Source organism: Coloeus monedula (assembly GCF_965178545.1).
Source record: "Coloeus monedula genome assembly, chromosome: 10".
Taxonomy (NCBI): Eukaryota; Metazoa; Chordata; class Aves; order Passeriformes; family Corvidae; genus Coloeus; species Coloeus monedula.
In genome coordinates this window covers 14,247,841-14,361,107 of record NC_138790.1, presented here as the reverse complement: position 1 = coordinate 14,361,107, position 113,267 = coordinate 14,247,841, and the positions used below count along the sequence as shown (strand labels likewise).

General features: G+C 45.2%; 5 protein-coding genes and 1 long non-coding RNA gene across 8 annotated transcripts; 4 read left to right on the top strand and 2 right to left on the bottom strand.

Moving 5' to 3' along the window:
* Window positions 1-9,969: 9,969 nt before the first annotated feature.
* LOC309576613 (IgGFc-binding protein-like) lies at window positions 9,970-17,351 on the top strand (the record flags this gene model as incomplete). The annotated part of the gene is made up of 13 exons (XM_082288022.1): window positions 9,970-9,994; window positions 10,063-10,304; window positions 10,400-10,683; window positions 10,794-11,071; window positions 11,366-11,964; window positions 12,314-12,878; window positions 13,030-13,229; window positions 13,331-13,711; window positions 14,071-14,357; window positions 14,758-15,029; window positions 15,574-15,723; window positions 16,318-16,577; window positions 17,343-17,351. The coding sequence occupies 13 exons, from the start codon at window positions 9,970-9,972 to the stop codon at window positions 17,349-17,351; spliced, it is 3,552 nt and encodes a 1,183-aa protein (XP_082144148.1).
* Window positions 17,352-17,580: 229 nt separating this feature from the next.
* On the bottom strand, window positions 17,581-42,542 carry LOC309576882. Its single transcript, XR_014226719.1, has 3 exons — window positions 42,445-42,542; window positions 40,286-40,365; window positions 17,581-18,824 (listed from the first exon to the last, which is right to left on the bottom strand). It is a non-coding gene; the product is annotated as an uncharacterized lncRNA (long non-coding RNA).
* Window positions 42,543-42,648: 106 nt separating this feature from the next.
* Window positions 42,649-44,617, top strand: LOC309576794 (phospholipase A and acyltransferase 1-like). The gene is made up of 4 exons (XM_082288337.1): window positions 42,649-42,804; window positions 43,264-43,472; window positions 43,671-43,933; window positions 44,322-44,617. Exons 2-4 carry the CDS (start codon window positions 43,355-43,357, stop codon window positions 44,451-44,453), a joined length of 513 nt encoding a protein of 170 aa, XP_082144463.1. The 5' UTR covers window positions 42,649-42,804; window positions 43,264-43,354; the 3' UTR covers window positions 44,454-44,617.
* Window positions 44,618-46,809: 2,192 nt separating this feature from the next.
* LOC309576493 (phospholipase A and acyltransferase 1-like) lies at window positions 46,810-48,832 on the top strand. 3 transcript variants are annotated; one of them, XM_082287842.1, is made up of 5 exons: window positions 46,810-47,016; window positions 47,476-47,688; window positions 47,887-48,004; window positions 48,101-48,155; window positions 48,543-48,832. In XM_082287842.1, the coding sequence occupies exons 2-5, from the start codon at window positions 47,571-47,573 to the stop codon at window positions 48,666-48,668; spliced, it is 417 nt and encodes a 138-aa protein (XP_082143968.1). In that variant the 5' UTR covers window positions 46,810-47,016; window positions 47,476-47,570; the 3' UTR covers window positions 48,669-48,832. The 3 variants fall into 3 exon arrangements, with proteins under 3 accessions (XP_082143968.1, XP_082143967.1, XP_082143966.1); XM_082287840.1 differs by having other exon boundaries at window positions 46,821-47,016; window positions 47,887-48,155; XM_082287841.1 differs by having other exon boundaries at window positions 46,820-47,688; window positions 47,887-48,155.
* Window positions 48,833-51,121: 2,289 nt separating this feature from the next.
* Window positions 51,122-53,036, top strand: LOC309576571 (phospholipase A and acyltransferase 1-like). Its single transcript, XM_082287969.1, has 4 exons — window positions 51,122-51,225; window positions 51,685-51,893; window positions 52,092-52,360; window positions 52,743-53,036. Exons 2-4 carry the CDS (start codon window positions 51,776-51,778, stop codon window positions 52,836-52,838), a joined length of 483 nt encoding a protein of 160 aa, XP_082144095.1. The 5' UTR covers window positions 51,122-51,225; window positions 51,685-51,775; the 3' UTR covers window positions 52,839-53,036.
* Window positions 53,037-72,158: 19,122 nt separating this feature from the next.
* Window positions 72,159-110,470, bottom strand: ATP13A4 (ATPase 13A4; the record flags this gene model as incomplete). The annotated part of the gene is made up of 30 exons (XM_082287726.1): window positions 72,159-72,380; window positions 72,875-72,955; window positions 75,017-75,105; window positions 76,050-76,258; window positions 76,698-76,872; window positions 78,130-78,202; window positions 78,908-79,004; window positions 79,806-79,915; window positions 80,503-80,545; window positions 81,295-81,374; window positions 82,015-82,137; window positions 83,164-83,327; window positions 84,161-84,285; window positions 85,859-85,970; window positions 86,565-86,718; window positions 87,384-87,470; window positions 88,069-88,219; window positions 88,951-89,012; window positions 89,328-89,516; window positions 92,500-92,657; window positions 93,092-93,262; window positions 94,429-94,560; window positions 95,190-95,262; window positions 95,675-95,809; window positions 96,616-96,685; window positions 97,537-97,617; window positions 97,709-97,779; window positions 99,984-100,118; window positions 102,581-102,754; window positions 110,408-110,470. 30 exons carry the CDS (start codon window positions 110,468-110,470, stop codon window positions 72,159-72,161), a joined length of 3,609 nt encoding a protein of 1,202 aa, XP_082143852.1.
* Window positions 110,471-113,267: the final 2,797 nt, after the last annotated feature.

The following is a 113,267-nucleotide window of genomic DNA, read 5'->3' as shown; positions in this document are numbered from 1 at the left end:
CGAGGACCTGCCATGCAGGGGAGAATGTAATGCACAGCTGGATGACCTGTCTATCTCTCAGGAAGAGGAATGGGTCTGTGTCTCTGTTACGAGATACTGGCTTTTCCAGAAGCCAGAGATGAGGGTCCTCCAAATCTGCAGAGTCATGTGAAGACTGTGGCAATGCTTTGGGGGTGTTGCCATTGCCCAGTCCAAGGCCTACAGCTGCCATGGCCCTGAGAGCACATTCATAGAGGCATTTGGGTCTGGGGAGGGTTGTGAAGGAGCTGTGCTTGCTCCCCCCTCCTTTAGCCTGCCTGAAACTGCAGCTGCGGTGCTCCCAGAATGGTGCTTGGGTTGTCCCTGGCTGCTTTGGGTAGCTCTGGTGCATCTGTGACAGTGTGGCTCGTGCTTTGTTTCAGAGGGCTACTACATCTTCCTGCAAGGGACTGCTGATGCTCTCCCCGGCTTTGTGGCTCACCTAGTCAGTCCGGCATGTAGCTGGGAAGGAACACTCTGCTTCCGCTTCTGGTACCACATGTACGGAACTGCTGAAACAATGGCCCTGCGGGTGTATGTGCAGAAGGGTGATGAGCTAGTGCTCGTCTGGCAAGAAGTTGGGAACCATGGAGACAGGTGGCACTTGGGACAGGTCACGGTGCAGACCACAGGAAACATGCAGGTAAGGCCACAGGCTCTCACTGCCACCTCAGAGGAACCATGCTTTCTAATGGCTCTTCACACATGCAGCAGGAGCTAATGCTGGGAACCATTCCTTCCCTCAGATTTTGCTGGAGGGAGAATGGGGTGAAGATGAGCGGAGCAACGTAGCATTGGATGATCTCTCCGTTGAAAAGGGATCCTGTGCAGGTACAAGGCTTGGCTTGGGGAAGGGCAGCTTGAGACATGTCACCGACTGAGGTGGCAGGCTGTGCTAGAGGCAGGAGCACAGCTTGTTTCTGGGCACAGAGGCAGACTGTGCCCGAGTCAGCTTTCCTCTGGGCAGCTGGAACTATGGCAATGCCTGCAGTCACTGTTTTAGTTCATGTGTTACAAGGCCCACAGGCAAGACATTGGCCACAGGTACTGAAGTGCCTTACCTGCTATTGTCACTCAGCTAAGCTGGTGGCAGAGCCCTTGAGTGGGACGGCTCTGCCTGAGATGGCACTCTTCAATCCCTGTCCTGGGCATGCCTGGGCATGATGTTGGGTACTTCAGAAGGGTGAGGGAATCAGCTGCCTGCAACAAAACTCCCCTGTTGGTGCACATCTCCTCTAACTCTCTCTTGTGCTAGGTCCGCCAACACCAACACCCACGAGGCCTGTGCCAGGCACCACAACACAGCCTGTACTCACCACCTCACCAACCAGACCCACTCCCACATCAGGTACTGCCACCTCCCATCCCCATCAGATTCTGCTTGTTGAAACTTCTCATTTTGCTTCCTCCAGTGCCCACTATTCAGGATGGAGTGTCTGTACTGAAGGGGGGTGTGTCTCCTCCTATATCCCAGCTCTGCTGGTGGTAGCATTTTTGCAGAGGCATAACAGTGCCATCTCTGCCCTGTGTCTCTTAGGTCAGCGTGTTGGGTTTTTCAGGAAGGGTGGGCTAGCTGCTTGCAACAAAGGCCCATGTTGACACATTCCTCTATCTCTCCATAGGTCCACTTCCTACAACACCCTCTACCCCACTTCCTAACATTACAACACAGACAACACCAAGACCACCACCAACAACACCTGGGATGACCTCAGGTACTGCTATTATTGGTAGAGTTCTGAGTCCTCTTCAAAACCCATACTGGGTATATGGTGCATTTGCATTTAAGGGCTGTTATTTGATTGATTTCAGTCTCCCTCGATATTAAGACACACATAGAATCCTCTTCCCTTTCTAAGGGTTTGTGCGGCACAGCTGTGCTTCTAGCATGAAGGTGTTTGAGTAGCTTTGAACTGTATGTCTGTTAAAATTAATACTATGATGATACAGATCTATAATAACTCTGCTTGTCCATAAAGCCAATAGACCACTCATGAACCAGATGCTCTTTGAGCAAAGTGAGCTGGGGAGAAGAGGCAGCAGGAGGTGCTAAACTGAAAGTTTCCTCTGGTCTTTCCACTGTCAGGCACCTGTGTGGTGGAAGGAGATCCTCACTACCACACGTTCGACAAGCAGTTACACCATTTCATGGGCACCTGCACCTACACCCTCTCCAAGCTGTGCGAGAGCAACAGCTCCCTGCCCTCCTTCAACGTGGAAGCGGCCAATGAGCACAGGGGAGGCAACACCCGCGTGTCCTATGTCCGATACGTGGACGTTGATGTGGCTGACCAGCGGATAAGGCTGGGGCAGGGTGGAGTGGTGACGGTAAGCTTGAGGGGGAGACACTGTGGGACTGTGCAAGAGGAGAGAACGGTGCCAAATGGGCTGCTCCAATCCTGTCTCAATTCTTGTTCTTCCAGGTCAATGGAGTGGTAGAGATCCTGCCTTGTAGCCCATCCGCGGGCGTGCAGGTCTTGTCCAGCGGGTTCTACACCATGGTCATGACAGACTTTGGCTTGAGAGTCAAGTTTGATGGGAAGCATCGGGTGGAGGTGACACTTCCGAGCACCTTTGGGCAGAAGGTTTGTGGCATGTGTGGGAACTACAACGGGCTGGCAGCAGATGACTTCCAGAACCCAGAAGGGGCAATGGAGCCAGACTCCACCAGCCTGGGCAACAGCTGGGAGGTGTCCAACAACAGCAGGTGGGTATGGCCCCCAGCAGCGCTGGGGACACACTGGGCAAGGGAAGGAGGAGGAGGCACCAGAAGAAGTCCACAAATGACTCAGGGCCCTTCTGCCTGTCTTTCCACAGCTGCTCAGCCGGACCTCTGCCCACTCCAGCCTGCAATGAGACCGACAAGCAACTCATCGGCAGCAGCCAATTCTGTGGGCTCCTCACTGACACCAGTGGCCCGTTTCAGGTGTGCCACGCTGTGCTGAACCCCAGCAACTACTTTGACACATGCTTCTATGACCTGTGTGAGCTGGGGCTGGACCGTGAGGCCCTGTGCAAGAGCTTGCAGTCCTATGCAGATGCCTGCCAGTCACTCGGTGTCCAGATACCTGTGTGGAGGAACGCAACCTTCTGCCGTAAGTCCAGACATGGTACCACGGATCAGTACACTCAGGAAAACACAGGACAGGATTGGAAGAGTGAGCTGGGGAATAAGATCTATTCTCCCTATAGGCTGTAGGGATTCACAGGTAGTTATCAGTATTAGAGGCACCATTTTCTGTTTCATTTTGATCGGGTAGGACTGACAACACAAGTGGAGCCAAAGGGATCATAGAGAAAATAGAGAGAGGTACTTTCTCAAAGGGGAATATTCAGCAGAAAGCAGTATTCTGTTCTCCAAGTAATTGCCTGGTCTTCTGTCTCGGCAGCGATCACTTGTCCGGCCAACAGTCACTACGAGCCCTGTGCTGCAGCCTGCCCTGCCACCTGTGTGGACCCAACGGCTCCTGTTACCTGCAGCCTGCCGTGCGTGGAGGGCTGTGTGTGTGACAGTGGGTACCTGCTCTACAATGACCGCTGTGTGCCCAGCCAGCAGTGTGGGTGCTGGCACAATGGGCAGCACTACCCCGTGGGCTCTGAGTTCTGGACGGACGACACCTGCTCCTCCAAGTGCACGTGTCCTGCACGGGGAAGCAAAGTCCAGTGCTTCAATGCCTCCTGCCCTGAGGGCCTGTACTGTGGGGTGCAGAACGGGAAACCTGTGTGCCTCGAACACTCCTACGGCATCTGCCACGTCCACGGAGACCCCCACTACAAAACCTTTGACAAGGTGACGCACAACTTCATGGGCAACTGCACCTACACGCTGGCCAAAGTGTGCTCCAACATCACCTCCCTGCCCTACTTCAACGTGGAGGCCAAGAACGAGCACCGTGGCAACACCCGAGTGTCCTACGTGCGTGAAGTGGTGGTTGAGGTGTACAGACAGCGCATTGTCATCCTCAAGCAGCAGAAGAGCCACGTGCTGGTAGGCAGTGGGGCTGGCATGAGCATGATGTGGCTACAAGGCAGGGCTGGCTTCTCTTGGCGGGGCCTGGCACGTACCAGGTGGGAGTGGGCTCCCCTGAAGGCACTGGGTCGCTTTGTTTTCCCCTTCAGGAGAGGCTGGGGGAGGAAGAGGCAAATGGGAATCATGGGCCATGTTGAGCAGAGTGCAGAACACAGCACACAGCTCTGCGAGTCCCAGGGGTGTGGGGGTGTGAGGACATCCCAGGCAGCTGTTTGCCGTGCCGGGGCCGGCAGCTGCTTTCCCTGGGCAGGAGCAGCCAGGAAGGCCGGGGACAGGCTCGGGGCCCACTGGGGTGTGTGTCCCGTAGGTGAACGACGTGCGCCAGACGTTGCCGGTGAGTGCAGCGGGAGGGGCCATCACGGTGAGCAAGAGTGGTCGCTACATTGTCCTGGAGACAGACTTCAACCTCAGAGTGTCCTACGACACTGACCACTCGGTAGAGCTGAAGGTGCCCACCACCTACTTCAACCTGACCTGTGGCATGTGTGGGAACTTCAACAACCGCAGAGACGACGAATACATGATGCCCAACGGGCAGCAAGCCGCAGACTCCAATGCGCTGGGGGAGAGCTGGCAGGTCCCAGACAGTGACCCCTCCTGCGGTGTCCCCGTCCCCTCCCCACCCTGCAGTGCAGAAGAGGAGAAGCTCTACAGGTCCGACCGGTTCTGTGGCATACTGACAACCAGGCCTAGCTCTTTTGAGACTTGCCACGGTGTGATCAACCCCCAGGACTACTTTGACACCTGCTTGTATGACCTGTGTGCCCTGAATGGTGGCCAGGAGTTCCTGTGTGCTGCTCTGGAGGCCTATGCTGACGCGTGCCAGGCAGCTGGTGTGACTTTGCTTCCCTGGAGGAATGCTACCTTCTGCCGTGAGTACCTGCTTTGCCATTGCCAAAAGGGAAATGGGCCACACCCTGTGCTCTGAACATCTGGCCAAAGCGAGTCTTTGGTCTTCCCCTTCCCACAAGGCTGTCCGTGGTTGAAGCCTTGCTGGTCCTAATTTTCCCCTTCCCATTGCAGCCCTTCAGTGTCCCCCCAACAGCTACTATGACCCCTGCATGACCGGCTGTCCTGCCACCTGTGCTGACCGACAAGCCCCACAGAACTGCTCCAAGCCTTGTGTGGAGGGCTGTGCGTGTAGCTCTGGTTTCCTCCTGAGTGGAGACACCTGTGTGCCCGAGGCCAACTGTGGCTGCCTCTTTGAGGGCAACTACTACACTGTGAGTGAAAACCCTGCCCTGGTTTGCACCCCTGCCAGAGCACTCCCCTGCCTGTACCTTCCTGCCTCATATGCTGAGGTTTGGTGTTTCCCCGCCTGCAGGAAGGCGAATACTCAGTGAATGAGAACTGCACTCGCCGGTGCCGGTGTGAAGCCAAAGGCCAGATGGTTTGCTCTGCCTTGTCCTGTGGCGAGGATGAGGTCTGCAAGATCCAGGATGGCCAGAGGGGCTGTTACCCAGCCAGCACTGCCCTCTGCCACATCTACGGTGACCCACATTACAGCACCTTTGATGGGAAGCTCCACCACTTCCAGGGCTCCTGCAACTACACGGTGGTGACGGGCTGTGACAACTCCTCCATCGGGTTCAGTGTCACCACCCGCAACAAACATCGCGGCAGCCAGAGCTGGACAGCTCTGAACTCTGTGGCACTGTCCCTCGAAGGCCTCCACATTGCACTGCGCGAGCACAAGGCCGTCTACGTAAGCCCTTCATTTCTACATCTGGAAACACCAGATGCCCTGGACACCCTTAAATCCCCCTCTGTCCCCAGGGAGAGCTTGCTATTCCCTGAGCCTGCTGCATGACCATAGAAGAGCATGGCAGGGCTCTGAGAGGGGCAGATATGGCTGCTCGTTCAGACACAGATTCTTGGTTACTTTCTTGAGCTTCTGGTGTCCCATCTGTACAGTTGCTGCTGCCCTCATAGGCCTGGGCAGGGTTTCTCATGCCAGCAGTGCTTCTGGCTCACTGGCACTGGCACTACCCCAGTGAGGAACCATGACCTCTCAGCAGAGGGCACCTCTTTATGCTTCTGTCTCCCTCTGTCCCCCTTCTCCAGATCAACGGTGCTCCGGTCTCCCTGCCTGCTTCTCCTGTTCCCGGTGTGACCATTTCCCTGAGCAGCTCCTACGTACGGGTTTCTACCAAGCTGGGCCTGCAGCTGCAGTTCAATGGGGACCATGAGCTCCTAGTGAAGGTGTCTGAGAAGTACAAGGGCAAACTCTGTGGGCTGTGTGGGACATACACTGGGAGCCAGCAGGACGACTTCATGCGACCCGATGGGGTGGTTGTGCCTGACTTCAATGACTTTGGAGCCAGCTGGATGGTGCCGGATGAGGAGTGGCTGTGAGTCCTTGTTCCACCATGCAGATGAAGGGAGTGTGGGAGAGGGGAGCTATGAAGGGCATCAAGACGCGGAGGGTTGGTGATGGCAAGCATGGGGCAAGGGAGAAGAGGCAGGTTCCTGACCCCAGGGAGAGTGGGCCAAGCCTGGGCAGGATGCTTTTCCTAAGCTGCTTGGATCACAACTGCCTCAGTCACTTGTTTCTGTCCACATGAAACCAGGGATGGCAGTGGTACCTGTGGGCCTTGTGTTCCGCCCTTCCAAGTGACAGCTATGGGTACCTGTCTTAGTGAGGGAGCTGGACTGCAGAAGCTGAGGTTTTGGCTGGGGAGAAGGTCAGGAAATGCAGTGGCTGCTGTCAACAGGCTGCAGGGAACTCAGGGCCGTCTGTCTGCTTTGTAGGTGCGACCCATCCATCAGTCCACCTGCATCCTGCTCCCCTGATGAAGAGGAGGCAGCTAACAAGCAGTGTTCAATCCTCACACACCTCGGTGGCCCGTTCCAGCCTTGCCATGCAGTTCTGTCACCCAAGACATACTTTGAGAGCTGTGTCTATGACCAGTGTGCCACGGGTGGCAGCACAGAGCAGCTCTGCAATGACCTGGGGGCCTATGCTGCAGCCTGTGCTGAGGCAGGCATTGCTCTGGGAGACTGGAGTGCTGGCACTGTTTGTGGTAAGTCTTCTGTCAACCTCCTTTGATTTCCTTGAATCTCAGAGTCAAGGAATGGGGCAGTTCTGGTGCAGGCTTCCCCACGTATCACTAACCACTTTGCTGGGCTAGCCCGTGTGTAAAGAGACTCTTCCGGACAGGTGGAATCCCTGTCCTGCGCTTCCTTTGCAATGGTGTGGGGGTGTTTGGGAAGCGTGCAACATCCCCATTTGGGAATAAATCCCCCTTATTAATCATACCTTATCCACTTCTCTTTCACTCTGTTTCGTCCACCAGCTCCTACAACCTCACCCCCCTTGCCAGGCACTACAACGCGGCCTCCACATACAACAACATCACAGTCACCTGGGACAAGCACAGGTACTGTTGTCTCCCATCCGTGTTTCTTAGTGGCTGTGCTAAGCACTTCCCCTTGGCTGGCCACCCTTGCCTGTCCACGGGCATGCCACGGATGTACATGGATGTACCTGAGCCCTGCTGGACACCAGGAAAAGGTGGCCGCACCCTCACTCTACAATTTCTGCTTTCCTTTCTGCACCATGTTCAGCTCCACCAACTGACTGCAATTTTGCCTGCACATTTGACAAGGACCTCTGTGGGTGGGTCCAGGCAGATTCCAGCAGCATTGACTGGATAAGGAACAAAGGCCCAACGCCCACGCCAAATACCGGCCCCTCGTCTGACCACACAACAGGAGGTAGGAACAGCAATCAGGACACTGGCAGAGGGGTGTCCCAGGGAAGATGGCAACAAAATTCTACAAGCGAACACAGGCCACATCTTTCCTGGCCTTCCTCCAGAGCAGCTCACCCAGTGTTGCCAAGGGCCAGAGGCTCCCTTTGGGAGGATTTCCGGCCCTGGCAATCAGGCCGTGCTACCCGCAGAGCAGGCGAGGACCTGCCATGCAGGGGAGAATGTAATGTACAGCTGGATGACCTGTCTATCTCTCAGGAAGAGGAATGGGTCTGTGTCTCTGTTACGAGATACTGGCTTTTCCAGAAGCCAGAGATGAGGGTCCTCCAAATCTGCAGAGTCATGTGAAGACTGTGGCAATGCTTTGGGGGTGTTGCCATTGCCCAGTCCAAGGCCTACAGCTGCCATGGCCCTGAGAGCACATTCATAGAGGCATTTGGGTCTGGGGAGGGTTGTGAAGGAGCTGTGCTTGCTCCCCCCTCCTTTAGCCTGCCTGAAACTGCAGCTGCGGTGCTCCCAGAATGGTGCTTGGGTTGTCCCTGGCTGCTTTGGGTAGCTCTGGTGCATCTGTGACAGTGTGGCTCGTGCTTTGTTTCAGAGGGCTACTACATCTTCCTGCAAGGGACTGCTGATGCTCTCCCCGGCTTTGTGGCTCACCTAGTCAGTCCGGCATGTAGCTGGGAAGGAACACTCTGCTTCCGCTTCTGGTACCACATGTACGGAACTGCTGAAACAATGGCCCTGCGGGTGTATGTGCAGAAGGGTGATGAGCTAGTGCTCGTCTGGCAAGAAGTTGGGAACCATGGAGACAGGTGGCACTTGGGACAGGTCACGGTGCAGACCACAGGAAACATGCAGGTAAGGCCACAGGCTCTCACTGCCACCTCAGAGGAACCATGCTTTCTAATGGCTCTTCACACATGCAGCAGGAGCTAATGCTGGGAACCATTCCTTCCCTCAGATTTTGCTGGAGGGAGAATGGGGTGAAGATGAGCGGAGCAACGTAGCATTGGATGATCTCTCCGTTGAAAAGGGATCCTGTGCAGGTACAAGGCTTGGCTTGGGGAAGGGCAGCTTGAGACATGTCACCGACTGAGGTGGCAGGCTGTGCTAGAGGCAGGAGCACAGCTTGTTTCTGGGCACAGAGGCAGACTGTGCCCGAGTCAGCTTTCCTCTGGGCAGCTGGAACTATGGCAATGCCTGCAGTCACTGTTTTAGTTCATGTGTTACAAGGCCCACAGGCAAGACATTGGCCACAGGTACTGAAGTGCCTTACCTGCTATTGTCACTCAGCTAAGCTGGTGGCAGAGCCCTTGAGTGGGACGGCTCTGCCTGAGATGGCACTCTTCAATCCCTGTCCTGGGCATGTCTGGGCATGATGTTGGGTACTTCAGAAGGGTGAGGGAATCAGCTGCCTGCAACAAAACTCCCCTGTTGGTGCACATCTCCTCTAACTCTCTCTTGTGCTAGGTCCGCCAACACCAACACCCACGAGGCCTGTGCCAGGCACCACAACACAGCCTGTACTCACCACCTCACCAACCAGACCCACTCCCACATCAGGTACTGCCACCTCCCATCCCCATCAGATTCTGCTTGTTGAAACTTCTCATTTTGCTTCCTCCAGTGCCCACTATTCAGGATGGAGTGTCTGTACTGAAGGGGGGTGTGTCTCCTCCTATATCCCAGCTCTGCTGGTGGTAGCATTTTTGCAGAGGCATAACAGTGCCATCTCTGCCCTGTGTCTCTTAGGTCAGCGTGTTGGGTTTTTCAGGAAGGGTGGGCTAGCTGCTTGCAACAAAGGCCCATGTTGACACATTCCTCTATCTCTCCATAGGTCCACTTCCTACAACACCCTCTACCCCACTTCCTAACATTACAACACAGACAACACCAAGACCACCACCAACAACACCTGGGATGACCTCAGGTACTGCTATTATTGGTAGAGTTCTGAGTCCTCTTCAAAACCCATACTGGGTATATGGTGCATTTGCATTTAAGGGCTGTTATTTGATTGATTTCAGTCTCCCTCGATATTAAGACACACATAGAATCCTCTTCCCTTTCTAAGGGTTTGTGCGGCACAGCTGTGCTTCTAGCATGAAGGTGTTTGAGTAGCTTTGAACTGTATGTCTGTTAAAATTAATACTATGATGATACAGATCTATAATAACTCTGCTTGTCCATAAAGCCAATAGACCACTCATGAACCAGATGCTCTTTGAGCAAAGTGAGCTGGGGAGAAGAGGCAGCAGGAGGTGCTAAACTGAAAGTTTCCTCTGGTCTTTCCACTGTCAGGCACCTGTGTGGTGGAAGGAGATCCTCACTACCACACGTTCGACAAGCAGTTACACCATTTCATGGGCACCTGCACCTACACCCTCTCCAAGCTGTGCGAGAGCAACAGCTCCCTGCCCTCCTTCAACGTGGAAGCGGCCAATGAGCACAGGGGAGGCAACACCCGCGTGTCCTATGTCCGATACGTGGACGTTGATGTGGCTGACCAGCGGATAAGGCTGGGGCAGGGTGGAGTGGTGACGGTAAGCTTGAGGGGGAGACACTGTGGGACTGTGCAAGAGGAGAGAACGGTGCCAAATGGGCTGCTCCAATCCTGTCTCAATTCTTGTTCTTCCAGGTCAATGGAGTGGTAGAGATCCTGCCTTGTAGCCCATCCGCGGGCGTGCAGGTCTTGTCCAGCGGGTTCTACACCATGGTCATGACAGACTTTGGCTTGAGAGTCAAGTTTGATGGGAAGCATCGGGTGGAGGTGACACTTCCGAGCACCTTTGGGCAGAAGGTTTGTGGCATGTGTGGGAACTACAACGGGCTGGCAGCAGATGACTTCCAGAACCCAGAAGGGGCAATGGAGCCAGACTCCACCAGCCTGGGCAACAGCTGGGAGGTGTCCAACAACAGCAGGTGGGTATGGCCCCCAGCAGCGCTGGGGACACACTGGGCAAGGGAAGGAGGAGGAGGCACCAGAAGAAGTCCACAAATGACTCAGGGCCCTTCTGCCTGTCTTTCCACAGCTGCTCAGCCGGACCTCTGCCCACTCCAGCCTGCAATGAGACCGACAAGCAACTCATCGGCAGCAGCCAATTCTGTGGGCTCCTCACTGACACCAGTGGCCCGTTTCAGGTGTGCCACGCTGTGCTGAACCCCAGCAACTACTTTGACACATGCTTCTATGACCTGTGTGAGCTGGGGCTGGACCGTGAGGCCCTGTGCAAGAGCTTGCAGTCCTATGCAGATGCCTGCCAGTCACTCGGTGTCCAGATACCTGTGTGGAGGAACGCAACCTTCTGCCGTAAGTCCAGACATGGTACCACGGATCAGTACACTCAGGAAAACACAGGACAGGATTGGAAGAGTGAGCTGGGGAATAAGATCTATTCTCCCTATAGGCTGTAGGGATTCACAGGTAGTTATCAGTATTAGAGGCACCATTTTCTGTTTCATTTTGATCGGGTAGGACTGACAACACAAGTGGAGCCAAAGGGATCATAGAGAAAATAGAGAGAGGTACTTTCTCAAAGGGGAATATTCAGCAGAAAGCAGTATTCTGTTCTCCAAGTAATTGCCTGGTCTTCTGTCTCGGCAGCGATCACTTGTCCGGCCAACAGTCACTACGAGCCCTGTGCTGCAGCCTGCCCTGCCACCTGTGTGGACCCAACGGCTCCTGTTACCTGCAGCCTGCCGTGCGTGGAGGGCTGTGTGTGTGACAGTGGGTACCTGCTCTACAATGACCGCTGTGTGCCCAGCCAGCAGTGTGGGTGCTGGCACAATGGGCAGCACTACCCCGTGGGCTCTGAGTTCTGGACGGACGACACCTGCTCCTCCAAGTGCACGTGTCCTGCACGGGGAAGCAAAGTCCAGTGCTTCAATGCCTCCTGCCCTGAGGGCCTGTACTGTGGGGTGCAGAACGGGAAACCTGTGTGCCTCGAACACTCCTACGGCATCTGCCACGTCCACGGAGACCCCCACTACAAAACCTTTGACAAGGTGACGCACAACTTCATGGGCAACTGCACCTACACGCTGGCCAAAGTGTGCTCCAACATCACCTCCCTGCCCTACTTCAACGTGGAGGCCAAGAACGAGCACCGTGGCAACACCCGAGTGTCCTACGTGCGTGAAGTGGTGGTTGAGGTGTACAGACAGCGCATTGTCATCCTCAAGCAGCAGAAGAGCCACGTGCTGGTAGGCAGTGGGGCTGGCATGAGCATGATGTGGCTACAAGGCAGGGCTGGCTTCTCTTGGCGGGGCCTGGCACGTACCAGGTGGGAGTGGGCTCCCCTGAAGGCACTGGGTCGCTTTGTTTTCCCCTTCAGGAGAGGCTGGGGGAGGAAGAGGCAAATGGGAATCATGGGCCATGTTGAGCAGAGTGCAGAACACAGCACACAGCTCTGCGAGTCCCAGGGGTGTGGGGGTGTGAGGACATCCCAGGCAGCTGTTTGCCGTGCCGGGGCCGGCAGCTGCTTTCCCTGGGCAGGAGCAGCCAGGAAGGCCGGGGACAGGCTCGGGGCCCACTGGGGTGTGTGTCCCGTAGGTGAACGACGTGCGCCAGACGTTGCCGGTGAGTGCAGCGGGAGGGGCCATCACGGTGAGCAAGAGTGGTCGCTACATTGTCCTGGAGACAGACTTCAACCTCAGAGTGTCCTACGACACTGACCACTCGGTAGAGCTGAAGGTGCCCACCACCTACTTCAACCTGACCTGTGGCATGTGTGGGAACTTCAACAACCGCAGAGACGACGAATACATGATGCCCAACGGGCAGCAAGCCGCAGACTCCAATGCGCTGGGGGAGAGCTGGCAGGTCCCAGACAGTGACCCCTCCTGCGGTGTCCCCGTCCCCTCCCCACCCTGCAGTGCAGAAGAGGAGAAGCTCTACAGGTCCGACCGGTTCTGTGGCATACTGACAACCAGGCCTAGCTCTTTTGAGACTTGCCACGGTGTGATCAACCCCCAGGACTACTTTGACACCTGCTTGTATGACCTGTGTGCCCTGAATGGTGGCCAGGAGTTCCTGTGTGCTGCTCTGGAGGCCTATGCTGACGCGTGCCAGGCAGCTGGTGTGACTTTGCTTCCCTGGAGGAATGCTACCTTCTGCCGTGAGTACCTGCTTTGCCATTGCCAAAAGGGAAATGGGCCACACCCTGTGCTCTGAACATCTGGCCAAAGCGAGTCTTTGGTCTTCCCCTTCCCACAAGGCTGTCCGTGGTTGAAGCCTTGCTGGTCCTAATTTTCCCCTTCCCATTGCAGCCCTTCAGTGTCCCCCCAACAGCTACTATGACCCCTGCATGACCGGCTGTCCTGCCACCTGTGCTGACCGACAAGCCCCACAGAACTGCTCCAAGCCTTGTGTGGAGGGCTGTGCGTGTAGCTCTGGTTTCCTCCTGAGTGGAGACACCTGTGTGCCCGAGGCCAACTGTGGCTGCCTCTTTGAGGGCAACTACTACACTGTGAGTGAAAACCCTGCCCTGGTTTGCACCCCTGCCAGAGCACTCCCCTGCCTGTACCTTCCTGCCTCATATGCTGAGGTTTGGTGTTTCCCCGCCTGCAGGAAGGCGAATACTCAGTGAATGAGAACTGCACTCGCCGGTGCCGGTGTGAAGCCAAAGGCCAGATGGTTTGCTCTGCCTTGTCCTGTGGCGAGGATGAGGTCTGCAAGATCCAGGATGGCCAGAGGGGCTGTTACCCAGCCAGCACTGCCCTCTGCCACATCTACGGTGACCCACATTACAGCACCTTTGATGGGAAGCTCCACCACTTCCAGGGCTCCTGCAACTACACGGTGGTGACGGGCTGTGACAACTCCTCCATCGGGTTCAGTGTCACCACCCGCAACAAACATCGCGGCAGCCAGAGCTGGACAGCTCTGAACTCTGTGGCACTGTCCCTCGAAGGCCTCCACATTGCACTGCGCGAGCACAAGGCCGTCTACGTAAGCCCTTCATTTCTACATCTGGAAACACCAGATGCCCTGGACACCCTTAAATCCCCCTCTGTCCCCAGGGAGAGCTTGCTATTCCCTGAGCCTGCTGCATGACCATAGAAGAGCATGGCAGGGCTCTGAGAGGGGCAGATATGGCTGCTCGTTCAGACACAGATTCTTGGTTACTTTCTTGAGCTTCTGGTGTCCCATCTGTACAGTTGCTGCTGCCCTCATAGGCCTGGGCAGGGTTTCTCATGCCAGCAGTGCTTCTGGCTCACTGGCACTGGCACTACCCCAGTGAGGAACCATGACCTCTCAGCAGAGGGCACCTCTTTATGCTTCTGTCTCCCTCTGTCCCCCTTCTCCAGATCAACGGTGCTCCGGTCTCCCTGCCTGCTTCTCCTGTTCCCGGTGTGACCATTTCCCTGAGCAGCTCCTACGTACGGGTTTCTACCAAGCTGGGCCTGCAGCTGCAGTTCAATGGGGACCATGAGCTCCTAGTGAAGGTGTCTGAGAAGTACAAGGGCAAACTCTGTGGGCTGTGTGGGACATACACTGGGAGCCAGCAGGACGACTTCATGCGACCCGATGGGGTGGTTGTGCCTGACTTCAATGACTTTGGAGCCAGCTGGATGGTGCCGGATGAGGAGTGGCTGTGAGTCCTTGTTCCACCATGCAGATGAAGGGAGTGTGGGAGAGGGGAGCTATGAAGGGCATCAAGACGCGGAGGGTTGGTGATGGCAAGCATGGGGCAAGGGAGAAGAGGCAGGTTCCTGACCCCAGGGAGAGTGGGCCAAGCCTGGGCAGGATGCTTTTCCTAAGCTGCTTGGATCACAACTGCCTCAGTCACTTGTTTCTGTCCACATGAAACCAGGGATGGCAGTGGTACCTGTGGGCCTTGTGTTCCGCCCTTCCAAGTGACAGCTATGGGTACCTGTCTTAGTGAGGGAGCTGGACTGCAGAAGCTGAGGTTTTGGCTGGGGAGAAGGTCAGGAAATGCAGTGGCTGCTGTCAACAGGCTGCAGGGAACTCAGGGCCGTCTGTCTGCTTTGTAGGTGCGACCCATCCATCAGTCCACCTGCATCCTGCTCCCCTGATGAAGAGGAGGCAGCTAACAAGCAGTGTTCAATCCTCACACACCTCGGTGGCCCGTTCCAGCCTTGCCATGCAGTTCTGTCACCCAAGACATACTTTGAGAGCTGTGTCTATGACCAGTGTGCCACGGGTGGCAGCACAGAGCAGCTCTGCAATGACCTGGGGGCCTATGCTGCAGCCTGTGCTGAGGCAGGCATTGCTCTGGGAGACTGGAGTGCTGGCACTGTTTGTGGTAAGTCTTCTGTCAACCTCCTTTGATTTCCTTGAATCTCAGAGTCAAGGAATGGGGCAGTTCTGGTGCAGGCTTCCCCACGTATCACTAACCACTTTGCTGGGCTAGCCCATGTGTAAAGAGACTCTTCCGGACAGGTGGAATCCCTGTCCTGCGCTTCCTTTGCAATGGTGTGGGGGTGTTTGGGAAGCGTGCAACATCCCCATTTGGGAATAAATCCCCCTTATTAATCATACCTTATCCACTTCTCTTTCACTCTGTTTCGTCCACCAGCTCCTACAACCTCACCCCCCTTGCCAGGCACTACAACGCGGCCTCCACATACAACAACATCACAGTCACCTGGGACAAGCACAGGTACTGTTGTCTCCCATCCGTGTTTCTTAGTGGCTGTGCTAAGCACTTCCCCTTGGCTGGCCACCCTTGCCTGTCCACGGGCATGCCACGGATGTACATGGATGTACCTGAGCCCTGCTGGACACCAGGAAAAGGTGGCCGCACCCTCACTCTACAATTTCTGCTTTCCTTTCTGCACCATGTTCAGCTCCACCAACTGACTGCAATTTTGCCTGCACATTTGACAAGGACCTCTGTGGGTGGGTCCAGGCAGATTCCAGCAGCATTGACTGGATAAGGAACAAAGGCCCAACGCCCACGCCAAATACCGGCCCCTCGTCTGACCACACAACAGGAGGTAGGAACAGCAATCAGGACACTGGCAGAGGGGTGTCCCAGGGAAGATGGCAACAAAATTCTACAAGCGAACACAGGCCACATCTTTCCTGGCCTTCCTCCAGAGCAGCTCACCCAGTGTTGCCAAGGGCCAGAGGCTCCCTTTGGGAGGATTTCCGGCCCTGGCAATCAGGCCGTGCTACCCGCAGAGCAGGCGAGGACCTGCCATGCAGGGGAGAATGTAATGCACAGCTGGATGACCTGTCTATCTCTCAGGAAGAGGAATGGGTCTGTGTCTCTGTTACGAGATACTGGCTTTTCCAGAAGCCAGAGATGAGGGTCCTCCAAATCTGCAGAGTCATGTGAAGACTGTGGCAATGCTTTGGGGGTGTTGCCATTGCCCAGTCCAAGGCCTACAGCTGCCATGGCCCTGAGAGCACATTCATAGAGGCATTTGGGTCTGGGGAGGGTTGTGAAGGAGCTGTGCTTGCTCCCCCCTCCTTTAGCCTGCCTGAAACTGCAGCTGCGGTGCTCCCAGAATGGTGCTTGGGTTGTCCCTGGCTGCTTTGGGTAGCTCTGGTGCATCTGTGACAGTGTGGCTCGTGCTTTGTTTCAGAGGGCTACTACATCTTCCTGCAAGGGACTGCTGATGCTCTCCCCGGCTTTGTGGCTCACCTAGTCAGTCCGGCATGTAGCTGGGAAGGAACACTCTGCTTCCGCTTCTGGTACCACATGTACGGAACTGCTGAAACAATGGCCCTGCGGGTGTATGTGCAGAAGGGTGATGAGCTAGTGCTCGTCTGGCAAGAAGTTGGGAACCATGGAGACAGGTGGCACTTGGGACAGGTCACGGTGCAGACCACAGGAAACATGCAGGTAAGGCCACAGGCTCTCACTGCCACCTCAGAGGAACCATGCTTTCTAATGGCTCTTCACACATGCAGCAGGAGCTAATGCTGGGAACCATTCCTTCCCTCAGATTTTGCTGGAGGGAGAATGGGGTGAAGATGAGCGGAGCAACGTAGCATTGGATGATCTCTCCGTTGAAAAGGGATCCTGTGCAGGTACAAGGCTTGGCTTGGGGAAGGGCAGCTTGAGACATGTCACCGACTGAGGTGGCAGGCTGTGCTAGAGGCAGGAGCACAGCTTGTTTCTGGGCACAGAGGCAGACTGTGCCCGAGTCAGCTTTCCTCTGGGCAGCTGGAACTATGGCAATGCCTGCAGTCACTGTTTTAGTTCATGTGTTACAAGGCCCACAGGCAAGACATTGGCCACAGGTACTGAAGTGCCTTACCTGCTATTGTCACCCAGCTAAGCTGGTGGCAGAGCCCTTGAGTGGGACGGCTCTGCCTGAGATGGCACTCTTCAATCCCTGTCCTGGGCATGTCTGGGCATGATGTTGGGTACTTCAGAAGGGTGAGGGAATCAGCTGCCTGCAACAAAACTCCCCTGTTGGTGCACATCTCCTCTAACTCTCTCTTGTGCTAGGTCCGCCAACACCAACACCCACGAGGCCTGTGCCAGGCACCACAACACAGCCTGTACTCACCACCTCACCAACCAGACCCACTCCCACATCAGGTACCATTGTTCCCCATCTCTCTTATTGCCTTTTGGAACTTCCCTGTCTTCTGAATACAGGTCCCATAGCCAAGTGACATAGTTTTTATACTGGAGGGTCAGAGCTTTTGCTTGCTTATCACACTTTTGGAACATCTCTTCTGGGAGTTTTTCTGACTTCTAGCTATATACGTCTTCCAATGGGTCTCTTCTGCCACAGTGCTGTTTTTTTAAGAGTAGACCAGACATACGATAGTTATCTCACATATTCTTTATTGCCATGTCCTTATATATTTAAATTATTCTTTTGTGTGGCAAATTTTCACCTGTTATACAGATGTTATCGTCTATATATTTTAAAATTTAATTTAATTTCCAATTTTTTTTTTATTTGGGATATAATCCAATTATATTTTCCTGGGAAAGACTAGTTTATTATCTAGGATATGTACTAAACTGTCAGTTTAGGTAAGTTTTAATAGCTGGCTTACTCCAGTTTTAATCACTGATGTCTATATGTATCTGCTTAAGTACAAGAGAGTGCTGGCTCACCTACTCAGTTTAGACTTCTTCTGCTTTTCTTGGTAATTTTTAAGTATGTCTTTCTTTGTAAGGAGTTAAGGTTGACATGTAGATACATCCCTAAATGTAACTATATCTTAACATGGCATTGAAAAGCAAAGATGTAAGGACCTCTTTTCCTTATTTTTTGTTGATGTTAGTAAATACCATGAGGAACTTTCAGGCTCAACGCTGCTAAGAGGTGATGGGAAGTTTTTTCCTTCAAAATTGGAAGTTTTTATCAGCATTCAAAATATTACCCAGGTCTCACATGTAAATGCATACACAGTGTACCTCCATTTGTACATATTATCACTGGCTATTTACTATTTTTTTAAAGTGTGTAAAGAATATCTTGTGAATGCAATACTCAGTTTAAGTCCCATAAGTGATGTGAGTACTGAAACCCAGACAGTTGATAGTGCAGCAGTCTATTCTGGCTGACCAGCCCTCTAAAGTTTTTGAATAAATTCTTCCTATTTAGTCAGAAATAGCCTTTCTGATCTGGACACTAAAAACTCACTGCTTCAATTTGTATAATGATGTCTTAATAATGCCTTTTACCCAAATTTCCTCATCAACCTCTAGCACAGATTTCTGATACACAAGATTCTTTGTGGGTCCAAAGATAGAAGGCTGGGTTGGCCTTTGGAGGGCTATTGACTGATGTCATCACTATTACATCTGAGCAACAAATACAAAGTAAAACAAGCAAACTGGGAATCAAGCAGCTGCAAGAGGTGAAGACTCAGAGGGACTTTCCCTTTCTTCACAGGTCGTGCTTCCTGCAGCGCCTCTGGGGATCCACATTATAACACTTTTGACCACAAAGTCCATAACTTCATGGGAAATTGCACTTATACCCTCTCCAAAGTATGCACTGTCTCTGAGAGTCTTCCATACTTTGATGTGTCCACAACAAATGAGCACAGAGGAGCCAACACTAAAGTCTCTTACGTGAAGTCAGTGCATGTGGAAGTCTATGACAATCAGATTTCTCTTCTGAAAAACAAGAAAGTGAATGTAAGAAAATACCTATATAATTTTTACTGACATGCAGATAATTAAACATTACCTCTGTAGAGTTTATAACAAAACTTTGTCTTTTTATTAACAGTATCTACCTCTTTTAATGAGATCTCCAACAAATTTGCTCAGATATTCTCTAATGAATTCCAGTTTCCTTATGCACAAGATCCTATCTTTCAGTAATCTGTACTAGCTGCTGGAAGTTGTAGGAGTCCCAGCAACCATACACTAACTTTTACAACTTGCTGTACAGGTGAATGGTCGCAGAATGAACTTGCCTGTATTTATGGAAAAGAAGATCAGTATTCAAAGCAGTGGTGGATATGTTCTACTGGAAACTGACTTTGGGCTGTGGGTGAGATATGATGGAAATCATTATGCAGAAGTCTCTGTGCCCTCTAATTACAGTGGTCTGCTCTGTGGCCTCTGTGGTAAGTGGTGCTGGTGATTACCTAAACTTTTTTTCTTAGCATGTAGAAATTACAAGAGTAGTTTGTCTTGTGAGTTTCTGATTATTCTTTGGTTTGGATCATCTGAAGCTTCCTAGTTCAATTACCCCTCCATGGGTTTTTCACACTTTCAAAGCAGGAAATCTCCCTAGGAATATAATTGTGCAAATAGCACTGTTTAATTTTTAGTCTAGCATTCTACATGTAGGATGCCAGAAAATGAGTAGGGTTTCTTTTAGATAAGTTTTTTTCTTGGATGCCATGTAATCTAGTTGCATAGGAACTTACAGCCTTCCTGCTTCGAGTGCCTGAGAGCAGCTCTTGTCAGTCATCAGAACACAATTCTGCTCTTACTTTGCCCAGTACAGACTGATGTTACATATATATTCTCCCCATCTCATTTTAATTTATTTTACAGCCAGAAACCTAGGTTTTTTCTACAGGTCTGAACTTCATGTGTCCCGTAAATCTCTTTTTACCCTCACAGGTAATTATAATGGTGATCCAAATGATGACAATATAAAGCCCAATGGTGACATTGCAAGTGGTTCCACTGATCTTGGAGAAAGCTGGCTTGTGCCTGAGAATAACACCATGTATGTATAATAATTTATTCACATGGCATTTGCTGAGCAAACTCTTAAAATCAAATGTTCTTCTACTCACTGGCTTTTTCATCCAGTACCATTCTACATCTTCCAGCTGCCCATTAGAAGTAGGGAGCTGCACTTTTACATAAACCAGAGAATGATATGAGGGCTTGTGTCCTTTAAGTCTCATTTTCCAAAGCAGGAACTGTCTGTTGAGTGTGAGGGGGGATGGTACATCAGTCCAGTTCCCTAATTGGAAACCATAACTGTTTGGATCCCATAGCTCTTTTTTTTTCAGCTAAGAATAAGCCTTTGAATCACCCAGAAGGGAACAAAAAAGGAGTCCATTCAGTGAGAGGGATGACATCAGCTTTACAAAGAAGCTGGATAAAGTCTTGTGACTGAAATAAAATGCACTCTTTTGTGCAGGGTTGACATATATTAATTTTCCACTGAAAATCTGATAGTAAGAGTTGTGAAACACGTTTGATTTGCTTGCTTTCCCTAGATGCTCCAGTGGTGGGACAGAAGAGCAATGTGATCCTGTGTTGGAGAGTGAAGCGGAGAAAAACACAGCATGTGGCATGATCACAGACCCAACAGGTAGTACATTAGTAGATCTCTGTGAGCCATGTGATGGAGCATGGTCTAGCTTGTTTTGTCCCTTCTGTATAGTCTCTTTTTCTGAGCTCATATTGGAAGCATATAAAACCTCCAGTGTGAATGGCCAACGTAAAACCCATAGATGCCTGGTCAGGATATGTCATCTGTTCAGACAGTGCCAATGTGTCCATGAATTTTATCTGAGAACATGTGCAGGGAACCATAGTTGGTCTTTGTGTTATAGTGACTCTCATTCTGCTTGCTAAAAGAAATAGTTCAGAGGGCATTGTCAGTGTGTGTATTATAGACAGTTTATCTGAAATTCTGTATATGTTCCCTATAGTTGTAGAATTAGTGATTTGCCTAGGCAGCAAAGCTTGATTTATTTAAGCTATGTTGTATCAATCATGCAAAAAGAAGAAAACCTGATCCAGAGAGCCCATTCTCATATTGTGCATCTTGTATCCATTTCAAATACTGGATTAACTTATTTAACACAGCCTGGAACACTCACAATGTGTTTGCTATGAAAGAAAATACATGGTGGTCACAGTCTTAACATTGCAGTGGGTTTTTTCTATCCTTCTATATATCTTTCTTGTTTTACACAGGAATCTTCAAGGACTGTCACACCAAGGTGCCTCCACAGAATTTCTTTGAAAACTGTGTTTATGACGTATGTTTCACTGGGGGACAGGCAACATCCTTATGCTATGGACTGCAGGCCTATGCTGAGTCGTGTGTCAATGCTGGGATATGTATAGAGTGGAGGAATGCTACTCTTTGCCGTAAGTGTTGTGATAGAAATATCTATTCTGAATTTTAACTTCATTGTTCTCTACCTTTTCCATGCATGTTATTTCATTTTACATAATGTTCTGAGTATAGTTTGTCTTTTATAATGTCTTGAGCCTGCTTCAGATTCAGAACTATTCCAAGATTTGTATAAACCACTAATTTTTGAGAACATTAGGATACATGCAGATTAAATCCTTGAAGTTCTATAATGTTTATAATGTGCTATTAGTTTCTTGGAAAAGTCTGATTACATTCAACTGTGTCTTACGTGAGCTTCTGCATTGGAGAAATAAGTCCCTTTGCTTCAGTGAAAATCTACCATCCTCAAAGTAAGTGGAGCTGGTAGTCCTCCATAAAACATGCTTTTGGTTAAAAAAAAAAAAGAGACCTTGAAAAGCAGCTGTTTCTAGGAAGTGCTCTATTTCTCTCTAAAGCAAAGAAATTGAGTATTATCTCTCAATTAATTCTCTTCAGAATGACCTTATGGCAAATTTAATATAATGAAATATTTCTTAGAATAAAGCTTTCCAGGGGTTCTGCTGGTGCTGATTTTAAGCAACACTGGACACCTTCCTGCTTGCCAGACATACAATCATAGGATCGTAGAATGGTTTGGGTTGGAAGGGACCTTAAATATCATCTAGTTCCAGTCCCCCTGCCATGGGCATAGACACATTCCATTAAAACATTAAAACTTGCTCAAAGTCCCATCCAACCTGGTCTTGAATAATTCCAGGAATGGGGCATCCACAACATCTCTGGGCAGCATCTTCCAAAGGACATTTAAGTCCACAAACTACACACCTGGAGAGAAAAAAAAGAAGTCCTCTAAAGGTCAATCATACTTAAATAAACCACAATTGTTTTCTACGCTTTTTTTGTCTTATACTAATTTTTATTTTACCAGTTACCACTGGACTACCTTCTGCAGCTCTTCACCTTTTTTCTTTTTCTTTTCTTTCTTTTTTTTTTTTTTTTTTTTTATATGATCAACAATTAGCTCTGCATTTAAACTAAACCATTAAAAAATGGACAGGTTCTAGGAGCTGGTCAGTTTGGAAAAAGAATCACTGTGATAAAGCACCCAGTAAGTCAGCTCTGAAAGGACAGAGCACAGAGAATTCATATATAAAAAGAAGACAGAGGAAGAAATAAGCTTCTAACCCTCCAAATTAGATTAAAGCTGTGGACATCCAGACTCCATAGTCTGAGGCCATAGGCCAGGACCTAAATATCTATGGCTTGCTTTTAGTAATAGAGAAAACTCAGTAACATTAGAAAGATTGACTCTCGAGTGCTCTTTTCATCAGTGATTCAAATAAAAACTCAATTAAGATCCTGACCGAGGGATGGAAGTCTGGATAGATGACTGGAGATGTTGGCTGTAATTGTCACACAGGACTAAGAGACCCTGTTGTAGGGACAGAAATAAATGAGAGTCATATGTAGTGATTTATAAGCAAATCCAGCCAAACCCATGTTTTCCTGTGTTTTTTTAGATGACAGAAATGGACAAATACTTCGGGATTTCTGTAAAATGTAATGTTATCCCTGGGGACCATGTTTTGAGTGATAGAAGCCCAATTCTACCATAAGCTGAGGGGTGTGAAAGTATATTGTTCTCAAGGAGACTCAGTGAAAGACAGAGTGTGATTTTTAGTTCTATTTTGGAATACATGGCAGGTGTTCAAATAGTAACTACAGTAATGGGGACATACCAGCTGGTATGGCAAAAGATTCTTCTATTCCCTTAACTGGGTCACTTTACACCTTTAAATCAGCAGAAAAAAGTTTGCTGAACCAAGCACAATTAGTCATGTGTGATCACATCAGACCTACCCTGCAACATTTGACTTGTGAGGGGAAGCACAAGGGGTGCCCACATGTCTTGCCCACCTCTATCAGAAGCCATCCATCTCCCTCAGCAAGAAATTTCTTTGTACTCCGCACTCTCCTGTCAGACTTTCTAACAGCCATTTTGTATATTTTCAAGAGAAAACAGTGAAAAAACCAGGAAAACTTTTATTAGGATTGCCCTTTTGAGTGATCTTATTTTTTCTCTTCATTTAGCAATGTCCTGTCCTGGAGGCAGCATCTACAAGAGCTGTGGTACTAGGTGTCCCTCTACCTGTTTGAACATCTCAGCAACTGATTCCTGCAGTTCTTTGCCAGTGGAAGGTTGCTTCTGTAAGGAAGGCTACGTTTTGAGTGGAGACAAATGTGTGCCAGAAAGCAACTGTGGTTGTATTGATGAAAAAAACCAGTATCACCAGGCAAGTCACCTCAGACATTTAAAGAAAAAAAAGGAAAAAACCAAAACCAGGGGATCTCATTCGTTATCACAGTGAGGGAAAAAAACAAGTTAATAACACGACACAATTCATATTTACACCATTAATAATTTCAAAATAGACTTACTTTGTCAGTTTTCTTGATCCATGACCTGTGTGGCTGCAATTGCCCAAATGACTATATATCTTGCGCATTCAAACAGTAGTAATTTGATTTTCCCTTATGGTTTTACCTTCCTATTTATCTTATAATATATGCTGCTACACTCTATTTTTCCACATAGCTGAATGAAAGCTGGTTCACCCGTTATCCCTGCACTGAGCGCTGCACATGCAAGGCAAACAACACCATTGAGTGCAAATCCTGGGAGTGTGGAGTCCAAGAGGAGTGCAGTATTCAGGATGGTGTGCTGGGCTGTCATTCCAATGGTAAGTCCTGCCTGAAAATCACCCCAATGTCAATAATTAGACCCTCTTCTTCTAGCTTTATTATAAATATCTTTTCATATGTGATAGTAAAGAAGTCTCAACTGACTGCTGCCAGTGCTGAGATGAAAATGCATGATGTTCTGTCTTGCAAGCACAGATGCCTCCTGTTGTAGTGAATATCAGCAAAAACTGATGCTGCCCAAAAGTCTGCAAGGCTGCTTGGATTCTATTTGTCCTGATAATGAAAATTCAAGTCCCACATCACAAGTGCTGCAAGCTTTAAATTTGTTTGCATTTCTGTGAGAATTGTATTTCTGTGGGCCTGCGTAATGATAAGTGCATTATGTATTGATGTATATATATGTAATTTTATTTACTTTTATATTTACATCTATATTTATACAGTTAATAATGTATTTTTATATAGATAAGTAGAAAAACTCTGTATTACTCTCAACTATACTATAAATCATAGCTTCAACAGCATATAGAAATGGTTGCTGCCAAATTGTCATTCTGTATATAATTTGCAAATTAATTTTAGGAGATGCTTTCTGGAAACTTCGTATTTCCAAATAAATGTTATTGGCATGAAGGTGAGATGCCTCTGTGAAAGTTTGCCCACATAATAATGATCAGGATGAGGCTGCTACACTAATGCAAATTGCTTTGGTCAGCTGAGTCCATGGTGAAATCCAGTACAAAATTCTTAATTAGTTTTTTTCACCTTCAGGTCAAGCCACATGTCAAGTGGTAGGAGATCCCCACTATTTCACTTTTGATGGAATGAAGTACACTTTCGTGGGAACCTGCACCTACACTTTGGTTGAGGTTGTCAACACTGCCACCAATGTCATTCCTATAACCATACTTGGCAAGAATGAAGACAGAGGACTAAGAGGGGCCACATACCTGAAAGAAGTCTACATAGATGTGCATGGTGTACGAATCACCCTTCAGAAAAACAAAGGAATACTGGTAGGTGGTGGTGCTCTTTATCCTGGCAAGAAGTATCTTAAAATTCGCTCACTTAGAGTAGCTGTAGGAAAAAGGATCTTCACATTTCCTAAAGAATATGTATACATATGCTTAATACTTGTGGGCACCTCCATTAAATGGATGTCATGAGGAAATATAATTTCTCACTAGTTCCCAAGGCTTCTGGTTTGGGCTTACTGTTTTATTGTCCATATCTTGGAGATTAAGCCCAGGGCCTCCATACTGGGGAATTGTTCCCTGAATTAAATTATGGGACTCCCTACTTCAACGGCTTTTATCAACCCAGTCACCTATAGTGAGCAAGGCATAATGCTTCAGTCTAAAATAACATGGGGAGCCATGGCAATACTGGAGGCAGGTAATCTACCCCATGGGTGAGAAAGACCTTGCTCACTACCAGGGATCTTTCTAGCTCCCTGTTAAAAGCAGAGGATATGAATCCTGCCCAGCCCTCCTCAGATAAAAGGCTGATTCCTGCCACCCATAGCTGGAATATGCAATGGTGGAAATGTAAACAGCTAAAATTGTCACAGAGAAATCTTCAGCACTGCTAGGAATATAGATTGTGAGCTTTCATGGAAGGATGTCCATACTGACAAATGACACATCTCTCCAGCTGGACAATGAGAGAGTCTACACTCCAGTGCACAACCGACTGCAAGGGGTATCCATTGGAAATGTTGGCAGATTTATAGTAGTGGAAACTGACTTTGGTGTGATAGTGAAATATGACGGCAATCACCATCTGGAGATCACCCTCCCACGCTCTTATTTCTCACAGGTAAGATTTAGTATACAAATATCTGGAGTTGTTTCAAAAGCGCTGCTTTGTGCATTTACTTCTAGTTCCTTTTATTCCTGTGTTTTGCTATTGCATCTTTTGCTGTATTGTAACACATAATTGTTTTCCTTTCTATTTTTTTTCTCTTTACAACAATTTTTTTGTGTTCCAAGGGGAAAGTTAAAGAAAATTACCTGTCATGGGGAATACTTCTAACTTAGAGAAATAGCAGCTTGAAGCCTTAGGGAATCACAGATTTACTGCAAATTCTGTTTTGTTTCTCCATGGGTGCAGTCAGAATGTCTGAAATGTCTGGTACGGGACTGGTTATTGTTGGTGATTTGGTCACATTATTTCATAGGCAACGAATAAGAAGTTATTGGGGAAGTTGATGCAAAGAGGTCATGCTTAAAATACGGCTCTTTTCCATCTGCAGGTGCATGGCATGTGTGGCAATTTCAATGGTAATCGTGAAGATGATCTGTCCTTGACCAATGGTACAGTTGTCACTGCCCCACAGTTTGGAAATAGCTGGGAAGTGGAGAAAGACAGTGATAAGGGGTAAATGTTAAACAATTTTTATACCTCCCATCTTACTTCAGGAAACAGTGAATTGTTTTAAATTGTTTTGACTGTTTGCTACTTCGTAACCTATAACCAATGTACATGAGACCTTTTTCTTCTTGAATTTGAAGCTATTCCCCACAGGAAAACACTGCACAGGCCAGAGGGAAACCACAGCTGTTCTATGGACCTACGTACACACTTGGGGAATGAGTCTTTGGGGCAGTCCAGTGTGGACTCCGTTTATTTTACACTGGTAACACCCAGAGCAGGATGATGGTTCTGGGGAATGGTGAGGGCCAGCTGCTCCCTGGCAGACAGGGAGCCGTATGTGACAACATGGCTGAGAAAACAGTGGCCTCACCAGCGCAGGTCCATCCCACCCTACCTGAGCGAGGCAAGCAGGGAAGCCCCATGGATGGAAGCCAAGGTCAGCCAGGCTCAGTCAAGTTCACCACAGAAATTTGCTGTGATGAGACAGATCCAAGGTCAAGCTGTGAAGTCAATCCTCTAATCAGGTTCAATTTCAATGAGAGTAACAAGTGTCAGACACAGTGTGGTGGTTGTCAAGCAAGTCTACTTCTACCGAGTCTTTCATTCATTGACAGAAGGAAGTCATAGTCTCCAGTCTTTTCTACTTTTCAGTGGAAACAAACTTTTCAATTTCAGTCTGCCTTATAGTAGCCTGTGTCCATTGCTTTCTTGCAGTTGTTTGCCAGACTTAAGAGAAGATGATAATCCTCCTTGCACTGCTGAGAATAAACAAGTCATTGAAGGACAGTGCAACGTTCTAAAATCAGACAAATTCAAAGTATGCCATAGTCTAGTCAACCCTGACGATTTCATAGAGATCTGCATCTATGATATGTGCCAGTATGATGGTATGAAGTCTGCTCTCTGTGACATAGTTCAAGTCTATGTTGACACCTGCAAGAATCATGGAATCACCATTAAATGGAGAAATAGCACATTCTGTCGTAAGTACACAAGCAAGTGAAAAAACTGAAACCTGAATGAATGATAGCAGGAGAAACTTAGCAGAATTAGGTGAAAAAGTTATGTAAAAGAAAATTAAATCCAAATTCTCACAAAATGCAATTCTACTATCATGATTCCATTGCTGCACTGAACTGTGTTCAGGTTCAGATAAACCCAGAGATAACCCAGAACTAGACAAGTTGTGGATATGAACTTGAAGTGAGAATGGTATTAGTAGCCAAATGAGATATTGTACTGAGCCTAAAATGAAGAAATAGTATAACCAGAAGACTAAAAGAAAGAAGGATACTGTGTTAGGGGACTGGGCTCAATGCTACTCACTGTGATTTGAACGAAAACTGTCAATTTGCCCAGTTGTTTATTACAGACTCTGTTCTCAGATTAATTTCCAGGGTGTGTGCCTCACACCACCTGTTCAACAAAGCTACAAACAAATTATGTAAAAATTAGTACAGCTCATGTAGTGGGGTTTTATCTGTGGCAGTTTTTTTACAATTTAGTATTATATTGTGGGATTATCACATAATGTTGTGGAGGACAAAATAGTTAACTGGTTAAAAACCAAGTCAGATCAATGTTTAATAGATCTGGAATACCTAGTTTCCTCCTTGCCATGAGTGAAGGAAAATACTGGACTAACAAACCTTTCATCATGTTACACTGTTTCTTGAACTGTCCATTATGCATGTCTAGTCACTGGCAGAAATAGGGTTTAGAGCTAGATGAACCTGCAGTCTGACAATGCATATCTGCTGCTCTTGCACATCTGTAGTTAAGCTAAATTTGCACCTGATTTGCATCAATGGAGAGTTGAATATTTTAAGGAATTTGCCTTTCAGGGTGTCATTTCTAGCAGTGCCCAAAGAGGCATTTGCGGCTGAACTGGAATACTGAATCTGGATAATCTTGTGCCAGGTGGTTCAGTCATACCTGTAATAAAACTGAATAAGCAGTTCCAAAGAGCATTCTTTGGTTTGTTTTTTGTTGTTTTTTTTTTTTTTTAAATAAAAACCAGCTGATGATCAAAATCAGCTATCAAAAGGCAGTTCTGTACTACCATTTCATAGGCCAAAGTGTAGCTTTCAGTGTTTGCAGGGCACTTTTAAAAGTATTTAATAACGCCGGCTCTGTTCTTCCATGCAGCATTGCCCTGCCCATCCCACAGCCACTACAAAGACTGTGTCTCTCCCTGCCCATCAACATGCAGTGACATTTTTGCCTCTTCCCTTTGTGAGAAGACAGAAGAGTGCACAGAGGGCTGTGAATGTGATGATAATTATGTGCTCAGTAATGGCAACTGTGTGCCTCTCAGCAGTTGTGGCTGCAGGGATGATGACAACAACTACTACAGCGTAAGTAGTTTGTGGAGCAAATCTCTGACTTCAAAACCTGTAGAAAATTGGTTTCCTGTCCATCTTAATATGAAAGAGAGAGAGAGATCAAAGACTTCAGGGTCTGCCTCCTAAACACTTTACATCTGATTAGTGAAAGCTGCAGGCTTGGGTATTTGGAGATATAGAAGCTCGCACCTGAGGCCAAAACTGAGGCCTATTTGAAACCAGTCAATTGATCAGTTATTCAGGCAGTCTGTCCTAGTCCGGTTTTGTGTTCAAATTCTCATGTTGAGGACAGTAAGATAAATGGACTGAGATCCCCTCTCCCAGGCTCTTGGCAAAACTACACTTAATCAAGCAGTTGTGGAATTGCCAACTGGACAAGGTTGCGCCTAGCTATTGTCCACACCCTTGGCTATTGAACTTCCATTGCACTGCAAAGCTGAGCACCTTGATAACGTATTATTAACACAACTTGTGTCCAGGCTGGGGAGACATGGATAACTCCACACTGCACCAAAAGATGCCAGTGCCAGAAGAATGGTGTCATCAGCTGTAAGAGCTATAGCTGTGATTCTAGAGAAACCTGCGTGATCAAAGATGGAAAACACAAGTGCAATCCAACAGGTATGTGCAAGCTGGTCTTCACATGGGGTTCACTTGAGGGCTTCAGAAGGAGGAGGATGTGGGTGGCCATTCTTTCTTTCATGGCTATTCCACTCTTTCATGGGGAAAGAAGGCAACTCTGACTGTGTTGTTGACAACATGTTCCTGAATACAAAAAGGCCTCAGTTCTCATAACAGAAGGTTCCTATTCCATACAGAGAATTTGTAGAGGGAAATGGATACCTGGATATAATTTACTTATATCTAGAAACTTGACAGTTCATTCTGACTAGTTTGAATAAATTTTTTTTAAAAAATTCACACTGCGTCTACTGAACCCAAAGCTCAGTTTGGGAATCCTATCACAATTACCCTGTTTTTTTCCATTTCATATTGATTTGAAAACAGAAAAAAAAAAAAAAAAAACCAAACCAAAAACCAATAAGCAAAACCAGGACAGAGCAGATCTGGACAGATAGGTCATAGGTCAGTCAGAGGACTTTGGTGCTTTTCATTCAACATTTGTGTTGGCTAGGCAAAGTTAATCTCATATTCTCTAGGGAGGCTGGGTTGATTAGGAGAGAGCTTGTTGCATAGCGTCCCTACACTTCAGTTTTGAAGAATAGCATGGCATCAGTCCTACTGTATTGAGGATCAACACATAAGCATAAGGCAAATCCAGTGTTCCCCTGCTACATTTTGGCAATATATCCTAGAAGAGGTGCCCCAGCAATTTTAAGGATAGCCTTGCTATGCCTTGCTCCTGGCATAAACGTTTACTCTGTGTTCAGTGATTAAGGAGAATACAGAGATGATAGTCACTGTATCTGATTGTTAGGTCTGGTAAACCCAATGATCAGTTTAGTAACCTCACCAGAAATCAATGACAGCAAAATTAAACATTGCTTTTCAAATTTGTAACAACACATGGCAGAGGTTATGAAAACAACATCTCTCGTGAGGCCACTTCAAGCTGTGCTTGTGGCAGTTACTCCTCTGCAGAGGGCCAATGTGCACAACTTAGTCTCAATAAATTCTATAAACCCTAATGTTCTGCTTCAGCTCAGCTGGCTCATAGTGGTTCTCAGCAGAGGAATGAGTTTCTCTGCCCACCTCTCCATCTGAGTGTCCATTCACTAGAGTGAAGCCTGAGCACCCATCTTTACTTTCAGACCTGCATGCTAGCAGCAACCATTTTTATCTAACATTTTAAACCAATCCATACATGGGGTCTGGCACATGCATATTTAGACTGGAGAGTAATGAAGCTCTTCCCTTTCAGGTTTTGGGAGATGCCAGGTCATGGGCGACCCACACTACGTCACCTTCGACGGGCTGGTGCACCACTTTCAAGGGAAATACACGTATATTCTGGCTCAGACCATCCCTGACTTACCTGACACTCTGACACAGTTCAGCATTGAAGGCATGAACTATCCTTTACGTGGAAGTCGACACATTACTTACCTGAAAGAGATGCTCATCAATGTTTACAACCACACAGTGCGATTCAGACAGAACAAGCAGGTTCTGGTAAGCCTCTCCCTGACTGCAGAGCACAAAAAAAAGGCCCTCCCTTAGAGTAAAACACCTTTGAGTAATGGACTTCTTTTTTGAAGAATTAGAGTATTACAGAGAACTGTATTATTACATCAGTGCTATGAGGCAACTGCAAATGAGATTTTCAGTTGTGTGGAGTCTTTTTTTCTCCATAGCTATGAAAGATACAATTCTACTTCAAACAAATAAATTAATAAATATATTTTTATCAATGAAACCCCAAATATCCCAAGGCTTACAATAAAGCCACACAAATTTTTATCAGTGGTAAGGAAAGGTTTGGTTTATGATAGGATAATTTAATTTTCTTTCTCCTTATTGGAGTGTAAAAGTATATATAGCTGCTATATTACATTTTTAGCTCAATACTAGAAATTTCTTAGGATGATATGAAGTACTGTGTTCAGATCACTTTCCACAATACATGATTTTGTTAACTTAAAAAATAAATGCTGTTAAATTATCTGATATATTTATCATAAAACCAGAGAAGTATTCAATTGTAGCATTGACCTGTACTGAAACCAGATTTTAATTTGGCCTATATATATTGAACTTTAATTTTTTCTTTCCTTGTTAGTTGGATGGTGTGAGGGTGAGGCCCCCTGTTCGGCCCCATGAAGGTATTCGTATATATCAGAGGACAACAAGAATTTACCTGGAGACAGATTTTGGCTTATACCTGAGCTTTGATGGCAATCAAAATGCAGGTAAGTGATACTAAAAGACTGTGCAGAAATATTTATGCACTGACCCCAAAAATGTTCGCATTCCAGAGGAGGTTTAAACCCATGGCGAAACTTGAAATCTTCACCCTTTCAGCTTATGGTCCTATGGGATATGAAATACCAGAAAACAATAAAAAGTGTTTCTCATGAACCAGAAAAAGCCATAAAACTGGCATTTCTCCCTCTGGATCCCACTGAACTTAGGAGAAATGAGATGTAGAGTCAGACTGTCATATATTTTTTTCATGTTAAGTAAGGTCTGAGTGATAAAAACAAAAGTGAATCACTTTAAATTGCTAATTGGGATGATGCGGTGAAGTCTTAACCCAGTCACAAGAGTCATAGGACTGAGATCCTGAAGCTATACACTGTGAGTATATAATTTTGCACGCTTCCTCTCAAGCCTACTCCAGATAATCCCATTTTTTAGTGTTTGTCAGGACTTTTACAAGGCATATACACAAGTCACTCTATGTAAGCTGGACACACGTTACCTCCTCTGTTCAAAGCAGAGTTAGTCCTGATTTACAACTATAGCTATATAGCTATAGTATTTCTGAGTGTATGGTGAAAGTGCCAGGCTATTTATTTACATGGCCATCATTCCAAACCCTGAAATTCCAACTGCAGAAAGCAAATGTCCGTCTATAGAAATTCTGTTTCTCAATGATCAAGTGGATTGTAAGTGAAGGGCAAAAAGTGGGTGATGCATTCAGTTTGTTGCAAAGCAGTAAGCAGCGTGCACTAAAAGCACCCAGGTGGTGATGTCATGTTATATAAAAACTTGCAAGAAATTGCTTTTTATCATGATTCATGTTGGAGAGCACAGAAACTGTGAATACATGTATGAACAGCTATGTTCAGGTCTGTGCTCATATGCTACATCTTAAGCCCATGTAACATTACCAGCTTCAATCTGAATCATGACATGTGGCACTTGGCATTGATTTCCACCTCTTCCATACACTCGGTGACAAAAATTTCTGTGTAACAGCTTTTTTGCCTTCTGACTTTCCCTAGACATAAAGCTGGCTACCACCTACAGAAGCAGAGTGGAAGGCTTGTGTGGAGACTTTGATGGGAGACACAGAAATGACTTCACAAATCCAGATGGTGTTTGGGTGAGGAATGTGAATGTATTTGGTGAAAGCTGGAAAGTTCCTCTGAAAAGAAGCTCTCGTCTCAGGTACTTGATTTGCTATTTAATATCCACAGCAAGCACTGCCACTAGAAGTGAGTGAATTAAGCCATGGTTAACCTCTAGGAATAACTACACTGTCCTTTTTCTGTCTCATCTTTCTTCTTCCCTTTTTTTTTGTGTAGTGACTTTTCCTGTTCATCACTAAGGTGAACCATCAGTGCCCTTCTATCTGGCCAAAAGAGGCCTGAACTGTCAGTGCATCAGTCCAGTTCAGTTTCCCTCTTTGGAGTCACAGCCATTACAACTGTTAGAGCACAGGGATGAATAACATTTTTGGCAAGCTCGTGGTTCCTTGCAAAGATAAATACATGTTGTGCTGAATGGGTCTGAGTGAGTGCAAATCCTGATTCAATGTTAGTCTTTCCTCTGGAATATGAAGGTAGCTTTGAAATCCATCAACATAAATTCACAGTTCCTTCCAGAAAAGGTTCTTGAAGAGTCTGGTTTTCTTGCTTTCATAGCTATCTATTTTTTTTCTACCAGTACACAAAAAGTAAGGACATTCTTTTGATGGTACATGAGCATGATATTTGGGGTCAGGAACATTCTGTGCTAATTACACAACTTCGAAAAAGGCTTTCCTTTCCTTTCCTTTCCTTTCCTTTCCTTTCCTTTCCTTTCCTTTCCTTTCCTTTCCTTTCCTTTCCTTTCCTTTCCTTTCCTTTCCTTTCCTTCCCTTCCCTTTTCCCTTTTCCCTTTTCCCTTTTCCCTTTTCCCTTTTCCCTTTTCCCTTTTCCCTTTTCCCTTTTCCCTTTTCCCTTTTCCCTTTTCCCTTTTCCCTTTTCCCTTTTCCCTTTTCCCTTCTCCCTTCTCCCTTTTCCCTTTTCCCTTCTCCCTTCTCCCTTCTCCCTTCTCCCTTCTCCCTTCTCCCTTCTCCCTTCTCCCTTCTCCCTTCTCCCTTTCCTTTCCTTCCTGTTGCTTTGAAAGCCCTTTGGAAATTGCTTAGCCACTAACACATTGCTTTTTCAGAAAGTAAATGGAACTATATTAGCAGTCAGGATATATTTTGGCTGCAAAATTTGCCTGCCAGAATAGCAGAAAACAGTATATGGGGCAGTGTTGAGCATAAAGGGGATATGGAGGCTGGCCCGTAGGAGAATTCTGGCATTGCAGGCATGCAGCCAGTTGTTCAGTGAAAGTGAACATATGTCCAAGAAACAGGGCTTTATTCCAGCTGCACCCTTCTGACTAACATTCAAATTTTGTTGAATAGATTGGATGGAGGAGGCAATGGATGAAACATGTATCACGCAGAATTTCCAACGAGATAACTACAGATATCCCATTTACTTTAAATATCCATGAATCTCTGAGATGGTAGGAAGTGTTCCAGTACATCTTTGATTTGCTATATCTCCTTCCTACTCAGGAGAAAACGTGAAAGAGAAATAAGCTTACAGTTACACAAGGCAGAAGTATTCTTGCAGTGTTACTCAGAGAGTAGTACCATGAATGCTAGATGTACACAGAACACTGATGATTTCATAATGACTTCATTTACAGACGAGATATCAACTCAGAAAATGAATCTGAGGAGGAACCAGATCCAGGGCTTTTCCAAGGCTGCAATGAAAATCAGCTGGAGCAGCAAAACACAACTTCAAGATGTCGAATCCTGACTGACTTAAACGGCCCTTTTGCCAAATGTCATTCTGCAGTCCAACCAGATTTCTATTTCACGTAAGTGTCTACTGCAGACAGTTGTTCTCTCCATTTGCAAAATCATTTTGGCAAATAGTTTCTGACAAGAACTATCTTCAGTCATCTGCAGTCTCCAGGGTATTAACAGGAGCTGAGGATAGTAAGTGTCTTTGTAGAACTGGACCAAGTGCTTCCACTATCTATATATTTACATACCCTTATTTATTTTAAAATAGTTGTGATTCTCTTTCTTTCCTCTATTGAGAGTTTCCCTTCTCTGTTATCTCTACAAAGCAGCTTTCCTCTTTTCCTACACAGATAAAGCAGCAGTGTTAGGCATTATCCCTGTAGCCTGGAATTTCCAATGTGCTTACAGTTCTCATCCACATTCAGTGAGAATTTAGCACCTGGGTCTATTGGGTAGCAGTTCTAGCTTCATCAAACCTGTGTCATGCCATAGCCAAAGGCTGAAGCTGTCAGTGACACTTTTTGAATTTTTCATGGAGAAGTACAAAAAACAGATTAGTTAAGAGCAACTAACCTGGTATCTTCAAGAAAGTTCCCTCTGCTGTGTTTCAAGGTTGCTCTGCCTCCTACATATACAATTCCTACATACCTAATTCTGAGCTGTATTTGTCCCCATATTCATCACTCATCATTCATCCATCATCAGACACAAATTTGCCAAGTAGCTGCCAGTTTTCTTTAGGTATGTAGTTGTGCCTAATGTTTTAAGACAGATAATGCCCACCCCAAAGTCCCTCTTATCTGTGAGAAGAATGTTACAGTATCTCAAGCCAGATAAAGTGGACCAGTGGCTTCAATATATATATAATATACTAGTAGGACAGTCTGTTCTACCTGCTTGGTGGTGCCCTGATTTTTCTGAGATGCTGCATATTTGCAGATTCCATTCATCATGGCTCTCAATGCCTCTGAAAATCAGGCCGTGAATATTCAAATGATGAGCAAAACTGAGAAGGTAGCACTGGCAAACAAACACTGGATAAAATAGAATTCAGTGTCAACATTCAAGGCACATGGACATGGGAGGTTATCCATGTATTGAAAGTAGTGTGTAGCTCAGCTGTAAGACTTAGCAGCACTAAAAAGTGCTCTATAAGCAAGAAGTAGCCCAAAACAAAATCAGAGAGCAAAGAAGAACTTACTGTCTTAAGTCAGGTAACTGTTTATTGCTTGGTCCAAGGGAGGCTTAGATTGCATATGAGGAAAATTTTCAATTTAGGCCATGGTCTAGTGGTGGACCTGGCAGTGTTAGGTTAAAGGTTGGGCTCAATGATCTTAGAGGCCTTTTACAGCTTTAATGATGCTATGACTCTATATGGACACCTCACATAACAGCAGCAGCTGCACAACAAATGACCTGATCTTCCCAATCATGTGCTTGGGGTGTCTTTTAATCCTGTTTCCTGTCAGCCAGATACTGGAAAACAAAACTAACTCAGAGTGAGGCAGAAAAGCAAATGAAAACAACCACTAACAAATGTGCTGGGAATTACTGTTTTCTCATGTTGCACATAGGAGCTGCCTGTTCGATATGTGTGTGGAAGGAGATGAGGTTGCTACCTTGTGTCGCAGTCTGGAGGAATATGTGCTGGCTTGTCAGCAGCAAGGAGTCAGCATGGACGGCTGGAGGCAACAGACAGACTGTGGTAAGCACAGGAAACAGAAAGCAGGGATTCTACCTACAGGACTCTTAAAATCTGAAGTTTAAATCTTTTCCTATATCACATCTTCTCAGGAAGTAAAAACATGTTGATTCACACTTCACTCACTCTTCACCGTTAAGAACGTTTGCTTTGCTGGCCTCTCTTCTGTGTCCTATGCTGACCTTTGCATTTAAACCTTACCTTAGAAAGATACTTAGGAAATCAGAGCTGTCAGCTCCCATCAGAAGTTTCATGAGTGAAAGGTGTCCCCATTCCCAATAGGACAAAAAGTTTAAATTTTGGAGACCATCACAAGCTACAAATCAGAAGGCAAAACATTTCATTTCAAACTCTCTTTAAATATACAAAACATACTAATTATCTTTTTTGCCTGTGAAATTTCAAGATTAAAAAAAAGATTCAACTGAAAACTCAAAACTTTTCAGACTAAAAAATTATGAAATAAAACTTACAATCATTTCAAACATATTTATGCTCTTTTTTTTTTTTTTTAATTTTGGAGATTAATCAAACCATACTTTCCCTGCGTCTGCTATGGTTAGATGACTTTGTGTTTCTGGTGAAACACAGAAAACATTTCCCAAAGTTGTGGAACAGCTCTGGCACTTGAAGGGATGGCAGCCCTGAATGTGTGAGAAGTTGTTTTGAGATCAGTGTACATCAGGAATGAGAGCACAGTATACAAACAGCTTTGATGATGCATTTCCTGACTTTGGAGTGCTTCACTTACAGTTCAGTACTTTTACAGATGTATGCACATCTGTGAGTGTGTGTGTGTTCATCATATTGCCTCCTACAAAATGGATCAGAAAGGCAATTCTGTAACTCACTAATACACTGCATCCTGGTATAACTGGACTCCTTATTTTTACAGGTATATCATGTCCTGCCAACAGCAAGTACAGCTCATGCATGTCTGCATGCCCAGCATCCTGCAACGACCTGACCAGCCCCTCTGAGTGTGAATCACCCTGTGTTGAAGGCTGTGAATGCCTCCCTGGTTATGTTCTTAGTGGCTTTGACTGTGTGCCTTACAAAGAGTGTGGCTGCACATACCTTAACAAATACTATGAGGTACAGTCTCTCTGTGGGTCAGACAGCTCCCACAGCACTATTTTCTCCCATTAGTTATTTTGACCATCTCCTCATAATTCTCAGCATGTAATTTTGCATTAGAAACATTAGAAACAAAGAGCAATTGTTTGATAAAATTCTGGTTTCTGGAGAAAGGCAAGAGAGGTCAAGATCTCTTGGTCTCCCTCTGAAACTCTGCCTGCCAATCTAAGGCAAACACTTGGAGAAAGTATGTGATAAACTCATGTTAGTTCTTGACCTTTATTACACTCACAGGCTCTAAAGTTTACAACACACCAGTTACAGCAAAATTCCGTGCATCACTGTGGCCCTGCTCCTCTCAGTGAAGAGTGGTATAGGCAGGGTTGAGAGTCTGTAGAGTTGGGTAGGACATGAAGAAAGCCCTGAGCAAAGCTGGATTCTGAGGAGAACCCTCCACTGTCACTGCAGGATACAACATCTTCATTATTTCATTAGATTTCTGGTTTACCACTAGAGATTTGGTACAAAAAAAGGCCTAAGCCAGTACAGATTTACCATTGATAGGTGGCACTTTTAAGAAAAATGGCAGCTAGCATTTCCATATTGCCTTGGAGGTATGATGTGATTCATCTGCCACTCATCTTCAGCAACAGTTGACCATTTTTGGTTGCATATGTACCCTGCCTGGGGCTAGGATCTCATACCCCAAACTCTTCTTTTGCTTTCTTTCTTGGGCTATCCTCAAGTTTCAAAGAGCTGCATTAGTAAGCTGCTTTCTTTCTTTTTTTTTTCACAAACCACTTAATGAAAAACCAACCTGCTCTATTGTCATTCATCAGGAAAGTATTGGAAAGAGTACAGTGAGGGCCCCAGTGCTACATTCATGATTTTTCTGGCTGATTTTATTTGATGTTTTTTAACATCTAACTCCTGTTCTTCCAGATTGGAGAAATATTCACCACTGATGACTGTTCTCAGAAATGCCAGTGCACAGAAAGCTCCACTGTTTTCTGCTCTGACGAAGTGTGTGGGTCTGGTGAAATCTGTGGCATTTCAAACTACAGTCGTGGATGCTACAGGAGTGAGTCAACCACTGTCACATTGTCTTTGATGCAATAAAGTCTTGACCTACTTTAAAGGACATCACTGGATTAGGGATAGTTACAAGAGAGAGTGTACAGAAGAAAACCATGCAAGGGATCTTGCTCCGATGTTTCACTGGAGAAAGAGTGTTTCTTTCCCTTATCCATGTTGTCAGATACAAGTAATATGCTAAAATACAGGGGATGTGCAGCATTAGGAGTCAGTGTAATCTAAACAAGAACAGTTCTCTTCAGGGTTGGATTATCTGAGAGTCAAGTGTTTCTCCTTTTTTCCCAGGTGGCCCATGTATGCCAAATCCTTGTAAGAATGATGGCATTTGCTCTGAAACTACCAACAGCACCTCCCTCCACTTCTGTGAATGTTCTGAACTCTACACCGGACCAAACTGCGAGGCTGAAAAAATAGGTAATAAAACTATTTTGTATTTCCCTGTCTGGGTTACACCCACCACTTTCAAAAATGGGTGTAATTATGGAGAAGACTGAGCTTGCTCTTCATTTTCATGATATAAGTTAGTACCCCAGTGGGTGAGAGCCTGTGGTCATCCAAGCAGAAAGGAGGGCCAGAAGCCCAGTGGAGAGATACCAGAAAACAGGACAGCAGGGCTTGGTACAGCACACAGGACCTGGATCTGACATCACTCCAGAAAGCCACAGAGAACACAGTATAAACCAAACAGACAGGCAAGAGTGGAGAAAAACCACTTTCCTTCACAGCATGGTTAGCTTTCAGTGACAGGGCTCTTGTTTGTTCTTCAGCTGAAGACCCTGACACAGAGGATTCAGACTACACAATTGCCATCGTCATCGGAGCTGTGGCAGGTGTAGCTGTTATTGTCATTCTCATCTCCTCTACAGTGTACCTTTTCAGGTAAGGCTTTTCCCAGCTTTCTTACATCCAGCAAAGTAAAGACACCTCTTTTAGCACCTGTGAACCTCAAAACTCCCATCAGTTACATACTTGCAAGAGCAGAAAGGAGCCACAGCATTCCGTATCTCTTCTGAGGAATGTGAGGGTAAACTTACCTTTTTTTGGTTTTTTGTCAGGAATGAACATATGTCATTTCTTATACACAGGGCATATGCATCACTTATCATAAAACTCTAGCTTCTCCAAAACCCAGTTCCATTCATGCTCACAGCATTGTTTGATCTCTCACTATAAATAAGACTAGAAATATAAATAGGTTGCTGTTCTTTTTTTTTTTTTTCCATTGTACAGAAGGAAGAGAAAGGCAGATACAGTTACAGTAACAAGGGATTCTTCTTTGAACGAATGGCCCACGGAAAAATTGGATGCCAGAGTATGTGAGCAAGATTATGGCTGCATTGTGAACAGTGCATTTGATCAAAATGAATCCCCAAATACATACCTATAGTTAACAATATTATTCCTATTCATTTATCATACTTTTTAGTCTTGTATTTTAATTATTTCTAATACTTTGAGAAGAAATCATAATAAATTTATCATTGCGTTTGTTGAAAACCTTTGAAATTGTTCATTTAAAATATCTCCCAGATCTCACATTGTAGGCCCAAATTGTTCTAACTGACAGAAGAGGCTCTGTCAGTTGTCTTCAAAGGCTGTTTGAGAAACACAAAGTCCAGACAGTCCTTGATGGCACAAGTGTGCTGCACAACATCACATACACAACTCTGAGAGATGTACAAACCATAGACTGATGTGGTTAGAATTCAAACTGAAAGAGAGTAGGTTTAGGTTAGATATCAGAAAGTAGGTTTAGGTTAGATTTTAGAAAGAAATTCCTTACTGTGAGGGCAGTGAGGTACTTTAATGGGTTGTCCAGAGAAGTTGTGGATACCCTGTCCCTGGAAGTGTTCAGGGCCAGGTTGGATGGAGCTTTGAGCAATCTGGTCTAATGAAAGGTGTCCCTGCCCATGGCAGGGGGTTGGAACTGGGTGACCTTTAGGTCCCTTCCAACCCAAACCATTCCAAGATTCTATGAACTAATTATAGCATCCCAGGCAGGTCTTCATGAGATCTTACCCAGATCCTTCCATGGGGAGGGGATTAGTTGACTGACATGGACACAGTTCTTTACTCCTTTTCTGGCAAGGCATGTCCAACTGGGGAGAGAAAGAAACAAGACACTGAGCTCAACCGAGGACAGCTGTAATGAAAAGGATAACCCCCATTATGCCCTTAGAGTGGAGGGAACAAGAAGTAGGCTTGTCATCAGTCCCCAGCCTGTGGGGGCTAAGCAAGAACATAACTTAACAAAAACTTTCTGAAGAATAAGATCCTGTCATAAACTCTCCTTGGAGTCTTCGCAAACTCAGAAGCTGCCACAGTGATGAATGTGAGAGGAGCTCTGCATCAACTCAGCCTCAAACCATACTAAGGAGTCCTCTACATCAGGAGACTAAAGGTGTTTGCAGCAATGCCTAGTAACATGCTGTGTGTGAGACCCACCCCATGACAGACCACTCACAAAGCTCAGGAACTGAAGCATTGCCTGAGCCTTGTCCAAGCCCAGAATGGATTACCAGGGCTATGAGTGAAGCTTTGAGACATAAAGCACCATGAAAAATTTTTCTGGTGCTTTTCCAGTTCATTGCAGGTTACTTTCTGATTGTTGAGGAAGATGTATAGTACAAGTATCTCAGTGTGCAACTGCAGTGTGAGATGCAGATTGACCTCTGGGTGGCAAAGCCTGACTGAACTGGTGTCTTTACATAACAAAGGGCATGGGGACCTGTGACACAGCCACATGAACAGACACTCAGAGACACAGCAGGAGCTGAGGACCCCAGACTGTGAGGGTATAAAATCCACAGGGTTTCTTTTGTTTTGGGTCCCTCCGGGTAGGCACCCAGCTCAAGCTATTGTTTTGTTGTTGCACCATGATTAATTTATTTTAAGGATCCAGATGTTTAGACTGTGCTATGGGAAACCTGGGGCTGAGTAGGTTAAGAAGACTTTGTGTGATTGTGTGAGTGTGAGGTGTACAGGGGGGCACCTCAGGGGGGCTCTAATGGGGCCTCAAGCGGAGCAAGTGTGACTGCCAGAGTGGGTCCTGGATGGTTGGACAGGAGGGTTTCCTTAAGAGGGCTTGCTGTTGTTTCTACTGTAATGCTGGTTATTATTTACTTACCCTTTCTCCTTTCCTTTGTATCCATAAACTCATGTTAGCCAGAGAAGTATTTGCAGTCTCCACTGTGAGTTAGGTTATTCTGGTCCATTCAAGAACACACCAGCTGTCCCTACACACAGGCCACAGCTATTTTGGAAAGGGTATGAACAAAAAGGGCCTTTCAACCTCATTACACAATGAAAATGAATCAGCGAGAGAGACCTACTCGTCCACAAATGAACTGTCAACTTTATGCTGGAATTTCACTGTGTTTATAATACCATCTTTGCTGCCTGTTCAGTGGCAGTTCCTATTGCACTCTTGTGCCTGCTACAGCATGATTCAGTGACTGCCGAGCAGTGCTGATCACACTCACCTCCCTTTGCACTCGGTGGGAGCACAGGCCAGTCCCTGCCCTGCAAGATCCCAGCTCACGCTCCCCCAAGAAACAGGACCCTGCTGCACCCAGGTGAAGCAGATTTCTGGGTTTCCATGTATATGCTTTTTTTTTTTTTTCCCCAATACTACAAGAATTGCCTTGGTGATTCAATTTCCAGTGCAAAGCTTTGCAAGTAGTTCAGACTTAAAGAAGGGGATGATACAGAAAGCAGAACTGCCATTCAATGCTCCACTGACTTAACAATTTCATGTCACTGGAAGACAGAAAGATGATAAATCTTCCACTGCTCTCACCTTTTAAATCAACCAGCTTGCTCACCTGACTTTTGAAATGTAAGGCTTTAAATACACTGCTTAGTGCAACTCCCCCAGAGGACAGTTTTGTTGTTAGTTTTATCACACTCTCCAGCACCAGTCAAGGAAATGGCTATATGGGCTCAGCTGTCCTCATCTCTTGGACCAGGACCCTTGCGGGGCAGAATCATGATATTTCTCTGATGTCCTGAAGGAAATGGCTAGGCCACGTCATAAAAACATATCCTAGAAATCTCTTCACCCTAAAATTATTTCACTCAGAGCTCCAGCTCCTTTGTTTTTCATCACAGTGAAGAAGTAGAACGGCAGAACCTCATTTTTCTCTCGAAAGGTTTCCTGGTGAGGCATGCTCACTCACCGCTCGGTCGAGCAGGACAGGAGTCCCTCCGGACCTGGAGGGGCTCGAGGAGCCGCAGCAGAGTCTCCGGGAAAGTGGCAGTACTCCGTCTTCCTCGGGGACAGGATCGGATTTCTCACTAAAGGAGTGGTTTTGGAAACAATCTCGGGAGGACAGCCTCCGCATGGGAGGGGAGGTGGGAGGGAAAAGGCGGGGGACGGTGGCACGGAATGGGATGGAAGAGATGCGGACGGATCGGGACAGCGCTCGGTCAGCGTCGCCAGTGAGCCCGGCAGAATCCGCGCAAGCGCCATCTTCTTGTTATTTATAGCGGGAGCAGCGGGCCGGGAGCGGCCACACAACAGCGGGACAGGCGCTGGGGTGAGCGGAGCTCGGGGGATGCGAGCGGCGTTTGCCAGCGGGATGCGGCCCCCTCCAGGCTGCCGGCGGCGGGCGCGGCTCTGCCGAGCGGCCGGAGGCGCCCCAGAGCCGCGGCACGGGCTCGGCACCGCGGGCACCCCCGGGCAGCCGCGTCCCGGCAGCGGAGCGGGCCGGGCCCCGGCAGCAGCGGAGCCCCGATCGGAGCGCGGCCGGGAGGGGAGCGCGGGCGCCGTGGGCGGGCGGGGGCAGCCGGGGACGGCGGCAGCAGCTGGACGCGCAGCCGGCCCGGCCTCGGCCTTGGGCGGATGCGCTGGGTGGGAGCGGGGCCGTCCCGTCGCCTGCCCTGCGCCGGCAGCGGCAGCGGCCCCGAGGCGGGGCCGGCCGAGCGGGGCCGCCGCTCCGGCAGCCGCCGCCCTCGGGGCCCGGCACTGACACGCTCCGTGCCCGCGGTCCCGGCAGGTGCCTGTGCACAGCCCACGCCTCTGCCCTGCTCTGCCCTGCGCTGAGCCAGCCCAGCTACAGGTGCGTGTCCTGACTGCACGCTCCTGAGATGGCACGTGGCAATCGCAACCCCAAGCCTGGGGACCTGATCGAGATCGACCGGACAGTTTACCAGCACTGGGCCCTCTACATGGGGGATGGATATGTCATCAACGTGACACCTGTAGGTAAGGCTGGTTCAGCCTGGCAGGGTGCACAGTAGATGTTGGGATGTCCCAGGAGCCCTGTCTCCTTCCATGTGCTGCTCCATCTGGACCCTGTGTGTGTAGATGATCTTTCCACTGGCCATCGGAAACCCGTCTGAGATCCTGGAGGGGCCAGAGGGGATGTGCCTACCTGCCTTATCTCTTCCCTGCCTTCCCCAGATGAAGGAGCCCCATCCCTGTCTGTCAGCACCATTTCAATACTCACCAAAAAGGCCAAGGTGAAGAAGCAGCTCCTGAAGGAGGTGGTGGGAGATGATAAATGGCGTGTCAACAACAAGTATGGCCTCATTCCTCTCCCAGTGGAGGAGATCATCCGGCGTGCTGAGGAGTGGATTGACAGGGAGGTGAAATATGATTTGCTTGGCAGAAACTGTGAGCACTTTGTGACAAAGCTCCGCTATGGAACGGGATTCTCTGACCAGGTGAGTGACACGGGGTGAGCCCCTGGGTGCCTCCCAGAGCACCTCCTGGCTGCTTGCTGTGAGCCGCGGGACTGGGACACAGCCTGCAGCCGGCATGGGGAGAGCCAAGTCCCAGGCGTGGGCTCCAAAGCAGCGCTGCCTCTGGCCTCCCCAGAGCCCCTGGACCTGGAGGGTCACTGTGCTCTGTCTGCACCCTGACAGTGCCCTTGACTGAATGCCACCTCCTAGGGGTAAAAACCTGGCTGTTACGCCTTCTGCTTATGGGGCACATGTCTCTGACTGATTTATTTACCCTGACTATCCCTGCCTTTTCTATATTATCATGCTGGGGGAGTAAATATAAGTGCTTATCATGTTTCCAGCCTGTGTTTTACTTTTCCTTTTCTAGGTCATAAAAGCAGTTACATTTATTCGTGCTATAGCAACAGCAACAGGAGAGTTCCTTCTTCTTGGTCTTGCCACCGTTCTTGTGAAGGGCTTCTCTCACAACACATCCAGGAGAGAGAGAAAGTACTACTGATGGGCTGTCAGGAAGAGCTCAGAGCAAGGCAGGGGGAGCCCCTGGCCACAGCAACCACTGGTCAGCTTTTGATACACCTGCCACCAAGGCTCACTAGCAGCTGTGCCACCCTTGCTGTAAACATTAAATAAGCCTTAATAAAATGTCAGATATCCAAACTTGAATTGCCCCCAAATCCTTTTTTATCTGAGTAGAGATTTGTGTGCTCTACTTGGAGGAGCAGCCTTGTTTTTCCCTGCTATCCCATTAAGAAGTAAGAAGTCAAGATTGTCACCATTCAAGGTGACTCCCAGCAGCACTAACCTGGTTGTTACATCTGCTTTTATTTCATTGCCTGTGATGATTTTTGTGGTAGTCTGGGGGCGCTTGCACTGGTGCAGGCTTTTCATCCATTTTTATTGGTTGCTTCCTATAGGCTTTTTCTGTGTATCCATGATTTTAACCTTAACTTTCTGAACAAGTAAAATAAAACTACTGCTGGGGGTTTCCAGCTGAGGCTCTGTGTAGGTGGGAAAGCCCTGGCTGCAATGTCTGCGAAGAGCAGGCAGGGCACGTGCAGTGTCTTGGAGCCTGTGCCTGTGGTGCCTAAATGAAGAAGCTCCCCGGAGGCTGGCAGGTCAGAGGGAAGGGCAGGTCTTGTAAGCTGTATCCTTCAGAGTTTTATAGGAGTGCTCTGATTTCGGCATGATGATGTTTTGCTTGGTTTTTCCCTGCCTACAAAGTGCCTCCCAATGTACTGAGCCACGCCATGCCCTTGTCACAAAGCTGGTGTGTGGATTGTCTTGGAAGAAAACTGTTTAGGGGAAGTTTGTTTCATTGTCCTTTGCCTGGAGTATCTGCCTTTAGAGCTTGGAACCAGATTACCTGCATCCCACATGTGAGACACAGAATCCTGTGTTGCTTTTGTTACAGGCAACTGCCTGGACTGCAGGGAGAGGTGAGAGCAGAACAGCTGTCTGGCAGAGGCTGGCTGGTTTTGTCTGCTCTGTACAGGTTGTCCAGGTTTAACCCCAGCCAGCAACAAAGCACCAGGCAGCCTCTTGCTCACTCACTCCCTTGCCAGCCCCATCAGGGAGGCAATCGGAGGAGCAGAAGTGAAAAACCTGTGGCTTGAGAAAAAGTTGTTTTAGTAGGTAAGCCAAGAGCTGTGCATGCAAGCAAAGCAAACAAGGAATTAATTCATTGCTTTTTTCAAAGTCAGGTTTACAATATTTGAAATATCCAAGCCAAGACTTCTGTTGTTTTTCTACTCCCTTTTTTATTACATCTAAATAAAGTTCTTATCTTTAATGCAGGAAAACATATCATAGTCAAACTGAAACTGAAACTCCTTTTTGGATTCCTGGAAATGGATTTGAAGCTTATTTCACAGCTAAGCTAAGGATGTGGTTATACAACAACCTGTAGGCTTCAGCTTTTCTCTACTCACTGCATTCTGTCTGCAGCCCCTGATAAGGGAGCACTGTGTGAGGGCAATGTATGGACCTCTCACATCTCTAATTAGCCCTGTAAGGGAAGAATACTGGAATTAATTCATCTGGGGAATTGTCTTGTTGTTCATGAAAGCTGTAACATTTCAAACATTTCACTACATGTGGCAGTTTGCAATTGTACCGTGGTTCTCTTTGCAGTCAGGGGGACGTTGGCTCATTATGGGCTGCCTTTCCACCGAGCCTGGTGGGTGCAGTGACAGGATTTGGTGGAACACTGCCTGAAGCATGAGGTGAGAGTGTGAGGAGGAGCAGCAGAATCCATCACTTGCTGTATTCACGACTTCTGAGCCTTTCTAGGAGATGTTGGCAAGGCCCAAGACCTGCTCAAATTGCCATGGAGTAGAGTCAAGGCTGTCCTTTTCTCAAAAGCCGAGAGAACACTCGTTGCCTGTGCTCTGGGGCACAGCCAGCATGGGCGCAGCCTGTCCCTAAATGGAAGGGCTTTTCTAGTGGTTTCAGCCATCTGAATCTGGTGCATATCAGAGGATGAAAACTTGGGCTGAAGCCCCAGCATCGTGCAGCCCCGAGCCTGGCTGCAGACTCTCACCTCACCTTCTTTACTGTGTTTGCAGGTGGGTTAACATAAATTTAATCTATGCTTTTTGCTGCAGAGATTTTGCATTTACACGAGGCCATTTGGGATCCCTCTGCAGCATCCTCTGCCATTTATGGCACCGACTCTTTGAGTGGTCCTCAAGGCATTCTTTAATCATGATCCAGACGTGGTTGTTCTTCAAGATAAAGTGCTGCAGAGTGATAGGGTGTAGGGTCACGGCTGTTGTCCATCACTTGAACAAGAGGACCACTCGGGGGAGGGTCTCCCCACAACGAGACGGTGGGCGGACATCGTCAGGTACAAGATAAGATTTTCCACTCAACAGATGGTTTTGGCAACAACCTCGTGAGTGGAGCTTTCGTTGCATCTGGTGAGAGGGTGGAGCCGGACGGCCTGGCTCCGGGGCGGCGCCGGCAGTGAGCCCGGCAGGATGCACGCAGTCGCCACTGCGAAGGACTTTATAACGGGAGTAGCGGGCCGGGAGAGGCCACACAACAGCGGGACAGGCGCTGGGGTGAGCGGAGCTCGGGGGATGCGAGCGGCGTTTGCCAGCGGGATGCGGCCCCCTCCAGGCTGCCGGCGGCGGGCGCGGCTCTGCCGAGCGGCCGGAGGCGCCCCAGAGCCGCGGCACGGGCTCGGCACCGCGGGCACCCCCGGGCAGCCGCGTCCCGGCAGCGGAGCGGGCCGGGCCCCGGCAGCAGCGGAGCCCCGATCGGAGCGCGGCCGGGAGGGGAGCGCGGGCGCCGTGGGCGGGCGGGGGCAGCCGGGGACGGCGGCAGCAGCTGGACGCGCAGCCGGCCCGGCCTCGGCCTTGGGCGGATGCGCTGGGTGGGAGCGGGGCCGTCCCGTCGCCTGCCCTGCGCCGGCAGCGGCAGCGGCCCCGAGGCGGGGCCGGCCGAGCGGGGCCGCCGCTCCGGCAGCCGCCGCCCTCGGGGCCCGGCACTGACACGCTCCGTGCCCGCGGTCCCGGCAGGTGCCTGTGCACAGCCCACGCCTCTGCCCTGCTCTGCCCTGCGCTGAGCCAGCCCAGCTACAGGTGCGTGTCCTGACTGACTGCACGCTCCTGAGATGGCACGTGGCAATCGCAACCCCAAGCCTGGGGACCTGATCGAGATCGACCGGACAGTTTACCAGCACTGGGCCCTCTACATGGGGGATGGATATGTCATCAACGTGACACCTGTAGGTAAGGCTGGTTCAGCCTGGCAGGGTGCACAGTAGATGTTGGGATGTCCCAGGAGCCCTGTCTCCTTCCATATGCTGCTCCGTGTGGACCCTGTGTGTGTAGATGATCTTTCCACTGGCCATCGGAAACCCGTCTGAGATCCTGGAGAGGCCAGAGGGGATGTGCCTACCTGCCTTATCTCTTCCCTGCCTTCCCCAGATGAAGGAGCCCCATCCCTGTTTGTCAGCACCACATCAGTATTCACCAGAAAGGCCAAGGTGAAGAAGCAGCTCCTGAAGGAGGTGGTGGGAGATGATGAATGGCGTGTCAACAACAAGTATGACCGCTCCCGCACTCCTCTCCCAGTGGAGGAGATCATCCGGCGTGCTGAGCGCTGGATTGATGCGGAGGTGACATATGATTTGCTTGGCAGAAACTGTGAGCACTTTGTGACAGAGCTCCGCTATGGAGAGGGAGTCTCTCACCAGGTGAGTGACACGGGGTGAGCCCCTGGGTGCCTCCCAGAGCACCTCCTGGCTGCTTGCTGTGAGCCGCGGGACTGGGACACAGCCTGCAGCCGGCATGGGGAGAGCCAAGTCCCAGGCGTGGGCTCCAAAGCAGCGCTGCCTCTGGCCTCCCCAGAGCCCCTGGACCTGGAGGGTCACTGTGCTCTGTCTGCACCCTGACAGTGCCCTTGACTGAATGCCACCTCCTAGGGGTAAAAACCTGGCTGTTACGCCTTCTGCTTATGGGGCACATGTCTCTGACTGATTTATTTACCCTGACTATCCCTGCCTTTTCTATATTATCATGCTGGGGGAGTAAATATAAGTGCTTATCATGTTTCCAGCCTGTGTTTTACTTTTATTTTATAGGTCAGAAAAGCAGTTATTGGTACTACAGCAGCAGCAGTAGGAGGTATCCTTCTTGCTGGTCTTGCCACCGTTTTTGTGAAGGGCTTGTCTGACAACACATCCAGGAGAGAGAGAAAGTACGAGTGATGGGCTGTCAGGAAGAGCTCAGAGCAAGGCAGGGGGAGCCCCTGGCCACAGCAACCACTGGTCAGCTTTTGATACACCTGCCACCAAGGCTCACTAGCAGCTGTGCCACCCTTGCTGTAAACATTAAATAAGCCTTAATAAAATGTCAGATATCCAAACTTGAATTGCCCCCAAATCCTTTTTTATCTGAGTAGAGATTTGTGTGCTCTACTTGGAGGAGCAGCCTTGTTTTTCCCTGCTATCCCATTAAGAAGTAAGAAGTCAAGATTGTCACCATTCAAGGTGACTCCCAGCAGCACTAACCTGGTTGTTACATCTGCTTTTATTTCATTGCCTGTGATGATTTTTGTGGTAGTCTGGGGGCGCTTGCACTGGTGCAGGCTTTTCATCCATTTTTATTGGTTGCTTCCTATAGGCTTTTTCTGTGTATCCATGATTTTAACCTTAACTTTCTGAACAAGTAAAATAAAACTACTGCTGGGGGTTTCCAGCTGAGGCTCTGTGTAGGTGGGAAAGCCCTGGCTGCAATGTCTGCGAAGAGCAGGCAGGGCACGTGCAGTGTCTTGGAGCCTGTGCCTGTGGTGCCTAAATGAAGAAGCTCCCCGGAGGCTGGCAGGTCAGAGGGAAGGGCAGGTCTTGTAAGCTGTATCCTTCAGAGTTTTATAGGAGTGCTCTGATTTCGGCATGATGATGTTTTGCTTGGTTTTTCCCTGCCTACAAAGTGCCTCCCAATGTACTGAGCCACGCCATGCCCTTGTCACAAAGCTGGTGTGTGGATTGTCTTGGAAGAAAACTGTTTAGGGGAAGTTTGTTTCATTGTCCTTTGCCTGGAGTATCTGCCTTTAGAGCTTGGAACCAGATTACCTGCATCCCACATGTGAGACACGGAATCCTGTGTTGCTTTTGTTACAGGCAACTGCCTGGACTGCAGGGAGAGGTGAGAGCAGAACAGCTGTCTGGCAGAGGCTGGCTGGTTTTGTCTGCTCTGTACAGGTTGTCCAGGTTTAACCCCAGCCAGCAACAAAGCACCAGGCAGCCTCTTGCTCACTCACTCCCTTGCCAGCCCCATCAGGGAGGCAATCGGAGGAGCAGAAGTGAAAAACCTGTGGCTTGAGAAAAAGTTGTTTTAGTAGGTAAGCCAAGAGCTGTGCATGCAAGCAAAGCAAACAAGGAATTAATTCATTGCTTTTTCAAAGTCAGGTTTACAATATTTGAAATATCCAAGCCAAGACTTTCTGTTGTTTTTCTACTCCCTTTTTTATTACATCTAAATAAAGTTCTTATCTTTAATGCAGGAAAACATATCATAGTCAAACTGAAACTGAAACTCCTTTTTGGATTCCTGGAAATGGATTTGAAGCTTATTTCACAGCTAAGCTGTGGTTATACAACAACCTGTAGGCTTCAGCTTTTCTCTACTCACTGCATTCTGTCTGCAGCCCCTGATAAGGGAGCACTGTGTGAGGGCAATGTATGGACCTCTCACATCTCTAATTAGCCCTGTAAGGGAAGAATACTGGAATTAATTCATCTGGGGAATTGTCTTGTTGTTCATGAAAGCTGTAACATTTCAAACATTTCACTACATGTGGCAGTTTGCAATTGTACCGTGGTTCTCTTTGCAGTCAGGGGGACGTTGGCTCATTATGGGCTGCCTTTCCACCGAGCCTGGTGGGTGCAGTGACAGGATTTGGTGGAACACTGCCTGAAGCATGAGGTGAGAGTGTGAGGAGGAGCAGCAGAATCCATCACTTGCTGTATTCACGACTTCTGAGCCTTTCTAGGAGATGTTGGCAAGGCCCAAGACCTGCTCAAATTGCCATGGAGTAGAGTCAAGGCTGTCCTTTTCTCAAAAGCCGAGAGAACACTCGTTGCCTGTGCTCTGGGGCACAGCCAGCATGGGCGCAGCCTGTCCCTAAATGGAAGGGCTTTTCTAGTGGTTTCAGCCATCTGAATCTGGTGCACATCAGAGGATGAAAACTTGGGCTGAAGCCCCAGCATCGTGCAGCCCCGAGCCTGGCTGCAGACTCTCACCTCACCTTCTTTACTGTGTTTGCAGGTGGGTTAACATAAATTTAATCTATGCTTTTTGCTGCAGAGATTTTGCATTTACACGAGGCCATTTGGGATCCCTCTGCAGCATCCTCTGCCATTTATGGCACCGACTCTTTGAGTGGTCCTCAAGGCATTCTTTAATCATGATCCAGACGTGGTTGTTCTTCAAGATAAAGTGCTGCGGAGTGATAGGGTGTAGGGTCAGGGCTGTTGTCCATCACTTGAACAAGAGGACCACTCGGGGGAGGGTCTCCCCACAACGAGACGGTGGGCGGACATCGTCAGGTACAAGATAAGATTTTCCACTCAACAGATGGTTTTGGCAACAACCTCGTGAGTGGAGCTTTCGTTGCATCTGGTGAGAGGGTGGAGCCGGACGGCCTGGCTCCGGGGCGGCGCCGGCAGTGAGCCCGGCAGGATGCACGCAGTCGCCACTGCGAAGGACTTTATAACGGGAGTAGCGGGCCGGGAGAGGCCACACAACAGCGGGACAGGCGCTGGGGTGAGCGGAGCTCGGGGGATGCGAGCGGCGTTTGCCAGCGGGATGCGGCCCCCTCCAGGCTGCCGGCGGCGGGCGCGGCTCTGCCGAGCGGCCGGAGGCGCCCCAGAGCCGCGGCACGGGCTCGGCACCGCGGGCACCCCCGGGCAGCCGCGTCCCGGCAGCGGAGCGGGCCGGGCCCCGGCAGCAGCGGAGCCCCGATCGGAGCGCGGCCGGGAGGGGAGCGCGGGCGCCGTGGGCGGGCGGGGGCAGCCGGGGACGGCGGCAGCAGCTGGACGCGCAGCCGGCCCGGCCTCGGCCTTGGGCGGATGCGCTGGGTGGGAGCGGGGCCGTCCCGTCGCCTGCCCTGCGCCGGCAGCGGCAGCGGCCCCGAGGCGGGGCCGGCCGAGCGGGGCCGCCGCTCCGGCAGCCGCCGCCCTCGGGGCCCGGCACTGACACGCTCCGTGCCCGCGGTCCCGGCAGGTGCCTGTGCACAGCCCACGCCTCTGCCCTGCTCTGCCCTGCGCTGAGCCAGCCCAGCTACAGGTGCGTGTCCTGACTGCACGCTCCTGAGATGGCACGTGGCAATCGCAACCCCAAGCCTGGGGACCTGATCGAGATCGACCGGAAACTTTTCCAGCACTGGGCCCTCTACGTGGGGGATGGATTTGTCATCAACGTGACATCTGTAGGTAAGGCTGATTCAGCCTGGCAGGGTGCACAGTAGATGTTGGGATGTCCCAGGAGCCCTGTCTTCTTCCATGTGCTGCTCCGTGTGGACCCTGTGTGTGTAGATGATCTTTCCACTAGCAGTCGGAAACCCGTCTGAGATCCTGGAGGGGCCAGAGGGGATGTGCCTACCTGCCTTATCTCTTCCCTGCCTTCCCCAGATGAAGGAGCCCAAGCCCTGTCTGGCAGCACCATTTCCATACTCACCAAAAAGGCCAAGGTGAAGAAGCAGCTCCTGAAGGAGGTGGTGGGAGATGATGAATGGCGTGTCAACAACAAGTATGACCGCTCCCGCACTCCTCTCCCAGTGGAGGAGATCATCCGGCGTGCTGAGCGCTGGATTGATGCGGAGGTGAAATATGATTTGCTTGGCAGCAACTGTGAGCACTTTGTGACAAAGCTCCGCTATGGAGAGGGAGTCTCTCACCAGGTGAGTGACACGGGGTGAGCCCCTGGGTGCCTCCCAGAGCACCTCCTGGCTGCTTGCTGTGAGCCGCGGGACTGGGACACAGCCTGCAGCCGGCATGGGGAGAGCCAAGTCCCAGGCGTGGGCTCCAAAGCAGCGCTGCCTCTGGCCTCCCCAGAGCCCCTGGACCTGGAGGGTCACTGTGCTCTGTCTGCACCCTGACAGTGCCCTTGACTGAATGCCACCTCCTAGGGGTAAAAACCTGGCTGTTACGCCTTCTGCTTATGGGGCACATGTCTCTGACTGATTTATTTACCCTGACTATCCCTGCTTTTTCTATATTATCATGCTGGGGGAGTAAATATAAGTGCTTATCATGTTTCCAGCCTGTGTTTTCCTTTTCTAGGTCATAAAAGCAGCTGAAGCTATTGGTAAGGCAGCAGTAACAGTAGGAGGTATCCTTGCTGTTCTTGGCATCGCTGTTGTACAAAGGCTTGTCTGACAACACATCCAGGAGAGAGAGAAAGTACGAGTGATGGGCTGTCAGGAATAGCTCAGAGCAAGGCAGGGGGAGCCCCTGGCCACAGCAACCACTGGTCAGCTTTTGATACACCTGCCACCAAGGCTCACTAGCAGCTGTGCCACCCTTGCTGTAAACATTAAATAAGCCTTAATAAAATGTCAGATATCCAAACTTGAATTGCCCCCAAATCCTTTTTTATCTGAGTAGAGATTTGTGTGCTCTACTTGGAGGAGCAGCCTTGTTTTTCCCTGCTATCCCATTAAGAAGTAAGAAGTCAAGATTGTCACCATTCAAGGTGACTCCCAGCAGCACTAACCTGGTTGTTACATCTGCTTTTATTTCATTGCCTGTGATGATTTTTGTGGTAGTCTGGGGGCGCTTGCACTGGTGCAGGCTTTTCATCCATTTTTATTGGTTGCTTCCTATAGGCTTTTTCTGTGTATCCATGATTTTAACCTTAACTTTCTGAACAAGTAAAATAAAACTACTGCTGGGGGTTTCCAGCTGAGGCTCTGTGTAGGTGGGAAAGCCCTGGCTGCAATGTCTGCGAAGAGCAGGCAGGGCACGTGCAGTGTCTTGGAGCCTGTGCCTGTGGTGCCTAAATGAAGAAGCTCCCCGGAGGCTGGCAGGTCAGAGGGAAGGGCAGGTCTTGTAAGCTGTATCCTTCAGAGTTTTATAGGAGTGCTCTGATTTCGGCATGATGATGTTTTGCTTGGTTTTTCCCTGCCTACAAAGTGCCTCCCAATGTACTGAGCCACGCCATGCCCTTGTCACAAAGCTGGTGTGTGGAATGACTTGGAAGAAAACTGTTTAGGGGAAGTTTGTTTCATTGTCCTTTGCCTGGAGTATCTGCCTTTAGAGCTTGGAACCAGATTACCTGCATCCCACATGTGAGACACGGAATCCTGTGTTGCTTTTGTTACAGGCAACTGCCTGGACTGCAGGGAGAGGTGAGAGCAGAACAGCTGTCTGGCAGAGGCTGGCTGGTTTTGTCTGCTCTGTACAGGTTGTCCAGGTTTAACCCCAGCCAGCAACAAAGCACCAGGCAGCCTCTTGCTCACTCACTCCCTTGCCAGCCCCATCAGGGAGGCAATCGGAGGAGCAGAAGTGAAAAACCTGTGGCTTGAGAAAAAGTTGTTTTAGTAGGTAAGCCAAGAGCTGTGCATGCAAGCAAAGCAAACAAGGAATTAATTCATTGCTTTTTCAAAGTCAGGTTTACAATATTTGAAATATCCAAGCCAAGACTTCTGTTGTTTTTCTACTCCCTTTTTTATTACATCTAAATAAAGTTCTTATCTTTAATGCAGGAAAACATATCATAGTCAAACTGAAACTGAAACTCCTTTTTGGATTCCTGGAAATGGATTTGAAGCTTATTTCACAGCTAAGCTGTGGTTATACAACAACCTGTAGGCTTCAGCTTTTCTCTACTCACTGCATTCTGTCTGCAGCCCCTGATAAGGGAGCACTGTGTGAGGGCAATGTATGGACCTCTCACATCTCTAATTAGCCCTGTAAGGGAAGAATACTGGAATTAATTCATCTGGGGAATTGTCTTGTTGTTCATGAAAGCTGTAACATTTCAAACATTTCACTACATGTGGCAGTTTGCAATTGTACCGTGGTTCTCTTTGCAGTCAGGGGGACGTTGGCTCATTATGGGCTGCCTTTCCACCGAGCCTGGTGGGTGCAGTGACAGGATTTGGTGGAACACTGCCTGAAGCATGAGGTGAGAGTGTGAGGAGGAGCAGCAGAATCCATCACTTGCTGTATTCACGACTTCTGAGCCTTTCTAGGAGATGTTGGCAAGGCCCAAGACCTGCTCAAATTGCCATGGAGTAGAGTCAAGGCTGTCCTTTTCTCAAAAGCCGAGAGAACACTCGTTGCCTGTGCTCTGGGGCACAGCCAGCATGGGCGCAGCCTGTCCCTAAATGGAAGGGCTTTTCTAGTGGTTTCAGCCATCTGAATCTGGTGCATATCAGAGGATGAAAACTTGGGCTCCTCCTAGGGTGTGAGGCAGGAAAGAGAGGAGCTGAGCATCTTAAACCTTGCTGGCAGGATGGGTCAACAGCTGCCAAGGGCCTCCTGTCAATTTCCTCACTGCCTGGGAGGAGAGGGGACAGAGCTAAGGGATGGTAAAGGGCTGGTAAAGGGATGGTTAAACCAAGGGAATTGCCCTTTGCTTTCTCCTAGGGGTGGTTGCTGAACAGGGTTAAACACAGAGGGGCATGTGCAGATTTCACAACTGCTAAATCCTCTGTCCCATCTCAGCCTGGCTGCTTGCATCTTCTTTCTGGTCTTGCCTGTCTTCTGTAGAGGGTCAATCCTCTATGAAGTGGGCTTTGGACCTGCCTTTTTACAAAATTCCTAAAAAAGTCAACTCTGCTAAGATTAAGCAAAGTCGTGCCCTCTCATCCATGAGCAAAAAGCTGCAATTGCAAGAGAGGTCTCAGTCAGCTGAGGGCTAGGCAGGCTAAATCATCTCTGCAGAGAGGAACAGGTGTAGATGGGCTTCCAGAAGAGCATTGCCTTGGAAAAAACACAGGCCAAAATGATGCAGTTAATAGAAGATAATAGTCACGGCTGCAGTGTCTTCACTACTGGTACCATTTCCCACTGGGCTGCTGGGGGACACATATTGGTTTCCTGGAGAGCAATGTCTGAAAGGTAACACCCAACAATTTGCTCCTGCTCTCTCCAGGAAAAGGGAACTGCAAATAGCAATTCCTTCTTCTTTCCAACCCCACCCGCTATAATAACCAGGTTTCAGGGGTGAAAGACATACATTAAAGAAAAAAAAACCCATCAAACAGACAATACAAAACCAAAAAATATTTGCTTTGTTTTCTGGTCAGTGCCAAAATCTTGGCTCTCAGGTGGGCAATGGCAGCAGTGCTTGAGAGACGCAGCTATGAAGATGTGTGGCAGCTGTCTGCACTGGCACACTTGCCCTGTGATGCATCCATGTGGAGGCAGGGAAGCACTCCTGGCTGAGCCCTGGCATCTGGGAATATCCCCACTGAAATGCCTCACTGGGCCTCCTGCTGCCCTACTGTTTCATTTCTGTGTGATGATGATATGCTACTCATTTTTGTGTTTGTTTATTTATTTATACACACATATGTGTGTGTAATATATATATATATATATATATATATATATATATATATATATATTTGAACAATTCTGAAACCCTTCAACAAGGCTGAACTTCTGGCCAGGAGACATCCTGTCAAAGATAGTCACATTCACCAGTAGCTACAAGAAAGAGCAATGGGCTGCCTTGGCAGTATTTGTGCCTCCATTGCTCCACTGAGGCAGTATCAGACCTCCCTGGTGGGTGCCTGACACTTGTAAAATGCCCTCATCCCAGTCCTAAAACCTTGACATGGTTTTTCCCCCCTTAGGGTTTAGGTCTCCTCTAACTTCGTATTTATCCTGCTGTTTTCTGCCTCAGAGGTTCTGAGAAGCCAGTGATCACCACATGCTCTGCAGCAGCCTTTAGAGCAGCCAGGCAGCAGTATGTGCTTCCCAAGTGCAGAACAGATGGTTGATGACAGCAGCAATAACACTGCTCAGCCTAAGGTTTCTTCGACCTGAAAATCTGGCTAGAGAGTATAAAATCTGAGAATCTGTCCCAGCACCAGCTATTTTATGGACTGAGTGACAGGAGTTGAAGATCTCTGCTGCTAGAGGTGGTTATTTCACATTCCCGATGGCCCTGCTGAGCAAGGCCATTGCTGGCTGTGGAAGTGGCACATGGGCATGGGGTTGATGTTTTTAATTAAACTGGAATTGAGAAGGTGACCGTGGAGTAACTCCACTCCTCAGCTGCTCACAGCACCACAGCCACCCCTGTCATCTGAGTGTTACAAGTTATGCAGAAAGCAAGCTGTTCAGGTTAAACCTGAGGCATGGTGGGAGGTTGCCTGGAGTTGTCAAAATGTGAACATTACAGCTGCTGGCAGAACTTTCTCCCAACGGAACACCACTGACATGAAATAAAATAGGGGGACAAGTAAGTGCATTGTTTTCTCTGAACTTACTTTTGGCAGCAAGCTGTAGAAGTGCTTGACAATAATCTGAGAGGACTTTCCATTTGTTGCAAAATGGTTTCAGGCTTCTTCTTCAAAGGTGATCTTTACCTCAGTATTAGCATATACCTACTAGAAATAAGACAACATTTAGTTTCAGACGGAGGTCATAACATGCCATTTCACTTCCACCTTGTCTCGGTTTTGAAAGACAGGTGTCTGCTAAGGAAGGCAGAAGCCCCCCTTGAAGTGGCAGATATAACCCCTTTTCCCTCCAAGTTATTATATTTTGAAATCAAGGGCCTTTAGGCAAAGATGTGGGAAATAGGAATAACAGTTCTTTACTATATATATATATATATATGTGTGTATAACCAGTCAAACAAACAGCAACAACTATGGCAGTAACAGCACACACAAACCCAGTGCCAGCCTTCTCGGCTGTCAGGCTATTTCCCCTCGGGTGCAGTTCCGCTCGCAGCCGGCAGGGGCGCTGGCGGCTCCCGGTGAGCAGGGCAGGTGCGATGGTTCCCCCGCGGCTGCAGGGGGCGCTCCGGAGCGAGCTCGGGGAGCACGCGGCACCAGTGCCCTGGGATCCCGGGAAGGGATGGAACAAAGGCTTCACAAACCCCTGGGCAGCCGATCCCGGACTCTCAGGAGCAGCAGGCTGGAACGGCAGGCGGGAGCAGCAGGCTAAAGCGGCAGGGACGAACGCAAATCCCGGGTGGCAGGCGAGATGTATCCAGATGGGAGAACCCCACGGGTGCCCAGGCAGGCAGGGCGAGCAGGGCTACAGCGTAGCAAAAGCTCGAAGCAGCAGCAGCGGGGCAGGGCAGCCACAGCTCGGCCTCCAGCAGGGCAGGGAAAGCGGCTTTTGGGGTCCCGGCGTTGTTTCCAGCAGGAAGAGAAGAACGGCCAAAAAGAAAGAAGCAGCAGCTCCTTTCTCTGCAGCTTCTCTCTCCGGACGCTCAGAGTGAACTGACCCCACACCCAGGTGTAGACAAAGGAGTAGCCAGGCCCGCCCCACTCCCTTTTTTTGTCTTTCTTAAGTACAGCTATTTGTCCCCTAGCAACATGCATATGGGAGAAAATTCCTTTAACAGAAAAAAAACCTAAGACTAAACTAAAACCCCAACACACCTCATCAGCTTCCCTCCAGGAAACCAGGGACACAGCCTTCTGCAGCATCCCTTTGGAAAATTTTCATGTGGCAATACTTGATTCTTTACACATTTTCACACATACCAGCCTGCTTTTAGCAACAGGCTGCTAGATCAGACACTGAAATTTGGCCCAGCAAATTGTCACAAACAAGTGTGTATAATTGCATTAATTCTGCACACTTCAAGCATGACTGAGGTGGCCACTGCATCTGCAAAGCCTTGCCAGTTATTCATGTAGTTATGTCACAAGTCCTGAGGAAAGAATCACTTCATTAATTATTTCTCCCCAATGGATGCGTAAGCCTTACCACACTTCCATATACCCTGGGGTAGATAGGAACTAGCCCCCAGGTTTCCTCTGTTCCTCAGAGCTACTTCCGAATCCCCAACAAGAAGACAGTTATTAGGCATTAAAAGCATTCAATTCCCCCTGGCACTCAAAAGCAGCCATCCCTGGCTGTGCTTACACAGGGAGCAGCTGTGTTTGCCTTGCGGTTTTCTGCCATTCACCAGGCAATGGAAGCTGGAATGGAACCCTCCAGTTTGTCTGCTTCAATGAGCCTGACTTTGCTGCCTGTTAGTAGTAAATCACATGACTGAGGAAATTGCTTTTATGTTTATGTGTTAATGTAAGAATTCTTCTAAATACTAAATTTTCAAATTTTTGATCACTCCTGTGATTCTAAAAGCAAAGAATTCCTTTTAACTCTGCAGTGTTTTTCTGCATATACTTTCTGTTACATACTGCAATCACAGCTTTACAGTGCAGCACCTAATGATTCACTAAGCTGCAATCAATAGAGAAACAATCTAGATAAGATAAGAGGAGCTATTGAGAAACCTGAGAAAGCAGAACAAAATTTTGAAGACATGTTTCTTGCTGCTGTTGGCTTGTTTGGAGGCTTGTGTCATTAGATCTTATGTGGTTCTAAACTAAATCTTTCTATTGTCCCTTAAAACTGTTTTCATGGAGTCACAGAATTGTTAGGGTTGGAAGGGACTCTGGAGATCATCCAGTCCAACCCCCCTGCCCAGGCAGGGTCACCTGGAGCAGGTGACACAGGAACCATCCATGTGGGTTGTGAGCATCTCCAGAGAGGGAGAACTCCATGACCTCCCTGTGCAGCTATTCCAGTGCTCTGCTGCCCTTGACAGAAAGAAGTTCTCCCTCATATTGAGGTGGAACTGTCTGTATTTTAGTTTATGGCCATTGTTACTCATCTTGTCACTGGGCACCACTGAAAAGAGCCTGGCACCATCCTCTGCCAGCCACCTTTGAGATATTTATATGCATTTATGAGATTTCCTCTCACTTTTCTCAGGACTAAACAGGCCCAGCTCCCACAGTCTCTCCTCATAAGAGAGATGCTTCAGACCCAAATCATCTTTGTGGCCTCTACTGGACCCTCTCAGTTAGCTCCTTGTCTTTCTTGCACTGAGGAGCCCCTTCACCTGTTTGCAGGTCAGTGACACCTAAAATAACAAACCACAGAGCCACAGATCATTGGTTCTGTGTTTGCTTGGGATTGTTTTGAGATATTCAGTGAATCATAGGAGTGACCTGAGTTTCAAACTTGCAGACAAATTTGAGTGCAAGCCTGTAATATTTTTCACACACAAAAAAGAAAACCCTGTGTTTATTTGCAACAACAGGACAGGAGTCTTGGCTCAAGTATTAATATCAGTTATCCTTAATAACAGTAATTTGCATGTCCACAGTGAGCTTTGCACTGCTAAGATTTAAAGCCTTTACAAGCTGGGTCAGCAACTCAATGCTGAATTTACAGGGCAATAAATTAGGAGGAAATTTAAGAACTTGTACAGCACAACACACTCGATGTGACACATGCAATTACCGTGATCCTACATCTAGTCCGGATATTTTGATATATCAGTATTATTTATGCACTAAATCCTCAGCAGATGCGAGTCAGCTAAGAGATATACAGCAGCTGAACTTCAGGCTGCACAGAGCTGTTGTCTTGGGGTGACTTTATGATGTGTATCCCATATTGCTGCATCTCTCTAGTTGTTGAGCTCTGTGCATCTTTAACTTAGAAGCAATGAAAACTTGTTTGCAGCATTAGCTAATAATGTTTAATGAGCCCAAGGCTTATTTGTGGGAGGAATCATATGCATGCATTTGCAGTGGGGCCAGTGGAAATCCTTTTAGGATTTCAGCCCCAGCATAAGCTCTGATTAAAGTTTTGATTAAGGTCAAAAGCACTATAAAGTTGCTATTTCTGTATGAGTATAGAAACTCCACATGAGTGTCTTGTCTGCAAAAGCTGGACAATATTTCTGGTGATTCTTTGATGTACATGTTGTACTGTTCCTCCCCAGTCTTCTGTGAAACAATGACTATTCTCCACAGCCCAGGACAAAATGGGAATTGAGGTAGGATTGCTATTCCTTCCACAGGAGCCCAGAAGAGGTCAGGAAAGTGAGATCTTATCTGGGTCTTTTATTAACCAAACCAATTCCATCCTGAATTTTGTGTCTTTCTAGATAAAGTGATTTATTAATAACAGGTGACTGTTTTGCTTTTGACAATTTCATATTCTCTTCCTTCTGGCTATGGAATCAGACCACTGATTTCAAGTTTATGAACCATCGCCTCCATAATTGTCATCTCAGCATACTTCCCAGGAATCTTGGTGTTTTTCTTTATATTTCACTTGTTTTCCAGTCTTTGCCCCAGCTTTTCTCTTAATAAACAAATTTTAATGCAATATTCTGAATCTACAGTCCTGGAAAACTGGAAAATGAAATTGGATGAGTTACAGTGACATTGTGATGTGAACAGAGGAACCTTGGTAACAAGATTAATTTCCTCGTTGCCATAGCACTGTCCCCCTGGTATTGTTACAAGAAATCCTGCTCCTTCTGCTTGGAAAAAGCTGGTTGGGTCTATGTTTTCAGCTGTCAGAACACAGAGCTTCCCAAGGGTCTTTGAAGATGAAGTCCATAGCATGGTCTGATCATCTGCTTTCAGCAAGCAGCGACCAGACTCACCCTCCCCTTCCTTACACTCCAGTGTTTCCAAGTAAAATTAAGAGAGCAAATGCAGGCAGCGCTGAGTCACTCAAAACCTTTTCAGATGCAGGGGATTTCCCTGAATTTCCTTATCCAAAACAACCAGTGGGTGACAGCTCTCTATGCCTCCACACACACAGTTCCCCAGGCAGAGGATGGAAACCTAGGGATTTCTTGAAACTTGATTAAAAGCATATTGTTAGTGGGACCACTTTTAAGAGGGCCAAAAAGTACCCAGTGATTAATTCTCATGAGTTCAGCCTGGTGTGAAGTAACTGAGATGGTAAAACACTCTGATAGGCTGGGACAGGAGTCCTATTTAACAAGTGCTGTTTGATCAGAAACAGCCCTATTGGAAAAGAAACAACTCACAGCAGGTATCTCAAAAAATCCTGGCAGTGTGCCCTCGCAGCGGGGTTGTGAGGCTGCAGTATGGAAAGGGAGTGCATCTGCTAAGGCTGGTGCTGCTCACTCACAGGGGTGGATAAGCACTGTTAGCCTGCTTCCAATGACCCTGGGAGCAATTTGAAAGAGCCATAAGGAGCCCCAGCTTCACTTCCAGCTGTAGATTTTACATCAGCATAGCCACAGGCACCAGCTCCTTGTCCCTCCCACCCTGGTGTTAAAAATGGGTAAGTTGGTTACTCCTATTGACACCATGCCTCAGCATAACTCACAGATTCATGCCCCAGTTTCTTTCTATGAAAGAAACTTCTTTCTGTTCTTTCTTTTCTCTTTCAGCCCAGCCTTGAGGTTTATTCCCTCCTGGGCATGCAGTTCAGACTGAAGACATGCAAGGCTGGGCTGGGTGAAGACACCGTAATTTCATCACAGAAGTTATTTATCAGAGTCCTCTCTTTTCATACATGCACATTACCCCCATAAGATGCTGCTGGCCGACAGTGTGTGTCTGACAGACCACAACATGGCCCATTACCATTTAGTCTGGCCCATTAAGGAGAACTTTAAATAGATACATTTATCTTTGATCACCACTTGCTTCCCCAGTTACTAGTGCAGGTACAGTGAAATTAATCTGGAAACAAGCAGCTCTGTTAAAAAGCACAGTGAATCCAGGACCTGTTGTCTCTCTGGGCCATCAAAGCCTTTTCTGTTTCCAGCACATTATACCTTGTTCTCAGCCTGATCATAATTGGCTTATTAATTAATTAATACTTGAGAGACACCGTGAAGCTGCTAAGTATCACATAAAACCAACAAATATTTCTATCTCTTTAAACATACAATAGGATATTTTGTAAGTAGAATTTAATTCCTTTACTGCCTCACAGTTTTGAGCTTAGCTGACAGCTAGTCTTACAATACATTTAAAAATGCGAACATTTAAGAAAGAGTAATTATGCAAATAGGCTAATGAGATCCATGCACACAGCAGTAGCTCCTCCTCGTGTTCTTGGCAAGTCACCAGCATGTTCTGAGCCGGATGCACACTGGACAAAAAAGCAAAAAGAGCTTTACATTGTGATACCTTACAGAGGATGGTTTAATTACATGAATTTATTCTGACACACGGATCCAGTTTTGTTCTGTTGCTTATGTGAGACACTGCCTGCAAGAGTACCTTGGTGGAAATCACTCTGGCTCTGCTTGAGCTGTGTGCCTTTTGGTGGGCTTTGAGCCTGTTCAACGTGCACCTCCTCAGTGGGGCCTCCCTGCAGCACTGGAGGGGGGCCAAGGAGAGATTGTACTACGTGCCTGCCATCTGGTCCCACTGGAGGAGTATTTTATTGGTTGACACTTATTAATTTCATCTCATTAATTTGCATCAGATAGTAATTTCCTCTCTGCTTTCTTAAGAAGTATTGGGAATGTGATTATTCTCCTCTTGCAATGAATTTCTTCTTTCATTCATTATGGCATAATTATCTCTGTGGTGTTGAAGTATCTGGTGTACTAATAACTACTAATGATCCCGGGAGTTGATATGGGGTGTATGATTTGATCAACATTTTGAGTTCAGCATCACATGCACTGAAGTGCTGAAGTCAGTTTTTGTATTTTGCAATATGAATTAAACAGTACAATTTTGAATGTAGTCGACTTTAATGTTTATATGATTATTCCTTTAGGATTTCAATGGTCTTTAGGCTTGGAATTGAGATGTAGCCTGCCAGGGTTTAAGGAGGTCCTTAAAGACATGCGAGCTTCGCAACTCTGATCTGTGGTCTCATGGATTTTGCAGAAGGTAGGTGAGATTTGACAAGCACCAAAATCAGCAACGCTTAATTTCAACAGAAGGAGCATTATCCTAACATTTACACGATAAAAGATCTATTGACTAGATTAAGAATATTTGTTAACTGTGCTGAGAATGACATAATTGAACAGCCCTGTGCATATTCTCCTAACACCCTCAGGGTAATTAAAAGCACTGAGGCTGCTGCTGAGTTGTGTTTGCCTTGAATTAGCAGCGACCTTTGTGGCTACACCTGGGCACTGCGGTGGGAGGTGCCTTCCTCAGAGGGAAGGAGCTGCGCGGGAAGCAGGGACACCCATTGCACTCTGCCTCCCCAAACACACCTGGGTATCTCTCTTGAGAAGAAGGGTAACAAAGAAGGAGAAAAAATGACAAGATAGTGACCTGTAGAGATCCTGAACCCCTCCAGGCCAGAACGTGGCAGGGAGAAGAGCAGCCCCTTTCCTTCTCATGCCACCTCCCACCCATGCTATGATAGGTTTTACTGAATATGATGTATGAGGAGCTTGGGTCACATTTTGTCCCTGAACCAAGTTTGTCTTGCAGTGTCTTGATATTTAGGGCTAACACTGGCCTCTCTGCTCTGTGTGCTTGAGCTGAACTGCTGCAACATCAGAATTCAAAAACTAAAAAAATACATATTCAATGTATTTGAGTGTTTTCACTTTCTACTCCTAACAGTACATTAATGCTACTTGTTTTTAATGTGTATAAGAAATGAATATTACACAATGGCAGTGTCCAAAAGCTTAAGACAACTGTGAATTATTCAAGCCACAATTTTTCTCTCTCCTGCTGCAAGCTACACTAATAAATAGTAAATAATTTGCTATCAAAACAGACAGAGACATCTTCCTTCCAAAGAACCTTAGCATTTCTATCTCCAGTGCTGCACCTGAGAACATCCTTTCATTCACAATGCAGCTTCCATCAATCAGGACAGCATCACAGGGGAGACAGAACTTTTTTCCACCTAAAAGAAATGTGTCTTCAGGGGCTAAGTAACAAGATTCCTGTAGAACAATACAAAAATGAACTTTCTTGTGCACAAGTTTTGGGCAGGTAAATTAAGTCTCAAGACACACACAGTATCAGTAATCTTCTACACTATATTATTTTAAACCAGTGCTTCTTAGAAATAATACTGGCTGAAAAACAACAGCTCAAAGATCAGCCCTTTAGACCTCTCTCTCCAAGTGAACATCTTCAGCTTCATTTGCCTAGTGTGCATAAAACACCCTGACCAGGAAAACCTACCCAAGGCCTTTACATCTCCCATCACCCTAACTATTGCTCATCTCAGTGTCTTTGGGAGGCAAAAATAGCTATAACCCCTATTTTTTGGATGAGGAATTGAGGCTGGGAGATAAAGCACATACCTCGATGGGAGCCATGTGTCTAGACTCCTTAAAAACCACTCTCACGCTGCTTGACAAGATTGTGTAAGCAGCCTATAGCAGAGCCAGGAAGCAGGTCTTGGAAGTCCAGAATTGTTATCTAGTTGCTTGTTTGTGAAATTAAATTTCCAAGCTGTTCTTGACTCTTGACACAAATTACTGGATTCATCTGTATCATGACAGATGCTGCAAATATAGATGCATCATTACTGCATCATACAGGCTGTGTCCACACTTCTTGCTGCCCTGCTCACCTGGCCTCCCTCTGCCCAATTCCTTCTTTGCTGTGCAATTCCAGATACATTTCAACATGTTAGTTCATTATACAGGCTGGAACCTGAACTTTTTTATGCTCCTCAGTTAGGTGGTGCAGCCTGGGAGGCTGCTGTGGATGGGAAAGCAACTGCAGAGTTGAAACACCAGTACTCAGCATGAAACGGGGTTACAATTCAGGGGCCATGCTAACAGCACAGAAACTGGACACAAGGTTATCCCGGGAGGTTTCATATCACTCATTAAAAGTTAGGATGTGAGTTCATCAAGTTAACCTAGAACAAGATGTGGTGGGAACATGGATCTAATTCTCTGTTTGATTCCAATTCATGCCCCTGTATCTCCCTTGGCCTTCAAGGAGCAATTCCTGCTTCATGCCAGAGTCATGCTCCTTAACTGTAGCATTGCTATCTGCAGTCCTTTAGTAGAAGGTTTATTTGTGCTCAACAATTACAGGACATCAACAGAACCACCAAGTTGTAAAGACTATCATTACAAAACTGCCATTGCGAGAAGAAACACAGTAATTCTAATTTAGTTAAATGTCTGTGCTTTGCCAGTTATTGCAATCTAATTCACACAATTAAATCTCCTGAGATAATGATGAAGTTAATTGTCATTGCAAGGCCATTAGAGAGAATGCCTTATCTTGATTTAAAAGTTGCAATTGCAAAATGATGGACACCAATACTTTAAGTACAAAGGTACACTGGCATCTCTGAGCACTTGTTCAGCGTGGGAGTGCTACTCATCCTACAGATATTGGAGATACAAAAATGTGATGTGCAGCCAACACACCTGTGCTGGCAAAAGCCCCAGCTCTTCACATGGACTTTGCCAAGATCAGTGAGAGGCAGCAATAAAAGTGCTCCTGGGCAGCACTCCACAGATAGCACTTCACTTTCTCAAGGAACTTTTCAAAAGGCTGAGTCTTGCCCTTGCCCAGTAACTCAGTGCAGGAACAATGATTTTAGCAATGAACTTGCGGCTGTGCCTGGGTCTGAAAGCAGCATGTGATCATGACAAACAGGTCAGTGCAGAGCTGCCATCCCTTCACCCCCTCCACCACCTCTAATCACATCATGCCGTCTGAGGAACTGCAATTCTCAGTGTTGAACCTCTAACCCTTATGTCTTCCTTAAGATTAATAAGACATTTATCAGGAGTCAGGAATCCCCAGTTCAATTTTGCTTTTAAATTTTGAGAATAGAAGGGAGCAGCACATCTAATCTCCAGACCCGAGAGACTAACTGTTCCCTGCCAGACTCCTATCACTCCTTCCCATCTGTATTTCCATTCACATAGTTTCACCTTTTTCTTCTCTGTTATATCCTTTCTCCATGTGATTTTTACCTTCACTGGGTATTTTTGAAGTGGGGTCAGAAATCAAGAGAATATTTTCCAAATTCTCAGCAAGAGCATTCAGCAACATCAACAGGAAGCACCAGGAAATTTCATCTGGCTGCATGGGGACCATGTTTCTTTCTGCTGTCATGACCTGTTATTTAGCCAACCTTAAGACGAGTCAATCCTCAGGTAATTACCATAGGAAGCAAAATCACTGCACTGAGACTGAGTCTTACAAGCCGCAGGTATCAGGTCTTCTTAAACTCTTGAAATTTCAAGACCCCCAGTTGAGAGTTGCATCTGTAATAATAGCAGATTACTAAAAATCTAAAAAATCTATCAATGCATCTGTAGTAATACAGCAAAATTCACAGGAATTAAACTATAACCAGAAAGAACGTATCAATAGCTACTTGTGTGTATGATAGAGGGAATTGCTAGCAGACTGCAGGAGGGGGAGCTGGCAGGCTGTGCAGCAGATCCACCTGTCTCAGGGCATACTGTTAAGCCAACAGAAATGATTGACAGGATTATGATGGTCACTGAATATTCAACGTTGCTCAGCAACAGCATGAGGGTAAAGACTTAGAACACATAGAAGTGGTTTGAAGTCTGCAAATGTGAATGGAACACAAGTCAGGGGATGGACATAACACAAGTCAGGAGAGACTGAGTGTGGGAGGAGGTGAGAACATCTCATTACAACATCCAGGAGTCTTAAACACCCATTTAAAGGGTTTGCTTGCTATTCGAAGGCTTCCATGGCTGTTTTAGGGCATTATTAGCCTCCATATCTGAACTTCACAGAAACACAATATGCTGAGTTGGAAGGGACCCACAAGGATCACTAAGTCCAACTCCTGGCCCTGCACACCACCATCCCCAAGAGTCACACCATGTGCCTGAGAGTATTGCCCAAACTCTTCTTGAGCTCTGCCAGGTTTTGTGCTGTGACCACTTCCCTGGGGAGGCTGTTCCAGTGCCCAACCACCCTCTGGGGAAGAACCTTTTTCTAATATCCAGCATAAACCTCCCCTGACACAACTTCAGGCCACTCCCTTGGGTCCTGTCACTGGTCACCACAGATCAGTGTCTGCCCCTTCTCTTCCCCTCAGAAGGAAGCTGTAACTGCACTGAGTCTCCTCAGTCTCCTCCAGGCTGAACAGACCCTGTGCCCTCAGCTGCTCCTCATTCAGCTTCCCCTCAAGGTCCTTCACCATTCATTGCCCTCCTTTGGATGCTCTCTAATAGTTTCATGTCTTTCTTACATTGTGGTGTCCAAAGCTGCCCCCAGCACTCGAGGTGAGGCCACCCCAGTGCAGAGCAGAGGGGACAATCCCCTCCCTTGCCCAGCTGGTGATGCTGTGCCTGAGGCACCCCAGGACACATTCCTCCTGGCTGCCAGGGAAGAGCTTATCAGCTTACACCCGTCTGTAAATAACCAATTCGTCTTTGGCAGCAACTATGCTGGTAACAGAAAGTCAGACTTGAGGGACTGTAAGTCATGTGATTTCCCAGCACAGCCATCTAGCAGAGGTGACTATGACATTTCTGATGTTATGTAATTGCTCAGGAGACAATACCCAAATGTGTGTGGGAGTGGAGGGGAGGGGGTGAGGGAAGAAAGAATAAATTAGCAAAGAAGTCTTTAATATTTTGCGATTTAAGAAAGTCACTGTGAATATGATAATTATTTGGAGAAAGGAAAATTGTAAAGAGAAAGTAATGGTCTGTGAGGCCAGCAGTAATTACCTTAGACTACTGCTGAAATGATGGTTTGATTTCCTTGTACTTCCATACTTTTTGCTACTCTACATTGTGTCAGACTTATAACAACAGTCATCACTCACTTTTGTATGTTATGTTCAAACAGGCCACAAGCCCCACAGATATCTGAGAGCATAATACTGGTTATTGTGATATCTAACTGACAGCAAAGGATTAAGCTTTTTTGAGATTTACCCATCCCTTGGCTTCTCTGAAGTAGTGACAGACTATTCTGTAGAGCTAGTAGAACTAAAATAGCCAGTGAAAGTGCTTTCTGTGTAAAGATTGGAACTGAAATGAATTATTCATCTGACAAATTTGGTCCCTCGTTGAAAATTTAATACATTCTTCGACATTCACTAGGACAAAGAGACAGACACTAAATCAGGGTGCTAGCCTTTGGATAGTGAAGCTGTATCTGGACTGAAATACCACAAGCTTATGAGGACCAGTCTGCCTCCGGGCATGACCATTAGTATTTCAAACATGAAGTTTCAGCCTTGGATGGAAGTGCAAAGTTCAAATTAAATAAACTTTTCAGACTGCCACACTGGATTTCTCTTCAAAACCCCTCTCCAGAGGGCATTGAAAGGTTGGTAACATCAAATCTAACCAATTTCAGGAGCCCTGGGACTTTTCATGTATTTTGTAGGGTTTCAAACGTACTCTACTAAAAGTTCAGGCACACACTAATTTAGAGTCCCAGCATTCATAGGTCTCTCTCCTTTTAAGGACACTCATGTAGCATCCATAGCCCAGTAAAGTGAACGCAGAAGATACGACAATATCCTGTGTGCAGAAACACATGCCTGGCATTTCCATATGCAAGCTTAGCAAACAACCATCCATAATCACTTCCCCTCTTATCCACAAGATGCCTTTGTTTTGTCCTCTGTAGAGGAAGATCAGTCCTGCAGTGTGTCCCTATCTATGCAGGGAAAAAAAAAACCCATCTTGTGTCTATGTCATAGGAGAAAAGGAAGTTATGTGGCAAATAAAGCAGTTGAAATTAGCAACTTTGCAGATATTTCCCTTTGTTCTAAAACACACTTGTGCTTTACTGTTGAGGCCACAAGCAAGCCCAGCAGCAGCAGCAGCATTTCTCTGGTGCCTTGGCTGTTAAAGGCTAAACCAAGGCTGTTGAAGAGGAACGAGTATGCCTTAGCTGTACCAAAAAATTCCACTCAAGATCATTATCAAGAGCCTCCATGAATGGGTAGTTAGGATTTGGCTGAGATCCTAGCAGCTGCACAAAGCACGAGCACTCCAGGTCTTTGCCGCTGCTCAGTCAGGAGGCAAGATATCCCTGTCCACAGGAAAAGTTCTGCCAGGAATAAGGGCCAGCAGCAGAGGAGGAGGACATCAGTCTTTGACTCTCCAAGAAGGGACACAGTCATCGTAAGGGAAATATTTAGCTGTTACAAGTATGCAGCGTCTCCTTAGCTTCCTCTTCTTCCCTGCAACCTTCTGCCAGGAATGTGGGCTAATAGCCAAAAAAGAGGTTCACCAGCTTTCCCCCCAGGATCATGTCTATGAAGTATCAGTCCCCCCATCCCAAAGCACCCAGGTGAAAACTTCATAAGTGTCCCACAAAGGGCTACCCTGACTTACCAACCTCTGAAAAGGAACAGAGGTAAAAGTGGCAGAGGGGATTAGAGTGCTTAGAGTGGCAGGGGTTAAACATTACCTAGCATCTGAACTCTGTTCTCTTGCATGTAAGGCTGTATTTCAGCATCAGGCAAGCAGTTTTTTATCTTGTCAACCCAACAATTACCACAGGTTTGCCAAGACTTGATACTTTCATAGTGTCAGGGGTATCTAAATATAAATCACATGCCCGGTCAGCAATGCTACTGCAGCTGTCACTGTATCACATTTAGCAACATATTAGTTTTGTGAGGGAGTTCATTAATAGGACAGTGAATTTTGACCTCAATAAAAATGTTACCATATCTGAAAGACAGGCTGTCAGGAATAACTCCATTAACCTGCTCTTTGGTGCCTCAAGCTGTAAGGAATGCAGAGAGCATCTAGCCTTCCCCTTCCAGTGGATTTTGCTGTGAACTGGGAACCCATGAAAACTTTGGAGACACTTTTAGGGATTAATATGAAACATTTCTAGTTTATGGCAAGTTGTGTGGCTTTGTGACAGGCATTTACTATTAGGTAAACTACTTAAGTAGGAAGGTACTTACTCCATTTGTTTATGCCAAACTTGTCAAAACCAGATTAAAAAATTGCTTTGAGTCAAATAAATGTTTTGTTCAAGTTGAAGTATTGTTTGGTTGAGTTTGTTGGGTTTTTTTTTTTTCTTCTTAGCTATTATTTATTTATTTTCTTAGTTATTTTTATATTCAAGCTAGATTATTTTCAGACTCTACTCTGGTGCAGATATGTTGACTCAAAACAATTAATAATTTCTTTTGATTTGCTCTTTGTTTCCCAAGCTAGTTTTTAAGTCTAAAAAATCAAAGGAGTCTTTCTCATGATTCCAAACTTGGCCAATTTCTGGCTTTCCGTGGCAGCACAAGAGTGCTTTAGCACACAACAGTGGGAAAATACAGTTTCCAGTAATAAAGTGCTTCTCAACCCCACCCAGTAAAAGCATGGGTAAGCTCCAACTGTGGAAAACAAACTGTGCAGTCAACTCAGAAGGCACAGCTCCCCTGCACACTTCATCCACAGAAGGAAGTGTTCCTCTTGGTCCAAAGCCCTTCTGGTTGACTGTCTTGTTGTTTTACCCAGCTGGGGATGAAGATTGCAAAATGTAGTGAGGAGAAAGGCAGATTAACATCAGTGGGCTAAGAGAATATGTGCAGGCAGAAGCTGCATTTTTCTAAGCAGGTAACACTTGCGGGAATGTGCAGTGTTGTTGCATTTATGTATGGCAAACACAGCATAGCAAAGTGAGTAAAAGTCGCCATCAAAGGTTAACAGATGAGGGATATGAGCTGATGGATGGATTGCATCTGCAACTATGGAGAAACCAGAGACAAAACCTCAGATGGTTCAACTTAAGAGCATGCCACAGAATTTAAAATAAATTATTTTGAGACTTATTTGGCTCCACATCTTTTCTTTCAGGCCTTAGGTCCTTGAGGGTAATAATCCCTTCAATGTTTGCTTCTTTTGGCACTGGTAAGGCTGATGTCAGGAGGCAGCCCAGCTGTGCAGCAGCTGTCCTAGTAAAGCAAGCTCACACCACAAGGGACAGTGGGTCCTTGAAGACCCACAGGATGAGACCACAATTTGCAATTAATGCATGTTCCATTATACATTTTTTAAATGGATATCCTGAAAAAATACTTCCCACAAAAAAAACTGTTAAATAATGAAATCATTCTGCTTTGCAGGTCAAAAATTTTTTTTCCCATAAAATGCAAGTATCACTTGCCAAAAACTGAGAGGGCAAACAGGTTTCCTGGTAGCAGTGAGCTAGCAAGAGAGCTCTTTTTGTTCCAGTCATGGGAAGAGCACAATGGTGCTGGGAGTGGACACTTCTAGAAAGCTTTGGCTGTTTGCAGCTCCTTCCAGCTCTGGAAGCCAAGTATTGCCAGAAGGGTTCAAACCTCCAAAAAAGCAAGACACCAAGTAGCAGTATCTGAAACCCCATGAGGAATCCCAGGAATGCCTATGCTCAGCAGCCTCTATCAGGAATAAGTTCTACTCATTTTCTCAAAGGGGATCTGCCCAGAGGAGTGCTGCTATTGCAGTTAGCTGCTTTTCATGTGGAGGATCCCCCACCCTTAGGGATTACATAATGCAGTTCAACAGAGGGATGCAGGGATATTTGTTTCAACCACAAATACTTGAACAATATTCAGCAAGGTGTTTGATTTACAGCTGGCAGACATGCGTGCATGAGCAAGGGGACAGAGAAACACCATCGTGGCTTTATGTTACTGCAGCAGCTTTTGCGCTTCCGGTTAATTTAGGTGTAAGCAAAAGCTGGTTACTCCTAGAATGGGAGAACACTAATGAGTGAGTCCTTCTTCTTTTTAAGTCACTGAGTCCTTTTAAGGTCAAATGCAACTGTCCTGGACATGGGTCCACTGCAGTTTCCTTCAGAGTGAGTCCTCACTGCTGTCAAATGTTGGATTGCTATGGCCTCCTATATTTCCCTCTACTGTTACTGCCACAGAAGCTGAGAAGAAGGTTTCATTCAAAGGTGGCCAGGCTGAGTCCTGCTCTAACATGTGCTGCAGCCTCTTGTAGTGGCTCTTTGAGTGGTACCGGAAGGTCTTTTTCAGAAGCAGCCACAGGGGTCTGTTCTCAATGACAGCTTCCTGTAAAGGTAAAAGCAAAAAGAAGCTTTAAGAGGACCTGGACAGCAGTTTACTCTTCATCCAGAGTACACACATGGGACAAATAGTGGAGACCCAGGTCTCCCACCTGCTCTGCTCATCCACATCCCTTAAACAGCCTTTCATTGACCACATTTCATATCAGCTCCACCAGAGTTCTCCACCAGAGAACTGTGACCAGCTCCCCCTGAGAGTCCTCAGGATCTGGGTAGAAAGCACTACAGACTGCCCATATTTTTCTAGTCTGGGGAAGGGCCTGATAGATCCCCCTCACCAGAGGAAAGGAAAGGTGGCCAAGCCTTGCATTCCCTGATCATTCAGATGGAGGGCTTTAAAAAAAGGGTGAGGTAGCAGCAATTATTTCTGTTTTACTAGACATTCACAAACTGGGCTGAGGAGGAGGGAGAAAAAGAAAGACTTGACCATTTTGCCTCTCCAATTAGTGCTGACTAGCACATCCAATAAAGCACACTCACCTCGACAAGGAAGGACACAGCAAATGTGACTGCAAGCATTATCACCATGGAGATTCGCCACGTGGTAGGGGTGCACACGAGCTGGGAAAAAAGCAGGAGAAGCTATTCAGCAACATGTCCACAGTAAACACTGGTGGTACTTGTGTAATAGAACACAGAATCATTTAGGTTGAAAAAAACCCTAAAGACCATTGAGCCTGACCATAAGCCTGGCACTGCCAAGTCCACCATGTCCCTAAGTGCCACAATTACACTTTTAAATACTTCCAGGGATGATGGCTCAACCACCTCCCTGAGCAGTCTGTTCCCATCTGTAACCCTTTCAGTTAAGAAATTTTTCCTACTCTTCAGTCTAAACTTCCCTTGGCACAACCTGAGGCCATTTCCTCTCTGTCACTTGTTACATGGGAGAAAAAAAGTGACACCCACCTTGCTACAGCTCCCATCAGGTAATTGTAGAAAGAATTAAGGTCTCCCCTGAACCTCCTTTTCCCCAGACTAAACAAACACAGTTCCCTCAGCCACTCCTTATATGACTTTTGCTCCAGACCCTTCAGTAGCTTTGTGTCGTGAAAAGCCAGACTCCCAAACTGGCTTACCCTGCTGATGAGCTAATATTGCTACTTGTCTTGAGGAATTACTGACAAAGATGCTTTTAAATCTATGATGCAGTAGAGAAAAGAGAGAATGCCATTCTTTAGTGCTGCAAGAGGAATTCTAACTGCCTTTTTACTTTCTAATATTAAAAAATATTCAAACTTCGTATTTCAGCTCCAATCCCAGTTCCAGCTTCCCACAGATGGGACTGGTTTTCTGGCTGTAGCTCAACTGCTTTTGGAGATGCAGCTCAGATCCAAAATTTGGATCAGCAGTTTCTCCAGGGCTAGGCTATTGCAGAGGTTTTTATTGCTACTACCTCCTTTTCTCTTCTCAGCAATTCCAGTGTATTCCCTCCAGACTGCTTGGGCTGGGAGTTTTGCAGTTCTCCCCAAAAGCATTTTATCCCCTTGCAGCTGCAGTGCTGAAAAATGTCCTGGGCCACTAGGGTCCACAACAGGACGATGACTTGCTTTAAAGTGCCATCTCGTGGCAGGTTCTCTAACGGGGTCTGCCCGCCGAGCCGGGCTCTGCAAATAGTTACACAGTGAGGCAACTTTAGGCGGGCATTTACAGTCGAGACCCGGACCTTTTGACTCTGTTTCTCTTTCCATGTTTCATTAATTCCATTTCTAAACCGACTTGCTAACTGGGATGCAAACATACAGGATTGGAAGCTGCATCGTGTTCAGCACTTGTGACTCAAAGCCACTGCATTTCATTGCTCTGCAAATGTACAGAAAAAATAGCTTTGTGTGGTGCTTTTGTTGTTTTGTTCCTGTGACTCCTACAGCAAGATTGTGAGAGTGTCACAGCCTCAACATACTAATTGTCAGGCCCACTGACAACCCCATCCTTCAGCTGAATTAGATCTTATCCTTCCCTCACTTTTCCCTTGGGATGGATTGGCACAAGGTAGCTCCCAGCTTGCATTCTGCCAGACTACATAAGTCAAGCCTTATTGGTATTTACGGATCAAGGACCAAGATAGACCCTCTCTTGCCATGACAGCCCCACTAGTCTCTCTCTACAACTGTTCTAAACCCAAATTCTGCTTTGGGAAACTGCAGGATCTCCGAGATTTAAACGGGGAAAAGGTTGGGGACTGGAACTACTGCTCTCAGTGCCAGCTGGCAGATCCTGGCAAGAGGACCTTTGTTCAGAGTAGCACTGCTTGGGAAACACAAGAACATGGTGCTTTATTTTAAACTGGCAGAGCCCAGCCCTGTTCTGCTCCTGGCTTCACAAGCCACCAACATACCACACATCATAAGCTTAGTGATGTCATCCTCTGTTGCTTGAACAATGTGCTGAAACAATCAAAATTACATGTTTAGCTGTTCTGCTGAAGGCACAGATACTAGTTTGGAGTCACCATTTTCCAGAAGTTTCTACAATCCCATCATCTAAAATCCACCTCTTTAAATTTTGTCTTTAGTGGTGCCATGTCTCCCTGCAAAAGTCTGTGCCTTTTGCTACAACAATCCCAGTGTGCTTAAAGTGGACTGGCAGTAGGAAAAAAATCCCCTCTGGAACAATACTCACATCCATCTTGGAGTAGAGATCATTAATGTCAGCAAACATCAAGAAGAGGCAAATGCCCAGCTGCCCTATGAGCACCAGTATGAACACATCTGAAGGGATAAGACCAAAGAAAGAAACCCACAGGTTTATGAGCAATCTCAACTGCTTGCCTTTACTGTAGAAGATTGTAATAATTTTCTGTGTTACATAGCCATCAAAAGAATGCATGAGATAGAAACAAATTTTCAGCAAAAGAAAAATCGACAGAGTAAAACCCCAGCTTTACTCAGTCAAGTGTGGGATGAGCATTGTAGGCACTGATTTAAAACACCAAATGGGTATTTTGAACATTCAATTTGACCTTTCACATCTGAGAAGCTTTGCAGCCTTCCAGTGAGTCTCTCTCTGATCACAGTAAATCCTGTGATTCAGAAAAATGTCCAGGATGTAATCTCGATCTTGTTAATATGATTAGGAATGCTGCCTCCAACTTCAGTTATGTCAAGACTTTGCTCTTGATCAGGATCTAAAGAGTCTAAGTAATGGAGAACCTATTCCTTCCCCATCTGTAGGCAAATGTTCCAATGATGAGTAAATTCATTTTCTCTTCAGCTGGCGTGCACCGAACTTCATCCTTCACCCACTCATTTTTGTTTTACCTTGTTCTAGGACACTGATGACCCACTTTTCTGCTTTCTAGGAGGAATGTCCCCTCCTCACTATTACTATACCAAAACATCAAAGCCATGAAACCTGCAGCATTATTTTAACTCTTCAGAAAAAAAAAAAAGAAAAGAAAAAGAAAAAAAAAAGCTGAAGAGAATTTTGTCTAAGAGCATGCTGCAGGATTTGTCCCACAGAGAGAAAGAACAGCTCTTCCATGACTCACTGCAGCTTCTGGACCTGTCACAAACACATGTGCTCATCTTCCCTTCACAGGACAGTCTTTCTCCTGATTTTTTGGCTGACATAATTTGGGTCAAATTTAATTTTTCCCTATTAAACTGACCTCCTGAGTTGACTTATATATCTCTTCTTCTCTCTCCATACTTACAGTTGGTGTAGATGGGTTGCCTGAAAGGCTTTCCCTTGGAAAACACTACTGCTACAATGAGGCAATTGATGGTACTCAGCAGCCACACTGTGGTGTTTTCATAGCTCTTGAAGCCGTTGTCTGTTTGCTCATGGGCTCCATCTCTTGCGCCATGGAGCCCCAGGCTGGAGGATGAATTCCTCTCATGGTTGTTCACTGACAGGCAGGCACTGAAAAAGAGTGTCACACTGGTCAGGAAATGATCATTGTCCTGGTTCTTTCCCCCAGCTTCCACCATTAACTACCACCATTAACTACCAGGAATCCTCCCTCTCAGCCATGATATAGGTTATTGGCAGTGCCCTCAACCTCACCACTGGTTGAGCTTGCTGAACTTGTCAGAGCTTGAGCTCAAACCTGGTCTCTCCTGCAATCAAATCCTCTCTGTGCTCAGCAGAAGCATTCTCACCACATGAACTGTGCATGGCAGGTTGCTGGAGGGTTTAGGGACCTCAGACAACACTGGTTGAAGTGTTTGCACCCTGTGGGCAGCACAGGGTCTGCTGCAGCTGCTCATCAGGCCTGCAGTTAAGCTGATCAATAGTTTCATGCAGACGTGCCCCACTAGGTCAACCCTGTGGTATCCAGAGTCCAAGAAAGGGGACCTACCTGTGTATATCGGTCTTGGAATACCAAGGCTGCTTCTGGACCACCACAAACCCAAAGATCTGCATGCTGAGGCTGAAGAGGATGTTGAGCACAACAGAGAGCAGCAATGGGGGTGAGATGAGCTGGCTTGGAGGCCTGTAGGGGACCAGCTTTGGATAGGCACCTGTGAAACTCACTGAAACATGCACAGATGTGTTTACTAGTGTGTCCAAAATACAAACAGTGCTCCTGTACAATACTGACTGTATCAATGACACTTTTACAGTCTGTAATATTCTTTATAAAACATACAAAGATTGTATCAAGTACAAAATACAGAGTTGTTTTCTTACAAAATTGTATTGACACAGAAGAGGTTAATTAATGGCATCTATCATGAGGCATTTTTGAAAAATAAAATGTTGGCTTTTTATTTTATTTGGCTACTGTCAGGCCCAAGAATATGAACATATACTTATGCTCTTCTTTTCTCTTTCTGTCACTTGTCAGCTGTGGCTTGAGATTTTTTGCTGCCCACATTCTGTGCATCCTCCTGCACTAAACACCTAGTGGCTGGTTATTTGAGCTGGAGGAGGGCAGCATTACCTGACACAACAGGTTTTCCTCTGTTCTTAGGTTTAACAAAGTTACCTAGACTTTGAGTAAAAGAGCTGTGCACAAAGCTTTGATGCAATTCCAGATGGGCTACTTACAGCAATGTAGCTTTTGGCACCCAGTGTTGTTGTGGCTGACCTTTTCAGGCTTGATTTCATCAAAGTCTTTTCCTGTTGTCTGTGTGCCAGCAAGGATGGAACATACCAGGATGTGGTTTTGCTATATGCTTTTCATGGCCCTGTCCTTGCTGTTCCTGCTTCTAAACCTCTCCCTGGACTTATTCTATCCCAATAACATTGTCTTTCTCTTTATGCCTCAGCACTGGGTTCCCCTCTTATTCTTGGCTTACAAGTCTCTGCTCTGTAGTGTCTGACATCTGTCATTTCTTTCTTCTCCATTTTCACCTCTCTTTCCTTTTGGGGCTCTGGCCTACACAGCTTCAAATGTGGGTTGGACCCAAAAAAGTTAATCCCTACTTTTTCATTTGGGCACAGAGTCAGGTATCTTCTTAATCTGCCTTCCTGAGTCAACAGGAAAATGCCTGAATAGACTTTCCACTGCACTAGGTGTGGGTTTATTCCTTCTAAAGATAGCACTCCATTTAGCAACAACCTACATGCCCAGCAAATGCACCACTAAATATTACCCATCTTCAGGGCTTTTCTCAAGCAAGAGTCCTCTTCTACTAATCTAAACATCCTGTATTCTACATAAAGGATGTTTAGTCTGCAGGAAGCCATTTTCTTCCTTTCTGTACATAGAATTATGCATTTCCAAGGAGGAGAAAAATATTTGAGATCGTTCTCTCATTAATACATAGGATGACTAAGGGGCTTACTTGTCACACCAATTACAGTGGTAATAGCCAGATCTTGGAACAAGAATTGGTAGTTCCCAAAGGAGTTTAGTTGCTGAAAAGAGAAAAACAAAGAAAAAAATCACAAATCAGAGATCTGCCATGAGCATGTTTATATCATCTTCAGAAAGCTGTATTATATCTATGGAGCTACTGCTCTGCTGTTTGTTCTGAAATTCTTCTCTGCAGGTAAGGAGATCACACATTTCACTGCCCTGCCAATAGGTTCCTCACCATTGGGCCTGTGGTGAATATTCTCATTTTGCACATTGTTCGGACTAACTACACTTCCAGTTCACTCCAGGCAATAAAGGAGAAGAATATTTGAAGAGACTGCTTTCTCAGTGCTGGGTTACTTCTGAATACAAAGCCCTCCTCTCCATCTGGGAAAAAGCTATGCAAAAGTGGTTTAAGGCACTCCAGGGGATTTTCTTTCTGTCAAGTTAATTCATGCTTTAAATGCTGAATAAATTGTAACAGCAGATGCTTACACCAGATTCTTCCTTTTCACAGACATATGCCCTCATCCAAAACACCATTCAGTATCTCAGTTTTCTTTTTGCCCAGCTTGAATCTTGAGCCCTCTGGCTGAAGTTAATGGGAAGAATCTTTCCAGTTTTCCACTGAGGTACAGGAGGACCATATGATCACACCACAGAAGTTTGCTCCATCTCCTGTTTCAGGTGGCTTTTATGCCCTGTTTCTCCTACAAGGCACTAGTAGCTCATCCAGTTCCTGCCAGCATGTCCCCAATACATACCCAGTAAAGTAGGAGAACACCAACGTACTGAATTGTGCTGTACAGTGCCATGTACTTGAACATGCAGAAGGATGTGACAAGAGCAGCACGGCCTTCCCTGTGTGAAGGCATAAATAAAGGACAGCAATTAGGTGATGGGGTCTGCTCCTGGTACCAGGTCTCTCAAAAGGCTGTTGAAAAACAAGGCATGTTTCACAAGCAGAGAAGCCTCTACCGCTATCTTGCTGGGAGGTGAAATAAATAAAATCTGACCTAAATGAAAGTAAAATCTTCACTTGCAGATATCTTGTTCAATTAAATGGGCTTGGTTCCAGTCACCTGTGTTCTGTAGACTACAATTTACCCCAGCAACTTTTACTGCTAACATTAGTAGTGTAGGTAACAACTCTGTATGAGGGAAAACTTACAAAGCCAAGCAGCTACTCAGTGAGTTTGAGCAAGTCCTCTCCTCTAAGAGTGAACATACAGTATCCAATGAGGATTATGCTCTCTCCCTGGCTGCTCAAATGCCCCAGTAAGCAAAATCAGGATCCTGGCATAATATATGTCAAATTTTGCCTGCATAGGGTACCAGAGGTAGGACCTAACATTTGTGTACAGGTTGGCTGGTGGACATTTGATTCAGCTTTATGGAGCACTGTTCATTTTGTTATTTCTTTTGCATTTAAAATACTTTTGATGGCATAAAGCTCAACTGTAAATGTCCTTCTCTTGTGATAATTAATGTATCTTAAAGGAATTTCAGATAGGGACTAGGCAAATGGCAATTTCAAGGCCAAACACATTTATTTTTCTCTAGACATGCATATTGTGACTTGATGGGAACAGCCAAGACTTATGTTTGAGAGGAGTGGGAACTTTCTTTTTTATGAAATAGGAAACAAAACCCCATGCTTACCTGATTAGCTCTGGAACACAGGCTATGCTGGGGGTTCGGGATGTGAAAGGTGAAGCCACAGACGCCTCCTGCTCCGACAGTGATATCCCTGCATGTGCCACTTTCAAAGCCTGAAAGTCACAATCCTCCTCAGTGCTCACCAGGAAGACACAGCAACTTACATGTCAGCCAAGCAGTGACCCCTTTTTACAGGATGTGTTCTGTGCACAGCAGTCCCTCTTCACTCCCTGGGTGTGCTCCTCCCTGAGGGGTCCTTCAGTGAGATGTCGAGTCCAGGGAAAGAATGGGGATGAGAGCATGGGGAAGGTCATTTTCCACAGACCCCACAGCCATCCACTACCAGTTGCAGAAGACAGGTTTGGCTCTGCCTTGTTTTTTAGCACTTACTTGCTCCCAGACTTTATGCAGCTAGTCTAGGTTCTCTGCTTGCTTCCCCCAGGAGAATCTTCTGGTGGTTTTTGCAAGGCAGATGAATCAGTCTTTGAGATCACAAACTGCAAAAATCTCTGCCTAGGACAGCTCTTGCATGGTAAGGACCACACAGTGGGATCAGGTCTAAATCAATACTGGTGATAGTACAGCTGCTCTGTGAATAAGTGGTATATTCCCATCTCCAGCATGTGCTCAGTTTGGAATACTCTACTGGCATTGCATTAATCTCTCATTTTTAAAATATATGGTAAAAAATGTCACTTACCCCACAGTCATTGGCTCCATCTCCACACATGCCCACAAAGTAACTAAAAAATACAGTCATAAGGCAAGTGAGGAATCATAGCCTGCTCCATGCAAGTCATTTATGCACGTCGTGCAAGCTTTTTGTTAAAAGCCTTCTGGAAAGTTAAAGCCTGTCTGGCCAGACAGCAGTTGAGGTGCTCACAACTGCACACAATCTGAAATGGCCTAAAGCTCACCTTGCTCTAAGACAAGGCCTGAGGCTAGCTAGGTGAAGTAAGGGTGAGGTCTTCAAAAGACTTGGGAAACAGCTGAACAACAGGCAACAAGATGCCTGAGACTGAGGAATATGTATATGTATATGTATATGTATATGTATATGTACCACTGTGACTGTGAGCAATTCAGACTGCCCCACCATATTTTCTAACCCACCACACTGAGCCAGCAGTAGCACAGTAAAAAGACAGCAAGCATCAGAGAAGCTGCAGTGCTGGGAGAGATTCTTAAAAGTCTTGGGGAGACAAGTCCCAATCCTTCAGGCCCAGAGAGAAGTAAAAATGAAGAATGATGTGAACAAACAAAAGCCAGGACCACGGGAGCGTTTGACCTTCGACAGGTTGCCAAATCAGCATGGAGTTCAGTGTCTCTTTTTTAACAGACCTTTGGAATTGAATCGCCAAGGTGTAGATCTGTGGAGGTTTCAGTTTTGTGCAGTTCCATGTAACTCTATGCTAGACAAAAGCTAGCTCTTTCTAGACTCTTTTCTAGCCTGAAAATTCAACAAACACTTTCAAATTCATTAGGAACTTACTCCAGCTTTTGAAACTCTTCTACAAGGCTGGATTTCTGACTAGGAGACATTCTAGCAAAAACTGTTCCATTCAGCAAGAGCTATAAGGAGAAAAAAGGGAAATTATTTTTAAAACACTTGAAGTGATTTCAGTAATAATCTGAATAAAAATCACCAAATATCACATTTATAAACAAACGGCTGATTCTAGACTCTGAAGCAGGAAAGGCTGATGATCAAAGATAAAGGGGGTCTTAATCAACATCTTGAAAAAGTAACAATGACAATAAGGACACAAGGCCTGGTATGCTATTTGAGTTACCTGATGAACACAGATTGCCAGGCAGGGAGTTATAAGAAGAGAATTCATGAGACTATCCTGTCCATGAAACAGACAAGTTATGCTGAATTGCACCATGTGTAATACCACGCTTTCTCCTGTTCTCCGAAACAGGTCAGAGTCAGTGTTGTGCAAGGGGTAGGAATACGGGCACAACTGTTTTAAATCTTGTCTTCACACCATAAGGCATGCCTGCTCCTCTCATGTGCAGAGAAAAATACAGGGATTTTCAGATCCTTCTCCATATAATATTATCTTAGATTCATCCAGCCTGTGAGTATTTCAGGGTTATAATTGTTCCCAGAAGATGTCCTGATACAGGTCTCTTCAGCTGATTATACTGGGACAATCTATATCTCCTGAATGGCAAGGCTACTCCAGTTAAATAATCCAGATCTTACCTTTGGAAGTAAGTGCCTGAAATGCTGTGCTACTATTTGGTAAGATTTTCCACTCATGGCAAAATGATACTGGCCTGATCCCGATGCCAGCCTGATTCCTGGCTCAGTCTGACTGTCATCCTCCTATAAAATAAGACAGAATGAGTGCTGTGCCCAGGCCCTGAAAAGCTACTCTGCATTTACACAGACACTACTACGGGTAAAGTAAAGGACATACCGTGAGGAGGGTGCTTTTGAAGACTCTGGGAGACTTGGGTTCAAGGCCCATTGCCTTTCCCTGGATTTGTAAAGGGATTGAGGCATATAATGCCAATAATACCAGTGTTAACTGGGTGTTTGTTGCATGAGTTCTATCAAATGGACTCTTGCATTTGATAGAATTCATGCAGCAGTGCCAATCTGGTGGGCTGCACTGGAAATGAGAGGGACTAGAGACAGAAGATGGGCACCACATCTAAGCAAGCCTTTCTGCAGTGAAACACAGGGCAGAAGTTGCTCAGGCTGAGGAGCCACTCCACAGCCCCTGCAGATATTCTGCACCATTTGCCTGACTCTATACTTCCCAGGGAAGGGTCAGCACCTTCAGACTAACTCTTCAGGGAGAAAGTAACTGGTCTTCATCCCAGCTTCTCTGTGGAGATCCTTGATGGAATAAATTTCTTAGCCTGGCTTGCCTATGTTTCACTGTGCACATGCAATTTCTCAAGAGTGGATCCGTGCTTTAATTCTGCAGTTAAGGGGAAGTGCTAACACTCTACCTGCTTGAACAGGGCTGGTTCATTCAATGCAGCTCCACAGATTTTAAGTTCACATTTATACCATGAAATTTATCTTGCAGGGAAAGGAAGCATTTAAACTGGCATCAGCTAAGCATGAGGGCTAGAGACAAATCTTTCTGGGATTTCTGTGAAGCTGTTCTCAAACCCAGCTAGGCAGTTAGCAAAAATGTGCTCACAGGATAATATGCTAGGAAGTAAGCTCTAGGGGAGTACATTTTTATAAAGATCTCCTCTTCCTAAACTCTTCTAGCACATATTCTGATGGTGAATGGCAGTTCTCTGTTATACTAGCATAATCGCACTCCTTATTTAAAGCATTCCATCTTAGTTTGTTTTCCTGCTGCACAAAACCTGCTTCTGATATGCTCACCAGGCTTCTGTAATCTTCAGCTTTGTTTTTTTCTAGGGATTTCCAGGTTATAGATGCTGAAAAAGATCCAGGCACTTTGTTTGCTTCCACAAGAATCACTCTCTGTGTTGGAGCAATCATGCCAGCATTTTTGGCAACTGTTATAGCTGTCTGAATGTTGTCTCCTACAAAAAACAAAGGGAGTGTTACCTAAAAATTTCTGCAGTGAGAAATTGTTTATTCATTAGCCTGAATTCTGAATTTTCAAATATATCCAGAAGAATCAGTGAGATTTCAGTAGCTGTGTGTAAGAAAGTTTTGATAAAGACTGAAACTTTCCAGATAAGGTTTGTCTCAATCACTCAAACGTATTTTCATTTGGAAAATAAATATTTTGATCTGGAGATGAAATATTTTCATATTCAGCTTGAAGAAATCCAGATGGGGAACGTGGTCCTAGATTATTTGTTTTAGACAAAAACCAATAAGGGGTTCAGTGCTAAGTTGCTGCTGGTATCCCTGATTCTCATTGATTGGCTTTGGTGTATGTGGGCTGAAAGGAGTGAGGCCCAAGTCTTTGGACAATGGAAAGACTTGGGGTTATTCTATCCAAACCCTGTTTTAGATTTGGGTAGAATAACCCTTCAAGAAAAAAAAAAAAAAAAAAAAAAAAAAAAGGATAAAAGGATAAACATGCTCTGGTAGGCATGAGTTACAGATGTTAAAAAGTTTGGAGATGTGTCCTGAGCATGCATGCTCCATCTCTGCCCATTTCAGGAGGCCCTATAAAAAAGGGATCTTGCATGACATGCCTTTATTAGAATCAGATACAGCCTGGTGAAGTTGCCAGGGACAACATGGCTCACCTTATGTCATTATTAAAACACAGACACTTCTTGGATTAAATATCTGTGCCTTCCTACCAGCGGTAGTGAAAACAGCAGACTTTTCACTTAAATATTGTTGGACTCCCTGTCTGGACCAGTGACCACATAAATAATCCACCTTTTTTAAATACCTGTGACCATAACACTCCTGATGCAGGCAGCACTGAGCTCTTCCAGGGCAGGCTTTGTCTCCCTCTTTAATCGATTCTCCATTATCAGCAGACCCAGGAATGTCAGATCAGATTCTACCTCCTCCCTAACAGTCAAAAAGAAACAGATTTAATTATTAATTTTGCCTTTATCAGCATTGGATTTGGTGATAGCCAGTTATAACTTTCAACCATCCTGCCTAACTCAAAAGAATTAAAATAATTTGTCTATTTTCTGCAGTTCTAGGATGTCTCTCTTTTGTGGTGCTTTCAATACCAGCAGTGCTAATTCTGTACCAGAACCCCAAATTTCCTGCAGGACTCCCAAACTGTGGTGGACTGATTTGGAAAGTTCCTGCACACTAGACCTTCTCATTTGAGAACTGTACAACAAAGAAACACACCTTAGTTAACATGTCTGCTCCTCTTGACAGTTGGACCTGAGCAAACAGCCTGTGGCAACTCAAATTCTGTTTTCCCCTGCATTTTTCTTTTCACCTGTGCTATTTCTTTTTTACAGTTGAACACATTCAGTGGAGAACAGAATTTGGTAAACACCCCATCCCTGAGTCATGAACTAGAGGTCTCTCAGGGATACAAGTTGACTCTGAAGAATCTGAAAAGAAGAAAAGCTTTCAAGCACTTATTTCAGCCACCAAGGAGAAGGTGATGCCAAACACTTGCATGGCAGTCAGAGTAGCTGAGTCAGGTGATGCCTGAACAGTCACTGCTTTCACTGCAGATCTTGTGTTTGACCAGCAGCTTTCTCCATTCTCCTGGCAGCATAAACATCACACATGTTGTAACTGCACACACAACTGCAAAATCTGGGCCATTTCACACACATTTGCTCATTGGGTTGGATAGGTTTGTCACAAGAGTTACATAACAACTTTCACTCTGTGTCGGTGTCCATTGGCCCTTTCAGCAAAGCAAAAAACCCTGTGAAAAAGCAGGTGAGCCTCACCTGGATTAAGACCTGAAGCTAGTAAAGAGAGAGGATAGCAGATGTTCAGAAACTGCAGATATTTCAGAAGGGGTGTTTCTGGAGTATCACAGGCAAAAGCGAAAGGGATTTGGGAAAAACGTATGGATTCATGTGTAAGTGTTCTTTTCTGAGGCTTGTGAAAAACTAATACCATAAGCATAATAGAAGAGTTTGCTGACTTCTTTAGAAACTAAAGAGGGCTAAAGCTAGAAAGCTAAATGATTGGACCAACACAACAGCAGAAGATAGTTTACTGACTTTGACTGCGCTAGAGAACAGTAATGGGGGTCATCTGCTGCCTTTGCTTAATCAGACTGTGGATAATAAAAAAATCTTTAAAAGACTTGTCTTCAACTGCAAGCCTGGGTAAATCTGCAAGGAGACTAGTGGAAATGATGGAATGAGGGGGGCGTGTACTAGTCTTCAAGTGTAATAGAATTATGCTTCCTATGTTAATCCAGAGTAAAGAAAGTTAGGAAATGTGCAGGAATTGTGGACATGTGCTATAGGAGTGCCCTCTATCTATTCCCAGACCCATATCCAGATTTAAATTAGATTCCCTCTGGCCTGAATCTAACAAAACTCTGTACTATGACCCTGCTCTTGGCAGAAGTGATGTGGTGATGGTGCTTTGTGAGGCACCACGGGCCCTTGGCTTAACATGGCCAGAAGCAGTGCTTTTTATGGCTTACCTTGTTAGAGCAGCAGGCAGTTTCCCTGCCTGGAGAGATTTACAGGCCAGTCCAATGACCCTAAAGCCCTGGGCTGTGTAGAGCAGGAGCTTGCTTTCAAAGTTCGATGGGACTGTACAAAACAGGAAAAGACATTTTATCACAGCATTTAACTGCTCTCTAATAAAAGGAAGCCTTGGAGCAGGGAAGGTTTATGTCCCAGAGGGCCCAGAGTATACTGATAGGCCAAGCACATCAAAGAAAGGAGCTGAACTTAATTTTGTTCCATAAGAAAATCTTTGCCTCTCCTTTATCATTTTGAACTTAAAAGTTCAAAACATACACTGCAAAGACTTATCTTCTTCCAGGGTGTCATGAAGGATCTGTGCTTCTCTAGTTGCCCTCCCAAGGTTTGGAGAAAAAAAAAGTCTACTTTTTTTTGGGGGGGAGCCAGACCTGTAGACAACTTTTCCAAATATTATTCTGCCAGAGAACTGTACACCTTGTACAGGAGTTGATAGCTACTTTTATCTCTTAGCAATCCTTCCTTGTTGAGAAGGGCTGTGTGAGAGCTTAGCCTTAGACTTGGAGTACAACAGAGACACTTTTCAGGCTTTACTATAAAATCTTAGACACAGAAATCTCATTTGGACCTTCCATTTCATTGCACCATCGAAAGTCACTTACACATGTGTGTTTCTAGGAAGCATTTATAAATGTTTGTTACCTGTTTCTGCTCTACACAGCATGGCTACTATTTCTGGAGCCCCTTTTATGAAGGCCTGTGGATCCCCACCGATTTCCTGGGCAATGACAGACATTCTTTGCAAGGCTGAGGAAAATGGAAACTGATGTAAAATGGTAATTCCTTCCACTGGGGCCTAGGAGGAAAGCAAGTGGATTACACAGTCTAGCAAGGATTTTAAACTCAGGCCAAAAGATTTTAGGTCTGTCCTTTGGGCTATAGAAAGAAGCTAACCATGTATAATGGGCTAATTTGTTACACTTAGACAGAAATGACTGGTACATAAAGACAAGATTAAATTTGTGTAGAAATATTTAGCTTAAGCAGTAGGAAAAGTTCACTGACAATTTTAGCAGACTACTAAATGTAAATCACTGAAAGGAATTTACTAGTCTTGTTTCTCTGCTAAGACTCTGTTAGGTCTTACACTGGTCTTGCAAAGGGAAAATGGTTGTCAGAAAGTGTCCCACCAGTGTGTGTCACCACCAAGGATGTGACATCAGCCACCAGACTCCACTGCATTCCCCACTCAGCTGAGTTTGGGTTGAGTCTCAAGCCACGAGGACAGGCTGGACAATCTCTAATCCAGCATCCCCCTGCTCACTGTGTGAGCTGCAAACTCCCCCAGGCATCTGTAATCCGAGACAGCACGGCAATCTCTCTCTCTGCAGGCAGTACAGGAAAGACAAAGTGGGGAAGAGCTCTCTTGGACAGGGACACCCACACATTCCTATACTGAAAGGTAACCCTTACACTGACAGTCTAACTTGATCATGGATGTGAATCTTACAAATATCTTACAGTGGTGGCTTTAGGACCAGGTCTAACAACTGTGGCATCTGTGGATCCTTGACCTTCAGTCTGGTGTCCACTGGAATCATCTATCACCTGTGTATTGAAATACAAAAATATTTCAGACTGCAACACCAGTAAAGCTAAAAGGAACCTCAAGGATTAATTTAAAGCTTTTTCTTGCTTCTAAACGAGGTATATTGTTCATTGCTGGGAGCAGTCTGTCAGATGTAAAACTAAAAACTTCCAATAACGGAAAATCCACTGCTTCTCTTGGCAACCAAATAGAAAGCCTCACCAGGTTCAGTAAGACATTGCTGTACTCTTGCACAGCAAATAGGTTATGTCCTCTCACTGACAATAAATCCTTTATTCATTACAACACACTTAAATAAACAAAAAACTTTAGATATAACATAGACTCAACGAGAAAATAATATACAAGAATTTGTATTAATGTAGAAAGCTCTGCTCTTGAAGTATTCCACAAATCATCTGGATTTTTTATCATCACAACATGATTGTGAGGAACAAAAATATTTTTTGGTGTCAAAGGAAACTCAATTATTCTTGTTTCACAGGAATTATTTAACTGAATTCCTGATTTTTTTGTAACTTCGATGGGTGTCTGGCTAAATCTGAGATGGCAAGGTGATCTCCCCACTGTTTGCATAACAACAAAGCACAGCTTTACCCAGTTAGTGGCCTCGAACATTTTCACATCCAGTGGGTCTCCTTGGATCTTGCCCTCCCAAACAATTAATGAATGACAAACTGCCAGTGCTTTGAACACTGGGCCCCAAGGCAGGCTGTGGTCTGCAGGGAAACTGTGAATGTCCTGAAAACTAAATCAAAAGAGAACACAAAAGTTACTGTCAGAGAACACCAAACAACATAAGACTAAAAGAAGAAAAATCCTAAATTGGGGGCAGTTAAAGTCCCATCCTGAGGCGAGACCACACACATGTTCTGGGGACTTGTCCTTCCCCATGAACTGCTTTTCATGCACCTATTAAGGCTGGGATACACATGCTCAAAACAAGTGTGTTATGCCTAGTTAGGGAGTCCAATGGGATGGAGAGAGGAACAGATTATTATAAAATATCTTCTTTGAGGCTTGTGCAAAGACTCTTGAGTTCTAAAACTGATACAAGTTTGAGCAACTCTGTGCATGCACATTTCTGGAAATGTAAATGGGCAAAATCAAGGCCACTGAAAGAACAGAGCATCAATCTTGTGGATAACAGTGATTTCCTGTCATAAAGGATTTGGGTTACACTGCAGCTTTGAGATCTAACCCAGCCTGCCTACTGCAGACTGTCTGCCTGGACATGCTGTGCCAAATGCTGGTGACAGTGGCTGCATCTTTTCATGTGGAGCAAGACCCTTGGGATAAAGCAAACAATTCATTTTCCAGAGGATATGGAAATAAAATTAAAAATCTAAACATGGGGAACTTCAAACTGCTTAAGTGTTTAACATTAACTGTCTTTCAGATTTGGTCCTATGTCTAGTAGAAGAATCCAGTCACTACCCCACCAAATTTAGATGCCATTGATGTGTCAGGGAGCCTTACCAGTTTCTTTCAGAGGGCAGCAAGCCCCAGAGATCCAGGCCATCTTCTGTTAAGGTGCCAGTCTAAGTTAAAATGTACGTTTAAATTAACTTCCCACATGAGAGCTCCGAGAGGAATAAAAAGCAAGACTTATTTTAAGAGGTTACTCTCCAGAAAATGCCAGCATGGGGCAGAGCAAAAGGGCTAAAAGACAATTCCTAGATTCCAAGAAAAACAAGAATTTGCCACAGATTCTGTTCAGACAACAAGAACTTAAGTACACAGCATTGGTCATTGTGTTTCTAAAATACAATGGACATGCTCAATCAAACCCCAGCCTCCCACCCCCACCATGGCTCTCATTACCAATGAGGGCATAACCACCACACAGCCATTACTTTGTCAAAGCAGACAAGGTTCAGCTGTCCACATATGTTGATCCTCTGTGGGCTGATGCAAAAGATGCCTTTTTTCTTCAACCTTTGCTGCGTATAAATGATTCCTGTTGTCAAGGCAGCTGGAAGAGCTGGTGGGACAGCAATAGTGATAACATCCAGAGCCTTCTTCACTATTTCTCCTGTCTCCTCCTGACATAATAACAAGGACAGTTATCAGGAAGAGAGTGGCAAGGAGTGGTGCTTGCACTGGGTGTAGCCCTCTTCATCCCGCCTCCCCTCCACTGCAGGTGCTCCAGGCTGTACTGTTTTCTGCCCATGGTCCATCATGTATTCATATCCATAAGAAATTGATAGGCTTGATTTAACCAGAGGCTTTAAAGCCTCATCACTGCTAAAGAGCAGCCCCCAGGCCTTCATTCATTTTCCATGCAAAAAGCCTCCAGGCAGAGTTCACAGCCTCCTCCAAAACACGTGCATTCAAACATGCCAGCTAGATCATTGCACCCTCAGTCAAACCCATTTTCCCATGACACAGCACACAGGAATTTGCTATTTATATGGGCATTCATCCAAATGCCTACAGGCACAGCTCTGGACTTCATGTTAAGGTGGCAGGTGAGACATATGGGATGGTGCTGAAAAGAAGGGCAGACTGTATGAGCTAATGATTTCTTCTGACCTTATGTTCTATGAGTTGTGAAAGAAAATTGCTTTTACCTGCAGGAAGAGACATGGAAATAACAGTTACATTTGTAAAAGCAATCTATAATTTGGGAGCTTAGTGGTCAGTGTAAAACCGACTGCCAGGATGCTGAGTGTGGGCACCACTATTCTGGGCAGTTGATATGAATGCTAAAGAATTGAATGCTTTTCAAATTGGAGTCCCAGAACTGAGACACTGCAAACTAAAGCAAATTTTCAGTTCAGAAGGACTTGCAAACCATCACTGAGATCTGATATTACTACTTCTGAGCTTGGGACTTTGACTATAAATCATGTTGCATTTGATGTGCTGAATTTCCATCATGTTCTGGTTCTCCCTTCATTGATACTGTCTCAGACCACAGAACACACCATTTTGATAATATTTTGTATCTATTTTATGTTAGAAGGAAGTACTTATCATCCACCTTTAGATAAACACTCACAGAAAGAGAAGAGAAAGCATTTAGTACATCCTGTGATTCAATCTTACAAGATTGACAGCTTCAGCAATTGAGGTAACACCAGCAAGTATTTTACATATTACAATGGCGAAGTTAAATTAAGAAAAAAAGGAAAAAACTGCAAAGCAGACACAAGAATATGTTCTTAAACACACTTTCTTTGATATCTTCAGGGAAAATAATCTTCTGAGCCCACTGATTGTAGATTATTCCCCAAGAGAAAAATTATTCAAAAACTGAATTACAGAATCAACCTTGCAACTCATGACTTGGACTTTACATTGGCAGATAATTATCATGGCATGAAATGATTTCTTGAAAGTTTCTAAAGAAGTTCTAGATCAATTAGGCTTTAAAATTTGCAGAACTACTGTTTACAGTGTATAACTCTTCTCACATTGACCTTGATGCATAAGAATGAGTGAACTATTTTAAAAGGGTTTCAGGTGAACCCTCCAGAGATTTAGAGACCAATATGGCAGGGCCCTAGGTGTACTAATAGCTCTTAATTACCCTCACTAGCCTCACCTCTATCTACATCCTCTGCTCATGGGTTCAGGAGCTCCATTTAAGCTCAGGCCTGGGCCTTCAGTGCCTGTCTGAGCCATGCTGTGGGTATACCCACTTCTGTCACTTGGATGTACACCTTAAGATGTGTGTCACAGCCTTGTCTCTTGTCCTCATCTCCTTCTGCTTCTGACTGATCTCCCTGGATTATTTACCACTTTGCCTTGCCTGGGACTGTTGATGGGCTGTTACCTGCACCCAGCTCTCCTCACCATGTTCAGACACTCTGTGATTGTGCTCAATTACCCATGCTCTGGTCATCCTCGCCTCCTGGCTTGTCTCCCCTAAGGAATAGCTGTCTTCTGCTGCTTCCTGATACAGTAAGTCTTAGTTCCACATTGAGATGTGGGAGATTCAACTGTCCTGATACAGGACAGTTACCTTTGCAAAACTATTTCCCCAAAATTCTCAAGGATATTAAGCTGAGTGATAACTAAGTGTAGGTTATCTCCCATCCACCACCCTGCCCCATCCAGATGACTATACAAGATATGAGAGAAGAAGACAGAAGACAACAGGGAGTTCTTTGTAATACCAGTCATTTTCAATGATCTCTGTTTACACTTGTACTGCTCAGGGCTCTGTAACACGGAAGAAAGGTGGACAAAGGAGTGGCAAATGATCTCTTAAGTCAAAACTAGTACAGGAAGCATCAAACAGAAAGCAGCTGTTTGCTACTTCTCTAAAACAAAACCTACAGTGCCTTCAGTGATTCAAACAGCAACTCTAAAACATTTTTGCACAGTACATAATGGAACTATGGGAATCATTGCCACAGGTGCTGTCCAGTCCAAGACTTAGATGAATTAATAAATAGATTAAACCACACTCTAGGAGATTTTCAGTGACTGTTACAGTAGAGGATCCAAATACAAAAGACAGCTTTCTGAACTCTTAAACTTTTCTCTTCAGGAAGTTAGAAGACTATACCAGGGACAAATGTTCTATACCTACTTTCTACCATTTAACATAAGCATTTGACACCAGTTACTCTCAGAGAGCAGACAGGGAGAGATGGTTCTTTGATCTAAGCTGAAGTTTTTGGAAAGCTGCCTTTCACAATAACACATCTGCCTCTGTCCCACTTAACTCATGACTCACTTGTGCTTTTTCTAGGAATGTACAAAAAAGTGCCACAAAAACCCTGTAAAAGGTTCTTACAGGGTGCTGAGCTGCAGATAACATATGCAGGGCTTGCACAGGATTTTCCAAGACCTCAGAAAAAATTATTATTGGGCAGCAGTAGGTTTGGCATCTTGGAACTGAATGTATGACAGTTTGTGTACTGCTACCAATTCAACTGCACTGTAAAATGGACTCATGTACTAAGGTAAAAAGGAAAGTGACAAGGACTATGTTTTTATATATAAATTTTTATGAAGTCACGCCAGTTTCAAATCTCTTAGATGTGACCATTTCTCCTGCATTTAGTAACTCACCCCATTAAGTGCAAATACACACACTGTGTAGATCATTCCAATGGCTGCAAATGCTATGAGGCACATCAGGAACCGGAGGGCATCTCTGTACAGCTTGAAGTTCATGGGTTTAGGGTAGAGAATGGACCTCACCAGATCACCCTTGGCTGTGTTGAAACCTGGAAAGACAAATTTAAATCATTTCAAGGGGAAAATATTTCAAAAAAGTCTCTGCAAAGAATGGAGGGCTTCAAAATTATTCATAATTCCTGCAAGTTATGAAAGAAGGCCCAGGTGTTTCATTTTAGTGTATGTGGCCTTATCTGCAGAATATAGAAAAGAGGTATTCTTGTCTTAGGGGGGAGGATTTTTCAATGTCTCAGAAGCAAAGCAAAATTCTTCTTCATAATTATATGCTGACAGTTTTTATAGAAGTTATGCCAAGCAAACAGAAACAATGCATAACAACTTAGTCCAGCCCAGGATGATGATTCTCTGTCTGAGCGTTGTGAATATAGATTAGTACCTTTAACTTAATGTGATTGGATACATTGTCAGACTGTTCCAGTGAGAAAAATCATGGAAGGAAAAGTGAACTCAAGTGTTGACTGACCAGTCCGCAGCACCACAGCTTTAACTACTCCTCTGTCATCTGCCTTGGTCTGGATGACCTCTGTTCCACAGAAGAGGACATGTTTTTTGTAATCCTCTGCACAGTACACTCTCCAGGGCTTGGAGTTATCAGTTTGAGGTAGATGGGTCTTTGTTACTGGAATACTTTCTCCTAGGGAAGATTAGCTCAGATGAGAAAAACTGCAGTACACTTAATAACAGCCTGCTGACTTTCAAATAAGTACCTAGACATCTGGGTGATAAGTTAAAGGTGTTTACTAGAGAAACCAATTTACAGAAATTTTACTTTTATATTTTGACATCTTCAGAATGAATAGAGCTTAAAGCCTAGCAAACAGACTGCCAGAGAAGAGTTTTCCTTTTCATCAGTGCAGCAGCTTCATGTAAATCTCAGAACTGAAAGCAGTCCAAACTCTGGCTGTAGATAGAGACTTGAAAGGAGGCCTGAACTGGTGTTGCATGACTACCATTGATGGCCACAAGTTGTTTACCTAATTTGAACCTCATGTGCAGGTCACTAAACTATCCCCTCAAGCAGATGGGAACATGATATTCCCTATTTTCCCTCCCTAGTAAAAAGCAGGGCCTTTAGCTCAATGCTTGACAGATACCCTTTTTATGTCAAAGCAGATACTAAGGTGAGGAAGAAATATTGTGGCACCTGAAGTTTTCTAAATGAAAGGTGTTTCTGGAATTTCTCATTTATATGAAATTTCAGAACTATCAGTTTCAGTTTGATTCAGACCAAGACCAAATTTAAAAACAAGAAATAGAACTATGACCTCCTCCTGCACCAAAAATCCTGCTCTCCAGTGACCTCTCCCACCTGGTGTGTCCTCCACTGCTATCACAGGAATGTGGGGCCAAGTGTCTGGAGGGCTAGACAAACACTCCACAGGTTGGAGATGTTGCAGCAATGACACATTCAGTCAGTGACAGAAACCACAACATCCAGAGTGGACTGTGGGCCCTGTGTAGGAACAACTTTGCTTCATACCCATTGCTTCTTCTCCTGTCCTGCTCCCTCCTCTTCACTGTCCACTCTTTCCCTTCTAATGAAATCACCTCTTCCTAAACGCTGCATGCCAGGAAGGTAGAAAAGGAGACTTCCTAAAGTCCATATTGTCTATTTAGACAATTAACAACAATTCAGTCACTATTATAGCAAACACCCAGAAGAATCCCCTTCTCAGCCAGTTATGGACTGTCTCACAGCAAGGGATGTACATGATAACACCATCTGTCCTCTGTCACTGGCTGAAGCCATGGGGCAATGATGGGTGTTCAGATGGCAAACCTGGGAGGGATGAGCTGTACCTGTCAGCATGCTTTCATTTACAGTGCACTGCCCACTGACCAGAATGGCATCACAAGGCAAAAGGGTTTTGCCCTCTTTCAAAATCAGCATATCTCCAGGAACAAGATGGTGTGATTCCAGCTCTTGGAAACCTGAAAGTGACAAGTAATGCAAACTTTGTGCTTCAGATATTTCTCTGTAGCAAGGGGAAAAGAATACAAGGAACTACATCCTCAATAGAATTCTTTATAATGGCTGATAAACAAAGGACCTAAGTTTGCAACCTATAATATTTAAGAAAAGCCTAGGCATCGGTTTCAGCTGTAGAATTCCTCCTTATTTACCCAGGAGCCCAACCAGTGGTTACTGTTCCAATGTACTGACCTAACCAAAGAACCTTGGATCTACATTTCTTAAATTGACTTAATCTCTTTGGATTGTGCTCTAGATACCTTGACAATGAACAGACTTTGCATGGAGCAATTAGGTGGACTCACTGCCATTCAGTGGGTATGTTGTTGGCTATGTCAGCACCACTTTAAGAAAAATTGCTTAGTTTTCCTGACAATTTTCTGCTAAGGCTGCACTCAATTACTAATATGTTTGATGTGCCACAACATATTCCTAAGTCAAAATAACTGTGTGCAGAAGTGAGTTAACTGAGCTGAGAAACAGAAGAGGAAAACTGCTTTAGAATAAATTTGTTACTATACATGCTTGGGTTTGATATAAATTGTTATAGAAACAAAACACATTGAAAAAAGAAGCATAGAGGAGTCACCTTCCTTATTTCTGCAGACAGTGACCATGGTGTTGTTATGAGCCTCAACCAGTCTGTGCAGTTTAATGGATTGCTATAAATTAAAAAAGAACACACAGAAGTGTTACATCTTACATGATGCAATTTGTCCACTAAGAATTATTTCCTTTTGTTATTTGTGGTTATGAGAGCCTAAAGAAACTGAGTTCCAGCTAGACCAGAAACTATAAAACCACAGAGAGAAAGAAATTCCCCACCCTAATTACGGAGAGCGTAACAAAATATTACAAAGTGAAGCACTGGAATGGGGAAGTGAGGATGTGGGTAAGGTACCACACAGAGATATTGATGACTAGGAGGCCAGGCCATTGCACCTGCTACTACACAATGTCACAAGACTAAACCTCTGAGTAAGTCTCACAGCACTGTGTGCATGTTGTAACATGCTGGCCTTTCCCAGACATTAGAAGTACATCTTCCTTGTGGAAAAAGGTGAGGTGTCTCACCTGTCTAAGATCGTATACAGTCAAAAATATTGAGAGGAGAGACATGATTATGATGGCACCGGCATACTCCATGTAATCTTCAGCAAACCACAGACACACACTGAACAGCTGGAACACGTAAAATGGATTTAGGACCTGTTAGGAGAGATGGCAACAGTAAAGAGCTGGCCACATTTAAATGCCCCCAATATATCTAGACACTGCAGAAAAGGTCTGGAATAAGAGACATTAAGTATTGTGACTCCTGATCCCCTTTGTAAATTTTTTAGCAGTTACTTTAGTCCAATCAGATTGGACCATCTTCACCTGACAGAAGGGCCAAATAATCTGGACCAATAGGATGTTATTCGGGATGTGAATGACTCAGCCCAATCCTTGTTTTGTTCACTTCTTACAAGAAATGTAACAAAGGTGAGAGAAGAGCAGATTGTGCTGTGAGCATGGAGCTCACATACCATAGGCACACCTCCACAAACACCCTGTTCAGGCCACATATAGGCTGTTCCTCTCTGAAAAAAGATATTGGTGCTGTGTGTGGTGCTGTGCCCAGAGCCATGAGCTCATTGGATCTCTCTGCAGCTGCAGGTGTGTACCAGGTACTGCTGTTCACTTAATCTCTGCTGATTAAGAGACAGCCCTTGTCTGGAAGGTTTGATTTCCAGTGCAGCTTGGAAACCTTCAATGGCCCTCAGAAGGCAAATGGAATTAGCTCCCAGGACACAGATACAAAGAAATACCAAGCAGACACACAGGCATGGGGATGGAGGATAGGGAATAATGGAGAATGAATGAATTTATGATGATTTCATGGAACAGGTTTCAACAGGATTTGAAGAAGTGTGCTTGAAGAGTAGTGGGAAGTTAAATCAGATATAGAATCAATTATATGCACACTTGGCCTCCCCAAGCAGCTCAGAATAAAAGCAACAGAAATGCTTAACCTCTTTGATGAGTAGTTTCCAAACAGGGATCACTGCAACATCAATAGTGTTTGGCCCACATATAACTCTCCTGTATGGGATAAAGATACATCACTCACAGATAAAATAGTGACAAATGCCACTCACTCAAGAAACTGCAGATTTCACTAGTCATGAGAGCTTCTATTGATCCCAGTTTAAAGGCTGGGAGGACTTTCCTTCAAGAACAAAAAATTAAATGTCCCTACAGTGCTTATGTCAGAAAAGATGACTGTTCCAGTTACATTTACGTACGCAGACAAGAGGTGTAACACAACCTTTTAGGCAAATGTTTCCATCATGCAAAAATTACTTTGAAACACCATAAACAAAGGAATTCTGCATCTAAAACTAAATGATCCAAACCCAAATAATTTTGCAAAGTTAAGGGTGATTGGAATGTAAGATTTGACATGAGCTAAGGTCAGGAGCTGGATTCTCAGTATTCAATCAACTGAAAATTATTTCTCTATTTAGCAGTTTCATGAATACATATTCTGTAACTTGCTGAATGATACAGTAGTTTATGAGAATAAGTTCAATGACCAGAACTAGTCGATTTGGAGCCCCAGTGAAGAAGCAAACACAGAACTTATGTGCACTCCTTCACAGAGACTTCCTCTTACTCCAAATAAGAACTGCTTAAGTTAGTTACAGGACATAGTTATTTCCTGATTGAGAACAATAACAGTTACGAATACTGAGACATTTCAAAAACTTTGACAAGGAATACACAACATTGTCTAGCCCTTTTCATTCAATATTTCCATGCACAGCTGTTTCATCTAAAATTATGTGCATATTAATAAATACAGAAGAAACTCCTGGGAAGTGCACCAACAACAGTGAATTTACATCTCTTTGAAATCTGTATGTTGAGTACTCAAGTTTTAAAATGTGTACCTGACATTCTGTTCATTGCAGGTGAGACCAGAACCAAATTTATCATGTATAGCTGAGCAAGTGTGGTGGTCTTCTAGGACTCTAAAATAGAAAGGGATGTTTTCCTTAGGACATTATTCACAAAGAAGCTTGACTTCCTCAGAGACTTGTGCAACCAGCACAGTGAACTCACCCAACTTTCTGGAACTGTTTTGCATAGATATTCCAGACATAGCGGATTTTTTGCACTTGGATAGTTTTCACCTGCAAAACAAAGCCGGGACAACAATACATGCAACACAGCAAATAAAAATACTCCCAGGCTTTCTCACAGAGCTCAGCTAGGCATCCTCACTGGGGTCAAGTATAAAGAAAGGAAATTATATGGGGGCAATGAGGGAGAGAAGACAGGATTGCATACAGTGACTCCCTAGCTGAATTATAGATTGGGATCCCCACCTCAGTGCAGGTTCCAGTAAACTACAGATCTTTAGGTCAAGCAAGTACAAAGCAATGTTCTTTGTGAAGAAAAGAATAATCTTCACTCTGATTTCACAGAATGAAGGTAAGAGATCACTGATGCCATGGTGACTACACAGGCAGCTGGAAAAGCCTGTCTTCAGCCAACAGCTCCCTTGTCTTCTGTCTGGCTTTGGGGAAAGCAGAGGGCTTTGGGCCATTTCCAAGCATGGTGCTGAGTCCTTCAGCTGAACAGATGTGCCAACAGACAAGAAAGGCCATCCCAGGATACTGAGTCACTGCTAATGCTAAGCCCTTGCAGAGCAGTTATCCATTAGGAACACACGCTGTCATTTATAACTTGCAAGAGGAGTCTGTCCTGTCCTGCACAACAATAACAAAGCCTATTAGAGATAATGGCACTTCCTATCAGCTGGCAGAAGGCAGGGCTATGCACCTGTACACATGAGTGACAAAGAAATCAGCTCCAGGGAACTCTCCCTACCGAGCACAATAAGCATTATTACAGGCCAATGAAATCTAGACTCAACTCATCCACTGACTCAAAGTGGAGCTATAACCACAGTCATTAACTTAACAAGAGGTCTGGAGTTAGGATTTCATGCAATAGGAGCTGCAACATCTGCAATGCTAAAAACTGGAGTGGGAAGCGAGGGACCCAGCTCCCCGTCAGAAGAAGTCCTTGGACAGCTCTTGGGCACCACACAAAACTCTGTGGACTTAGGTAGCTTAAATGGCAAAAACACTTTATAATTGTTTTATAAGTAGAAGCTTTTGAATTGCTAGGGAACGATTTAACTGTTTTCTCTTTGCTGCTTTGAAATCTGGTCATTTCTAGCTAGATGTGCTGATTGATATAAAAGTGGTGTTCAAAGGGCCTCTTATTTGAGGCCATATTTGGCTTTTTTATGTTACTAATTTGATCCTCTAAAGAATGTCATAGACCAGTCTCCACTTTCTTCATAATGTGCCAGCTGATTAAACTAGTTGGCACTAAACTTTCCTATGTACATTAATATATGTCCACAGCAGTATTAGCAACAGCTTTGCTCAGCTAAAGTTAGGTTTATAATGAAAATATTTACTAAAAGTTGTTGTAGATATAAAAAGAAATGCTAGCAAGTTAGAAATTTATTTCCTAAAAGGGAAAATAGCTCTTTTCTGGATTCCTCAGTGCAGTGCTCTAGTATCTATAACCAAGAGCCAGATATTAGCAAATGTATCATTTTGCATTCCTATTGCTCACATAAACTTAACAATGCTAAGCAAGGCATAGAACTGAACTGTCTGGTACTTGTTCTAGACATGGGATAACTACATTTACTCAGCTCATGAGGGACATTGAGGTCTGCTTGGATCAATCAATTGTCTACCTTTTCCCCAGGGTCTCACTGGGATCTCAAATCTATGGAACTGGCAGAGACCAGGATACATTTTTGCAAGAACAGTTGACAGTGATTCCTGTTAACCTGACTCTAGCAAACGCACTTTGAAGCATAAATTGGTGCATACAAAGGCAAGAAAGCAAAATGTGTTGATGAAACATTTCTGGAAATACTGATGTAGCTCAGGCACTTTTCTATTCTATTCTCCGTGAGCTGCATTCATCCCTGTTTTCATGTTACTGGGGCAGCTGCGTTCGGTTCTCCACAGTCTCCTTTCAGACACATAGTCACCCCTAAATTCCCTGATTACTATGCCTGATTCTTCACTGCCAACCCCAGTCTCCTAAAGCTCTTCTACTTAAAACATAGGTTTTCTCTCAGAAATAGTGAGAATTCTCTTTTCATAACCCCTCTCAGAATATGAGAGGATTTTTACAGAGGCAAGTACAGTTGAATACAGTTCTCTTCCTTTTCCACAGCTCACTGTGTTCCTCAAGCTGCAAGATTCTTAGCTGGATATGTTTCACAGCTCACTTTCACTCCATGAAGCATGGCTGAGATTTGCCATCATCTCCCAGATGCTGCAGGGAATACTTTACTTACTTGCAAACTTGGCTTCATTATGGCTTTGCTGAAGATTGAGTCTTCCTCAGTGGCTGGATAATCTGATCTACTTTTGATAAATGCAGATACAGAGATCCATGTCACAGTCTTACGAGAGTAAATCCGAAAATCATCCTAAGTGAGTATAGAAGAGAAGTGTCACAATTTGCCCCAAACCCAGACTAAACTCACTTTCACCTTGGAGTCAGTGATTACAGTAGCCTTTCTAGAGCCTCCTCTGGCTTTTTTTAAGGATTAACCAACAGAAGCCTCCCAACACTTGTGACTGAGAGAAAATCATTAGAACAGGAATAGAACCACCATCCTGTAAAAATGTGAGTAGTGCAAATACTTCAGTGATACAGGTCGGTGTTTGGCTGATAAGGATGGAATGTGCACCCAGGTCAAGATCTAGGACAGGCAAACAGCACAGGACAATCTGAGATGCAGTGACCGTACCATAAAGGGAAGATCAAAAGGAGCACAGCGCTCTGCTGCAAAATGGATGTCTAGTGCCAGTACCTTTACACAGTCACTCCTGAGTTAACACGTCATTGGAAGAAGTGTGCCAGCACCGTGCCTTCCTTATGGCACCTCACACAAGCTTTTACCACAAACTGAGTTCATGGCCTTCCTATTTTTTTGCAAAGTAAATTGAACATTAGAACTGCCTGGTAACAAGTGTTGGTAGTACAGTCTGAGAGATTAGAGCAACTACCATAGTAAGTGCCCTCATGATTAAGTTTCAGTCCCAAACACTGAACTATATGCATTAAAGCCAACTATGAGACTGAGTTACATTCTGTGTGTGAGCAGTTTTGCAGTTATGAAACTTCAGTTGGAAAAGGGAACAGTAAAAAAGATTTCTGTACCAAATACGAGTCCTTTGGAATAATTTAAGCATTAAGAAAAAGAACTTTAATAATATTTATATATCTTATTTATTTGCCCACTTTTCTTCTTAAACTGGTCTTTTGAGGAAATAACATCTATTTTCTGATATTTATCTTTAATTTAGATTTCAGAATGAGTAGACATTGGGATGCAGATTGAGATGGGAAACAGTGAATAACACAGGTGTTCATTATTCGAACTAAAGTGAACCAAAATTCAATAACAAAAGTGAGTTAATAGGCTCTTTTATTGCAATTGCAGAGATGATGATGACTTAAGAATTAAGGTTTTATTGAAGCAAAAGATAATTCCAAGGATCTAGCTGATGAGATTACTTGTATCCTCATTAGCAGTAGCCATCACATTTGAGAACTGATATAATCAGAATGTAGCAAAACAAAACAAAACTGTCATTTTAACACAAAGAATCATGAAGGAAATCTGAAATTTTCAAACACCCAGAGCATACTGTGAGAAAGTTTTTTGATAACAAGAACGTACAATATGATTCAATTCCTGTTTAATTACACAAAGGATCATTTTAAAACTAATTTATTTGAAAAGTGCTTGGCATGGCACATCTTTTTAAAATTACACACAAGAATAGGTAATTAAAAATTCAAACTGAAGATTAAACAGGGATAATAACCCTAATATGATGTTTTTAAAAAAGAAAAAACATAACCCCAAGACTATTAGAATGCAGATTGTTTCATTATAAAGTATTCTACAGGCAGATCTATGATTTTCAAAACCTGGGATTTTAACTGCATGCTTCTCTGCTCATTTAAGAAGGCAGTTCAAACACAGTGATCCATTTTGCAATTTCAAATGTTGAAAATGCCATTGTTCATTGTTCATTGTTTGAAGCATAACAAGTCAAATAAACCAAGTAAACCAACCCTGCCAGCTCCTAGAGTATTCAGGCTCAGCTGGGATTCAGAACCAAGTTTCAGTTTGCTTCTTTTACTGTTGCAGTAGCTTCCATGAAATAAAACCAGCATTTGCATATGTTGCAGTGCTTCAGTTCAGTCCTCAACAGATGGAGACCTGTATTAGGAAACTACTAGCAAAATGTACCAGCTCTGAAAGCACTAACTGCAGGATTGCAAGCTTATTGGACATGGGGAAGGGGTGATAGAAAATGGAAACATAGAGCCAAGAAAACAAGCAGTGTAAGCTTGCCCTCTTCTGTGTACTGATCCCTCATGACACACTTGGACACTGCTGGGGACAGAGCTAGACAAATCTTTAATTTGGCCCATTAGATAAATTTGGGCAGAGAGGGACATCTTCGCCAGAAGAGCCCAGTGAGGGAAAAAGAATCTGCTGGATTCTGCCAAACAAACAGATGCTTTAGAATCTGTGCACAAGGCTACAATGTAGAAAGCACAGGGATGGTAGAAGGGAGGAGGAAGGACTGGGAACAAATGACAGTCTTGAAACCACAGATATTACGGGTTTTATCACCCCAATGTCTTTCATCTTGTCTGATCAGCTGCTACCCTCCATTCCCATCTTCATCATACACGTAATTTGTGGAATACTTGGAAGTTCGTTAGATCAACAATGGTACACATAAGATATTATTGCAGGAAACCAGCAATGTAAGAGATTTTAGCTAACTGGATACCTTACAGTTAACTCACCCTCCAAATAGCTACATACTAGGGACTAATTTAAAGATTAAAGTAGGCACCTACTGTTGTTCTAAGCAGAACAATATCCGCTTCTTCCAGGCTGCATCGGATGCAGTTTACCCACACATCCCACTCTGGCTTCCAGTAAAACAGCAGCCTCAGAGCCCCACAGGACAAGATGTATCCAGCAATGCAAAAGGCCTTTCGGCAGCCTTGAGTTTTGTAGCCAAATATATCCTGTACAGCAAAGAGAAGGGGAAAATCATTACTCTTTCTCCTAAAGAAATGCCTGGAATACTATACCTTCCTATCATTCACTGCTATCCCATAGGTACTGTTAGGTATGGCACTGTGAAAAACAAGCCATAGAACTTGTATTTGGCTGCTTTACAAGTCTTAAATATGATGACCAAAAATTTGCATCTTCAACAGAACTTTTCATCCACCTTCACAAAATCCAGGTTGCTGTAGCCTGACCACTATTTTTATGTAGTTGTGAAACTTGGCATGAGACATTGTTTTGTGTGTGCATGAGCAGAAATGATAACAAAATACAGATGTTCAAACCTTTATTCCAAGTCAGGAATGCAGATTTGACAGTCAGATTTTTAAGGTCCCAGGGTCAGACAGCTGAAGAGCTTAAGTACATCTGCACCAGGGGATGGTGAGTGATCAGTGCAGAGTTGCTGCATTAGAAGAGCTGCTCCCTGCCCTAGCAGTGATCTGCACTAATGCCCCTACACTTTAGAGACTTGGCCAGTGTCTCTGCGTGGTGCTGCAAGAGACGCTGTGTGCCTGCACCAGCTGGAGCTGCTGTGCACAACTTGGCATAGACACAGCTTTTGTAGCTGTAACCATCTTCCATGACAGCTCCAGTATGGGGATTTTGGAGCTTACTAATGTCCATTGGCCTAACATCATAATAATAATAACAATAATAATAATAATAATAATAATAATAACTGTTAGTAAGAACATCTAATGAACACTTGGAGAATGCTTTACATGTTCAGAGGGCCAAAGGAAGCTACTCATTTTAGTTGGATGAATAAGTATTATCATTCCATTTTTAAAGCTGGGGAAATTGTTACAGTGAGGCAAGGTGACTTGCCCAAACATCAAAGAGATGTCTGTCAGCATTACATTTTAAGAGCTGCAGGTTTTGGTACTGTGGCCAAATTTCCTCTCAGTACTGATAGCAGGGACTTAGTGAATGTGAAATGAAATGTATACAGTGAATTTATAGAGGAGATGGGAGATTCCATGGCTGCAACCACATCAGGTGACCAGGAGAATTTGCTAACATAAGAGTTAAGGTTCCTCAATTCCTTCTTCCAAGTATATCTGCAGCAACTGTGCAATCTGCTTCTGAGGATCAGATATCTGCAGCCACAGATATTGCAAGATCCATTTATAAGGTGAGAAGAAAAGGCAATGTAATTGTAAGGATGACTAATGCATAATTCCTGGTTCTGTGCTGGTGTCTTTGCTTGTTATGTGAAATGCAGGCCCTGCCCAGTGGTTCCACATGCTGCCTCGGCACACCTGCTCTGTGGCATTCTCCAAAAGACAGACTCTGTCATCCTAAGCAATCTCCAAGAGGTTTCTAAGGGGAAGAAGTTGGCAACTGTAAGGAAAAAGTAAGGTAAACGACACAGGGAAGTGGCCTGCACTACACAGGACCTGGTTATACCACCTCTGAGATGCACACACAGCATTTTCAAAGGCTCCTATAATCTCTGAGCAGACCAAGAGAATAAGGCAACTCTGCAGCAGATAGAAGGAAGCCCATGGAGGGCAGCAGACAGGCAAGGTTGCTAGGAGGCAGCTGGTGTGGCAGTCATGTGCAATTAATATTCACATGCTCCTATAAACAGGTACAGGGTCTCCATTCAGCTCTCTCTAGTTGTAACCTTACCAAAAAGGTTAAAGAAATAGTGTCAGCACCAGCACACAGAATAGTACATAGGTCAATGTGAACTTACTCTTCACAGCAATTGCTTACTAGCAAAAGCCAGATGCTTAGACCCAGACTTCACAGCCTGTCAGCAAGGCAAAGGATCTCCCAAGGAGACAGAGATGCCTAAGGGAAGAACTGTTAAAAGAACACACCTTCAGACCTCCTCCAGTATATGGCTAGACCTGGAATAACTGGAATAGTATTTTCAAATTGGGATTGGCATGAATATCAGGGTGGGGAAGAACAGGATTGCTGCCATGTGCATCTTGCTTCTGCCCATGAATCACTCCTTTAATTTTCAGTTTTTATGTCTTACACCCAATGTCTGAGAAGTCAGGAAGGCTATAGCTAATGGAATTAAGAAGGGAGAGGGTGGGTGCTCTGAATGTGATTGGCAGTCATTTGGGAACATCTTCTGCTGGCAGTGTTCTTCTCCACTGAAATGTTCAATGATTTCCCAAGCCTGATACAACAACATAACCAGAGAACTAGAGCAAACTCTGTATTTCTCTGTATTTTTGCCTAGGAAACCATGCACCAGTATATGAAAATAAATATCTTGAGTCCCCCTATGCCAGCATATGTTTTAAGGCCTTTTTTTCCAGAGTATTTTCAACTCAAAAAGTGATTTGAATCCATAGATTCCAATACTCTCCCCAAAACCAAGCATGCATCAGTATTCCTCATCTTGAAAAACAGAAGAGAGGCAAACAAGGAAAATAGCTCATCTTGGAAAAATAGACCATGCTCTTTAAGATATCCATTATGCTGTGTGCTGGGTCTTGTGGCTTCTCACAAGGGACTTGCCTGAGACAGAGAGAGAGACAGACAGAAGGATACCATTGAGCTGTTCTGACCCTTCAAGGGCATGATTTGCCACATGAACAGAGATGTTGGTTCAGGTTTGTTGGTTCGTGTCTTGATGAGTGCGACATTTCTGAATACAGCTGCTCAGGAGTTCTACAAGGAGTAAGCTGGGAAAGAATAAACATCAGATGTTAACTGATGCATCTGGATGTCCATGAAGGATTCTATTGTCAAAGCAAATCATTTCCCATCATTTGGAAATGTCTGGACCAGGTTACCTGGGCCACATCACTGAGAAGTAAAGCTAGGCAAGGAAACAGACTGAGCTCCAAACTTGACTTGTGCCAAAGTTCACTGAGCCGGAACCTTTCAATGCTTAACTTCAGTACAGAATGTTCTGTTAGGTTGAGGAGTTTTTTCTCACCCTATGCTTTCAGCTGGGAGGATTATAGCAATGAATGCTGCATTCATAAAAAAAATTAATACATTAATAACTCCTTGTTGAAGCAGAAACTTCTCACTTGTCAGATAAGTCAAAATGAAATTCTTTAGAAGAATTCTCAAAACTATTATCTTCCATAAAAAAGGCGAATATTAGACCCATAAAAGAGGTATCCACAATGCACATGAAGAAGGGAGGAACAGGCACGTACATGATGCAGGTTTATTTAGCCACATGAACAACTTATAGTAATTAGGGTTTAGAAATTCTTGAAGCTTATTCAGGACTCACTCAGCTTCTGCTACAAAAACCTCCAAGCAAATGCATGTCCACTATGGCAAACAATACTTTCAAGGCTGGCAGAAGTCCTCGTGTTGATGTCACCAGTAAGAGCATGTCTGACAGGTTAGTTTTATGTTGTTAAGGAAATAACTTTTGCTGTGTTTCATTTTGTTGTGCTGGTGCAGACATGCTTCTTTTGAAGAGGGGTCTGATGAATATAGATTTGCACCTTGACAATTTTTCTAATGCATGAACAGCTTTTTAGAGTTCAATGATGCATTTGGCATATAAAACATTTCATAGTCAAATAATCTGGGTTCTTGAGTGCACCAGACTAGGAGATGGTGGAAAATAAAGCAAAGTTTAGCCATCTGTAAGACTCCAAAGGGCTTCTCGTTATCTCATAGAAGGTAACACCATCTACAAAATAGGCTGGTATACAGAGTTCATCTCATCTCTGTAGAATAATTTTTAATAAATTGTAATGTATTGTAAAATTTGTTTCCTCATCTGTTAACATCCTTTTTCTCTTGAGACTCGCATCACTCAGAGAAGTGACTGTAACAAAATGGTTTGACTTGTGAGTGAAGGGTCTAAGAGGGGGCCTGGATTATTGGACAGAAAAAGCTGCCAGACCTGCTCAGTTGGCAAGAAAGGTTCTTAGCTGCTTTTACAATCACACAAAGCCAGCATTCAAGGGCATATCCCTCTAGAGTCCAGCAAGTCTTTGTTACTTATGTTTAAAAGAAAAATTACCTCTAACTGCCAGGTCATCTGCACAGCAGAATTTAAATGCAAAAGTCAAACAAATTCAGGTGCCTTTTTCTTTGGTGAAAACAAAGCCTGTAGCTACCATCAGGAAGCCTAAACAGGGGCTGTGAATGATCATATTTCTGGCAACCCCAACACCAGGTTCAGTATTATGAACAACCTGTTGCTATAACAACAGATAATAGGATTAGACTTGAAAGACTGGCTAAGATTCACAAGGAAGTTAATAACTGAATCTCATTCTAACCAACCAGAACCTGTTTCATCAGAGGTTTGTTCCTGTTCTCTCTGAAACCAGTAGCAACATTCACTATCATTCCATTAGCAAAAGGATTGTAACTTTCAGATTTTATTTCCATTTTAAAAGTTACATTTTTCAAATTCAAAGTATATAAAATTCCTGTATCAGATTCCCTTCAGAACTGTGGCATCTCAAAGGAGGCAGACAGCTGCCAAGATGCAGCAGTAAACTGGGGTTCACCAGCTGACTGACTGCAGTTCTCCCATTCCTTCAGCCACAAGCAGTGGGGGAACACATGCTGAAGACAGGCTTGTGGCAAATCCTCCCCAAACCAGTAGCCTGTCAAAGTCTATCACAATCTTTTGCACTGCAAGACTTAAGCTTCACACTTTAGGTTTTGTGCAAAGGTAATGACTATTCCCAAGATGTGCAGAGAAGAGCATCAAATTGGCAGAGGGCATAAAGCTGTGGTTTTTTCTTCCTATTCCACAGTAAATGTACTCCTCAAAAATGTCTTCAAGCAGATTTTTCTGAAGGGAAGCATACTATCAGACCTCTCTGAGGCAAGCTGCTGTGTCCAGAGCTCTCTCACACTACTAAAATCTTTCTGGAACTACGAATGGTCATGGAGAGAGAGTTTATCTCATGCTCTGAATATCCTTTGCTAAGTTTTAGCTGTGTAGCAGAAGAGTGAACTTTCATTCAAGCAAATGTTCTGCAGCAGTGTAAAGTAAACCCAAAGACATACACAAGGATATACAGGTCTACAGGTTAGATTTCCTAAATCAGAGTGATTACTCTTAAATCCAGGACTATCTAGCACCTCAACTATACCAAGAAATGGAAATACAGAAGAAAACTTCAAAGCATTTCTTCTCATTAGAGCTCCCCAACTTTTCTCAGCAAATTGGACAGCTGGTTCAACACAAGGAAGCATTGCACATCCAGAGTTCAAATGAATTACTTGCATGCTTTCAGATTATTTGAACTATTCCACTCTGGAAGAACTGGCACTTGCACAATGTCAGCTGTTAATTATTGGACCAAGATCTGATCTTGTTTGAGAAATCAAGAACTGCTTGTTAATATTTGGTTCAGGTAGATTAAACTGACTATTGAAAACAACATCAAAAATACTTTTCATGGCTTTGAATTTAAAAAAAGATGCTGCAGGGTCAGAGAGATATTATGTGCTGCTGCCAGTCATTGTGGTTGCCAGTAATTTAAATATGCTATTTTAACAAAGAAAGAACCTCTGCATATAATTGTCTTTACCTCATGTATTCTTCTTCACTCCTCTACTTAAATAGAGCCTTCTTTGTCTCTTTCTTCACAACTACTCTCATTTACATATTACTTTCTTTTTTTCTTTCACATAAATACGCACATTAGCTGTTCTCTTTTTCTATATACACATCGCTTTTTTCTCATCCTCTTACAGTATCTCATACATCCTCATGAGTATCTTCCTCTGTCTCATACTCTTCTCCTCCCTTACATAAATGTAACAAACATACATGCATTCCTGCCTAATTTAGCATAATTGAGCTATTGTTTTAATTGCATTTACTACTCAAGTACTTCACACTTCACACAGTCTATTTCTTTGACTTCCATTTGGGAACCCCAGGTGAATGAGCACTGATCATGCTCACTGCAGGCATGGAGAACATGGCAACTGCCAGACACTCGGGATTCATCGTGGAGACTGACTCAACACCGGGCACACACACCAGCTGTGCATGCAAAACCTCAGATTCATAGTGCAGATCCCTGAGCACCGGATTAAGGACACGTGGGCTCAGTATGATACTGCTGAGAAACAAGAACATCATTGGGATAACTGGCTCCATACAAGTACAGCTTGGGTGTCCCAGTAGTGCACAGCTGGAAGTGAACATTCAGGGTACAATAGTGTGACTGTACACAGCACCAGACAATCCACTTAAACCTAATTAGTTCCAGCTCAATTCTGGTATTGCTAGTGACAGCGCCAATAGTGGTGAGAGCACAACAAGCTGTTTATAGTCCTAGAAGGACACAGCAGGGTGGAGCAGAGACACAAACACAGCAGCTGTTTGGAGCTGGGGAGCAGTGGCACATCAGCACCAGGGCTAGAGCCAGGAGCAGGGTGCTGCCAGCAGGTTTAGTAACTGGGTGGCAGAGCAAGTCGGGTTCTGCATTACACGGAGCTAATTAGTCCCCACCCTCAGAGCCAGTGCCTTGTGCTTCCTGCACTGCTCTGTTCATGCTGCTGGGTGACTCTGTATGCATTCTCCAGCACATCCCAGATTACCCAGGTTTGCATTATGCAAAATGTGGCATCTCCCCTCGCCTGGATGGCTAGGAGAGATGCCTGAAAATCTACATTTGTCTTTAGAGATAACAGATATCCATGTTTGCACATGACACAGTCTCTTTCACTAGAACAGGAGACTCTCAGTGAGGAGATTTTGAAGACTTCTCCAGGATTTCTGAAAGTGAACAGTTGTGTCAACTTGTAAGTGACTGTGTTTCAATAGCTTTGCTGTTGTACACCCAGAAATCCTGCAGGCACTCACAGCAGAGCTCCAGTGGCTCTGCAGCACAGGAATTTTGAGAAGCACTGCATTTGCCAGATAGGCCTAAGAATTGTTGTTGTACAGCTGCATCATGGATCTGACATCTCCAGCAGAATCTATTAGAGGGACAGAATCCATGTGAATAGCTGACTCATGACACATTGTAATGCCAAAGCAGCTCAGAAGCACTGAATTCAGTGCAGTAGTGCACTGGCATTACTATTTAAGAGCAGTGCCATGCAGGAGACCAGATATTTTGTGTAAACATAGGACTTCCAGCTGTTACAAAATGCATTTCTCCCTGGGAAACTTTGGAAAGAAATATAGTAGTTCTGTATTTAGGAATCCCAGCTTCAGTCTGACATAGCGACTGCCAATTGAGACTGAGATTGCCAATTCAGTAGACTGCATTTGCCATTAATGTATGCAAACATAACATGTGTTTTTGTGTTCTGGAGAAAGCCAAGGTTTCCAGTTTTCTAACTGGAGCTGATCCTGAAGATTCAGCTGTCAAATGGTTGGGGACACTGGTCTGGCCCATCCCTCAAGCTCCTATTAAACCACATCCATCTATATTTGTAACACCACATGAATAATCTATTATGCCATCCCCTGTTGGAGGAGATAACCGGTTCAATTCAATGGGCACAACCAACCTTATTTTCTTTCTGCTAAAAAAAAATTATATCCCTTTCTAACTGATTGTTTCTGCCAAGGAAACACCCCAACTAGCAATAACTCAATTACGGTCTGTAGTACTTTATTGCAGAACCCGTGCCAGCTTCTGCTTCAAGCTGAGAAAGACCTAGACAGAGATACAACTCACCATCTCATTCTCTTCTCCCTGGTTAAGCTGTGCATAATGGTTCTTGGCAGGATTTTCCCCCATGAAATGACCCTCTGGAGACTTTCTAGAGCACCCGCAGGACAGGTCTTCAGCATAGTGTGCCTGAACTTCTACACTGAGGAAGTGATCTAAGTACACACCTTCCTTATAATTCTGGTGATGTTTGAAGTAGGGAGCTCCTCCCTCTCTGGGGTTAGCAGGTAACACTTTATCCCTCCTCCCTCTATTCTGTTGTTGGAGTTTTGCAATTGTGAGGGTTCATGTAGAATTCACTCAGAAACAATGCAAGAAAGAAAAAGTTTAATCTTACAAGTGTTTGCCACAAGATGACTCAAGGAAATAACTCTGGTAAGTGCAAGCAAGTGCTGTTGGCACGAAACTTTTAGGGTAGGGCAAGAGGGGAGTATTATCCTTCAAGAGATTATGGAATCACTGGAGACCAGGAGTGTGTCCAAATAAGAACCAAAATAGGCATTGCTGTTGTTAACACTCTTAGCAACCAGTCTGAACTAAATGTCCAGCAGTGATCCCCACATATGCCATGGAAAATAAATCAAGTTCTGGCACTATAAAAAGGGGCCCCAGTTTGTGCAGGTGGATTTATGGACTGACTGTGTGTCAGGATTCAGCCACGTAGGATCTGTAACCAGGTCCTTTATTCCTTATTGAGAATATCCTCACAGAATGTCTTCTGACCTCACTATATAGCTTTGGGAGACACCACTGAGGTTATTTACTCACTCCTGGGGAAAACTGGAGTTCCCCACCGATGTCAGTAAGCTGGATAAGATGTCTCTGACCTTTAAATCAGAGCCAAAAGGAAGCTGGCAGAAAAACAACACTGAGAGTTTTACCACCTCCTTTTTTTTTTGGGGCGGCATTTGCTGATTAGTCTTGTGATTCATTCCCATTTCACTACTATTTCCTTGTACTTTGATACTTTTTAAGAAGTTACACAAGAAGTATTTTAGGAATGAGGTCAGGAAAGGCAAACCTGTTCTTCCAGCAAGTATATTAAGAAAACTAAAATATTACTTCTAGGGTGACTGAAACAGAACAAGAGGTATCAAGTTAGTTCCCATTCCTCAGCATTTTGCTACCATGAGGCATGGACTTGTACAAATCCGTATCTCAAGCAACAGGAAAGACCACTGCCTACCCCCAGTGGGCAGGCTCAGAGAAAGTGAAAAGGGAGAAATGCAGGAAAGAGAGAAGAGAAAATTAAGGAATTAGGTCAGTTAATGCAAAAAGATGTGCACCCATGCACAGCACAGGGACAGATGTGTTTGAAAATGCTGGTGATAAGCACTGGGGCCAAGTTGTTCAGCCTTGGCACCTACACCACTTCCAAAAGGAGTCCAGAGGCTGGACTGACAAGGATGTATCTGTACTAAGCTGTGTAAAGGTGATAAATTGCAACAAAGATCAAGGAGGAGCAAGGTACTCTCCATACCCAGCTTCACTGCTATCCTCTCCTTCCTCCAACTGCAACTGGCTCTGAGCATCTCAACTTACCATTTTATTCTTCTGAGACTGAGCAAAGGGAACTCCAGTTATTACACGAGAGTCACAGTTTTAAACTTTCAAAAGAAAGAACCTAATTATTTCCATTTCTATTAAACCTGATTACATGTGAAAAAATAAGCATTGCTATCTAGAAGCTGTAACAGACAGGAAACAACTGTCAAGGCACCTTTTCTAAGGCGGGCTGATGATTTTGGGAAATGACCCATTATTTTGCGAGGTGCCAGGGGTGAAAAAACAGGACTGTCACACATGCTTTTTCTGTCTGGTCAGCTTTTGCTGCTTTCCCAAACATCAGCCTTGCTCTTTCTAGTGTCTGTAGCAAACTAGGGTGCAGCAGGGGTCCTTGATTGCTCTGTCCCACCAAAGCAGGGTCTCCAGGGGAGAATAAAGGCTCATACAATCTTTTCACTATTCGTAGATTTATTCCAGCTCCAAGGTGTTCTGCACTCCCAGAGAACGCCCTTATAGGGGTATTTATACGCTCACAACTGAAAACAAAAAAAAAGACAGATTAAAGGTGCAAAACGTTCATAATTTCCATCATTTGACAATCTGTGATAATATTTAATCAAAGTCTATTAATCCAGAACCAAAGAAGATGATGACATTTGTTCATTTTCTTAAGTATGTTCACTATCTCCTGGAGAAAACACCTCTAAAGCAGCCTGAATTGGAACTTTTAGTTATATGATGCTCTCTACTGCTCAGAGTAAGAATTACATAGTATTTATTCATAAAAAGTTATTTGTTAGCATGTCCTATGGAGTATCATCACTCTTAAATTGAAACTTGCCTTAAAAAAAATCATACATGAATCACAAAAACAACTGGTCAAGATAAAATATAAAGCAAAGTAAGATTTAAAATATAGTCCCTTAAACGTATAAATAAATAAGTCACAAAGTAGGCAAGCAAGAGATAAAAACACGAGCCTCACCTCATCCCAACAACTTTTATCTCAGTCCTGAAAATACACGTATGTATTATGTCAACCTTGTGCAATATATTTTGCTTTGAAAAATCCCACAGTATAAACAGAAGCCTGACCTCTAAAGTACCCCAAATCTCGTTTTCTGTTTCTCAGCATGGGACACCCAGTTCTGGCCACATTACAGAAAGGAAGCTCTGAATCAACTGGTGACAATTTACAGGAGACCACCGAGAAGAATGACAAAGGAGTCATAAAATATGGAAGAGAAACTTAGGGTTGTTTTAGCTAAAGAAAAGGAGGCTGAGAAGGATCATGGCAACAGTTTTCAAACACGTAACTGGAGAACATAATATTATCCGTGTCCACTGCGGACATGTGAGA

Coding starts and splice junctions, on each gene's coding strand:
- LOC309576794 (XM_082288337.1), top strand. CDS start 43,355: ATGGCACGTGGCAATCGCAACCCCAAGCCTGGGGACCTGATCGAGATC. Junction 43,473..43,670: donor CATCAACGTGACACCTGTAG/GTAAGGCTGGTT, acceptor TGCCTTCCCCAG/ATGAAGGAGCCCCATCCCTG. Junction 43,934..44,321: donor GAACGGGATTCTCTGACCAG/GTGAGTGACACG, acceptor TTCCTTTTCTAG/GTCATAAAAGCAGTTACATT.
- LOC309576493 (XM_082287841.1), top strand. CDS start 47,571: ATGGCACGTGGCAATCGCAACCCCAAGCCTGGGGACCTGATCGAGATC. Junction 47,689..47,886: donor CATCAACGTGACACCTGTAG/GTAAGGCTGGTT, acceptor TGCCTTCCCCAG/ATGAAGGAGCCCCATCCCTG. Junction 48,156..48,542: donor GAGAGGGAGTCTCTCACCAG/GTGAGTGACACG, acceptor TTTATTTTATAG/GTCAGAAAAGCAGTTATTGG.
- LOC309576571 (XM_082287969.1), top strand. CDS start 51,776: ATGGCACGTGGCAATCGCAACCCCAAGCCTGGGGACCTGATCGAGATC. Junction 51,894..52,091: donor CATCAACGTGACATCTGTAG/GTAAGGCTGATT, acceptor TGCCTTCCCCAG/ATGAAGGAGCCCAAGCCCTG. Junction 52,361..52,742: donor GAGAGGGAGTCTCTCACCAG/GTGAGTGACACG, acceptor TTCCTTTTCTAG/GTCATAAAAGCAGCTGAAGC.